The sequence below is a fragment of the Schistocerca gregaria genome, chromosome 1 (assembly GCF_023897955.1).
Source record: "Schistocerca gregaria isolate iqSchGreg1 chromosome 1, iqSchGreg1.2, whole genome shotgun sequence".
Classification (NCBI taxonomy): Eukaryota; Metazoa; Arthropoda; class Insecta; order Orthoptera; family Acrididae; genus Schistocerca; species Schistocerca gregaria.
This window is the reverse complement of record NC_064920.1, coordinates 206,936,904-207,081,082: the sequence shown is the minus strand read 5'-3', so window position 1 is coordinate 207,081,082 and position 144,179 is coordinate 206,936,904. Positions and strand designations below refer to the sequence as shown.

The window sequence follows — 144,179 nt, the reverse complement described above, 5'->3', positions numbered from 1 at the left end:
TCGATCCCCTCCCCAGAATTTAAGTAATTAGGTGTCTTGTGTGTATTCAGATGTGGTGCCAACTCCCTCCAGCGACCTACCAAGCCCTCATTGCTTCCATGCCATGACGCTGGTTATTAGGTAGGTGGTCATAATGTTCTGGCTGATCAGTGTCACGTAAAGCAGATACCTGAAAATCTTGCAGAATCCTCTTCGGGTAGCCGGCCGCGGTGGTCTCGCTGTTCTAGGCGCGTAGTCCGGAACCATGTGACTGCTACGGTCGCAGGTTCGAATCCTGCCTCGGGCATGGATGTGTGTAATGTCCTCAGGTTAGTTAGGTTTAAGTAGTTCTAAGTTCTAGGGGACTGATGACCACAGCTGTTTAGTCCCATAGTGCTCAGAGCCATTTGAACCATTTGAACCTCTACGTGTATCTTGGTAAATAGACAACTCAAAACATTTGCTCGTTGATGATATTTGAGGTTAATGATAAAAACGGTTTTGTAATGAACTATGAAAGCCAGAACCACAAAACTAAAACTAAAAATAATTACTGTATAGATCATGATTTTCTCTCTAGGACTACAAACTGTGTTTTATAGTTTGATGCAAAAAGCTTAAGAGGTGTAAAGCTCGTCCTAACGGGCTTGGTTCATTAATTTTGTGGCTGTCGGACTCGAGTGTGGAAGCTTTAGAGAGATAAGACTTCATCACTAGGGAAACCTGACCAAGTCGTCCATTACGAACAAGTGTCTCTCACACCTGCAAATATTAAAGTTTCTCAGTTGTAATGGAAAAAGTTCATTTCGAAATAATACCAGTATGAACCAATATTATCCGTTCTATTATCGTTTCGGCACGTAACACACTGCCTAACAATGCTTACGCTCATCCATCCTTGTTTTTAAACAGTTAAGCTCATTTCACCATCAAGCTATGCTGAAGTAACCATAACCATTGCAGCACTCCATTTCTCAAATGGAATCACTAAACTAGTTTTACCCCACGAACGACTGTAATATCCTCAATTTGCTATCATACTTTCTAACAAATTCTTCAGATTATTTATGCACGACACAGCTGCACGCGACCGCTTGCTGCAGAACTCCAACTATGACTCTATACCCACAAACATGTACGTGACCAGTATCATTGAGACATTGTTGACTTTAAATTAAAGGAAACCTACTGTATATACGGGTCACTTGTTTATTCGCGACAATGTCGCAGCTTGTTTAAATGGTAAGACAACGTAGCATAATCGTATTTACAGGTACACATCTGCCATCGGTGGCTGTCCCCTCTGTCAAATCTGGCTGAAAAGTGGTTGTCAAAAGTTGGATGTTATCAATGACAGGTGCTACGTCATGTTTGCAGCTCAAACGCTTTGTTTACACTTAGATGCTGAATACCTTACGGTTTATGGCCAGACAGAGTCTCATTTATTAGAATTTATGTACAGCTAAACGTTAGCCACATGCTACCCTCGGTCGATATCCTATAATACGATTGTTCGAGTGCAGTAACTTAACAGTGATGTAATTAAACACAGTTATTAACGCGTGGCATGTAAAACGATAACCCAGACACTGAATAAGTTCTCTTCACTGTACTTGATGTATAACAGTCATATCAATACGAAAACGAGGCGCACAGTATCATTTGGAAATGTCACTGTTCATAGTCGGAATCTATTGTTAGCTATTCTTGAATTTAAAAAAAAAGTTCATAAAATTAGCTGCAAGAGCACAGTCATTCATCAAAAATCAGTCTATGGATCATGTAAATGGTGATGTGATTCTGAAGAGGAAACGCGAAGGAACAGCCACAGCTAAACCACGACCACATAGACTGATGCTGATGGACAGGCACTGTCGAACATTGTCGAGAGTGGTTGTAAAAAATTGCGTGAAATCAGTTGAAGCAATGCCAACGGCCTTGTCGCCGTGGTAACACCGGTTCCCGTCAGATCACCGAAGTTAAGCGCTGTCGGTATAGGCTAGCACTTGGATGGGTGACCATCCGGTCTGCCGAGCGCTGTTGGCAAGCGGAATGCACTCAGCCCTTGTGACGCAGACTGAGGAGCTACTTGATTGAGAAGTAGCGGCTCTGGTCTCGGAAACTGACATACGGCCGGGAGAGTGGTGTGCTGACCACATGTCCCTCCATATCCGCATCCAGTGACGCCTGTGGGGTGAGGATGACATGGCGGCCGGTCAGTACCGTTGAGCCTTCATGACCTGTTCTGGAGTTGAAGGAATCACCCATAAGTTCCAGAGTGCTACCATCAGTCCAGACAGTACAGTGACGGCGCGTAGAGGGTTAAAAAGATTGGAGTAGAGTAGTCGAGCATATCTCCATAAGCCACACGTTCCTCTCGTCAGTGCTAAGGGACGCTTGAAAGCGGTGTAAAGGGCGAATCCAATGAACTGTGGGTGATTGGAAACGAGTGATTTGGAGCGATTAATCACGCTGTATCCTGTGGGAATCCGATGGGATGGTTTGAGCTTGGTAAATGTCTGGGGAAAGTTAACTGCCGTCATGTGTAGCGCAAACGGCGAAGAACAGAGGAGGTCGCGGGGGTGTTTTGGTAGTTAGGGTGTAGCCTCCCAATTGCGCTTAAGAAAACGCTAAATACGAAAGATTATGAACAGATTTTACAGCATTGTGTACTACACACCGTAGAGGGACAGTTCGGACACTGACTGTATCAGCATAACAATGCACCCTTTCATAAAGCAGCGCCTGTGAGGCAATGGTTTGTGGACAATGACGTATCTGAAATGGACTGGCCTACTGCCAAGAGCCGCCGCCTGAACGCAATGGAAGACCTTTGAGATGAGTTTTTCGTTGACTTCAGTCCTGACCCCAGCGTCCAAGATCACTAACTTCTGTGGTTTCGGCTTTTGACGAAGAATGATGGCCGAGCGGTTCTAGCCGCTACAGTCTGGAACCGCACGACCGCTACGATCGCAGGTTCGAATTCTGCCTCGGGCATGGATGTGTGTGATGTCCTTAGGTTAGTTAGGTTTAAGTAGTTCTAAGTTCTAGGGGACTGATGACCTTAGATGTTAAGTCGCATAGTGCTCAGAGCCATTTGAACCATTTGAACGAAGAATGATCTGCCATTCCTCCACAGTCGTGCAAATGCGTCACTTAAAGTGTCCGGAGCGGAGTTCAATCCGCCATAAAGACGATGGCTGGACACACGCCATATCAATGTTCACTAACAGGTGTCCGGATACTTTTGATCGTTAGTAGTGTATGCTCGACAATGGTGTGACGCTAGGGTATGTCAATAATGACTCAAGTACATGCGCCTCCAAAGACGGCATACCGCCGCGAACTAAAATCATCCAGGTAAATGCTACCGCTGATGATCTTGCCCACAGCTTTTTATCTGAGCGTTCAAATGACAGGAACACTAAACATACAGCGACGATACCAGAGTGGATCGTTGGTTTAGTGGAACTAAAAGCAAAAATGGAAATTAAATGCCAGACTACGTATCCAGGGGCCAGAGCTCCATCCCCCTTCGGTCCTACGATCCTTTCTGTTGCTTGTCGGTTTTTTCACTCTGACAGTGATTTGTTAACGTCAAACATGCACGATTGCACTAAGTTGGTTCTAAAGTTCAAAATGGCTCAGATGGCTCTAAGCACTATGGGACTTACTTGCTGTGATCATCAGTCCCCTAGAACTTCATCAGTCGGCCACTCCGGCCGGCTGGTTCTAAAGTCCACTTTAAATTGTATGTTCTCTATAACTGGGCGGATAAATCATATCACTACCCATAGAACCATTTATGGTAAAGCACTTTGGAGTTGAAAGCAACCTTTAGGTTTATGATAGCTGTACTCTTAATGGCCGCGCGGTTCTAGGCGCAAAAGTCTGGAGCCGCTACGGTCGCAGGTTCGAATCCTGCCTCGGGCATGGTTGCGTGTGATGGCCTTAGGTTAGTTAGGTTTAAGTAGTTCTAAGTTCTAGGTGACTGATGACCTCAGAAGTTAAGTCCCATAGCGCTCAAAGCCATTTGAACCAATTGTACTCATAATGATTTAGCGAGAGTACTTTGTGATATTTTGCTAGAGAAGCCATGGTCAATATTTTGTTGCATTACGTAACAACAAATCTTTCCCATCGGTACCTCGTAATTGTGAGTAGGATATCGTTATTTTTCGATGCAATGTTTCAGAAGCGTGAAGTTTCTGAGTATTGTACCTCATATAATCAGCTGGGCGTGGTCAGGTTTTAGTTTAGAATACCACCTTAACAACATCGAACAACCTGTCTTCATTTTGTCACAAGCATATCACAACATAAACAGCAGCATTATCACAGCATTGGCTAGAAAATCAAAACGGTTTAAATTTGCACAAATTTACAAGAAGAACGCCTTTTGCATGTTAAGCGTTAATTCTGTGTGTTGTTTATGCACCTAGAGAAGTTTCGCGTCTTCAAAAAGGCATTTTCAGAGAGTGTCAATAAAGCGTCTAGTGCATTATATGAAAGTCATGCAGCTTTCCTTCATGTGTAAAACCAGTTGAAATCCTCCATTTTTTCGTGTGGTTACTGTGGTTTCATAACATAACATTTCTCCACCATTTATAAACTACACAACCACGATTCACAAGGCGTCCTCACAACTTCACTTCTGCCAGTACCGTTTGGATTTCATTGCAAAAATAACTAACCTACAGCATCGATGCTGGTGGCGCTACCTTAAAAAACAGCACACAATGGTGTTTGACGCGTCCACGGTGAAGTTTACCACCGGGATAGGTTTCTCAAAAGCCCTCATTCTAATTGGAAGAAGTTTTTCTTCGATAATAGATACTTACAAGAAAACGGGTCTCGTTCAAGCAGCAGATAACTGGCCAATACCCTCGATAAAGTGTTTTTCACACAGTAGAATTTGCAGAGATGATGTTGGAACCTGTGGGAAATCTCTACCTTCGGTTCCACTGAGCACAATAGTCATACGCACTACTCCATCTCCATCATAACAAGTGTGTTTTCTTATAAATCTTCATTTGTTGTAGTCCGTTTTAATGTAAAAATCTTAAGTATTGTTCATTTTTAAAAAATCGTCATATATTGTCATGTGATGTTACGTATTTCAAACTGTCTTGTCTATTATTGTGTAGTCTTTGGCTAAAAAGAGGTTTTATCCCCCGCCAGCCTGTCGCTTCGTGGAGAACTGAAATTTTTTTAAAAAGAAAAAGGTTCAAATGGTTCAAATGGCTCTGAGCACTATGGGACTCAACTACTGTGGTCATCAGTCCCCTAGAACTTAGAACTACTTAAACCTAACTAACCTAAGGACATCACACACATCATGCCCGGGGCAGGATTCGAACCTGCGACCGTAGCAGTCACACGGTTCCGGACTGCGCGCCTAGAACCGCGAGACCACCGCGGCCAAAAAGAAAAAGGAAACGCGTGCGGAACATTCATTATAAGCTTCCATCGACGTGCCTGTGAAATTTACGTTACTGAGGAAACAGTGTGGAGAATAATAATAGTGAGTCATCATTTATACTCAACCATAAACAGTTTACCAGCCTCCGTAATGGAGGTCGCCAACGCACCCCTATGCGGTGGCGCTCGATTCGGAGATAAGCCGATTCGAATCCCGGTGGTGCAAAATTTTCACTACCAGTCTTTGACCACGAAGGGGAGGACGGTGGTGATATAAAGTTCCTGATCAGCACTCTTTGCGCTAATGTCCTGGGTTAAATTCCAAACCTCTCCACAGTTTCGTATGTAGTGAGGGAGTGTGATATTGTTGATGGCGATCCGTCCGTCGAATGATAACGTTAAGCTGGGTGACATTCGAGAGGAGGAGCCTATGTGCCGGCATCGGCTTTCAAGCTCTCCCTGCCTCCATGCCTAATGATTCAAATCCAATATCACACTCATACAGACGGTACAGAGACACCCTTGCCACCTCATGACAGGTCAGAGGAAGACAACGGTAAACCACCTCCACTCGGACATTGTCTAGAACGGCGCTGCAGGATTTCTGCAGCTGCTTTTCTACGCCCATTCCCTGAGTATGGGACTAGTTTGACTCTGATAACTAAAGTGTGCAAGCAGTGATGTCAAATGATGGTGAATTCGAAATTCAGATTTTTCAATAGATTATCCAACGTACTACTGCTTTGAAGAAGTTGTTGCCATGGTGTGAAGTTACTAATGGCAATAAAAAAGTAAATAATCGTTTCCGACAATTAGTTCCTCACGCACCACAGATAAGTCAAACGTCAGCCTAATTGTGTGTCTCACAGTCTGGGATATCCAGCAAATGTAGTCTGTGGACAATGATCTCAGGCCTGATCTAGACATTAGTTGTCTCCAGTGGCAGACCCGTCCGGCAACGTGGTAGCCAACCTACATACTCACTCCAGTTTAAGAACTTCCTTAACTAATTGTCTACATGAGGACATCCATTTGTATCGTTACTAGTTCTTCAACCTGTTCTTTTCCCATTTTATAATGATGTATTTCTCTGTGCATTTGCCCTAAATCTGTATTACTTGTCTAAATTAGTCGTCACCTACTTTTCACTTCCGTACAAGGCCACATTCCAGATAAATGCCTTCAGGACGGACGTATTAGCATTTATATTCGTCGGGAAATGTTTCTGTTTTAAGAAATACCTTCTCGCTATTGCCAGTATGCACTTCATATTCTCTCTGTGTCGGCCATCACCAGTTATTTTGCCGCCTAAATGTCGAAACTCTTCTACTGCTTTCATTGTCCCATTTCCTGATCTAATTTTTCCGATGTGATGTAAATGTCACAAAACAAACTGGAGATGCTTTTGCTACCTTTTGCCCGTTCACAATCACAGTTTTATAGAATCGCCAGATTGCGTAGCAACATATTATTTCCGTTAGTAACTCGTCCTCCGTAAGGGAGGTTTCAGCATTACTGATGATGCCTTGTTTAGTTGTGAAAAATGTAACCCTCCACATTTTCTTTGTCTAAGAAAGAGTATCGAACTTAGGCGCAGGCAGCTAATTCTGACACAATCTCAAATTTGCCTGCCGCCGTGATACTGATTATGTGCTAGAATAATATCTCGCAGCCCCGCCTAAGGAGTTAGCCTAGTGCCACGGAGTGGAGTCTGCCTATGTTTCTGTCTCGACTTTCAACAAATGAGATGAACGGCCCTACTTCGGTAATTGCGGCTAAGTTAGTAGTGCAACTTACATGTTTTTGAGTGATGGTTCCTTCTTGTGTATGTGTAGAGTTGACACGTAGCACTTTCTTCATTTTGTCGCGTTGGTCGTCTTGTCCTTTCTCTTCTGTGCTGTCCCGTCGATGTACGAGGGTCGGTCAAAAAGTAATGCCTCCCATTTTTTTTCTACTTAAAAAAATTAAGTTAAGTGAAAAATTTGAATTTGGCGCCATTCCTCAAACCTTCTTCTGCAATCCACTGCAGTAGTAACTTTCTGTGTCAACAGGTGGCAGCACAGCAGAAGTTTGTAAGATGGCCGACATCGATGTTCGTTTGAGACAGCGTTGTGTGATTGAATTCTTGAATGCAGAAGGTGAAACGCCCATACGCATTCATGAAAGACTGAAGAAGGTGTATGGTGTTGTGACAGTGGATGTCAGCACTGTTAGACGATGGGTTCGTCGTTGTAAGGAAGCTGAAGGGCAAACACCGTTGACTGACGAAAAGCGGAGCGGCAGGCCGATGAGTGCAGTGACTCCACACAACATTCAGCAAGTTGATGACATCATTCGTGGTGACCGTCGGGTGACTGCAGATGAAGTGTGTCGCATTATTTCTCTTAGTAAAGGCAGTGTGATCACGATTATTAAACAATTGGGGTACTCAAAAGTTTGTGCACGGTGGGTTCCAAGAATGTTAACCGATCAGAATAAAGAGGCAAGGAAAACAATAGCCTCCCAACACTTGCAGCGCTTCCGTTTGGAGGGAGATGAGTTTCTGAAAAAAATTGTGACCGGAGACGAAACATGGGTGCATTTTTTTGAACCCGAATCAAAGAGGCAGTCAATGGAGTGGCGTCACACAAGCTCGCCGAGGAAGAAAAAATTCAAAACTGTGCGATCGGCAGGGAAAGTTATGGCAACAGTTTTCTGGGATACAGAGGGTGTGATTCTGGTTGATTTTTTGGAGCAGGGATGCACAATAAATTCTGTTCAATACGTCACAACCCTCAAAAAACTTAAAGCATGTCTTCAGAGAGTTCGCCCAACAAAATCATGGCAGATGTTCTTCTTTTGCATGACAATGCAAGACCACACACCAGTCGTCACACCTCTGACGAGATTGTCAAAATTGGATGGGAAGTTTTGCCTCATCCCCCATACAGCCCTGACCTGGCACCATCAGACTTCCATCTGTTCGGGCCACTAAAAGAAGCTCATCGTGGGATTCATTTTGAAGATGAGGAGGCCGTCAAAACATCCGTGCGTCAATGGCTTAGGAAGCAGAGCTGTGATTTTTACCGTACTGGGATACATGCCCTTGTTCAAAGATGGACCAAAACTGTAGAGATGGGCGGAGATTACATTGAAAAATGACAAAATGATCCTCAATGTTGTGGTTTTCAACCTATGTAATTGCATTTAAATTTCCTGACAGTTAAATGTAGAAAAAAAATAGGAGGCATTACTTTTTGACTGACCCTCGTATCTGCGACGGTTACAGGTCTCTTGCTGTAATTACATTGACAGGTGGATCGCTTTGATATGTGTCTGCATTGTGGGACGCGATGATTGCGTCGCCAATCACTTCAGTGATGAGTGCACGAAGTGCTTCAGCATCCATTACGAGACTGTGCGGATGGTGTTGTGAAGTTTGTGGAGCAAGGGGGATGCAATCGCCACCTTCGATGGTGGTGGTCGTAGCGTAGCAAACGTTTTTACGATTTGGCAGAGCTTATGGAAGTAAAACAAATACCGGAACGAATTATCAGGTGTATACATAGCGCGAGCTCCAGGAAGTGTTTATACCGTAGCGCGCTGATGTTGTCTCTTTCGCTTCCCGGAGCGAACTGCTTTAATTTAACTTCATACCTGTGTTTATGCTTCCTATTCCATGGCGCTGAGTGAGAGCAGAGGAGACCAGCATCACACACTTTCTTTGCGACGGAGTTGATGGCGTCCGTCACGGGAAACACGCCAGCCAATGGCAAGCCCACAGAAGAAGATGCCGCTGGAATCGCCTGAATCACTATTTTTTTTAAATTATTGTACATTATTCAAAAAGAAAAATATTGTATTTTAACTACATCCTATGCCATGATATGGAAAAATGAATGGATCCATTTCCATCTCCACCAATTCACAGCATTGAAAATGTCACTGTTGACGTTGGCAGAAAGTCTTGTAATTATTTCTGTGTGATTTACTGAGAAGAATATAATAATAATAATGTCAGTTCTCAACAATTCTTTGTTATATTATATACGACGAGAGAAAGCTGTGTTGAGGTGTAAAAGATCGTAAGAATATACCTGAAAAGCCTATCTTACATAAATCAGAGTGAACAGTGGAGTGATTTTGACAAGATAAAAGTAATTTCAACAAGTGATATTGTAAATAGGCTGTGTGCAGCATGTAGCGTTGGGCAGTTGGAGGTGAGCCGCCAGTAGTGGTGGATGTGGGGAGAGAGATGTCAGAGTTTTGAGATGTTAATAGGAAGAATATGCTGTGATACGCAAATGATTAGCTTTTCAGAGCATTCACACGAGGTTTGCGCCTGTGGCGACACCTACAACGTTCTGACATGAGGAAAGATTCCAACCGATTTCTCACACACAAACAGCAGTTGACCAGCGTTGCCTGATGAAACGTTGTTGTGATGCCTCGTGTAAGGAGGAGAAATGCTTACCATCACGTTTCCGACTTTGATAAAGGTCGGACTGTAGCTTATCTCGATTGCGGTTTATCATATCGCGACATTGCTGCTCGCGTTGGTCGAGATCCAATGACTCTTAGCAGAATATGGAACGGTGGGTTCAAGAGGGTAATACGGAACGCTGTGCTGGATCCCAACAGCCTCGTATCACTAGAAGTCGAGATGACAGGCATCTTATCCGCATGGCTGTAACGGATCGTGCAGCCACGTCTCGATCCCTGAGTCAACGGATGGGGAAGATTGCAAGACAACAACCATCTGCACGAACATTTCGACGACGTTTGCAGCAGCATGGACTATCAGCTCGGAGACCATGGCTGCGGTTACCCTTGACGCTGCATCACAGACAGTAGCGCCTGCGATGGTGTACTCAACGACGAACCTAGGTTCACGAATGGCAAAACGTCATTTTTTCGGATGAATCCATGTTTTGTTTACAGCATGGTGATGGTCGCATCCGTGGTTAGCGACATCGCGTTGAACGCACATTGGAAGCGTGAATTCGTCATCGCCATACTGGCGTATCACCCGGCGTGATGGTATGGGGTGCCATTGTTTACACGTCTAGGTCACCTCTTGTTCGCATTGACGGCACATTGAACAGTGGACGTTACATTTCACATGTGTTACGACTCGTGGCTCTACCTGTCATTCGATCCCTGCGAAACCCTACATTTCATCAGGATAATGGACGACCGCATGTTGCAGGTCCTGTACGGGCCTTTCTGGATACAGAAAATGTTCGACTGCTGCGCTGGTCACCACATACTCCAGATCTCTCACGAATTGAAAACGTCTGGTCAATGGTGGCCGAGGAACTGGCTCGCCACAATACGCCAGTCACTACTCCTGATGAACTACGGTAGCGTGTTGAAGCTGCACGGGCAGCTGTACCTGTACACGCGATCCAAGCTCTGTCTGACTTAATGCCAGGCGTATCAAGGCCGTTATTACTACCAGAGGTGGTTATTCTGGGTACTGATTTCTCAGGATCTATGTACCCAAATTGCGTGAAAATGTAAACACATGTCAGTTCTAGTATAATATATTTGTCCAATGAATACCCGTCTATCATCTGCATTTCTTCTTGCTGCAGCAATTTTAATGGCCAGTAGTATATAACGAATTTTGAACACTATTATGGTAAATACATTGTTTGTTCTCTATCAAAATCTTCCATTTGCTAACTATATGCCTATCAGTAGTTAGTGCCTTCAGTAGTCAGAATCTTTTATTTAGCTGGCAGTATTGGCGCTCACTGTATTGCAGTAGTTCGAGTATCGAAGATTTTTGTGAGGTAAGTGATTCATGAAGGGTGTAGGTTATTGTTATTCAGGGCTATTTTTTTGTAAGGATTATTAAAAGTTAGATTACGATGCGCTAAAATATTGTGTGCCAGTTTAGAAATGATCAGAATAAGTAAAGAGAAAACTGAGTACGTTCTGTTTTACTCAGCTGTTCCGGTATCATATAACGTAGTTTACCAGCACAGTCTTTCTTTACATTCAAAGAGGCAGTTTCATAATATGTAGGGACGCGTTCAACTTATATATTCATATTCTTTCTATTTTACGAACATTAACAGTATCTGTATTGTGTATTAAAACTTGTATACTTCAAAATTACATTAGTAACATGTCGGTTGTAAAACAGATTCCATGGAATATCGCTGGAGCAGCAAAGTCAGAGCGTCTATATACCCGTTCACCATAGCCACAGAATCACATATGACAGAAAGAACTCTCTGCGTCGATGTGGCATTTCCTCCCTTAAGCTCAATTCTGTGAGAGAACAGTTATGAGTGAAGAGAATTAGCTCACAGATACAATGCCGGTAAAAAATGCAACGCTCTCAAGGACAAGATCATTTATTTGAAAAGTGGTGTGACAGTTAATTCATCATTTTAGCAGCATATGATGGGAAATTCAAAGTTAACCACTATCCCATAGTAAAGAATGTCAAACAGATGCATCAATACACAGTGCACCCCCCTCTGGCGGCAACACAGGGCTATGTTCTTACATGGAAATGATCATAATGGTGCCGAATGGCAAGATGCGATACATTGTTCCAATTATCTTGCGCCTTTTGTTGTAATTCGGCAAGTGTTCTTGCAGGCACTGGAGAACGAGTATGTTTAGCAGGCGAGGGATCTGGTGATCTTGCTGGCCAGAGCGTCTGTTTAATACCACGAAGAGCGCGTTGCGTCACCGTAGCCGTATGTGGTCGTGCAATGTCCTGCTGGAAAAGTACATTACCTTCCTGTCGAAGAAATGGAGGTATCACGGGGATAACAGCCTGTGCAATGTAGTGGGCACTGCTTACTCTACTCTGCAAAAACAAAAAATGTGACCGCCGGTTGTAACTGGTAGTCCCACACAGAGTGAGACCTGGTGTCGGAAATGCGTGTCGTAGGCGAATGCACTCTGGACTAGGCATCTCACCAGGTCTGTGCCACACACTTGTAGGTCCATCACGCACATACAAACAGAAGCTACTCGTATTACTGAAGACAACAGCTCTCCATTCCACTCTCCAGTATACTCTTTCACGACGCCAGAGTAGCCATGCTTGGTGATGTGGTATTGTCAGTGGTAGCCTGGTCAGAGACACATGTGATCCCAGTTCTGCTGCAATCAGGCGGTTGCCGACGATCCCTGATGACACAGTAGATGCGACACGCGCCCAAATTTTGCCCCTGGGTCATGTTAGATGGGCCACCGTTGCTTACATAATGCATCTATCTGTACTACGCGGACGTCCAAAACCTAGTCTTTGAGTGAGGGGATATTCCACAGGCCACTACAGAAACCAACGATACACCTCCGATATTGTGCCCATGTGTAGCATTCCGTTGATACGTCCACTCAGCTTCCCACAGGTCCACCCTGTTCAAATGTGTGAAGCTGTCCAACAGAAGTACATACTCGTGACACATGCTTGTACCCTAGACTGAGTATATTATTCATCTCTCAACTCGGCACAGCTACTGCCCGCAGAGTCTAAACAGAGGCTCACAGACAGATGTCCTGATCCCCATCTGATTGTCGATGATCTTGACGAATGAATCACTAACACTACGACCCCTGAGTATGCATATGTGCACAGGTGCTACTGAACACAGTCCTTGAGGGTGTTTTTCTTTCTTTGGCTATTGTGTAACTGTAACAGTCATTTACAGTAAAAAACATCTCTGAACAGTGACCTCCCTGAACCAACATGGTGCATACTCGAAGAGAAATCGCAAACCAATACCACTACATTCCGGCAAGTGACAAGAGCGTAAAACCACCACAAAATATAGCAAGGCCATGTTGATTAATGTTACAAGTCCAGATCAATCATCCAGAACTCCAGACTGTCGTCCGTGCGACACTGAAAAGGCTGTTACCTCTTCAAGAGCCATTTTTAGTCTATCCTCTCCACAGATACTCCGCTCTGTTGCGTTTGCACCTGCATTACGTCTGCTGTGTCGATGAGACACGCATGCCAGCCAGTCTGATTTAGATCTTTCACGTATGACCTAAATCGGGAAGGGTGTGGGGAGATTCAAACCACGTGCTCCAGAATACGAGTCCATCATCTTCGAGCCTTCTCTATCCTAGTCGCTGCAGGGATTGCTAATGTTTGAATTTCAGAATTGTAGCGGAAGTGATATTCCTGAAATATGGGAAAGTGAATGTTTACTTCACTCTGATCCATCAGAGGCTTCAGATAACACGCTTCGAAACATCAGAAGTCGTTCGACAATCTTTCTACAGGTATCCATGTCCTACTTTTCTTAGGCAAGATTCGAGGCCTACCGCTTCACCTAAAAAGTTCGCTTTTGAAACACTGTTTTTATTACGAGGGTCACTCGAAAAGAAATGCACAGTATTTTTTTTTAAATCCATCTTTTATTCTACATGTTTGAAAGTTTTACTCTGTGTAGATACATCCTTTAGGAACAATATTTTCATTTGTCTACATAACTTCCGTCCCTTTCAAATGTCTTACGCCATCTTGGAACCAGCGCCTGTATACCCGCACGGTAAAATTCTGGACCAACCTGTTGGAGCCACTGTTTGGCAGCGTGCACAAGGGAGTCATCATCTTCAAATCTTGTTCAACGAAGAGAGTCTTTCAGTTTCCCAAAGGGATGATAGTTACATGGAGTCGGGTCATGACTGTAAGGCGGGTGTTTCAGTGTTGTCCTTCCGAGTTTTGTGATCGCTTCCATGGTTTTTTGATTGACATGTGGCCGTGCGTTGCCGTGCAACAGCAAAACAACCTGCTTTCGCCGATGTGGTCGAGCACGACTCAGTCGAGCTTGAAGTTTCTTCAGTGTCGCCACGTATGCATCAGAATTTATGGTGGTTCCACTTGGCACGATGTCCACAAGCAAGGGTCCTTCGGAATTGAAAAACACCGTAGCCATAACTTTTCCAGCAGAAAGTGTGGTTTTGAATTTTTTTTCTTGGGTGAATTTGCATGATGCCACTCCATTGATTGCCTCTTTGTCTCTGGTGAAACATGATGGAGTCATGTTTCATCGCCTGTCACAATTCTTTCAAGAAATTCATCTCCACCGTTCTCGTACTGTTCCAAAAGTTCGCTACATACCGTTTTCCTTGTTTGTGAGCCATGTCAACATCCTGGGAACCCACCTGGCATAAACTTTTTTAACGCCAACACTTCCATTATTCTGCAAACACTTCCTTCCTCTATCCCAACGTAGCGTGACAATTCGTTCACTGTGATGCGTCTGTCAGCAGTCACCAATTCGTTAATTCTCTGCACATTGTCTGGAGTGTGTGCAGTAAGAGGCCTGCCGCTGCGAGGACAATCCTCAATATTGCCGTGCCCGCTTTCATCACGTAACCTGCCTGCCAACAGACTAACTGTACTGCAATCGACAGCAACATCTCCAAACATCTCTCTCAACCTCTTGTGGATGTTTCCCTCTGTCTCGTTTTCACAGCACAGGAATTCTATGACAGCACGTTGCTTCTGACGAACGACAAATGTAGCAGCCATCTTGAAGACATGCTGTGACGGCGCCACTCACGGGAACAGGTTGAATTATGTTTGAAAACAAGCGGGAAGGATGTATCTACAAACTGTAAAACTTTCACATATGAATGAAAACTGTATTTTTACAAAAATAGTGTGCATTTCTTTTGGAGTGACCCTCGTATATGAAAGCCTATAAATAGATCTAATTTTCACCAATATGAAGGCACCTATCACAACCCACAACCAGCCTCTCAATTCAATTCTCATGAAAATGTGCAGGCTGATCTGCCAACGGGCGTTTTCGCGCCATCGTACCTGTCGTAGCGCTGACCGTCTAAATGCTTTATCGAGCACAACGGTAAGTGGGAGTTGAATTAAGACTGTACAGACCCTTACCAGGACGCTCCCAGTCGTATGATGCAACGAGATCTTGTGTTCGTTAGGCCGTATGTGGACGGGTATTCCTGTGAAACAAAGAAATCTCTTTGCTGAGCTGTCCATAAATTTTGTTTTGGACTGCTGGATGTAGTTTACTGAATCACTGACAGTACGTCTTAGAATTAACTTACGCTGCGGTAAAAAATAAATCATAAAGGTCTCCCAAAACTCGGTACACATGGGTTTTCTGGCTGAAAGTGTTTACTTCAACTTACTTTCTCTTACGTTAGACGCTTCCATTCCTTGAATTGTTTTTTCGATTCTGATGTAAAATAAGCTATACATGTTTCATATAGACAGACAGTTGGGCTTAAAAATTCAAAATTCACCAACTCTCAAGGAAATTCAGAGCACTGATTACTCGACTATTTCTGTGCATATCATGGAGCTTGTTTTAGTACCCAGCTTGAGCAGTACTTCGTTACCTTAAGTGTTCTGTAAAAAAAACTTTCTTTTAATTTAAAGAAACTCACTACAGAAGGATAAAGCAGAAAGATATCTGTTTTCTAGAACTTTTGCGTCAGGTTTCGACATCAAGTCTTCAGTGGTGATAGATGATCGTCTAATTCATGCTTCATTATACAAATTAGAAGGACCGTCTTAGGCTTTAACTTGTTTTCTTGCCATTCCATCTCTCATATCATTTTCTCCATAAACCTCACTAAATTATCGCACAACTTTGACCTGTTTCACGTCTTTTGCACGCAACAAATATGTCACTAGCGTATGCTTCTCACCTAGTAGAATCTTCAGTCAAACGGTTTGAGTAAACAGATTTAGTTAGTTAGTTACCTATTCTACAGATCAAATGCACGATAAACTTTGTAATGTGGAACGTGTCAACTGAACAAATATAGAACGTTTATATACAGTTTAAAAAATATTTATATCGCTACATGCTGACAATTTACAAATTTCTTTTCTCTAAAAACTATTAATTATCTCTACTCAGGAATTCCTCCATGGTGTATAATTCAAATGGCTCTAAGCACTTAACATCTGTCATCAGTCCACTACTTAAACCTAACCAACCTAAGGACATCACACACATCCATGCCCGAGGCAGGATTCGAACCGGCGACCGTAGCAGCAGCTCGGTTCCAGACTGAAGGGCCTAGAACTGGTCGGCCACAGCTGTCGGATTCTATACTATAGAAGGAATTATTCAGGAGAAGCATTTTCGATCTACATTTGGAAACAATTCTGCTATCTGCATGGGTAGACTGTCAAAGAGTATAATAACAGCATGTTTCATCTCTTATCAGAAACTAATAGCGTTTGTGGGAAGCCAACAAATGTAGCCCACCCAGCACTGCATGAACCACGTGTAAAATTGATATTCACTTAAAAATAGACACCTCGTAGGCACTTCAGCGACCAGTGTAATTATGACTAAGAAAAAATATCCATGGAAAAATTATCTGGTTGCAGTTGTAACAAAGACTGGGTGTCAGGCTCTAAAACTGACAGAATCTAAATTAGAGGTGGGTCTCATACTCTGACTATTCTAACTGCTCCAATTTATGGCAAAGGAAACAGCAAGCACACGTGTTTAACACAGGTTAACAGCACCACTGTTGCCACAGCAAGGGCTAGGAAGCCCTTGAGACGAGACCAAGAAACAAAGGAGAAGAAGCCCTACAACCATTCAGTCACTGAGCCCAGCAACGGAATAACGAAGAGAGTTGCCCACCAGGCCAAATACATACGATCAAGGTGCATTCCCGTGCCTAAATGCGCTCTAGAGAGGTCGTCAGATATTTCTGGTGTAGCCTAGATCACGGAATCAGCTCACTTCGGTCGGCGTTAACCGTTTTATACCAGAAAGGCAATGCAAATGATGACAGGAGATTTTGTTTCGCGTTGTAAATAATGCCTGCAGTTCCTTTACAGGTCGTACAAAAACAGGCATTGCAATAGTACCAATAATAATTAGGAGAAATTCCAAAATTAATGAATGGAGAGTAGGATTTAGCGTTCCATTGAAGGGGAAGCAACATTATTGTTTTAAAAGAGAGAATCGATCGTGTCGTTTTCAAAGAAAGGACAGGTTGACGGGACATCTTAAGCGGCCGGGAAGAAAATTTCATAGTACTAGACGGATCCGTGGAAGAAGTGGGAGACAGAGATGCTAATGTAGGAGTATATGAAGAAGTTGGAGGTAACAATTATTCTAAGGTGAAGAAGAAATGCTGGTGGGCAGCGTCAACCTACTCATAAAATTGATAATAGACGAGATGGACATTATACTGCACAGAAACCCGTTTGATCTTCAAAAATGGTTCATATGGCTCTGAGCACTATGGGACTTAACATCTGTGGTCATCAGTCCCCTAGAACTTAGAACTACTTAAACCTAACTAACCTAAGGACATCACACACATCCATGCCCGAGGCAGGATTCGAACCTGCGACCGTAGTAGTCTCGCGGTTCCGGACTGAGCGCCTAGAACCGCTAGACCACCGCGGCCGGCCGTTTGATCTTCTCTTTACCAAAAGGTGGAAATAGCATATCTCTCTCCCCCAATCTATTTCAACTGTAGGTAAAATTAAGTAAAAACAGATAACATCCACTCGTCCGCAAACAGAAAACAAAGAAGAAGTCATTTTATAATTTAGGACATTATTGTTGTGGTGCTCGTAATTCTGGTAACAGACGTGGCGATTGTACTGGTATTCACTTATGGTAGGTGGTAGCTATTAACAACTCAACCTAAACTATACTGAGGAGTCAAAGAAACTGCTGCACCTGTCTAATAACGTGCACTGCTCCCTCAAGCACGCAGTGTGGCGCAACAAGACGTGGCGTGGACTCGACCAATATCTAAAGTAGTGCTGGAGGGACCTGACACCATGAATCCTGCAGGGCTGTCCATAAAAACAAAAGAGTGCGACGGGGTGGACATATCTTCTGCATCCTAGAGATGCTCAATAATGTTCGCGTCTGGGGAGTTCGGTGGCCAGTGGAAGTGTTTAATCTCAGAAGAGTGTTACTCGAAACACTCTGAAGCAATTTTGGACGCGTGGGATGTCGCATGTCCTGCTGAAATAGCCCAAGTCCTTTAGAATGCACAATGGACATGAATGGATGCAGGTAATCAGACAGGATGCCTACGTTGGTGTCACCTGTCAGAGTCGTATCTAGACGAATCAGGGGTCCCACATCAGTCCAGCTGCACACGCCCTACACTATTACAGAGCCTTCACCAGCTTGAACAGTCCACTGCTGACATGCAGGGTCCATGGATTCATGAGGATGTCTCTGTATCCACACACGTCCATTCGCTCGTTCGACCAGGCAACATGTTGCCAGTCATCAACAGTCCTATGCCGGTGTTGACGTGTCCAGGCGAGGCGTAAAGCTTTGTGTCGTGCAGTCATCAAGGGTATACGAGTGGGCCTTCGGCTCCGAAAGCCCATACCGAAGATGCTTCGTTGAATGATTCGCACGCTGCCGTTTCTTAATGGCCAGGCATTGAAATCTGAAGCAATTTGCGGCAGGGTTGCACTTCTGTCACATTGAACGATTTTCTTCAGTTCTCGTTGGTCCCGTTTTTGTAGGATCTTTTCCCGGCAGCAGCGATGTCGGAGATTTGATATGATACCGAATTCCTGATATTCACGGTACATTCGTGAAATGGTCGTACGGGAAACTCTCCGCTTCATCGCTACCTCGGAGATGCTGTGTCTCATCGCTCGTGCGCCGACTATAACACCACGTTCAATCTTAATTAAATCATAATAACCTCCCATTGTAGCAGCAGTAACCGATCTAACAACCGCACCAGATACTAGTTGTCTTATATAGGCGTGCCGACCGCAGCCCCGTATTCTGCTTTTTTTTTGTTTACATATATCTCCGTATATATGCATTCCGCACGGTCTGAGGCTCATTGTCACGGCGCTGCGGCCTGCAACGCCTGTATAAGACAACAAGTGTCTGGCACAGTCGTTAGATCCATTACTGCTGCTACAATGGGAGATCGACAAGATTTAAGTGAGTTTGAACGTGGTGTTATAGTCGGCGCACGAGCGTTGGAACTCAGCATCTCCGAGATAGCGATGAAGAGGGGAGTTTCCCATACTACCATTTCACGAATGTACCGTGAATATCAGGAATTCGGTACCATATCAAATCTCCGACATCGCTGCGGCCGGAAAAATATCCTACAAAAACGGGACCAACGAGAACTGAAGAAAATCGTTCACCATGACAGAAGTACTAACCTTCCGCAAATTGCTGCAGATTTCAACGCTGGGCCATCAACGTGCGTGCAGCGTGCGAACCATTCAACGAAATATCTTCAATATGGGCTTTCGAAGCCGAAGACCCACTCGTGTACATCTACATCTACATCCATACTCCGCAAGCCACCTGACGGTGTGTGGCGGTGGGTACCCTAAGTACCTCTATCGGTTCTCCCTTCTATTCCAGTCTCGTATTGTTCGTGGAAAGAAGGGTTGTCGGTATGCTTCTGTGTGGGCTCTAATCTCTCTGGTTTTATCCTCATGATCTCTTCGCGAGATATACGTAGGAGGGAGCAATATACTGCTTGACTCTTCGGTGAAGGTATGTTCTCGAAACTGTAACAAAAGCCCGTACCTGAGCGTCTCTCCTGCAGAATCTTCCACTGGAGTTTATCTATCATCTCCGTAACGCTTTCGCGATTACTAAATGATCCTGTAACGAAGCGCGCTGCTCTCCGTTGGATCTTCTGTATCTCTTCTATCAACCCTATCTGGTACGGATCCCACACTGTTGAGCAGTATTCAAGCAGTGGGCGAACAAGCGTACTTCCTTTGTTTTCGGATTGCAATTCCTTAGGATTCTTCCAATGAATCTCAGTCTGGCATCTGCTTTACCGACGATCAACTTTATATGATCATTCCATTTTAAATCACTCCTAATGCTTACTCCCAAATAATTTATGGAATTAACTGTTTCCAGTTGCTGACCTGCTATTTTGTAACTAAATGATAAGGGATCTATCTTTCTATGTATTCGCAGCACATTACACTTGTCTACATTGAGATTCAATTGCCATTCCCTGTATCATGCGTCAATTCGCTGCAGATCCTCCTACATTTCAGTACAATTTTTCATTGTTGCAACCTCTCGATACACCACAGCAACATCTGCAAAAAGCCTCAGTGAACTTCCGATGTCATCCACCAGGTCATTTATGTATATTGTGAATAGCAACGGTCCTATGACACTCCCCTGCGGCACACCTGAAATCACTCTTCCTTCGGAAGACTTCTCTCCATTGAGAATGACATGCTGCGTTTTGTTATCTAGGAACTCCTCAATCCAATCACACAATTGGTCTGATAGTCCGTATGCTCTTACTTTGTTCATTAAACGACTGTGGGGGAACTGTGTCAAACACCTTGCGGAAGTCAAGAAACACGGCATCTACCTGTGAATCCGTGTCTACGGCCCTCTGAGTCTCGTGGACGAATAGCGCGAGCTGGGTTTCACACGACCGTCTTTTTCGAAACCCATGCTGATTCCTACAGAGTAGATTTCTAGTCTCCAGAAAAGTCATTATACTCGAAAATAATACGTGTTCCAAAATTCTACAACTGATCGACGTTAGAGATATAGGTCTATAGTTCTGCACATCTGTTCGACGTCCCTTCTTGAAAACGGGGATGACCTGTGCCCCTTTCCAATCCTTTGGAACGCTACGCTCTTCTAGAGACCTACGGTACAACGCTGCAAGAAGGGGGGCAAGTTCCTTCGCGTACTCTGTGTAAAATCGAACTGGTATCCCATCAGGTCCAGCGGCCTTTCCTCTTTTGAGCGATTTTAATTGTTTCTCTATCTCTCTGTCGTCTATTTCGATATCTACCATTTTGATGACTGCAGGACAAAAAGCTTTACGCCTCGCCTAGGCCCGTCAACACCGACACTCGACTGCTGGTGACTGGAAACACTTCGCCTGGTCAGACGAGTCTCGTTTCAAATTCTATCGAGCGGGGGGACGTGTATGGTTATGGAGACAACCTCATGAATCCAAAGACCATGCATGTCAGCAGCGGACTTTACTGGTAGGTGGAGGCACTGTCATGGTGTGATGCTGTGTACCTACGACTGCGTGAGACCGGGTCATTTAGCAGATTACCTGGACAGAGACGCCGTCGCGCGGTAACGACGCTGCAATTTGAGGAAGCTGCCTTGCAACATGTGGAGCGGGAGCCTTCAATCAGCATTCGTAAAATTGCACGTAACATGGGGACGAATCAGACGAATGTAAGAACAGCCGGAGTGGCCGTGTGGTCCTAAGCGCTACAGTCTGGAACCGAGCGACCGCTACGCTCGCAGGTTCGAATCCTGCCTCGGGCATGGATGTGTGTGATGTCCTTAGGTTACTTAGGTTTAATTAGTTCTAAGTTCTAGGCGACTGATGACCTCAGAAGCTAAGTCGCATAGTGCTCAGAGCAATTTGAACCATCAATCCTTCGAGAGCAATTGTTACGTCCATTTCACTTACAGCATGCCCACAGCCTGGAACCAGTTAATTATCCACCCAGAGCACAGTTTTCGCAGTGGTACCAGGAACAGTGTGAAATGCATCCTACATTTCCATCCTTTGTGTTGTTTACCGATGTAGCAGCGTTCGGGCGAGATGGAGTCTTCAACATTCACAATTCCCATGTTTGGAGTGGGGATAACCCACATGCCACGGTTACTACCGCTCGTCAAGTGCAGTTCTTCGTTAATGTGGGAGACGGTGTTGCTGGGGACTGTTTAATTGGGCCGTATCTGCTACCTATCCCATTAAATGGCAGGCACTGTTACAATTTTCTCGCCAGAGTATTGCCAGTATTGCTGGAAGACGTCCCGCTCCCTACAAGACAACGCATGTGGTTCCAGCATGACGGGGCGCCGGCACATTTCAGCCGTCCTGTGCGTCGATTCCTGGACCGACGGTTCCCAGAAACGTATATTGGCAGAGGCGATCCTGCACCATGGCCTGCTCGATCCCCAGATATATCCCCTCTGGACTTTTTTGTGTGGGGAGAGATGCGCAACCTTGTTTCTGCAACTCCTGTTGCATCAGAAGAGGATCTGGTTGCCCGGATAGTAGCAGCAGCAGGAACAAATCAAAACACTCCTGGGGTTTCTGCCCGTGTGATCCGACGGTGTAACCTTTGTTTACGTGTCAATGGAGGCATTTTTGAAAAGCTACTGTAATTGAAAATGGGTTGTGTTAATCGTCTCTTGGTCATAAGTGTTTGTTGGTTTTATTGATTTGCCGCCAGAGAAATCTTCCTCTACTGGTTTAAATACTTCTCATAGGAAAAAATGACATTATGGAAAAATATTTGTTTTGATGTCCCCTACAACCTCCCAGAGTTTGCCGGTTTAAATACTTTTCACCCTGTAGACCCAGTAATTAGTTAACGTAGTGGGTGTTGTTGTAACATTATATTGTACTTTGTATTGTATTAATTAAATTAATTAAAAAAAGTACTCTCCGCCACACACAGTAGAGTGGTTTGCGAAATATAGGTGTAGATGTACACAGTGGCAGTGGCAAACACCGTAAGGTTCTTTGCGGAGTATAGAAATAGACATAGAGGTAGATTGGTGTTGACGTTGTACCGAAGCAAAGATGATGCTTTTGTGCAGAGATGATACTACAACAGTAGTTGTGATTATTATTTTGCTTACAAGTAATTGGGGAAGCCTAAAACAGAAATGGTATCTTACCTCCAGTAGTGGTAGCGTCTGGTCCCACAGATGGACCCCAGTCCGTCACCGTCATCGTAATGTGCCTCCGTTCCAGATGCCGGTAAAGATGGATCGACGGAGAAATATTAAGAGCTACTGAGGCCTCATGCGGAACACTGCACAAAAAACAGCGGCGTCGCTGCGGTTAGGAAGCGGGGAGCTGTCACACGATATGCCGCGCAGCGAGGCCGCTAGCGAGTTGGTATCGCTCTTCGACCTCATCCGGTATGCCAGGAAGCAGCATCAGTGGTCTGTCGCCACCAGAAGCACTGGAGAAGCACTTAGGGAGCACACGATACTACCACTAAAGCTGGCTGCATTGATAACCGAATCAGAAAGCTTCTGTATTGCTTATAGCAAATCAGTACCTCTGTTTTCTTTCTTTTTCCTTTTTATAATTACCTAAGAACGTTGCTGCTGCCATATCAAATATGGATGACGACGATGGGCACAACACCTGGGCCTTAAATTAATCCTAAGATGTCACAGGTCATCTTCATATCACACCGCAAGTTGACCAGGAGATGTTTTCGTGAAACAGTTCCCCTAAGAATTTAGAAAAATGTTTCCAGCTCAAATAAAATAAAAACTAGCGATTTTAATTGACTGTACTTGGGTCCTTCGTGAAACACTGTGTATTGAATTACCTAAACGTAACGTAACAAGAGCAAGATGTATGAGACAGGCGAAATACCCTCGGCCTCAAGAAGAATATAATAATTTCAATCCCAAAGAAAGCAGGTGTTGACAGATGTGAAAATTACCGAACTATCAGTTTAATAAGTCACGGCTGCAAAATACTAACACGAATTCTTTACAGACGAATGGAAAAACTAGTAGAAGCCGAACTCGGGGAAGATCAGTTTGGATTCCGTAGAAATATCGGAAAACTTGAGGCAATACTGACCCTACGACTTATCTTAGAAGAAAGATTAAGGAAAGGTAAACCTTCGTTTCTAGCATTTGTAGACTTAGAGAAAGCTTTGACAGTGTTGACTGGAATAGTGGCAAGGGTAAAATACAGGGAGCGAAAGGCTATTTACAATTTGTACAGAAACCAGATGGCAATTATAAGGGTCGAGGGACATGAAAGGGAAGCAGTGGTTGGGAAGGTAGTGAGACAGGGTTGTAGCCTCTCCCCAATGTTATTCAATCTGTATATTGAGCAAGCAGTAAACGAAACAAAAGAAAAATTCGGAGTAGGTATTAAAATCGATGGAGAAGAAATAAAAACTTTGAGGTTCGCCGATGACATTGTAATTCTATCAGAGACAGCAAAGGACTTGGAAGAGCAGTTGAACGGAATGGATAGTGTCTTGAAAGGAGGATATAAGATGAACATCAACAAAAGCAAAACGAGGATAATGTAATGTAGTCGAATTAAATCGGGTGATGCTGAGGGAATTGGATTAGGAAATGAGACACTTCAAGTAGTAAAGGAGTTTTGCTATTTGGGGAGCAAAATAACTGATGATGATCGAAGCAGAGAGGATATAAGATGTAGGCTGGCAATGGAAAAGAAAGGGTTTCTGAAGAAAAGAAATTTGTTAACATCAAGTATAGATTTAAGTGTCGGGAAGTCGTTTCTGGAAGTATTTGTATGGCGTGTAGCCATTTATGGAAGTGAAACATGGACGATAAATAGTTTGGATAAGAAGAGAATAGACGCTTTCGAAATGTGGTGCTACAGAAGAATGCTGAAGATTAGATGGGTAGATCACATAACTAATGAGGAGGTATTGAATAGGATTGGGGAGAAGAGAAGTTTGTGGCACAACTTGACTAGAAGAAGGGATCGGTTGGTAGGACATGTTCTCAGGCATCAAGGGATCACCAATTTAGTATTAGAGGGCAGCGTGGAGGGTAAAATTCGTAGAGGGGGGCCAAGAGATGAATAGACTAAGCAGATTCAGAAGGATATAGGTTGCAGTAGGTACTGGGAGATGAAGAAGCTTGTACAGGATAGAGTAGCATGGAGAGCTGCATCAAACCAGTCTCAGGAATGAAAGACCACAACAACAAACGTAACACTTTTTTAGCCTTGTTTCACAAAGTTTAGCCGCGCGGAGTGGCCACGCGGTTTGAGGCGTCATGTGACGGGCTGCGCGGCCCCTCCCGCCGGAGGTTCGACTCCTCCCTTGGGCATGGGTGTGTGTGTGTGTGCTGTTCTTAGCATAAGCTACTTTAAGTTAGTTTAAGTAATGTGTAAGTCTAAGGACCGATAACCTCAGCAGTTTGGTCCCTTAGAAATTCACACACATTTGAACATTTTTAACAAACTTTATTATTACTGTACGATGTAGATTCGGGATTACAAGCCCATTTTCTAATAGATGACTGATTCCAAAGATTTATCGGGACAGCATTCACAAAATGCATTAGTACAGCTTGTACAATAACTATGAGTAAACATACATTGGAGTTGAGCTATGCACAGGAATAGAATTTATTGTTAGGTGAATGAAGACACCAAGGTTTTTCTTCTATGAAGGAGTTGCGATGTTGTTGAAAAGAAGTGGGTAACTCAGCTCAGTTTGTTCATTCAGTAATAAACGTGGGGAAACACACATCTGCTCCTTATTTCTAAAGTTTTTTAATGAGCTTTGCACTCTTTCCTTCTGTGTGTAGGACTTCTATATCTATTCTGTATTTGTGTTTTTCATTTATGCAACTTTCGGCAAAGGATGAATCTGGCTTAATTAATCTCCAACTTCTGTAACGTTCTCTGAGCCTGGTGCAGATTGACCTCCCAGTCTGCCCAGTACATCGACACTGGTTCTATCGACAGACGACTTTACAAACCCCACCTTTTATGATCTCTGGTCGTTTATCTTTTGAAATGACGAGCAATTTGCCTACTGTCTGTGAGACATAGAAAGTTACAGATAAATCCTTCGCTTTTAAGATGTTGCTCATCCTATTTGAAGTTTTGCTTATAAAAAGTGAACTACGCCGTTTCCATTTGAGTCTATCTATTTTGTTCACTTTATACAGTGGGGATCTATCTTCCTTCTTCAGTTTTTTTTACTAAGAATTCAGTCAAAAATGTAGGAATCAAATTCATTAATTGTGGCTATTCAATTTATTTTATTTAATTCCTGGCTGTAGTCTTCTTGTGACATGGGTGTAGAAAGGAGATAGTAGGTCATATGTTGGAACGCTGCGTGTTTTAGGCTGTGGGATGTGGAGAGGAATCTGGGAGAATCTATCAGTAAAGGAGTATTTTCAGTAAATTCTAAAAGAAGCCGGATTCATCTTTGACGAACTTTACATAAATGAAAGCCGACCGGGGTGGCCGAGCGGTTCTAGGGGCTACAGTCTGGAACTGCGCGACCGCTACGGTCTCAGGTTCGAATCCTGTCTCGGCATGGATGTGTATGATGTCCTTAGGCCAGTTCGGTTTAAGTAGTTCTAAGTTCTAGGGGACTGATTACCTCAGAAGTTAAGTCCCATAGTGCTCAGAGCCATTTGAACCATAAATGAAAACCATAAATATATATTAAATGTAGAAGTCGTACACGTGCAAGGAATGGGTGCAAAGCTCACTGAATTAGAAATTTTTATATATTAAGAAACAGATGTTTGTATCCCCATATTTATTACTGAATAAACAAACACTATTCAACTCTTTTTTAAAAATTGTAAATTTGTGGTAAGATCTTATGGGATCGACCTGCTTAGGTTTCGGTCCCTAAGCTTACACACTACTTAATCTAACGTAAATTAACTTATGCTATGGACAACACACACACTCATGCCCGAGGGAAGACTCGAACCTCCGACGGGGGAAGCCGCGCGGACCGTAACTTAACGCCCTTTGACCACGCGGCTACCTCGCGCGGCAACCCTTTTATAAAGTACTGCAATTCCTACATAGAAGAAAAACTTCAGTGCCGTCATTCACGTAACCAAAAAATCCATTCTTGTGCATAGCTCAACTCTAACGTATGTTTACACCCAGTTATAGTAAATTTTGTAATAAATTTTATAAACGCTATTCTAATGAATTTTGTAAAGACATACATAATTTGTCAAAATTTTCAGCAGAGACTTTCATAGTTTAAGTCAAGAATGGGTAAATTAAAAAGTTGACATGTTTATCCTTGCTTCGTTTTCATCTTTGGGATCAGTTAGTACTGGAAAGTAAGCATATAATTCTGAAACATAGGTCGCGCAGTAACAGTGAAGTTTGTGAAATAAGGCTAAAAAAGCGTTTCATTTAGTTAATAAAAACGCGTCCATCCTTTGGTCTCACCAAATCCACAAATAGTGGAAGCTTCTGATGTCTCGAACTAGCTGTAAATCTCTTGTGTAAGATGTGTGTGTAACATCAGTCCCTCTCTCAGGGATTTTCTCACGATATTTTCTTCTTCGTTTTCTCAATCACTGAGGTCCCTGGATCCTCTCCTTACATATCAAAAACCTGTCGTTACACGGTAACTGAAACATCAGATCGGACATGTCCAGCGTGACAATAAATCTTTCTCTGTTTCAGTCATACGACGTCCATTAAGTTAACCGTATTAAATAATGACATTGGCACATTTATGCTACTTTGTGAGTGTTATTTACGAAGATTGTCGGTGAATATTCGCTGTGACAGTTACATATCATACATTATGTGCATGTTTTAGTAGTTTTTAGCCCAATCTGTGTTTTGTTGAACTGCATGTCATATGAGGATTTTCGTATGGAATGAAAGCTATTGTGGCTTAATAAATTCACCTAAAACGACAGCTGCGGTGGTTTTCTTAACAGTCGCCTTAAACAGTCGTGGAACAACAACATGATCCTTGTTATAAACCGAAGTCTGCCACCCGCTGTCAAGCTAAAAACACACTACGCAGACCAAGCTTTAAGACAGTCTAAAAAATTAACACAGTTTCAACGGAACTATCACAATAAAACTAAAATTAAAATGTTATAGTTTTTAGGGTTAAAATAGAGAACCAAGCACAAGTTTGTATGATATGTTACAGAAATAAAACGAGACCCACTGAAGAGGACACATAGGTCGCGAGCACATTTGGGTAAGAAACATAAAAGGAAATGCATTATGTTTTGCAGAAAGAGAACTTTAAAAAAAATTGATTCGCAAACCCGGCAAAATGTCGACAGGCTCTTTTATGTCGGAAAAGCGAAATCAGTATTGCGCTTATCTGGTATGGATCGTTGTACCGCGTTTCAAGACGACCAAATGAGATTCAGTCGGTGTATGGAGTCCCACAGCTTTTCTCAAAACCTTTCAGTATTCGTGGCCCAGTTTTCAACCCCTCCACCCCCTGTTTCCTCATACCATAACAAGATATACAGAATGGTAAGAAAATGTATGAAATGCTTGTAGAGTCGTTGCAGGCAAGTTGTACTGAGGCATAAGCGTTAAGAAAAAAAAATTCGATACTTTGCGCCGTTTCTGAGTTATATAGCATTGAAATTAGCCAGTCGGAGCGTCGCGCTCTCTCTTTCAAGTGGCCTGCAAGACGCGGTGTTACTCAACGAGTTTTCTATTTGGTTAGCTGAAACTTGAATTTTTGCGCGCGACGCCCTGATTGGATAACTTCAAAGTTAAATAACTCTGAAACGGCGCAACGCATCGAATTTTTTTCTTTAGATTCCTGTCTCACTTGTCTGTACAACCTGCCCTGCAACATCCATGCAAACGTTTCAGACATTGTCTGACCACCTTGTATATAACAGCGTATTTTTAGTACTTTGGCGCTAAAGCTGCAAAATTACAACCTTACAAATTGCCAGTATTAAGTAAATTTGTTACTATTTTGTGACACAGGTCCACCATATTGTAAAAGCCGGATTCGGTGGGCTTCTGTCGCTCTTTGTCTTACAGGTAGAGGGCGCGAAAAGTTGATTGATTACCTCGTGAGAGTGTGGGGTGCAGAGGTAAAAGTAGCATAGCTGTTGCAGATGAGAAGACGTGAGAGCGGAGATATTTTCTTGTGTGGTCATCTAGTATCGACAAGATTTTTCACTCTGCAGCGGAGTGTGCGCTGATATGAAACTTCCTGGCAGTTTAAAACTGTGTGCCGGACCGAGTCTCGAACTCGGGACCTTTGCATTCCACAGGCAAGTGCTCTACCATCTGAGCTACTCTAGCACGACTCATGCCCCCTCCTCACAGCTTCACTTCTGCCAGTGCACAACTAGTACTCCTGAAAGAAAGGATATTGCGGAGACATGGCTTAGCCACAGCCTAGGGAATGTTTCCAGAATGAGATTTTCACTCGCAATATCCTTTCTTTCAGGAGTACTAGTTCTGCACTAGCAGAAGTGAAGCTGTGAGGAGGGGGCATGAGTCGTGCTAGAGTAGCTCAGATGGTAGAGCACTTGCCCACGATAGGCAAAGGTTCCGACTTCGAGTCTCGGTCTGGCACACAGTCTTAATGTGCCAGGAAATTTCAAGTTACAGATGTGAGCAAATCATACCGATCAATCGCTCTAGGCACTATGGGACTTAACGTCTGAGGTTATCAGTCCCCTAGAATTTAGAAGTAGTTAAACCTAACTAACCTAAGGACAGCACACACATCCATGCCTGAGGCAGGATTCTAACCAGCGACCGTAGTGGTCGCACGGTTCCAGACTGAAGTGCCTAGAATCGCTTGGTCACTGCGCCCCGTACCGATCAGCTGCAATATAGAACTTACCATCATACGAGGAGGGATTAAGCTTGTAATGCTCCAACGAAATATTGTCGAATGTGATCGTTATGGGGATCAATATGTTACATGGACGTGCTGAACCCTACACTTTTGAACACGGTGCACTCTGCGGTCAGCGTTGTCGTGATACGGTGCTCCTTCCCCAGGTGGGTCTTTTCAGGGGTGCTTTCTACCCTGACTTCATTTTTATGGGTGACTGGGCGACCGCAACGAACTGCGCAGTGGAGAAGCTCTTGGGACGAGAGGATATTCGGCGACTGGACGGACCTGCCAGCCAGTTCCCCGAATTTAAATCCTATCGAGCACGTGTGGGATGAGTTGGGGAGACGTTCTCAGGCACGTCCACACGCACCAACGACATCCAGCAGTTGTCAATAAATTGCCTCGAATAAAAGTGTCATTTCCGTTCAGTTACGTTCTGTACTATACTATAGGAGATCTTTCTGTGTAACGTTCAAGTTTGGCAGTTACACACCGTGCGATAGTTACTTTCGGCCTTAACTTTTGCACACCGATGTAAGAGCATTATCTTAGTGCAAATATGAATTTTAATTTTTTGTTATATCCGAATGGATTTTGCTTTGCTTGCCTTTCAGTAAATCAATTAGTGTTTGAATTGTCATTTCTTTCAGTTCGCTCGCCCTCATAGGAAGTCGCGCCCCTCAGTTTGACAGTCAGTGCTCTCATGGCTGATGAAGTGAATATCAGTCACACGTAAGATCCTAAATGGTTCGCAATGTGCCATGTGCAATGTGCCATTTGACTCCTGTAAAGAGTGGTCTTATAAAAGCTTAGTATTATATACAATGATTCGCTTGAGAGTGACCTGTAGATCGACGTACGCCAATCGCATACATTAATCCAGGGGGGAAAATGTCTTCTGTCTAACGTCATGTTTTGGTTATAAGCATATTTAAGCTAATGTGGTGGAAATTGCTACAGAATCTATGTTGTAATTTACGCGACTATTGCGACGTGTAAGTTATGTTCTATGGCAAATGGAGAAGAGGAGTTTTTGAATGAGTGTTTTATACTGGATCCTAGTAAGAAATCTTTATGCTTGATCCTAGTAAGAAATCTCTTCAGATTTTATTTTGTGAAGTAGAACCTGCATCATAGAACTGAGCTATGCAACACACGCGAGCGACGTCACAAGTTTAGTACTTGAATAGCAGCAGAGCAGGTTTGGATAGATGACTGTTCAGCGCTCTTGTTATGGGCTTCATGCATTTTGCAGATTTGTCTGTCTTGAGCCATCTCTTCATCCCTGCATAAATACTGCAAACAACATCCACGCGACCTTGGTCTCTCTCTCTACGATTTATCTCTTCCCCCCCCCCCCCCCCTCCATCCCGCGTCCCCATACACTTCGCTGCGTAGCGAAACTGACTGTCTGTTGATGCGTCAGTTTGTGTGATATCAAACTGTAATTTCCTTTAGCCAATTTTTTTTCAATAAATCTCCTTTCTCCCCGATTCGATTCACTACCACTTCGTTAGTTATCTGATCTACCCGTCTACTCTTCAGGATTCTTGTGTATGCCAGACAGATTCATAGGAAAAACCGAAGCAGCTGCAGTCCACGAAAGAAGTGGTTTATAAAGCGATTGTTCAGCTTATTCTTGAGTATTGGTCACTAATCTGGGAACCTAACCTGCTAGGAAGAGGCCACCCCCCCGCAAAGGTACGAACCGCCCCCGCAAATAAAGCTCCCAGAACACTTGCTAGCTCAAATTCGACATAAGAACAGAGCAGGAAAAGAGTGAAAGATCACCAGAAATCAGGCCACCACGGAGGCTGCTCAATCGTCTGCAGAGAGAGCTGAAGGTAGCGCTCATTGAGCACAGAAACCAGCAATGGCAAAACCGCCTCACAGCTCTCAAAGCATACGACCACACACTATGGCAAGCAAGCAAGCAATTCAACAAAAGACGCATTAGGATGGCGCCACTGCACGGTGAGCGGGCTCTGGCCTACAGCCATGCTGAAAAGGCCAACGCCGTCGCCGACTCCTTCGACAAGCAGTTTCAAGCGGCAGAACTCCAGGATGAAGAACATGGAGACGTAGATGTGACAAAAGTAATTAGGTCCCTCCCCACAGAAAAGTCGCCAGGACATGATAGTGTCACCAATCAGTTAGCTAAAAACCTCCCACCCTCGGCTATCGAATACCTCGAGAACGTCTTCAACACGCGGAAGTGGTCGCGATACAGAAACCAGGCAGCACTACAGGCCGATTAGCATCTTGCCAACTCTCAGCAAGATCAATGAGCTCCTACTGCTAATACCCATACAGGACCAAATTTCTAGAGACCAACTCCTGCCGGATTTCCAATTCGGATTCCGCCAGAACCACTCTGCCCCACAACAGATCGTGAGAGTGGTTGAAGCAGCCACAGAGGGCTTCAACCACAGAGGCTACTGCGGGATAGTGCTACTAGACGTAGCTGAAGCCTACGAATCAGTATGGCATAGAGGGCTACTCTACAAGTTGTACACTCAAGGGTTCCCTGGGAACATAGCTAAGGAGATCAAAATCTATCTTTCTCTATCTTACTCTGTCAAAATAGAAACTTCCACCTCCACCAAAAGCAGTATTCGTGCTGGCGTGCCACAGGGATCGGTCCTGGGTCCCGTTTTGTACAGTCTGTGCATCACGTACACACCAACAGCCCCCTGGTGCACACCACATAATATTCAAATGACACAGCCTTCTACACTCGAAATGTGAACAAAGACCTGGTCATCCGTAGACTACAAAGGGTTTTAGATGACACAGAAACTTGGGCCCGTTGCTGGTGCATCACCATCAACTCTGAAAAGATGCAGGCTATGCTGATCAACCGTAGGCTTCGAAGGCGCGGACCTCCTCAACGCCCCCCCCCCCCTTCCACCTTCACCTAAATGGAACCCAACTCCCCTGGTGCAGAACCGCCAAGTACCTTGGCGTAACCTTGGACCTTCGTCTTACGTGGAAACCCCACATAGAGGAGGTCCACAGAAGGGTCTGTGCCAGAATGTCCATCCTAACCCAGTCCTCAACACATCTGGCTCCCTTCCCTGCTCTGTAAGAGTGATTGTTCATCAGGCCCTCATACCGCCAGAAATGGGGATATGTGACAAAGCAGCCTTGGTCAAACTCGAGAGGCTCAGAACTGCGCCCTCAGGAGGCACTGCATCTACTCCTCGGATTCCCCACTGATGGTCTGCATGCCACTGCTGAAATCCTACTCCTGAAAGAGCGTTTCCAAGATCTGGCAAGGCCCTTCTATGAAGGCTCTTCCAGATCAGGAAACGTCCTCACCCACTCCCTAGGTCGGTATGGCGTGTCCCGTGATAAGACTCTAAGTCGAAGAGAAAATCCCTATATCCAGTTCCTAATCCTCCTCCCTCCCCCATAATACCAATCATCTCACCAACCTCAGGAAAGTACCAGACACACACAGAACATTAATCACATCATGCAGGCACCCAAAAACTACAGAAATGATCATACACACAAGTACACAGTGGAGTAAAAGCCGTAAGGCTGCAAAGTCCCCCATACACGTCCCCAAAGAGGGGGAAGTATTAGATGAGAGTGAAAAAGCATCCTGACACTTTGTCTGAAGATGATGAATACGCAATCCATTGAAACATTGCGACTAGAAGACGACGCCACTCGACTGATAACCTGTGAAGATTTCATAGCTGAAATACGCCGAGAAAGCCTGCAATCGAAGATTTTTACTATTCATTTTTCATTGCTTTTACACACCGTTAGGTCATTACACATCTCAAAATCAGGAAATCAATAAATCTTATTGCAAGTGATTTCTGGAAAAAGATCTCGCATTTGTTTTATACGCTTGACAGGCACATTTTCTCTGCATTTACCACAAATAATTTTCAACATCGTGTTTACCCCTTTTCAAATACACTCCTGGAAATTGAAATAAGAACACCGTGAATTCATTGTCCCAGGAAGGGGAAACTTTATTGACACATTCCTGGGGTCAGATACATCACATGATCACACTGACAGAACCACAGGCACATAGACACAGGCAACAGAGCATGCACAATGTCGGCACTAGTACAGTGTATATCCACCTTTCGCAGCAATGCAGGCTGCTATTCCCCCATGGAGACGATCGTAGAGATGCTTGATGTAGTCCTGTGGAACGGCTTGCCATGCCATTTCCACCTGGCGCCTCAGTTGGACCAGCGTTCGTGCTGGACGTGCAGACCGCGTGAGACGACGCTTCATCCACTCCCAAACATGCTCAATGGGGGACAGATCCGGAGATCTTGCTGGCCAGGGTAGTTGACTTACACCTTCTAGAGCACGTTGGGTGGTACGGGATACATGCGGACGTGCATTGTCCTGTTGGAACAGCAAGTTCCCTTGCCGGTCCGGGAATGGTAGAACGATGGGTTCGATGACGGTTTGGATGTACCGTGCACTATTCAGTGTCCCCTCGACGATCACCAGAGGTGTAGGGCCAGTGTAGGAGATCGCTCCCCACACCATGATGCCGGGTGTTGGCCCTGTGTACCTCGGTCGTATGCAGTCCTGATTGTGGCGCTCACCTGCACGGCACCAAACACGCATACGACCATCATTGACACCAAGGCAGAAGCGACTCTTATCGCTGAAGACGACACGTCTCTATTCGTCCCTCCATTCACGCCTTTCGCGACAACACTGGAGGCGGGCTGCACGATGTTGGGGCGTGAGCGGAAGACGGCCTAACGGTGAGCGGTACCGTAGCCCAGCTTCATGAAGACGGTTGCGAATGGTCCTCGCCGATACCCCAGGAGCAACAGTGTCCCTAATTTGCTGGGAAGTGGCGGTGCGGTCCCCTACGGCACTGCGTAGGATCCTACGGTCTTGGCGTGCATCCGTGCGTCGCTGAGGTCCGGTCCCAGGTCGACGGGCACGTGCACCTTCCGCCGACCACTGGCGACAACATCGATGTACTGTGGAGACCTCACGCCCCACGTGTTGAGCAATTCGGCGGTATGTCCACCCGGCCTCCCCCATGCCCACTATACGCCCTCGCTCAAAGTCCGTCAACTGCACATACGGTTCACGTCCACGCTGTCGCGGCATGCTACCAGTGTTAAAGACTGCGATGAAGCTCCGTATGCCACGGCAAACTGGCTGAAACTGACGGCGGCGGTGCACAAATGGTGCGCAGCTAGCGCCATTCGACGGCCAACACCGCGGTTCCTGGTGTGTCCGCTGTGCCGTGCGTGTGATCATTGCTTGTACAGCCCTCTCGCAGTGTCCGGAGTAAGTATGGTGGGTCTGACACACCGGTGTCAATGTGTTCTTTTTTCCATTTCCAGGAGTGTACATTTAGAACCACACACATCATAGCATTCTTTTATATTATCAACATTACTCTTTTACACGTTTCTGATTAAAATTTTACTCATTCGTTTTCCTATATCCTTCTCTTTTTTCAATACTTACTTTACTTACAATATGCTTGGGCATTTTATAGTGTATCCACATCACTAATCTACTTCTCTTTTCACACTTGACTACTGTACTTAACATTTTTCCTTGCATCTATTTAATTTACTCTTCTAATAGGGAAGAAGGAAAGATAAGAACAAAATTTCTGAATGATGGAAGAGGGAGATTGACAATACGAAAAGGAAGTAGTATTGTCATTAACTCGAGTACCTGGTGTTTGTCAGACACCTAACATTGCATAGAGCGCAATGCCTTCTGAGGCTCTGATTCTTCATTCATCTCTACGGACGTACAATTTCAGGTCAACAATGTTATGCCAATTTCAGGTCAACAATGTTATGCATTCCTAACACTTTTCTCATCTTTTGGTACACTAGGAAGTAAGCATTTGCATGTGGAGTTCCTTGCACTTCGAATGGTCCATTGTAAATATATTTAAATTTGGAAATTTCATTATTAATTTCACTAGATTTTTCATGTGTTTTCACTAAAACTTACTCACCAATTTTGAATTTAGTTGTTTTAAGGCCTTTATCGTGCCTTTTAGATCTCGTTGCCGCTTTCTCTTTAATTCTTTTCCTAACTAATTCTTTTTCCTCATGCAAGTCAATTCCTACAGCGGGTGGATATTGTAAGACCTCTTCAATAATATTTTTACTTTTATATTTCAGCAGGATTTCTTCAGGTGTAAACCCTGTGGTTTCACGGTAGAGGGTATTCATAGTGTTCTCAAAATCTGCCACAAACTTGCCCCAAGCCTTGCAATTAAAATGGCAGTTATTTATTATCCACTAAAGAGTCACCTAAATCTAGTGGCTTCTTAGGCCTTCTACTCTCTACATCTTTCACTATACTATTCAATTCTTGCCATTGTTTTGTTTCGTCAGATGGCTTTTTCGATTTTTTTATCTCTATTTTTTTACTGATCCTTAGTAATTCCTTTTCCACTATCATTTCATCAGGAGGTTCTTTAGGCTTCGGTAATTCACACTCTTTCATGACATTAATAAAGGCTTGCCCTAGTATAGTATCATCTGGAGGCTCATTTGATTTTGGTTCAGTTTCGCTTTCTGGATCTTGTTTTGAAAAGATGTCCCTTATATTTTCATATCTTCTTTCGGTAAACGTATGTTCACTTTCGTTTACTCCCGAGAATTTATCTTCACTGGTACTACTACTACTCTCTTCTTCATCATCAGATTTAATTAAGTATGCAACTTTTGAGCAACAGGGTAAATTAGTGCATTCGTTCCTATCTGTATCTATGTATTCTTCCTCATCCCAGCTACCACCAAGTTCTTTTTCGTTATCTGACTGGAGCAAGAATGCCACCTTTAGATAGTGGGGCAATTCATCAATAGATGTTTTAGTTATTTCGGTTTTCTGATCATTTTCTACACATTGCGTTAGATTTAATATCTCAGGCATTTTTGCGGTATCGTTTTGTATGACATATGTCTGTTGAAGTTATTTTATTGGTCTTGACGCAGCTGTTGGGCTAAGACATTTTTCATTTATTAGCGTGTATGACTTCTGAAAAAGGCTATATTATTATAGCAGAAACCATGGTCAAGGTTTAAAATAAACATAATTTAGTGCAACTGTGGGCTGTTTTTCGAGACAATTTCGTAACGGTTGCTGTTGTCGCTGCCATGATGAAAATATTGAAAGAGTGATCTTCACTATTCTGGGTTAAATCTGACTTTGGCACAGAAAGGGTGAGTTATGTTGCCACAAAAATCTTTGGTCATTTGCCAATAGCATTAAAAATGGTTCAAATGGCTCTAAGCATTATGGAATTTATTATCTGATGTCATCAGTCCCCTAGACTTAGAACTACTTAAGGCCTAGCGGTTCTAGGCGCTTCAGTCTGGAACTGTGCGACCGCTACGGTCGCAGGTTCGAATCCTGCCTCGGGCATGGATGTGTGTGATGTCCTTAGGTTAGTTAGGTTTAAGTAGTTCTAAGTTGCAGGGGACTGATGACCTCAGAAGTTAAGTCCCATAGTGCTCAGAGCTATTTAATTTAGAACTACTTAAACCTAACTAACCTACACAGACTGAAGCGCCCAGAACCGTTCAGCCACAGAGGCCGGCCCCAATAGTTTTAAAAGTCTGGCGTATAGCCAACCAACACTTCAAAACAAGTTAAAAGAATTTCTGTATAACAACTGCTTCTACTCAATAGGTGAATTTTTAGATGTGAAGTATTAACTGGAAAAAGAAAAATATTACTTAATTTGTGTTAAAAAAAACTTATGTTAAAGTGACACGTTCCACATCATTACAGAATATCATATTAATGATCTATGGAACAAGTATTAATGTATGTACGTGTGTGTGTATGTAGGTGATGTTGAAGGAACGTTTTGTATATCACCCTGTACATGGCTGCCTCTACTCTTGTACAGATGGCCACTGTAAGAATGAACCTACTAATTCCACTGCACATGGGAGTCCAATGGCTGCAATGGCCACACCTCCTGTGGATGAGATGCGTACCCGCAGTGTTGACGTAAGATTTGCAAAGCAGTTGTTTGGCTTGTATTAAGAGTGTGTGCAGTGCACCATACTGTTTTCAAGATTGTCACCATGCATATCAGATGTTGTGGCATACCTTACATGATAGGCATCTCCAACACGCAGATCGGGTATTGTGACATACATCACACAACAGGTATTTCTCTTCTAAGATGGAATGGTTCGATTTGTCACAGTTTATTATTTTCTATCAGCTACTGTGAGCGTTACCACTGAACAAACAAAGAAGGAGAGAAGTTGTGAAGGCCGATGGCAGGAATCCAAAATGATCTGTAAATTAAGCTTTCCAATTAATTGGACACTTTATTCCCAAAAACATAACTTCTTGTTATGAGACAGCCGGAGGTGCTTTTGTGCCTCCTACGTGAAATCACATTACACACTATTCCTCCTTGCGGAATGCAGGATAAGCATCGTCTTCCTATTACCAGTACTGATGCTCTCCAAGTCCGCGACCGGCTTGGGGCTGACCAGCGATGGGTGGCTTGTTGAGTCAGCGTTGATGGGGTGAGCTGAAGTCTGTGTTCCTGGAGGTGTGGGGCTGCTCGCTCTTTCCATTGGCACGGCTCATCGCCTTCTGGATGCCGTTTCGCGGTGCTGGGCTGGTCGGTGTGCAGTCGATGCATTAAGAATGCACATCCTATATGTGGCTGCATAAAAGAACGTTGTGTGAATGTCGTCGTAGCGGAAACATCTCAATATAGCTTTTATTCCACTCAGAAAATCCATATTCGGTAACTCTTCGTAAGGACATCTCATACTGCTATATGTCACTGTCAATGTGCAATTGACACTGTCAGACCAATACTGAATACAAGCTTGAGGACCAAGAGTAAAGTGAGTATTACTGCTATTAGCAATGTGCACCGAGAGTGAGTGGAACAAGTTTGTTTCGAAACAAGACACACATCGCGCACCATCGACATTTGCAGTATTCAGAAGATATTTTCAGTGCAGTACAGACACAAAGTTAATTGGGGCTGTAACTCAAATGGGGCTGTAACCAGAGAGCACGTGATCCACATACCAAAATACTCGGAAAATATCCATGACCAATCTCTGAAACTCAACTGGTGGAGTTCAGACTTACTGTGGTTATTGACATCCTGGTTATAACGTAAATACCACCGAATCCTTTCACACTTCTGATTGGCTCTCCCTTTTTTGTGAGGCCAGTATAAATTATGCATGTCCTTTGGAAGTCAGATCTGAAAGCTGGAGAGACTGAATAAGAGTCCCTAATCGTTCTTTCCACCAGTCTGTCGTCTTTTATGTTGTGTCCCCACTGCAGAAGACAGCTCGTCGGTCGTGGGATCTTCTTCGGCGGAGGCTGCTATGCCACCATAGCCTGTGATTGTGCTTTTTGTGGGATACCACTTTGCCAGGTTAGTCTCCGTGGCTACAGAGGGCAAGATCTGTAGTACTGACAATGCTGGTAAGCGACACTTCTCGTTACTGTATCCTGTTTTGTTATATTTAAATAATCACGCTTTTTACACTGTCTTTTACAACACTCGACAAAGCTTTCTTAATTGTACGATAACTTTCCTGACAACTTCCGGTACAGAGTACGACATGTCAGCCCCGAAACAGAGATACATGTCTGGCTTTGAAGAACGCCCGAAACAGTCTTCTACTTTGAATAACGCCCGAGACAGTCTGGCTAGAGCAGCCGAAGCACTTCATCTCCCAGACGCGCCAAAACGATCCGAAGGTGTACGAACCACTTCGGCTGCAATATCGTTACTCTTATGATTCTCATAACTAGTGAAATTTAATAAACTAAAGCGATAAACTCTTAGGGTAACCATAAGAGATTTTCATACTGGAAACTGGGATAAATACAATGAAAAGTATATAAATAATAAATGAGAGAAGTTAGGCGTTTTGGCACCTAACACCAGAATGTGTCGACCAATCCGAAGCAAGTTCAATACAACTGGCGGAATCTCACACGGGAATGGTACATACTGTACCATCTGTTGCTTGTAACTCACTCTACTTTTGTACCATATGCTGTTTCATGTGTATCAAGCTGTATCAATGCGAGCTTCTAGCAGACTGAAATATTGGTGGCCACAGCCAGGAATATCACACCAGTGGCTTTTAAGAAAACTAGAAGAGAATTCTTAAAGAATGGACCTGTTTGAAACAAAGCTTATACATAATTGGAAGAAAACTGTCGGCAAATGACTGTTACAGTGTTTGCAATTTGGCAAATCTAAAAATAAAAAGAACTAACTATATGACGACCTAAATAATGCGTAAAAGTTTTAGACTATTAATAGTACGGATCTGTAAGTAATCGTTATTACTATTATAACAATGTGTAAAGGCAAGGTAAAAGTCGCCTTGTAGCGTGGGATTAATTTTTAGTGAATGTCTTGTGAAAGTGAATGATTCTGATGTTTTTTTTTTAAATCTGCATACTAATTTTCATATCCATTTTGTGTTTATTAAATACTTTTGCTTTTTCTTACTCTGGGCTACCATTCAGGAACTTTGTAAATTGGTGCTGTTTTTTGTTATTCTCAATAAACAGTTTACACTTACCACCCCATGCATACACAAAACTAGTGTCTAATTTGCTACACTGGTTGCCATTCAGATTTCAGGAAAGGTAGAATATACCGAAACTTCTTGTGCATATTGGGTATGGTAGGAAGAATACATGATTTAATTTGTAGACGATTTTCGGGTATGCAAAGTGTGAAATGTAGCATATCAAGCTACTGTCTCAGGAATCAGTAACGTGCCTAACCTGGATGGGCATCATACTGAACTGACCTCATATGACAAATACGATTATGTCACTTTATATTGCCTCAAATCTATGCCAGAGTGCTTCAACCTCAGTGGTTGGCGAGCAGTGGAGTGCCAGTCTTTCGGCAACCCATTGCCAAATGTTTTCAATGGATGAGTCAACAGGTCTACATCCTTTGTATTGAGAAAATTCATGATATCATGGGCAGCATACGATATTATTTTATCTTGTTGAAAGACAAGATGACTCAGACTTCGAAGATGAGGCATAACACGTCAGGAACATAGTTCCTGCTATCGGAATTACTGGCTATGCGAAGCTGAAGCGATTACACCAGGTGCTAGGCACTTATGATGACAACAAATGTCATTGGGAAATGTTAGTGTTCTTCGGAGTCTCTGCACATGGATATACCCATCGTGATATTATATACCACACTGCGTCTCATCTGAAAAGGTGATGTGGTGGTACCACTTCTGTCCCATTTCCTGACTCTAGGTACATGACATGGCTCTACAATCCTGCAGAGGTGAGAGAGCAATATCGACTTCCTCTCTGGCATTAGCCACGTGGGATTGTTGATATCCGTCCGCAGCTCGTGGTCTTGCGGTAGCGTTCTCGCTTCCCACGCCCGGGTTCCCGGGTTCGATTCCCGGCGGGGTCAGGGATTTTCTCTGCATCGTGATGAGTGGGTGTTGTGTGATGTCCTTAGGTTAGTTAGGTTTAAGTAGTTCCAAGTTCTAGGGGACGGATGACCATAGATGTTAAGTCCCATAGTGCTCAGAGCCATTTGAGCCATTTGTTGATATGCTATGTGGCTTTGAGAATGTCTCTCCTCAATCCATTGATTCCAGATTCGCGTGACAGTCTGGCATTTGAGAGCAACACAAGCAGTGGTATCGTTATACGTCAGTCCTCTCAAGCACTAGACACTTGCGATGTTTACTGTCCAGCATGGGTTTGAGAATGTCCCTCCTGAATCCATAGATTCCACACTCGCATGACACTAGTTGGATCCCTACCAACGCATCAACAGTGTCCCATCTTCTGCCTGTGACACTTCTTTGTCCTTTTTTCTTTCTCGATTTTTCACGCACTTTCTTTCCCGCTCTCTTCAATATTCGTCTTCTATCACGTTTCCCTTACTCTTGTTCTTTACCCCCCCCCCCCCCCTCCCTCTCACATCTGTTGCTGCACTACTTCATTTTAGAACTACTTACCTGTAATTTATCTTTGTTATTCTATTTCTCAAGAACGTTTCTTTTCTTCTGCTATGACTACTATTGCCTCATTTATTGATGTCGTAGTTACTTTTATGTGTTGAATTCCATACGAGTGTAAGATTTCTTAACACACAGGATGATTCCGTCATCATGTTACAAACTTTCAGGGGTGATGGAGAAAGGTAAATGTATCAGTTTGAGGTAAGGGACTCTGGTACGGGAAGGACCGGATCGAAAGTTATGAGCGAAAATCGTTCTGGTACTGCTGACAGAGGACCTATTCTACTACAAGCTGACTGCTTTCCAAATTTTGCGTGGAAATAATATGGACCAGAACAAGAAAAAAATGTCCAGTAAGCATGGCCTATAAAGTGCATACGTAAAGAGCGATGAGGACATGCTAAGTAGAAGAGACGTGATTCATGGTAGAAAAGATGAACAAGTGCTCTTGGCTCTTAAATTATGCATGCACTTTAGAGCCCATGTTTACTCGACATTTCTTTTTGTTATTTTGGTCCATGCTACTACTTCTCAAACTAAAGAAAGCAAACAGTTTGCAACAGAGTTGTCCATTGTCATAGGTATCAGGATATTTTCGCTTATAACTTTCGACTCGGCCGTTCCCGGGCCAGGGTTTCATACCTCAGACTGATACATTTCTCCTTCTCCACCATTCCTGAAAGTTGGTAACATAATGAGGAAATCACTGTGGACGAACAACCCAGTCTACCCCGTCAGTTGGAAAAGTTTCGATACTGAATTTTAAAAACGAGAGAAAAGTCAAGAGAGTGTTCTCCCCTCACTTGTGTACAATGCACAGAACGCCCATACAACCATGAGAAACTGTCATAAAATTCTTTATTTTGGATGTTGTTCGTCTCGCTCGTCACACTGACTTGAATGTCTGTTATTTTGAACAATAGCGCAGTTAACAGTAGCGCTATTTTGAACAGTAGCGCTGCCTTTTCAGACAGTCACGTTTTAAGCTCCATCGACAGACGGCCATTGGCATATACGGCGTGAAACGTCTGAAAGGGGACACCCTGCAACGATTGTCAGAGCGTTATGATCTCGGGTATGTTTTCGTGCGATTTCCTAGGTAAACTCATCATTCTGACAGGCACAGCGGATCAACCGAAGCATGCACCTCTCCTTGGGACGTGTCCACTCTTACTTGTAGTTTGTTTTTCCTCGGCACTTGGGCATCTACCAGCAGGATAATTCAACGTATCGCACATCTCACAGTGTGCGGGTGTGATTCGAAGAGCACCAGGATGAGTTTACCGTACTCTCCTGACCACCACACCTCCGATTAAAACCGAATACATAATTTATGGGACAATCTGGATCGGGCTATTCACGCTCTGGATCAACAATCGAGAAACCTAGCGTAGCTGGCCGCGGTGCTAGTCACAATGGCTCAACACCCATGTCGGTACCTTTCAGAACTTCGTTGATTCTCTTCCTGCATGTATCATAGTGATCCACTCCGCAAAAATGGTTATTCAGGCTTACAGTTGGTCATATGAATGTGATTGGACAATATATATAATCTTAAACGGTCGTGTATCAGCGCAGACGGAAAATGGCTGAGTTAGTAATGCTCTCGTTCACGTAGGTGACTAAGGTGATTTTAGGATATCGAAAATCTAAGGAATGTCATTTGATACAAAAATATGTTTTTTTATTGGGATTGTGCGTAGAATGATACATTTGATTTCAGTATTACGATATATAGGTCTAGTAATAATACAATTTATTGAACATTCCATTCTGTATTGTCCACTGCAAGTCTGGGTGTTTACTGAAGCTATAATATTTTGTTTGAAACTGGTATGACAGATATTAGTGAAGTGTTCTTTTTTTTTTGCTTGAGACTAATTTCGATGTACGCCGACAGTGCTACCTGTTTAGCGCAAATGACTCCACTGAGGGTGTTTCTCCAGACACAGTAACATTTCCGGCTGCATACAGTCGCTATTTGAACGCCGCGCCTGTTTTCCGGTTTCTTGAGACAGGGACAGGACCCGCTCTCCTGACTTTGCCGGCACTGTGGCCTACTTAAGACGCTATTTTAAATATGTACGATGAAACTAAGTTGATTTTGTTTGTATTTCCTTACAATTCGTCTATAGCTCCATTATACAGAGGGGTCCAAAAAATGTATCCATTGTTTAAAAGTCCATAACTTGCAAACTGATTGACAGAGTTGTCACATTTTTGGAGAAATTGTAGCTTAAAGTCCAACTTAAAGATATCACTGTAGATGTTCGAAATGGTCACCATTAAAAGCCACACACAAACGATGCCGCCAAAATGCAGCACGAACAACTGACTGCAACCTGTTCTGTTGGATATTTGCACATGAATGTACGATGGATTCTCGAAGTTAATCCAATGTGCGTGGCTTTTGTCGATAATCGACGTCCTTTAGTGTTCCCCCACAGGTGAAAGTCCAGAGGAGTTAGGTCTGGGGAACGTGGTGGATACTCCACAGCACCTCTACGGCCTATCCATCTTCCTGGTAGATTTTCATCGAGATAGGCCCTAACACGATTTTGGTAGTGGGCTGGGGCACCATCTTGTTGAAAGTATTCTGTCTCCATACAAGTGTCGGATGGCAGGTAAAATGGATGTCTGAGGCTTCTGAAGGTACACCTCACCGGTAACTGTGCCGTGAAAGAAGAATGGCCCAATGAAGCCCCGGTAAGACAACCCACACCACACATTTACTCCTGTACTCCTGGCAAATTCACGGCTTTGTCTACACGGACGTTCGGATTTTAGGCGGCCCAGTAGATGCAATTGTAGCGATTAACTGTACCATTGAGTTTGAACTGTGCCTCATCACACAGTCATCTCTGCAAACTCTTCATCGTTGCGCACCATGTTAGTGAACCACTCGCAGTACTCCATTCTATGATCTGGGTCGTCCTCATTCATTGCGTGTAGCAATCGTGGGATGTAGCACTTCCACTTTGCTGTCTTCAAAATTCGCCGAACACTTGAGCGACTCACTCCAGTTTCACGGGCACACTGTCTCACAGACTTCTGTGGTGAGCGAGTGAATTGGTATAACACACGTCGGGAGTTAGCTGGACTTGTTATTGTTACATGTCGTCCAGATCTGACAAAAAAAACAACGCAATACAACGCTTGTGTGGCGATTGCCGGAACTACAAACTATTACACTACCAAAGATGAGACAAATCCGTCTATTAGTTTGCCATGAACCATGGACCTTGCCGTTGGTGGGGAGGCTTGCGTGCCTCGGTGATACAGATAGCCGTACCGTAGGTGCAACCACAACGGAGGGGTATCTGTTGAGAGGCCAGACAAACGTGTGGTTCCTGAAGAAGGGGAAGCAGCCTTTTCAGTAGTTGCAGGGGCAACAGCCTGGATGATTGACTGATCTGGCCTTGTAACAATAACCAAAACAGCCTTGCTGTGCTGGTAATGCGAACGGCGGAAAGCAAGGGGAAACTACAGCCATAATTTTTGCCGAGGGCATGCAGCTTTACTCTATGATAAAATGATGATGGCGTCCTCTTGGGTAAAATATTCCGGAGGTAAAACAATCCCCCATTCGGATCCCCGGGCGGGGACTACTCAAGAGGATGTCGTTATCAGGAGAAAGAAAACTGGCGTTCTACGGATCGGAGCGTGGAATCTCAGATCCCTTAATCGGGCAGGTAGGATAGAAATTTTAAAAAGGGAAATGGATAGGTTAAAGTTAGATATAGTGGGAATTAGTGAAGTTCGGTGGCAGGAGGACAAGACTTCTGGTCAGGTGACTACAGGGTTATAAACACAAAATCAAATAGGGGTAATGCAGGAGTAGGTTTAATAATGAATAGGAAAATAGGAATGGGGGTAAGCTACTACAAACAACATAGTGAACGCATTATTGTGGCCAAGATAGATACGAAGCCCACACCTACTACAGTAGTACAAGTTTATATGCCAACTAGCTCTGCAGATGACGAAGAAATTGAAGAAATGTATGATCAAATAAAAGAAATTACTCAGATAGTGAAGGGCGACGAAAATTTGATAGTCATGGGTGACTGGAATTCGGTAGTAGGAAAAGGGAGAGAAGGAAACGTAGTAGGTGAATATGGACTGGGGCAAAGAAATCAAAGAGGAAGCCGTCTGGTAGAATTTTGCACAGAGCACAACTTAATCATAGCTAACACTTGGTTCAAGAACCATAAAAGAAGGCTGTATTCATGGAAGAAGCCTGGAGATACTGACAGGTTTCAGATAGATTATATAATGGTACGACAGAGATTTAGGAACCAGGTTTTAAATTGTAAGACATTTCCAGGGGCAGATGTGGACTCTGACCACAATCTGCTGGTTATGTCCCGTAGATTAAAACTGAAGAAACTGCAAAAAGGTGGGAATTTAAGGAGATGGGTCCTGGATAAACTAAAAGAACCAGAGGTTGTACGGAGTTTCAAGGAGAGCATAAGGGAGCAATTGACAGGAATGGGGGAAAGAAATACAATAGAAGAAGAATAGGTAGCTTTGAGGGATGAAGTAGTGAAGGCAACAGAGGATCAAGTAGGTAAAAAGAGGAGGGCTAGTAGAAATCCTTGGGTAACAGAAGAAATATTGAATTTAATTGATGAAAGGAGAAAATATAAAAATGCAGTAAATGAAGCAGGCAAAAAGGAATACAAACGTCTAAAAAATGAGATCGACAGGAAGTGCAAAATGGCTAAGCAGAGATGGCTAGAGGACAAATGTAAGGATGTAGAGGCTTATCTCACTAGGGGTAAGATACATACTGCCTACAGGAAAATTAAAGAGACCTTTGGAGAAAAGAGGACCACTTGTATGAATATTAAGAGCTCAGATGGAAACCCAGTGCTAAGCAAAGAAGGGAAAGCAGAAAGGTGGAAGGAGTATATAGAGGATCTATACAAGTGCGATGTACTTGAGGACAATATTATGGAAATGGAAGAGAATGTAGATGAAGATGAAATGGGAGATACGATACTGCGTGAAGAGTTTGACAGAGCACTGAAGGACCTGAGTCGAAACAAGGCCCCCGGAGTAGACAACATTCCATTGGAACTACTGACGGCCTTGGGAGAGCCAGTCCTGACAAAACTCTACCATCTGATGAGCAAGATTTTTTGAACAGGCGAAATACCCTCAGACTTCAAGAAGAATATAATAATTCCAATCCCAAAGAAAGCAGGTGTTGACAGATGTGAAAATTACCGAACAATCAGTTTAATAAGTCCCAGCTGCAAAATACTAACGCGAATTCTTTACAGACGAATGGAAAAACTAGTATAAACCGACCTCGGGGAAGATCAGTTTGCATTCCGTAGAAATGTTGGAACACGTGAGGCAATACTGACCCTACGACTTATCTTAGAAGGTAGATTAAGGAAGGGCAAACCTACGTTTCTAGCATTTGTAGACTTAGAGAAAGCTTTTGACAATGTTGACTGGAATACTCTCTTTCAAATTCTGAAGGTGGCAGGGGTAAAATACAGGGAGTGAAAGGCTATTTACAACTTGTACAGAAACCAGATGGCAGTTATAAGAGTCGAGGGACATGAAAGGGAAGCAGTGGTTGGGAAGGGAGTGAGACAGGGCTGTAGTCTCCCCCCGATGTTATTCAATCTGTATATTGAGCAAGCAGTAAAGGAAACAAAAGAAAAATTCAGAGTAGGTATTAAAGTCCATGGAGAAGAAATAAAAACTTTGAGGTTCGCGGATGACATTGTAATTCTGTCAGAGACAGCAAAGAACTTGGAAGAGCAGTTGAACGGATTGGACAGTGTCTTGAAAGGAGGATATAAGATGAACATCAACAAAAGCGAAACGAGGATAATGGAATGTAGTTGAATTAAGTCGTGTGATGATGAGGGAATTAGATTAGGAAATGAGACACTTAAAGTAGTACAGGAGTTTTGCTATTTGGGGAGCAAAATAACTGATGATGATCGAAGCAGAGAGGATATAAGATGTAGGCTGGCAATGGAAAAGAAAGCCTTTCTGAAGAAGAGAAGTTTGTTAACATCGAGTATAGGTTTAAGTGTCAGGAAGTCGTTTCTGAAAGTATTTGTATGGAGTGTAGCCATGTATTGAAGTGAATCATGGACGATAAATAGTTTGGACAAGAAGAGAATAGAAGCTTTCGAAATGTGGTGCTACAGAAGAATGCTGAAGATTAGATGGGTAGATCACATAACTAATGAGGAGGTACTGAACAGGATTGGGGAGAAGAGAAGTTTGTGGCACAACTTGACCAGAAGAAGGGATCGGTTGCTAGGACATGTTCTGAGGCATCAAGGGATCACCAATTTCGTATTGGAGGGCAGCGTGGAGGGTAAAAATCGTAGAGGGAGACCAAGAGATGAATACACTAAGCAGATTCAGAAGGATGTAGGTTGCAGTAGGTACTGGGAGATGAAGAAGCTTGCACAGGATAGAGTAGCATGGAGAGCTGCATCAAACCAGTCTCAGGACTGAAGACCACAACAACAACAGTTTGCCAGTTATGCACTTTTAAACAGTGGATACATTTTTTTGGACCCCTCTGTATTAGAACATGTAAAACGGATGTGAAGATGGTCATCGCCGACCGAAACCTTTAGTCTAAGGACGAAAATGTTTTGTGATAATCTACGGAGATAAAAGAAATTTATTCTACACTTCCTGGCTCACTGTTTTAATCCGCGACTATCTCGTAGCTTGTGACACATTACTCTGTGTTTCGTCTATAGGTTTTGGTGAGTGCATATTACAAGAGATTTGACTATCATTAACCTATTTTCGTAAGAACAAAGGTAACTGGGGTAGCATATCAAATAATAATGATGATGAGCTCACGGCGTTGGTGGCCGGGAGATCCCTCGCGGGGCGGTTCGGCCGCCACTCCACAAAGTTTATTTAACGCCACTACGGCGACTTTCCAGTGAATGAGGATGAAATTATGATGAAAGACACACAAAACCCAGTCGTCTCGAGGAAGATAAAACCCCTGACCTCGCCTAGAATCGAACCCGGGACCCGCAGCGCGTGAAGCGAGAACGCTACCGCAGGACCACAAGCAGCGGAGAGCATGTCGAATAAATCTTAATTACGTCATTACTTCGTAACGAACAACAGGAGACCATGGACTCCCTCATGCCAAGGTGAACAACCTCTGAACTTTTGAAGGTAGAGTTAAGAGTTCAATCCGTATAAACTCTGCGGTGTTCTATGATGCGCTGTGGTACACTCGGATTTCCTGTTAGTCATGTTCATTTGAACGATGGCGTGTAGCACGTGGCCTATTGATTGGTCTTCATGCTCGTTCTTTTTCGCCTTTCGCCGTCAGTTTCACGAGGGGCTGCTCGGTAATTATTCACAGTGTTGCCGTTAGTCCACTCACTTTCACCGCAGAGTTTCTCCGACAGTTCACAAACTTCGCAATACCCACTTTGGCCAGAGAAGTATCTCTCAGCGAGTTTTTCACTCCAATGTATCGTTTCCTTCACCGATGTGCACAGGCAAACTAGAAGAGTCCTTAGAAAGGGAGAGGCGTTTGAGGTACCAAAGCGTCTCGACACGTAAGCGCCACACCGAGGCAGTTAAGATTACAGTCGCATCAATGAGAGTGGTCTACAAGGCGGTACTATCTTCATTCTACTATGTGGCGCTGTAGTAAGTAAAGCAGGGGACAATTAATTTTATTTAAAATGGAGACATCTATTTTAACTGTATATGCGTTACATGTGAGAAAATAATTACTTTGTACTTTTTTATTTGAAACGAACACGAATTCACAAACAAAATGTCAGTGCAGTGCTGCTCCGGCTGTACCTTCATTGCTCATGAAGAGGAACTTGTATTTATGTAAATTCTATAGCCGAGGAGAGAGCGTTGTAGAGTATTAATCCCACTGAACTGTGTGCATTCACACTTATAAAACAATTTCATGCTGTTCATAGACTGACATTAGGTTCCTGTGGTAAAACCAAGCGAGCTGACGGCACATTGGTAGGACATTGGACCCTTATTCACAATAACGGCACTTCAAATCGCCTTTCCGCCATCCAGATTTAGATTTCACGAGATTTGCCTAAATCATTTTTGGTGGATGTCAGGATGGTTCCTATGAAAAGGATGTAGCCGACTTCCTACCCGACGCTTCTCAGTCCGACCTTGTGCTTCTTCTCTAATGACAACCGTCGACGGGACGTTAAACCGCAATCTTCCCCATTTTTTACTGTTTGCATGTTCAGCCTATGCTGTAGAATAACATCACATGACAGCCTCGGATTTTGTATGCTAGTTATTTCTGACAGGTATCGATAGTTTAAGTAGTGGGTTAAATCGAGTCTTCTGTAGAAGAGAAGACGGCAAAAATTAGGATTCATGGTAGCTTTTTCTGGACGAACTACAGCCACGTATTTCGCTTTACCAGACTGTGAAGGAGTTAACTGCACTAGTCGAATCTTATACAGTGGGAGAAATTGACATTCACAAAAACGTAATGATGAGTTGCACGTTTGCTGATCGTAATGGTAAACCTCACATAATTTTTGGAGATGTTATTCATGATTCAGGAACTTCTCAGAATTTTATGGTCTCACGAATTTCACGCCACTACCTTTCGATGAAAGACGAACTTAAGGGGATTATTTTCGTAATCGCTTCATATTTTGCCAATGGGCTTGTGACGAAACAGAAATAAACCTAGACGGGTTCTCATTTTTTTTTTTAAATGGCGTACCTTCTGTTTTACTGACAACGGTGCCATATGGTAGGAAGTTTGCGTATCTGAGTGACTGTAGAAGGGTACAAGATGACTTAGAAATATGAATGCTGTTGAGTAGGAAAAGCAGTCCCACAGTGATCGAATATGGATTTAGCCGTATGCTGAAAGACACAGTCATATCGGTGTGTGTGACGCCGCAAAGCAATATGAAATGGAGCGAGCATCTAGGGTGAAAATAAAAACAAACACCGTCCGGACATACCTTGAAGGCTCAACGGTACCGACCGGCCGCCGTGTCATCCTACATCTACATACATACTCAGCAATCCACCATACGGTGCGTGGTGGAGTGTACCTAGTACCACAACTAGCATCTTCTCTCCCTGTTCCACTCCCAAACAGAACGAGGGAAAAATGACTGCCTATATGCCTCTGTACGAGCCCTAATCTCTTTTATCTTATCTTTGTGGTCTTTCCGTTAAATATAAGTTGGCGGCAGTAAAATTGTACTGCAGTCAGCCTCAAATGCTGGTTCTCTAAATTTCCTCAGTAGTGATTCACGAAAAGAACGCCTCCTTTCCTCCAGAGACTCCCACCCTAGTTCCTGAAGCATATCTGTAACACTCGCGTGATGATCAAACCTACCAGTAACAAATCTAGCAGCCCGTCTCTGAATTGTTTCTATGTTCTTCCTCAATCCGACCTGATAGGGATCCCAAACGCTCTAGCAGTACTCAAGAATAGGTCGTATTAGTGTTTTTTAAGCGGTCTCCTTTACAGATGAACCACATCTACCCCAAAATTCTACCAATGAACCGAAGACGACTATCCGCCTTCCCCACAGCTGCCATTACATGCTTGTCCCACTTCATATCGCTCTGCACTGTAAAGCCCAGATATTTAGTCGACGTGGCTATGTCAAGCGCAACACTACTAATGGAGTATTCAAACATTACGGGATTCTTTTTTCTACTCATCTGCATTAATTTACATTTATCTAAATTTAGAGTTAGCTGTCATTCTTTATATCAATCACAAAGTATGTCCAAGTCATCTTGTATCCTCCTACAGTCACTCAACGACGACACCTTCTCGTATACCACAGCATCATCAGCGAACAGCCGCACATTGCTATCCACCCTATCCAAAAGATCATTTTTGTAGATAGAGAACAACAGCGGACCTGCCACACTTACCTGGGGCACTGCAGATGGTACCCTCACCTCCGATGAACACTCAGAGAACTAGGTTCTGTTACTTAAGCCATTAGACCCCACCGGGCGCAGATATGGAGGGGCATGGGGTCAGTACACCGTGGAGGGGCATGGGGTCAGTACACCGTTCTGCCGGCCGCTGTCAGTTTTCGTGACTGGTGCCGCTACTGCTCAACAAGCAACTCCTCCACTGGCCTCACAAGGGCTGAGTGCACCTCGCTTGCCAACAGCACTCAGCTGACCTGCACGGTGCCCCATCCAAGTGCTAGCCACCCCGACAGCACTTAACTTCGGTAATCTAACGGGAACCCGTATTACCATTGCTGCAAGGCCGTTGGCTACAGCGGAAATAGAAAGAGCGAATTGTCGACTTAGGTTTATTGGTAGAATTTTAGGAAAGTGTTGCTCATATATAAAACAGACTGCTTATAGAACATTAGTGCGACCCATTCTTCTGCTCGAGTGTTTGGTATCCACATCAGGTAGGATTAAAGGAAAACATCGAAGCAAATTCAGAGGCGAGCCGCTACATTTGCTACCGGTAGGTACTACCACCACGCTAGTATACGCAGATGCTTCGTAAACTCAAATGGGAATCCCTGGAGAGAAGATAATGTTCTTTCCTCGGAACATTATCGAGAAAATGCAGAGAACTGGCATTTGAAGCTGACTGCAGAACAATTCACTGAGGCTTTTTGCAGATGATGCTGTGGTGTATCGAGAGGTTGCAACAATGGAAAATTGTACTGAAATGCAGGAGGATCTGCAGCGAATTGACGCATGGTGCACGGAATGGCAATTGAATCTCAATGTACACAAGTGTAATGTGATGCGAATACATAGAAAGATAGGTCCCTTATCATTTAGCTACAAAATAGCAGGTCAGCAACTGGAAGTAGTTAATTCCATAAATTATCTGGGAGTACTCATTAGGAGTGATTTAAAATGGAATGATCATATAAAGTTGATCGTCGGTAAAGCAGATGCCAGACTGAGATTCATTGGAAGAATCTTAAGGAAATGCAATCCGACAACAAAGGAAGTAGGTTACAGTACGCTTGTTCGCCCAATGCTTGAATACTGCTCAGCAGTGTGGGATCCGCACCAGGTAGGGTTGATAGAAGAGATAGAGAAGATCCAACGGAGAGCAGCGCGCTTCGTTACAGGATCATTTAGTAATTGCGAAAGCGTTACGGAGATGATAGATAAACTCCAGTGGAAGACTCTGCAGGAGAGACGCTCAGTAGCTCGGTACGGGCTTTTGTTAAAGTTTCGAGAACATACCTTCACCGATGAGTCAAGCAGTATATTGCTCCCTCCTACGTATATCTCGCGAAGAGACCATGAGGATAAAATCAGAGAGATTAGAGCCCACACAGAAGCATACCGATAATCCTTCTTTCCACGTACAATACGAGACTGGAATAGAAGGGAGAACCGATAGAGGTACTCAGGGTACCCTCCGCCACACACCGTCAGGTGGCTTGCGGAGTATGGATGTAGATGTAGATGTAGATTCTGCTGCAATCGTACATTTCTCATAATGACCACGAAGGTAAGGGAAATAACACTACTGGCCCTTAAAATTGCTACACCACGAAGATGACGCGAAATTTAACCGACAGGAAGAAGGTGCTGTGATATTCAAATGATTAGCTTTTCAGAGCATTCACACAAGGTTGGCGCCGGTGGCGACACCTACAACGTGCTGACATGAGGAAAGTTTCCAACCGATTTCTCATACACAAACAGCAGTTGACCGGCGTTGCCTGGTGAAACGTTGTGATTCCTCGTGTAAGGGGGAGAAATGCCTACCATCACGTTTCCGCGTTTGATAAAAGTCGGACAGTAGCCTATCGCGGTTGCGTTTTATCGTATCGCGACATTGCTGCTCGCATTGGTCGAGATCCAATGACTGTTAGCAGAATATGGAATCGGTGGGTTCAGGAGGGTAGTACGGAACGCCGTGCTGGACTCCAACGGCCTCGTATCACTAGCAGTCGAGATGACAGGCATCTTATCCGCATGGCTGTAACGGATCCTGCAGCCACGTCTAGATCCCTGAGCCAACATATGGGGACTTTTGCAAGACAACAACCATCTGCACGAACAGTTCGACGACGTTTGCAGCAGCATGGGCTATCAGTTCGGAGACTGTGGCTGCGGTTACCCTTGACGCTGCATCACAGACAGGAGCGCCTGCGATGGTGTACTCAACGACGAACCTGGGTGCACGAATGGCAAAACGTCGTTTTTTCGGATGAATCCAGTTCTGTTTACAGCATCATGATGGTCGCATCCGTGTTTGGCGACATTGCGGTGAACGCACATTGGAAGCGTGTATTCGTCATCCCCATACTGGCGTATCACCCGACGTGATGGTATGGAGTGCCATTGGTTACACGTCTCGCTCACCTCTTGTTCGCATTGACGGCACTTTGAACAGTGGACGCTACATTTCAGATGTGTTACGACCCGTGGCTCTACCCTTGATTCGATCCCTGCGAAAACCTACATTTCAGCAGGATATTGCACGACCGCATGTTGCAGGTCCTGTACTGGCCTTTCTGGATACAGAAAATGTTCGACTGCTGCCCTGGCCAGCACATTCTCCAGATCTCTCACCAATTGAAAACGTCTTGTCAATGGTGGCCGAGCAACTGGCTCGTCACAATACGCCAGTTACTACTCTTGATGAACTGTGGTAGCGTGTTGAAGCTGCATGGGCAGCTGTACCTGTACACGCCATCCAAGCTCTGTTTGACTCAATGCCCAGGCGTATCAAGGCCGTTATTACGGCCATAGGTGGTTGTTCTGGGTACTGATTTCTCAGGATCTATGTACCCAAATTGCGTGAAAATGTAATCACATGTCAGTTCTAGTATAATATATTTGTCCAATGAATACCCGTTTATCATCTGCATTTCTTCTTGGTGTAGCAATTTTAATGGCCAGTAGTGTAGGATTCGTAAGAAGACAGACGTTTTTCCCTTGCTCAATTTTCGAGTAGCTTGTGAAATATGTTTGTAAATATAAATGTAGTGAACAATGGTACCCTGTAGGTCCCTGTCACTAACGGCAATCCGTCCATCACTGTTCTTTTGTACGGTACTCAATTTTCGAGACACATCCCGTATATACCATCTGCCTAATTCTGCACATTGCCATAGCACTCTACTGGATATCAGATTCATGATGAATGCTAATGAACTTATATGTCTTCATAAGGTCCGTAATTATCATTCAACAACTAATGGTTCAAATGGTTCAAATGGCTCTGAGCACTATGGGACTTAACATCTATGGTCATCAGTCCCCTAGAACTTAGAACTACTTAAACCTAACTAACCTAAGGACATCACACAACAACCAGCCATCACGAGGCAGAGAAAATCCCTGACCCCGCCGGGAATCGAACCCGGTTGTGGGAAGAGAGAACGCTATCGCACGACCACGAGATGCGGGCCAACAGCTAATGTTCAATGTCTTCATTTACCTTCGGTGCTCTAGAACACACCGAGGAAGGTGTTGCACTGGTTAACTCAATAGGCTCGCATTCCGGAGGACAACGGTTCAGATCCGCATCCGATCATTTACATTCACGTTTTCGTGATTTTCCTAAATCTCTCCAAGCGAATGCCAGAATGGTTCCATTGACAGAGCTCGGCCGATTTCCTCCCCCCAACCGTGAACCCATCCAAGGTTGTAGTCCGTCGCTAATTACCTCAACATCGAGGGTACTTTAAACCCTAATCTTCCTTCTTTTTCAAATGGAACACATTTCACTGGTGGTAAACATAACCATCAAAACTTCGCCAAAAGCAACCATAAGGCCATTTTTAATATTTCATGTAAAGAAGTGATTCTTGTGACAGGCTGTGTATTTCCACAGTTAATATTCTAAGAATAGTTGTAGGAAACTTTGAAATAAATCGTTTCCCGTTTCGTGCCCATAAACCATTTTTTTTCTGTGTAAGACGAATGTGTTCTGAAACTATGACAGTACCTTTTTGTTTCAACCTCTGAAAATTCAAGCGAAGACTGCACTTTGCCAATCATCGTGCAGTGGCTTACGGACAACAAATATTAATGTAATAGAGGTACAACTGTGCCCTGTGTGTCTCATACTATTATGAGATCGCAGTTAAAAGCTCCCTTGTGTCACTCATTCCGCACTGAAATCAATAGCATCAAACACCGCAACAAATACTTAATGACAAACACCGATCAATATTGCCCTACCAGTACTGACACGTGGGGCGCCAACGGCAAAGTTTTAGTTCCAGGTTGCGAGCTTGTACCAGATGTATGAAAAATACTGGAACAAATTTTGACAGTGGATTCTTGATACCAAAGCAAACCGCGAAAGCATAGTTCTCCTTCCTACATACAGCCATGACTCAAGCAGTCAGTAGGTACATTGAGCATACAATATGTCCTCATGAAATAAGTCTGATTTCCAAATTTAATTTAAGAAAAAGCTATGAGACATTTAGACTTGCTGGTTGCGGCATCATGTAACGCAACTCAAAAAGTATTACACAAAAAATTAATACAGTTCTGCATGGGCTCCTTTAGTAACATGTAAATGTCTAGTAGATACTCTGTTTCAACCCAAGTGTGATGGAGTCTACTACATCCACAGTTCTTCTCTGGAGATGGCGAATATCATGGACAGGGGAGGCATACACACTTTATTTCGCATAATCAACAGGAAAATACCCAGAGGTATTATATCCGAAGATTGCGGTGATGACTTGCTTGACCTATCATATCCCATCCAGCGTTGTAGAAACATTCGGTCCAGAAAGTATCTAAACTCCAGTGCTTAGGTGCACCATCCTGCTGGAAGATCACATTTGTCTTAAAAGGAAGAAGCTGAGGGACAGCAAATTACTCAATCATGTGCAGGTAAACGTTTTCTGCACTGTTTTCTCAATGAAGAAAATTGGAAATGAAAAGTTGAAATGTGTGTGAATGCCTAAGGGACCAAATTGCTGATGTCATCGGTCCCTACACTTACATACTACTTAAACTGACTTATGCTAAGAACAACACACGCACTCATGACTGAGGGAGGACTCGAACCTCCAGCCGGAGGGCCGCGCAATCCGTGACATGGCGCCCCTAAACCGGGCGGCCACTCCGTGCTGCGAAGAAAATTGTTCAGTAATGCTGTCTTTCAGCAACGATCACCGCACATTCGTCTTGTCGCTGCCTCTGGCACATTCCTGAAAACTGTGGGGTTTGCCGAACCCCTGATGCGAATGTTATGGCAATTAACTTTCCCAGTTTTGTGAAAGGTTGCTTCGTCAGAGAAACCGACGTTCATTTTCTACGTAGCTGCGGTTTTGCCCTATCTGTTCCAACATCTCAATAGCAAATTCGTTGCGAAGCTGCAAACACTGAACAATTTGAATTTTGTAAGAGTGCACGCGAAGTAGTTTCAGCAGCACATTGTGAATTGTTGAGCGAGGGATATTTACATAGCGCTCGTGATTTTGACGTCACACGCAGTTATCGAAGACCACAGAACTGCTATCGATTTTCGGTAGCGTTCGATGTCGGGCGCTTGGGAGACGTTCGTAATACCATATAAAAGCTTGCGTATTAGGAAAGTATGCCGTTTCAAGGTAACAGCTGATCAAAGATTAAAAAAAAAAAGAAAAAGAAAACACGAAATTCTAGGTATGATTTGCCACAATTGAGCGTTACATAATGACATATCGGAGATTAAGACCTCCATGAGATCGAAGTTAAAGGGCAAACAGCCGCTAGTTCATCGTGATGTAGTGGCTATAACGTTTGAGTAAGGAAGTATAATATAGCTATGACGCTAGCCCATGTCCTAGCATCTCCAAAATTTGTTTTTCGCCTTTTTGTTTCTAAACGGTTCTAAGATTTTCGTATTAAGTTAATAGAAGTATTTTCTTTAATATTCGATATTGTTTACATATAAGAATGCTCTCTCTCTCTCTCTCTCTCTCTCTCTCTCTCTCTCTCTCTCCCTCTCCCTCCCTCCCTCCCTCCCTCTATCTATCTCTGTTTCTCTTGTCTAACCTATAACTGTTAACAATTTGCAAATGAAGCATGCAAATAAATATTGAAAATATGTTGCTCACCTGGTAAAACAAACTACCACTCAGAATAAAAATCATAGAAAAACTAACAGATTTGCAAAGAATTAAAAGATAACACAGTCTCGGCCATCTATGAAGTGTAACAGACAACTTATGAGCTAGTTATTTTAGGACACTTCTTTTCCAAACAAACGTCTTGAATTAAAGTATATGTTTAAACACCATATTTCGGTTTTCGTCATTTTACTTCAACGAATTTTACCAATACATACGCGTTTTGGAGGGTTCTCAATTTTTGGTTATTCTGAAACAGTATTTACTTATTTGAAGTAAGATAAATGAGCAGCTGCTATCTACCCATTCTAATTGCAGACCATCATCTGTAACTAGAACTACTTAAACGTAACTAACCTAGGGACATCACACACATCCATGCCCGAGGCAGGATTCGAGCCTGCGACCGTAGCGGTCGTGCGGTTCCAGACTGTAGTGCCTAGAACCGCTCTGCCACTCCGGCCGGCTAGTGCTGACAGGTTTCAGTTTTTTTTTTCTACTTCTAAATCTGGTTAGTCGTCTCACTTACTGGGTTCATGAGGAGGTATTAGAAAAAAAATGGTTAGTACAACCTTTTCGGTAAGTTTCGCAGTTAATTCTTGCCAATACTTTACACACACCCAAGACCACATGAATATCGACCTTCACACATTTATAAACGGCATAACTTCGAGGTTAACGTACCCTGCAATAAAGGAAACCTCCAGTTTTCTCGATCTGATGTGAAGGTTATTGTTTTGAACGTCATGTTCGCCTCTTGTGTTGTGAAACGAACGACCAAGAAAGCCGATATACAGTCCTTTTCGTCTTCGATAAACCGTGTGGCGTCAAAATGACGTTATGCTTGCACGAAGTCTTGTGAACAGCAGGTTACCCTAGTCTCCTGGCCGGCGTTTCGCCTCGCGATCGCGTAAATCGTGAAGGTAAGTTACGTTTCGCGAACAATAAACGTTGCAATCTACAATACAGGTTCTTATCTCACCACTGAAAGCGTGAGCCAACATTCCGCTTACTACGAAATCCATTGTGGTGGACGATGACTATATATGACGCTGTCGTTACCTGTAGGCTGTTTCAGAAAACCGATAAACGTGAACCGAGTTACCCTGCTGGGTTCTTTTTACAGAGTCGGTCTCAGGAACCAAGCAGCATACCGTCCTAGATGCTACTATTTTCTGTTGCCATTCTAAATGGGTGTGCCTACAAAAAACTAGGATCATAACAGTTCTGCTCCTTTATTATGTCCCCGTCTGTCTGAGAAATTGAGTAAGCATCTTTTTACATATAAACGACATATTGGTTTCAAGAAAATCGAAGGAGGTGAGTACATTATACATCACAGATTTTGGACGTACGGTTTTATGAAAGATGTGCTATATACAAATTGACTATATACTGTAGAAAGTAGAATGTTTTAAACCTAGTTATGTATCGTACCACCACACTCCTCTCTTCGAGTACATTTGGACGTCGATATAAATGGTTCATTAAAATAAATACACTATGTTTTCAAAAGTATCCGGACACCCGTCTGAAAATGACTTACAAGTTCTTGGGGGCCTCTATCGGTAATGGTAGGATCCAGTACGGTGTTTCCCCACCCTTAACCTTGATGACAGGTTCCACTCTCGCACGCATACGTTTCAATCAGGTGCTGAAAGGTTTTTGGGGAATGGCAGCCCATTCTTCACGTAGTACTGCACTGAGGAGGGGTACCGATGTCGGTCGGTGAGGCTTGGCACGAAGTCGGCGTCCCAAAACATCCCAAAGGCGTTCTACAGGGTTCAGTTCAGGACTCTGTGCAGGCCAATCCATTACAGGGATGTGTCGTGTAACCACTCCATCACAGGCCGTGCATTATGAACAGGTGCTCGATCGTGTTGAAAGATGCAATCGCCATTCGCGAATTGCTCTTCAACAGTGGGAAGCAAGAAGGTGCTTGAAACATCAATGTAGGCCTGTGCTCTGATAGTGCCACGCAAAACAACAAGGCTCTCTTTTATTTATACTTTGTATTTGGAAACATTCCGCTATCAGCTTGTCATACAGGTAGAAAAACAATCTACATAGAAATATCACTACGGAAATAATTTTGCACAATAAGTTAAGATTATTATACGATATTTGATTCTGCAATAAACTGTAGCTAAAAAACTGACATGGCACCAACCGTAGCTGAGAAGGAATATAAAAGAGAACATATACTAAGAGATTAAACTGTAAATGTAACCACTAATAGTACACTAAATATCATAAACACACATTATGGCTCTTAAAATCCTCATTATGCTTTGCCAGACATAAGTAATTCTCAGTGTCTTTACCTATTTATAATACCGTACAAGAACAAAGGGAAGGGGTGTTAGGTGACACGAAGAGCACCACACATTCGAATATGGCAACAAATCACGGACAATATTTATGTGGGTGGCTGGACAAGGAGTTGAACACAGGTATCCGTGAAAGCGAGTCCAGGATTCCAACCACTGAGCCATCTCAATCTGTTTCTGATACCGTCATCACTTTCTGTGGCATTGGTGTTATTTGTATTACTTATGTATTGTTGAGGTTTTCTGTCCGCAGCATTCCACATTAGTCTCTCATGTGCATATCTCTTCATCCCCACGTAGCTACAGCAATCTACATCCGTTACAGTATTCAAGCATTGATCTCTGTCTATAATTCTTTCCCTTTCACTTATCTCTACAACCAAATGTTCAGCGCCCACATTTCACCTCCATATAAGGCTTCATCCAAGACAAACAGTTCCAGAAAAGACTTTCTAACACTTAAACGTATACTCGATGCTAATATATTTCTCTCTTTTAGGAAAACTTATCTTGCTATTGCCATTTTATGTCCTCTCTTCTTCTGATGTGGTAAGTTATTAAGCTCCCCAAATAGAACAACTAGTCTACTATGTTTAGCGTCTCAGTACCTAATCTAATCCCTGTTGCATCGCCTACCTTCATTCGTCTACATTATCCTTGTTCTGCTTTTATTACTGTTCACCTTATAAACTCTTTTCATTATAGACGAGAGCAGGGTAAAATGATCATGGAGAGCTAAGAGTGTATTAGGGCCCCGGGGTTATGAAGTGCTGGCGTCGCGTCGAAAATGCCTCGACTTATTCTCCATGTACGGCCCAGTCGTCCCGACAAGTATAACTTGCCCACTGTATCGCTCCTCGGAGTTATTATAACAGTTATAAATTTTAGTCATCCTGATATAAGGTAAATCGTCATTTTGTGTGTACTAGCAGACGGCTTTTCCTGATGTAGGCGAGAAACCAAGCAGAAATCACAGTACGTTAAAACCGACAAATTGTTAACGAACTGTTTTTCGAGCTTAAAAACAAAGCAAATTGGAAATATCTTTAGTTACAGACTAGTGGTGATGTTTTATCTCAATAAAGCAAAACGCCTCTGGTAAGTAAATGCACATTTACTTGTAGTTGTAACGACGGAACGAAAGTAACCTCAGGAACTGTAAAGCAACTACGGACAATATGGCCACACAAATGAAGAATTTACCAAGTACTATCTGGCAAGAAATACTGTGGGGCGTAAGAACTAGCAACCTCCTATTTTGATGGGAGTTATAATGTGGAGAGAGGAGGATTATGAGATTGACAGACGGCGAGAGGGGGGGGAGGGGAGGAGAAGATGATACAGATAATGGGGAAGAGCAGATGGAGAGAGACATGGGGAAGATGGTCAGAGAAGAGATGGAGAGAGTGAGGGGGGGGGGGGGGGGGAGAGAGGAGGAGACGGACTAATAGAAGATTTGTATAAATACATACCACGGCAATGCCTAGTAATTACAGGGTGAGCACAACGTCTTGCCCTGATTATAACAATTTATTACAGAATAACCGTTTGACATAATAAGTTACATTTGAGGCCGTTACATAGTAATGTCTAGAGAGGGGAGTATTGTCCGGAACGGTGGACTGGAAGGAACGGTCCAACACCTTGGCCACCCCGCTCTCCAGACATTACGCCCCTTGACTTTTTTTTCTGGGGCTATATCAAGGACAGAGTCTTCGTCACACCAGTTGCTGACGTCGACGAACTGAAGGCTAGCATACAAGCTGCTGTGGTTACTGTGACAGAACACGTGTTACGAAACACCAGGCGGCAACTGGAATACCGCCTAGACATTCTCCGAGCTACCAAAGGAGCACACGTTGAAGTTTACGAACGTAAGTGGTCTTAAAAAAAATAGTAACACTAACCTATTTAATGACTCCAAATGTAACTTATTATGTCAAACGCTTATTGTGTTATAAATTTTTATAATCAGGGCAAGTCTTTGTGCTCACCCTGTGTATCACAACCCCCTACGTGTTGATCTAATTAGGACCTCGAGAACAAGATTAATTACAACGCTCGCGGAGGCATTGTTACACTCACTTGTCCTGCACCCAGTGTACGAATGGAACGCAAAAAAATCTGACAGTGATTCGCTGAGTATAACTGTGCAGCATGGGAAAAATAGCTCGTCTGGAAAATATTTGTAAGACTGACGCGGAACTGGCCCCTGTGTTGTGCAAGAACACTGGCCACCACGGAAAACCGATGCACCAATCGGTTGCTTTCAGATGTCTCCACACGCACATTTCCCGCACGCTCTGCCCCGAGTACTTTGCTATGTCAATAAGTTAATGTGAACGAGAGGAGAAGGCGTGCTTAGACATCTGCAACACACAATGTTGCTCACGACAGAAGAGAACGTGTGCTGTGAAGCACAATTCATAGAATACCTGTGCGAAACCTCTTCCGCAAGAGTTTAACACAGGAAGTGTTTTGCTAAAACATCTAGCAAATTCTCCAGTGCAAAACGTAGTGGCAAAATAACACGAAACTGCCGAAGTAGCGAAAAAAAGCCAGAACTATCCAAAAAGAGATCGGACACCAGCAAACATTGCCCAACTGAAGAAACGCTGGAAAAACGTCCTACGAACTCTCAACGCCGTTTATCTGTGCAAGTGGGAAATACGAAATCGTTGTATCGAAACACTGTAAAAATGATCTGCATCTGTGCGCTTACATATTTACTGATGTGCATGAGCTAAAACCCCCAAACTAACTTCCGCGTATAGAATTCCGCCGGTGGTTTTCGAGTGAAGTCGAATTACGGCTTTTCGATACTCAACTTTTCAGCTTTCAGGAACTCAAAGAACATGCTCCATTATGCTTTGAAGAGCCGTTGCATAATGTCAAGATTGGTGTTTAGTGCTCAATGTCCGCAATGTAAAACAGTTATTTTACCAAATACGCAATGTTCACCGGTTCTCCTCAGAAACAGTTTCATCCACGCGTGGATAAACTCACAGAAGACGAGCGACTGCGTGGATATTTTCAGCAAGAGGAGAAACAGCGCACGCCGCCGTAGAAACCTTGCAACGAGTGCATTAGGTGTTCGGCGAGGAGAGGCAGTGCAGTCTGCTGGCCACCTCGATCGCCGGATCTCTCTGCCTGCGATTTTTACCTGTGGGGCAGACTGAATGGTCAGGAGTACTCAACTAATTCTCACACACTGAAAGAGCTACGCCAGAACCCTCAAAATGCTGTTGTTGCTATCTATCAGACAAAGCTGCTACGAGCGTCTCAAAGCTTGATAAATCCTGCACAGCGCTGCATCGAACTCAACTGTGGCCATTTCCAACATCTGCGATTTTCATTACAAAGATTGGTGCTGCGTCAGTTGTACAGCAAGTATTTTCAAGGCCAGCTTTACTATCCCAAACTTGCAGATGTAGATACCTTCTCAATATGAGGCGAAAACTTTGTTTAGGTCTTGAGAATAGCGACTTCCCTACAACAGCATAGTGAACAGTGTCATAATGTTGCTTACCTTGTCTCCTAAATCGTAACTGAATGCAGACTTTTATTCGATTTTTTATGCAAGTATTGCATCGAAATTACAGCGCCATCGAAATTACAGCCACGCCTATACCCGTAAATGGTACTTGTTTTTTAATACTCAAGTATGTTACACCAGTTTGAGATTGTTCGATTGTACTAGATACTTCGAAGGGTAGCGTACGGTTCTACGATGGTATACGAAATAGCAGGAATTTTTAAAATTGTCGTAAGACTGGTGAGTATGATGCTTCTAATGTTTTCTTGAACGTTTTAAACAGACACGAGGTGCAATTATTAGTTGGCAGTCTCTGAAGTGGCGACTGTGATGTGTGACTGAGAAGAGCGAACTACATCTACGTCCGTACTCTGCAAACCTCTGTAAATAACATGGGAGAGGGTATTTCCCATTCTACTAGTTTTTAGACTCTTTCTATTTAGTTAATAACATGTTCCATATGAACGATGCTTTTATCGAAATGGTGTGGAACGTGTCAGTTTACAGGATATATGTAAGTGGCGAGCTTTAACATTAATCAGTATATATTCTTTAGTCCTACTCATGCAACTACGCTTAAAAACTATATTTTTATGGGCTACCAATTTTTAAATAAAAATTCGTCAATAGTGTAGAAGAAGTTGCCCAGGAGAAATACTTTCAGGTTAGATTTAAAACTTGCGTCATTACTTGCCAGACATTTTATGTTATTGGGAAAGTGATCAAGAATTTTTGTTGCTGATTATTCAACTCCTTTCTAAGCCAGTTACAGTTTTGATAATGGGTAACACCGGCCATTTTTTCGTCTATGGACATTTTTATTCTTCTCAAATTGTGACGGATAATTTATGACTAATTTCATTAGCGGATAAATGAATTGTGTCGATGCAGCTAAAATGCCTAACTCCTTGAAGAGGTACCCACATGACGACCGTGAGTGAACACCACATGTTATTCTTACTGCTCGCTTTTGTCCAATCAATACTAGTTTTGTAAGTGATGACTTACTCCAGAAAATTATTCCATTATGCATCGTTGAATGGAAATATGCTAAATATGTCACGAGGTTGATTCGTTTGTTTTCTTGACCAACAATTATACACAATTCTAATAGATTGCTTTACACGAGTACTCCAAGAAAACAAAAAATATACATTTTTTTACAAAGCTCTTTTGACAAAAAATAAAATCTGATTCTACTCTCCTGGAAATTGAAATAAGAACACCGTGAATTCATTGTCCCAGGAAGGGGAAACTTTATTGACACCTTCCGGGGGTCAGATACATCACATGATCACACTGACAGAACCACAGGCACATAGACACAGGCAACAGAGCATGCACAATGTCGGCACTAGTACAGTGTATATCCACCTTTCACAGCAATGCAGGCTGCTATTCTCCCATGGAGATGATCGTAGAGATGCTGGATGTAGTCCTGTGGAACGGCTTGCCATGCCATTTCCACCTGGCGCCTCAGTTGGACCAGCGTTCGTGCTAGACGTGCAGACCGCGTGAGACGACGCTTCATCCAGTCCCAAACATGATCATTGGGGGACAGATCCGGAGATCTTTTTTCTGGCCAGGGTAGTTGACTTACACCTTCTAGAGCACGTTGGGTGCACGGGATACATGTGGACGTGCATTGTCCTGTTGGAACAGCAAGTTCCCTTGCCGGTCTAGGAATGGTAGAACAATGGGTTAGATGACGGTTTGGATGTACCGTGCACTATTCAGTGTCCCCTCGGCGATCACCAGAGGTGTACGGCCAGTGTAGGAGATCGCTCCCCACGCCATGATGCCGGGTGTTGGTCCTGTGTGCCTCGGTCGTATGCAGTCCTGATTGTGGAGCTCATCTACACGGCGCTAAACACGCATACGACCATTATTGGCACCAAGGCAGAAGCGACTCTCATCGCTGAAGACGACACGTCTCCATTCGTCCCTCCATTCACGCCTGTCGCGACACAACTGGAGGCGGGCTGCACGATGTTGGGGCGTGAGCGGAAGACGGCCTAACGGTGTGCGGAACCGTAGCCCAGCTTCATGGAGACGGTTGCGTATGGTCCTCGCCGATACCCCAGGAGCAACAGTGTCCCTAATTTGCTGGGAAGTGGCGGTGCGGTCCCCTACGGCACTGCGTAGGATCCTACGGTCTTGACGTGCATCCGTGTGTCGCTGCGGTCTGGTTCCAGGTCGACGGGCACGTGCACCTTCCGCCGACCACTGGCGACAACATCGATGTACTGTGGAGACCTCACGCCCCACGTGTTCAGCAATTCGGCGGTACGTCCACACGGCCTCCCGCATGCCCACTATACGCCCTCGCTCAAAGTCCGTCAACTGCACATACGGTTCACGTCCACGCTGTCGCGGCATGCTACCAGTGTTAAAGACTGCGATGGAGCTCCGTATGCCACGGCAAACTGGCTGACACTGACGGCGGCGGTGCACAAATGCTGCGCAGCTAGCGCCATTCGACGGCCAACACCGCGGTTCCTGGTGTGTCCACTGTGCTGTGCGTGTGATCATTGCTTGTACAGCCCTCTCGCAGTGTCCGGAGCAAGTCTGACACACCGGTGTCAATGTGTTCTTTTTTCCATTTCCAGGAGTGTATTATACAACTGCTGTTTGATTGTTTTACAGCAATAATTTTAAATGATTAATTTTCTGTGTCTCAATCTTTATAATCCTAAGTAGTGGTGAGGTGGTGTAATGTACGATAGTGTAGTGTTAATTTCCCACAACTTTTCATGCAACTCAAAGTACTAAGCCGGCTTAGGCTACACATTCACTTCAGTCACTCTCACACCATCTAAGTCTACTACTTATTCATGCAACCCAACTACTATATAAAAAAATACGAATTACTTAGTCGTTAATGTGACACTAACGCTGATGTATGGCGTGAATCTCGATGAGTGCCGACGTCACCAGTCTGTTCTCTGTGTTAATGTGGGCAAAACAATTCTGCTGCGAAATTGTCTTTTTGATGAAACTGACACAAAAATTTCTCCGACTGGTGTACAAATTTTGCACTCTAGTTGCTGAAACAAGCATAAAAATAGCACCTACATTTGACTACAAAGCTACATTTCTTTCGGTCTTCTCTTTCTCACAAGTTGATGGTGTGCCTCGCTCACTCTGCAAAAACATACCAAAGTGACTTGCACATTTCGTGCTCATGCTACATGGTACAAACTATCGCCCAATATCTGCAATTCAGGTGATCACGAACCACTCGCGAAAGCCCACACGAATATCAACGCACAATAGTGCGAAAAACCACGTGAGAAAACCACAAGCGAATAACCACAGTGAACGAGAATCGCATAAGACGCCTTAGCTCATCAGTATAACCACACTCGAATAAAGTATCCCATTCACGAAAAAACATTGCACCAAAGGCGACATCCATAGACGAAAAACACACCACAAATATATCGCGCCATTGGCAAAGACAATAATTAGCCCGCAGCGAAGACACACTGCACTGGGCAATGGTCGCAAACCATGGCGAAAACACACAAAAAAGTCAACATGCCTCTCGCGTGGACAATACACGACCATCCTACAAAATGTTTCCATGGGTTTCGCAAACTAATCTCAACAACGCTCCTCTCACACAATATACTACGAATTGTGTACCGAATCGTACAAGGGCGTTTACTGCAATGCACACACAACAAACAGAAGAAATTTGATTGTTGCTGAACTCCAAGGTTCTGCCACCAATACTCGTGCACTTGTTTCGGACTGGAAGACATAAAATTCTATCGTTGTTGTGACACTTCATTCTGCCGCCCCGTCCAGAACGCAAAACTGCTATGAGAACATATTAATTCACGCGAAATGGGACTCAAATGAACAACGTAGTTTCCGTCGTGAAATCGCTACATTTCAATTTCAACTATTGTAATTAGTTAGCTCTGGGATGACCATCTGGACATCTACATACTTGATACATGTTACGAAGAAATACTTGTACAGTGAAATTCTAACAATGCCTAACTATTACGCCTAGCTGTAATGGAGAAGTTCCTATGGTAATTATCATTGTGAATCACAAAAAATCTAAAGAAATGATTGTTCTCTTTAACACTATTATAACTAAGACAAACTTATGCTACTATGCTTATGTTCGGCTGCCATTGACCGTCAAACTATCTGTGGCTTGTTCAAAATAGGGAACTTCCAGCAACGTTTCTTCCAGATCGTCGTATCTAATAACATTGATGAGGCTGGGACCGAGTTCAGTTGCAGATGCGTTTTGTGACTCTTCTGCGTATTCAACTAGTCATTGACTTTGGTTGACATTTCTTCGCTCCCCCAGTCCTGGGTTTGGTTCCCAAATTTCAATTTTCTCGGCCTGACCTCCGTTTCCGTTTCCGTTTTCTCCGTTGTTCATTCGCGCCCATCTTGTATTGTCATTGAAATCGAACCCATGGTTTCGCCATACGTTGTTTTGTGGTCCGTAGCCTTCATTCCTCCTTCCATTCCAGCCTCTGTTGCATAGTACATAACTACAGCGGTTCCCACTCTAGTCTCTTCGTTGTTCAGCTTCATTACTCCCGAAATTTCCCGACCGTGAATGGTTTCCGTAAGGCGACCCATTCCGTACATTTCCATTCCTATTATTATAATTGTTATGTTGTGGACGCGACATAGAGCATGCGCCGTATCTGTCAGAGTTTCTTCTGCGTTCTCCGATATTTTCTGCTCGGAACGCGTACTCTAATTCGTAAAGAATGTTACGGGAAGTACTGAGCTCCACATTACACCTGGCAGCTAAATACTTGATGTACTGACGGAAGTGACGTATGATTTCACCGATGGAGCATGGTACGTCAAGATACTGGTTCTTGTCATCATTGCATCAAGGAACTTGACTGGGCTTTTGTAGCCAAAACTCTGGAAATCCTTGCCAACAATCGTCTCATACTCTATGCGCTCTTGCGCCTCCTCGGACCAGTAGATATTTAGAAATCTGTGCTTGAACTCCTGGTAACTTATACATGTCGCTGATATTCCGCGCATTTTCTCCGCAACTGATCCTTGCAAGTATCCGCAAATAAAGTCTAACATGTATTATGAAGGCCAAGTTGGAGGTAAAGAGAGGTCAAATTGTGATATCCGTGTGCGTGGGTGAGTAAAATTACCCTCATCTCGGAAAATTTCGAATGTTCGGACTCGTAAGAAATGTTGAAAATCGAATGGCGTTTCGTCGACAACTTTCGTAAAACGGAAAATATCAATCCTTTGGATGTCCTCGTTCGACGTCCCCTCATTTGCACTGCCTTCACAGCTTCGAGAAAATGCAACGTTCATCTCACCATGTCCTCTGCTCGCTGCTAACGGTATGCGGCTATCCGTGCCGTCCCAATTTTTTTCTGGTTCTGTTGCGTTCGCGCTTGGCCGCATTTGGAATTTTTTCCTTAGCGCCTCGTCCAATTTCTTCTCCATGCGCGTGTTGATAGCTTCCTGTTGAGATTTGAAAGAAAGAAGAGTCTAGAACTCTTCAGTCTCGCTCACTGGAGCTGCAGTTGTCACGGCAGAAGCAGCCCCTAATTTGCTCAGCTCAATTTGTCCATGGCTGCTGTCGCATGAAGATCAGTGGCTTCACGCGTTTTCGTGACGACGCGCTGCTGTGCGTCATTTTGTCGCTTTTCACGCTTTTGACCTTCTTGTTCAAATTGATCATTGCCTCTCGTCCTTGCACTTCTTAGTGTTTACTCGATTTCTATGTTTCAGCTGCTACGCGCCTTGCGAAAGTTGCTACTGTCTTGGCGCTCTCTGCCGTCTTGCTCAATCTTTAAACTATTAATTGCTTTGGTGTTTACTTTACGTAGGTTTTCCTGGAGTTTATCTGCCCATGACTCGTGTTCCTCTCGCATCTGATTTACCTGAGCACCGATATTTTTTATGTCCGTCCTCGTCTCATTAATTTTCTCCTCCATTCCTTTTAGTCAATCAATTTTCTTCTCCAGTCCCATCAAAAATGCCACCAGATTGTAGTTATCTTCCTTTTCCTCAGTACTGTGATCGTAAGAACTCATGCTTGATTTCTGTGGTGTTGTTTCCGCATCATTGCGTTCTGATATCTCCCTGTCTTCTCTGTCCGGATTTCTAATAATCACCTCTGCTTCGATATGTTTCGGTACACGCACATCTTCTGTCACACACGATCTGACACTGTCCGTCCCCTCAAGATAAACCATATCACTTTCGTCTCCCTGATTTCCTCACTGCACGACATCGATGTTGCTAACACCTTTCAACAACAACGCCTCCCTACGTTCAAACGGTACCTCCACCGTTTCATTGCGCTTTTCCTCCATGACGTACGCTTTATTTTTCCGCTCCCAGTCTACTTGTCTCCGTGCTCTACTTATCGTTATCATTAAAATTCTCTATCGACAACAAACTTTAATTATCCGTGCAACACATGAACAACCGTAACTCACAAGATATGCGCAGCACAATACAATGACGTCAAAAACATTAGCAAAGCAGTTTGCAGTTCCAGACTACGACAATAGCTCAGCAGTTTACGCTATTAGTGCGCTTGCTTCCTTCAGTGACTTAAATACTTTGAAAGCTGCCTATTTTGGTTATTTTCATGCCCTGATGGCCTATGGAATTATATTCTGGGAAACCAGCCAAAGGCAAACAAAATCCTCATAGCCCAGAAAAGAGTCATTAAGATTCTGTGTGGTGTTAATTACAGACATTCCTGCAGGAAACTCTTCCAAGAGCTGAGAATACTCACAACATTATCTCAGTAAATTTTCTCTCTTTTGTGTTTCTTGTGTAAAAACCATTCCCTTTTTGAAATGAACAGCATGTATCATAACTATGACACTAGGGTAAAAAATGATCTACATCTTGAAGAAAAGAGTCTAAGTATGTTACAAAAAGGAGTACACTACTCTTGCATAAAAATATTTAATTCCCTCCCTCAGGCAATAAAAATGTCAGTTACTGATCCACCTACTATTAAAGATCAACTTAAACAATATCTTCTGAGTAAAACCATTTACTCACTGGACGAATTTATGTATGAGAATATGTGAATTGATTTTGATCTATTGTAAGTCTGCTCAATGTAATTTGTAACTTTTTACAAAAAACAATTCTTGTAAACATTTTTTTTCTGTGTAATATATTATTAATTGTACAACCTTCTATTATAAACAAACGTATCAAATCTATGTAAATGAGACGTTCTACACCCAAGCGATTTATCGTTAATTGGTCTTCAGAACACGAATGAAATAAATAAACTAGATCTAGAATCAAAGACAACCAAATACAAAACAAATCCAACAGTAAACACCACAAAAATAATACGACAGCGCCGTTGGCAACGACGGGAAAACGGTCGACAAGTGACACTCACACAAATACACTGTAAATAAAACAGATAAATACATAACAACACGAGCACAGAAATAAGTATCTACAACATACTACTGAACCATATTTTTCTTTTCCGTTTCAACATATTGTGGACCTGTTTGGCAAGGACGCTTAATGACAGAGGTGCCAAGGAGCAAGAGCCTGGCAGTGGTTAGCCAACTGCAAGATTCCGACTCTTTCAATTGCAACCAAGCCTTTAATAAAATGGAAAAGGTAATGTGAATCAGAACACAGGGAGGAGTTGTGGTCTAAATAACAATAGATTTATTCATTCTTAACATAACATGACAAAAGATGGGTAAGAAATGCCACACAAACATTTTTTATTTGACAAACGCTTTCAGTAATATGCGGTCTATGGTTCACAAGTCATCAGTTGGGTATCAACACACTACACTAACCAGAACTAATAGCTTTATCTGACTTCATAAATATGAATCTGTGGTATAGCCCAAAAACTACGCTACTATCAAGCATCTACACTCTAAAACTCATAAACAAAAATATGGTTCCAAAGAACAGGGTGCTGAGAACCATGTATTGGAGCCCTACGCCATAGCAGCGAATACTTTGCCATTCTGCAGGTGAGGGCGGCACAGCACGACACCTCGCCGACTGCAGTCACACGGACAGCGACAATCTGTTATTAACTGGCCGCGCGGGGTACCCGTGAGGCTCTCCCCGTCGGAGGTTCGAGTCCTCCCTTGGGCATGGGTGTGTGTGTTGTCCTTAGTGTAAGTTAGTTTAAATTAGATTAAGTAGTGCGTAACCCTATGGACCGATGACCTGAGCAGTTTGGTCCCATGGAACCAATTTGTTATCAACGGCGCGCTCTCGGAAATATGCAACTACGCGGTCTCGCGTTCGGCTGATTCGGAACGCCGATACTTCCCTATGAGCCTCTGAAACACCAGTGGGTTCCAGCGTGCAGGTGGACCCGTTTTCTGGTCTGCCAAACCAGTTTGACTCCATGGCACCACTATGCACGACGGATAAGCCAAATGCCTAGCCGGCCGGAGTGGCCTTGCGGTTCTAGGCGCTACAGTCTGGAACCGAGCGACCGCTACGGTCGCAGATTCGAATCCTGCCTCGGGCATGGATGTGTGTGAGGTCATTAGGTTAGTTAGGTTTAATTAGTTCTAAGTTCTAGGCGACTGATGACCTCAGAAGTTATGTCGCATAGTGCTCAGAGCCATTTGAACCAAATGTTTAGACGGCAGAATCAAAACAAATAAGTACACCCACCCATAACTCGTTGTGTGCGTGATGAAAGAAACAGTACCTCTGACGGTTCAGATGGTGACTGGCACAGGCTGTAGGTGGCACACTAGCAAAGGACACAAGTCTCACCATTTAGGTAAAGACCTCCGCAGCTCAGTAGCATAGCATATTTACATGCTTAGACTACAACCACTTTATCAAAAGCCAATCATGAGCTGGAGCTCGGCATTCGTAGCTGGGAGATCAAATGGCTCTAAGGACTATGGGACTTAACATCTGAGGTCATCAGTGCCCTAGACTTAGAACTACTTAAACCTAACTAACCTAAGGACATCACACACATCCCAAGGCAGGATTCGAACCTGCGACTGTAGCAGCAGTGCGGTTCCGGACTGAAGTGCATACAACCGCTCAGCCACAGAGGTCGGCGCTGGGAGATCGCCCCTTGCTCTATATACACAGATTTGGCCAACCACCGACTTTAAAAATAATTGGGAGAAAAGGAAGAAAGATTCAGCTTCGTGTCCACTTTCCCATGCGTTCACGCTGTGTCTTTGCTAAAAGCATGACTTGGATGGAACCACAGTCCTCCATAAAAAGATCGTTATCTCTCATGCTGTGTCCATTTCGAAATTTCCAAAGAATGGCCACAAACTCGCTAAAAGCTTCGTGCCTTCATAAATGTTTCGTAGCAGAGTTTGGATGCCAAGGCGCCACTGCCCTGGCCCACTGCCCTGTCCCCAGAAACGCAGCCGTCTCGTCGGCTTGCTACCTAACAAGGGCCCATCCCCTGCTTTATTGCCGGTCATCAGTCCGTACAAAGCTCCGCTCGTAGCTGCAGCGACTCCTTGGTGCTAGTCAGCCTACCTGGACGCGGCTGCTGACACACCGGCGCCACCTAATGTGTCTACACAATGAGAGTGTCAGATTTTCCAGCCAGCAAATGTTTTCACCCACGTTCCGAAAAAAAAGAAAACCTCCCCTCGGATATGGCATCCAAGTAATGAAGACCACCTTCCCAATGAACATTAAGCAACATGACCATATATCCAAAGTGAGAGTGCCCTCCAGTGACTCAAACTGTTACATATATTATAGTCCTGTTCTGTTTTAATTTCTTTAAGGATTTTCTGTCTGTAATCTGACTCTAAGCTATGAAATGGGCCTCCCAGACTCCAGTAACCACAGGTATTTTTTTCCCTGTGTGCTTGTGGCCCCACATACACTTTCTGTAAGATGTTTAGTTAGTTACGTCCTCTACCCTCTTGTTCAGGTAGTTGCCTGATTTGTGTATCACTATCTCCCAACTGCAGCAAGAGGTACATAAACATATACTTCATATCAGTCAAAAGAAATCCACTGAGTTCTTTGTTTAGACAGCTGATAGCTGTATTAACCCATTTCTGGTTGTGGCGCTGAAAAACCTTCACACAAGTGAGTGACGTTGCTGCTCCCATTTCCTTCAGATCATCTGCAATACTACGCTCTAAGTTTCTAGCCACCTTTCTTCCAGCCCTTCCTACTAAACGTGTTGCCAAATGGTTCAAATGGCTCTGAGCACTATGGGACTTAACTGCTAGGTCATCAGTCCCCTAGAACTTAGAATTACTTAAACGTAACTAACCTAAGGACATCACACACATCCATGCCGCAGCGGTCGTGCAGTTCCAGACTGAAGCGCCTAGAACCGCTCAACCACACCGGCCGGCACTAAAAGTGTCACATTTATTTCATCCAAAGCCCCTATATTGTCTGTCGTTGGCTGTCCACTGGGTATCACGATTCTTGTGATCTGGTAGCATATGTCTACCTTTTCCTGTAGAATTTGGCCAACACCCCTCGTGTCACTGCCACCCAGCTGCGAGACTGTTCCTACCAACATATCTTTAAAGTTGTTCCTACGAGTCAGCTCTCTGCTTCACTCAAAAACTGGTTGAGGCTGTTCTTCAGTTCCAGGTAACAAGTCGAACTGATTGCTAAACTTCATCTGAAATCTGACATCTGAGGTTTTCTCCTTTTGTTTGTTACTCATTTCCTTTTTCCGAATCCCGTTTCTCTTTTCCTTCGGCCTATCTAACCTAAAATACACCATTTTTAATTCTTCGTGAAATACGTAAATCTTTCTTCGCTGTTTCATAATTTCTTGTCTCGACTGCATATCTAAAATTCCACAGAAGAGCATCATCTGTTACTTTACTGGCCTTCCCTCTAAAGTCTCCGCAATGAGACACCAACCCACAGTCCTGACATATTTCTCCCATACTAACTAACCTACAGCAATATTCACATTCGTCGCATGCGACACTACTTCTGCAACAAACACAATACCGTAAAAAATAGTGAAAAATTATCATTTGATGAGCTGAGTAGCTAATTTTAAGGCGGCGGGCAGACATAGACACGAGAATGTAAACACCATCCAGCTATTCTCTGTACATAAGTTGCAGGTCGCAGAAGACAGCCGGCCAATGTGACCGAGCGGTTCTACAGTCTGGAATCGGGCGACCACTACGGTCGCAGGTTCGAATCCTGCCTCAGGCATGGATGTGTGTGATGTCCTTAGGTTAGTTAGGTTTAAGTAATTCTAAGTTCTAGGGGACTGATGACCTCAGATGTTGTCCCATAGTGCTCAGAGCTTTTTCGCAGAAGACAAGAAATTAAAGCAAACTAGAAAGAAAAGACAAACTATTTTTAACAACAGTCTTATCACACAGACACTGTCACACTGTCAGGAAATATACAGGAAATATGCACAGAACTGTATCTACACAACACGTTACGACTGTATGGCGGGCACATGTAAACGGGTGTGGAGCACAGGGGAAATGATTGGTTAGACGCCTTTGTGCGCGTTGTAACTGGTCTAATCTTGTCTTCGTGATTCCTACAGCAATCATAAAAACGTTGTGTAAGTAACCTCCTTTGTAGACCGGTTGCATTTTTCTGGTATCCTACCAATGAACCGAAATCCATCACATCCTTTACCTAGGGCCGAAACCATGTGATAGTTTCACTGAATGTCCCTACATATTGTTACACCCAGGTATTTGTAGAGTTGGCCGATTTCACTTTCGTTGTAGTCATAGGATGCTCCGTTTTTTCGTTTTGTGAAGTGCACAGTTTTACATTTCTGTGCATTCAAAAAGCCGTCCCAAAACTCCTCGGAAGCTCTAATAGTACCGACCGGCTTCCGTGTCATCCTCTGCATACTGGCGTCATGAGATGTAGACGTTGAGGGGCGTGGGATTAGCACACTGCTCTCCTAGCCGTTGTCAGTTTTAGTGATCTGGAGCTGCTACTACACGGCCAAGAACCTCCTCAGTTACTGGAATACGAGACTGAGTGCACAGTAGGTGAACAGCGCATGGCGGGTCGGATGGTCACCCATCCAAGTGCCAACCACATCCGACAGCGCTTAATATCGTTGATGTGACGGACATCGGTGTATTCGTTGCGACTCGGTTGTTGACTGCATACTTAAAGCAAGTAGCCAGCACATTGAATATCTGAGTGAATATTTATGCAACATTTTTCACACTGTACATTATGCGTAACTCCAAATCTGTGATATGTCCGATGTTACTATTAATATTGTTTGTAAGCTTATAAGCTTATTAATATAAAGCATTAGCACCATGAATTCCAACACACTTTCCTCCGGCACGTGTGAAGTTCCTTTTACATATGTTGATAACTCTCCATACTAGATTACATACTGCGTCCTCCCTACCAAAAATTATTTAATTCAGCCACAAATTCCCCTAGCTACCCTATACGATAATAAACGTAAATGCTTTTCGGAAATTAGGAAATACTGCATATACCTGAGTTTCACGCTACTGTTAAACAATTTCATGTATGTTTTCGACAATTACCTAGGTGAATTGAATAACGTACACATGGGCTCTGCTCTGTTATCAAAGCTTTCTGGCTTAATAATTTTAATTTTTGTCCGCGAAATTGACTCATGCTCTGTTTAGTTGAGACAGGTGTTTCAATTTTCAACTCTCAGAGTGGTTTAACAATGCAGTTCTCCAGTCATTCAGAAGGGAACAGCATGTGCTACAGAAAAGCAGTTCGTTGGTTTCCCATTGCCTTCCTTGTGGCTTTAGTCCATCAGGTAAAGTCGTGTCCAGTCATTCAGAAGGGAACAGCGTGTGCTACAGAAAAGCAGTTCGTTGGTTTCCCATTGCCTTCCTTGTGGCTTTAGTCCATCAGGTAAAGTCGTGTCCAGTCATTCAGAAGGGAACAGCGTGTGCTAGAAAAGCAGTTCGTTGGTTTCCCATTGCCTTCCTTGTGGCTTTAGTCCATCAGGTAAAGTCGTGTCCAGTCATTCAGAAGGGAACAGCGTGTGCTACAGAAAAGCAGTTCGTTGGTTTCCCATTGCCTTCCTTGTGGCTTTAGTCCATCAGGTAAAGTCGTGTCCAGTCATTCAGAAGGGAACAGCGTGTGCTACAGAAAAGCAGTTCGTTGGTTTCCCATTGCCTTCCTTGTGGCTTTATTCCATCAGGTAAAGTCGTGTCCAGTCATTCGTAAGGGAACAGCGTGTGCTACAGAAAAGCAGTTCGTTGGTTTCCCATTGCCTTCCTTGTGGCTTTAGTCCATCAGGTAAAGTCGTGTCCAGTCATTCAGAAGGGAACAGCGTGTGCTACAGAAAAGCAGTTCGTTGGTTTCCCATTGCCTTCCTTGTGGCTTTAGTCCATCAGGTAAAGTCGTGTCCAGTCATTCGTAAGGGAACAGCGTGTGCTACAGAAAAGCAGTTCGTTGGTTTCCCATTGCCTTCCTTGTGGCTTTAGTCCATCAGGTAAAGTCGTGTCCAGTCATTCAGAAGGGAACAGCGTGTGCTACAGAAAAGCAGTTCGTTGGTTTCCCATTGCCTTCCTTGTGGCTTTAGTCCATCAGGTAAAGTCGTGTCCAGTCATTCGTAAGGGAACAGCGTGTGCTACAGAAAAGCAGTTCGTTGGTTTCCCCTTGCCTTCCTTGTGGCTTTAGTGCATCAGGTAAAGTCGTGTCCAGTCATTCAGAAGGGAACAGCGTGTGCTACAGAAAAGCAGTTCGTTGGTTTCCCATTGCCTTCCTTGTGGCTTTAGTCCATCAGGTAAAGTCGTGTCCAGTCATTCAGAAGGGAACAGCGTGTGCTACAGAAAAGCAGTTCGTTGGTTTCCCATTGCCTTCCTTGTGGCTTTAGTCCATCAGGTAAAGTCGTGTCCAGTCATTCAGAAGGGAACAGCGTGTGCTACAGAAAAGCAGTTCGTTGGTTTCCCATTGCCTTCCTTGTGGCTTTAGTCCATCAGGTAAAGTCGTGTCCAGTCATTCAGAAGGGAACAGCGTGTGCTACAGAAAAGCAGTTCGTTGGTTTCCCATTGCCTTCCTTGTGGCTTTAGTCCATCAGGTAAAGTCGTGTCCAGTCATTCAGAAGGGAACAGCGTGTGCTAGAAAAGCAGTTCGTTGGTTTCCCATTGCCTTCCTTGTGGCTTTAGTCCATCAGGTAAAGTCGTGTCCAGTCATTCAGAAGGGAACAGCGTGTGCTACAGAAAAGCAGTTCGTTGGTTTCCCATTGCCTTCCTTGTGGCTTTAGTCCATCAGGTAAAGTCGTGTCCAGTCATTCAGAAGGGAACAGCGTGTGCTACAGAAAAGCAGTTCGTTGGTTTCCCATTGCCTTCCTTGTGGCTTTAGTCCATCAGGTAAAGTCGTGTCCAGTCATTCAGAAGGGAACAGCGTGTGCTACAGAAAAGCAGTTCGTTGGTTTCCCATTGCCTTCCTTGTGGCTTTATTCCATCAGGTAAAGTCGTGTCCAGTCATTCAGAAGGGAACAGCGTGTGCTACAGAAAAGCAGTTCGTTGGTTTCCCATTGCCTTCCTTGTGGCTTTAGTGCATCAGGTAAAGTCGTGTCCAGTCATTCAGAAGGGAACAGCGTGTGCTACAGAAAAGCAGTTCGTTGGTTTCCCCTTGCCTTCCTTGTGGCTTTAGTCCATCAGGTAAAGTCGTGTCCAGTCATTCAGAAGGGAACAGCGTGTGCTACAGAAAAGCAGTTCGTTGGTTTCCCCTTGCCTTCCTTGTGGCTTTAGTCCATCAGGTAAAGTCGTGTCCAGTCATTCAGAAGGGAACAGCGTGTGCTACAGAAAAGCAGTTCGTTGGTTTCCCATTGCCTTCCTTGTGGCTTTAGTCCATCAGGTAAAGTCGTGTCCAGTCATTCAGAAGGGAACAGCGTGTGCTACAGAAAAGCAGTTCGTTGGTTTCCCATTGCCTTCCTTGTGGCTTTATTCCATCAGGTAAAGTCGTGTCCAGTCATTCAGAAGGGAACAGCGTGTGCTACAGAAAAGCAGTTCGTTGGTTTCCCATTGCCTTCCTTGTGGCTTTAGTGCATCAGGTAAAGTCGTGTCCAGTCATTCAGAAGGGAACAGCGTGTGCTACAGAAAAGCAGTTCGTTGGTTTCCCCTTGCCTTCCTTGTGGCTTTAGTGCATCAGGTAAAGTCGTGTCCAGTCATTCAGAAGGGAACAGCGTGTGCTACAGAAAAGCAGTTCGTTGGTTTCCCCTTGCCTTCCTTGTGGCTTTAGTCCATCAGGTAAAGTCGTGTCCAGTCATTCAGAAGGGAACAGCGTGTGCTACAGAAAAGCAGTTCGTTGGTTTCCCATTGCCTTCCTTGTGGCTTTAGTGCATCAGGTAAAGTCGTGTCCAGTCATTCAGAAGGGAACAGCGTGTGCTACAGAAAAGCAGTTCGTTGGTTTCCCATTGCCTTCCTTGTGGCTTTAGTGCATCAGGTAAAGTCGTGTCCAGTCATTCAGAAGGGAACAGCGTGTGCTACAGAAAAGCAGTTCGTTGGTTTCCCCTTGCCTTCCTTGTGGCTTTAGTCCATCAGGTAAAGTCGTGTCCAGTCATTCAGAAGGGAACAGCGTGTGCTACAGAAAAGCAGTTCGTTGGTTTCCCCTTGCCTTCCTTGTGGCTTTAGTCCATCAGGTAAAGTCGTGTCCAGTCATTCAGAAGGGAACAGCGTGTGCTACAGAAAAGCAGTTCGTTGGTTTCCCCTTGCCTTCCTTGTGGCTTTAGTGCATCAGGTAAAGTCGTGTCCAGTCATTCAGAAGGGAACAGCGTGTGCTACAGAAAAGCAGTTCGTTGGTTTCCCCTTGCCTTCCTTGTGGCTTTAGTGCATCAGGTAAAGTCGTGTCCAGTCATTCAGAAGGGAACAGCGTGTGCTACAGAAAAGCAGTTCGTTGGTTTCCCCTTGCCTTCCTTGTGGCTTTAGTGCATCAGGTAAAGTCGTGTCCAGTCATTCAGAAGGGAACAGCGTGTGCTACAGAAAAGCAGTTCGTTGGTTTCCCATTGCCTTCCTTGTGGCTTTAGTCCATCAGGTAAAGTCGTGTCCAGTCATTCAGAAGGGAACAGCGTGTGCTACAGAAAAGCAGTTCGTTGGTTTCCCATTGCCTTCCTTGTGGCTTTATTCCATCAGGTAAAGTCGTGTCCAGTCATTCAGAAGGGAACAGCGTGTGCTACAGAAAAGCAGTTCGTTGGTTTCCCATTGCCTTCCTTGTGGCTTTAGTGCATCAGGTAAAGTCGTGTCCAGTCATTCAGAAGGGAACAGCGTGTGCTACAGAAAAGCAGTTCGTTGGTTTCCCCTTGCCTTCCTTGTGGCTTTAGTCCATCAGGTAAAGTCGTGTCCAGTCATTCAGAAGGGAACAGCGTGTGCTACAGAAAAGCAGTTCGTTGGTTTCCCCTTGCCTTCCTTGTGGCTTTAGTCCATCAGGTAAAGTCGTGTCCAGTCATTCAGAAGGGAACAGCGTGTGCTACAGAAAAGCAGTTCGTTGGTTTCCCATTGCCTTCCTTGTGGCTTTAGTCCATCAGGTAAAGTCGTGTCCAGTCATTCAGAAGGGAACAGCGTGTGCTACAGAAAAGCAGTTCGTTGGTTTCCCCTTGCCTTCCTTGTGGCTTTAGTCCATCAGGTAAAGTCGTGTCCAGTCATTCAGAAGGGAACAGCGTGTGCTACAGAAAAGCAGTTCGTTGGTTTCCCCTTGCCTTCCTTGTGGCTTTAGTCCATCAGGTAAAGTCGTGTCCAGTCATTCAGAAGGGAACAGCGTGTGCTACAGAAAAGCAGTTCGTTGGTTTCCCCTTGCCTTCCTTGTGGCTTTAGTCCATCAGGTAAAGTCGTGTCCAGTCATTCAGAAGGGAACAGCGTGTGCTACAGAAAAGCAGTTCGTTGGTTTCCCCTTGCCTTCCTTGTGGCTTTAGTCCATCAGGTAAAGTCGTGTCCAGTCATTCAGAAGGGAACAGCGTGTGCTACAGAAAAGCAGTTCGTTGGTTTCCCATTGCCTTCCTTGTGGCTTTAGTCCATCAGGTAAAGTCGTGTCCAGTCATTCAGAAGGGAACAGCGTGTGCTACAGAAAAGCAGTTCGTTGGTTTCCCCTTGCCTTCCTTGTGGCTTTAGTCCATCAGGTAAAGTCGTGTCCAGTCATTCAGAAGGGAACAGCGTGTGCTACAGAAAAGCAGTTCGTTGGTTTCCCCTTGCCTTCCTTGTGGCTTTAGTCCATCAGGTAAAGTCGTGTCCAGTCATTCAGAAGGGAACAGCGTGTGCTACAGAAAAGCAGTTCGTTGGTTTCCCCTTGCCTTCCTTGTGGCTTTAGTCCATCAGGTAAAGTCGTGTCCAGTCATTCAGAAGGGAACAGCGTGTGCTACAGAAAAGCAGTTCGTTGGTTTCCCCTTGCCTTCCTTGTGGCTTTAGTCCATCAGGTAAAGTCGTGTCCAGTCATTCAGAAGGGAACAGCGTGTGCTACAGAAAAGCAGTTCGTTGGTTTCCCCTTGCCTTCCTTGTGGCTTTAGTCCATCAGGTAAAGTCGTGTCCAGTCATTCAGAAGGGAACAGCGTGTGCTACAGAAAAGCAGTTCGTTGGTTTCCCCTTGCCTTCCTTGTGGCTTTAGTCCATCAGGTAAAGTCGTGTCCAGTCATTCAGAAGGGAACAGCGTGTGCTACAGAAAAGCAGTTCGTTGGTTTCCCCTTGCCTTCCTTGTGGCTTTAGTCCATCAGGTAAAGTCGTGTCCAGTCATTCAGAAGGGAACAGCGTGTGCTACAGAAAAGCAGTTCGTTGGTTTCCCATTGCCTTCCTTGTGGCTTTAGTCCATCAGGTAAAGTCGTGTCCAGTCATTCAGAAGGGAACAGCGTGTGCTACAGAAAAGCAGTTCGTTGGTTTCCCCTTGCCTTCCTTGTGGCTTTAGTCCATCAGGTAAAGTCGTGTCCAGTCATTCAGAAGGGAACAGCGTGTGCTACAGAAAAGCAGTTCGTTGGTTTCCCCTTGCCTTCCTTGTGGCTTTAGTCCATCAGGTAAAGTCGTGTCCAGTCATTCAGAAGGGAACAGCGTGTGCTACAGAAAAGCAGTTCGTTGGTTTCCCCTTGCCTTCCTTGTGGCTTTAGTCCATCAGGTAAAGTCGTGTCCAGTCATTCAGAAGGGAACAGCGTGTGCTACAGAAAAGCAGTTCGTTGGTTTCCCCTTGCCTTCCTTGTGGCTTTAGTCCATCAGGTAAAGTCGTGTCCAGTCATTCAGAAGGGAACAGCGTGTGCTACAGAAAAGCAGTTCGTTGGTTTCCCATTGCCTTCCTTGTGGCTTTAGTCCATCAGGTAAAGTCGTGTCCAGTCATTCAGAAGGGAACAGCGTGTGCTACAGAAAAGCAGTTCGTTGGTTTCCCCTTGCCTTCCTTGTGGCTTTAGTCCATCAGGTAAAGTCGTGTCCAGTCATTCAGAAGGGAACAGCGTGTGCTACAGAAAAGCAGTTCGTTGGTTTCCCATTGCCTTCCTTGTGGCTTTAGTCCATCAGGTAAAGTCGTGTCCAGTCATTCAGAAGGGAACAGCGTGTGCTACAGAAAAGCAGTTCGTTGGTTTCCCCTTGCCTTCCTTGTGGCTTTAGTCCATCAGGTAAAGTCGTGTCCAGTCATTCAGAAGGGAACAGCGTGTGCTACAGAAAAGCAGTTCGTTGGTTTCCCCTTGCCTTCCTTGTGGCTTTAGTGCATCAGGTAAAGTCGTCCCGATAACGCTTACTGGCAGCAGCACGGCTGTCGTATCAGTCTCCTCTTTTTCCGCTAGCTCTGATTACTAGAGAACTGCTGCCTGCCCACAGGATGTAGCCCCTGTGTGAGCCGACCTCTGCTTCCACTCCTGTGAGCTGTATCGTTAACTACCACAAGAGCCGTTGCAGTTTTCTCTTGATCACAAATTTTTTTTTAAATTTCACTATGACTGGTTTCTGCTACAGCTTCTTCAGATCATAAAATATTCTGATGTTGTATCAACGTCAAACTAAACATGTAGGACCTACATGTTTAGTTTGACGTTTATATCACATCAGAATATTTGATGATGTGAAGACGCAGTAGCCGAAACCAGTCGTAGTAAAATTTAAAATTTGATGTGGTCAAGACGGACCTATAAAATAAAGTGCTAAACATATGATCACGGACTTACAGCCAGACATAATGTCTTTGATTGACAAGTGTAGCACCGTCACTTTGCTCCCTAGTTCTGCTCGATACACATCGTCATGAATCTGTAATCTTCGTGACTATGACGTCACGTTTTCTACTGCTGTCAGCTGCAACATTCAAACACTCGCGTTGTAGCTGTTCGGTGAATTGTATGCAGTATAAATTAATAAAGCATTTAGCGCTGAACGACGACGAAGATATGCAGTGCAAGCTCTTTGCTTTCCTTGTTTTGGAAGGCGGTAGTAAGGACCGAAATAAGAAAAAAAAGTACAGTAAAAAGGGCTGTAAAATGCATAGTTTCAGATCTACGTGCACTTGTTCATTTTTGCTGCTTTGAAACGAATCTCTTCTACTGAACGAGTGCTCATAGCTTTTAAGATATGCGTTATGGAGCCCATGTTTACTTGACAATTGTTTCTTGTTTTGGTCCATGCTATCTCCTCCCAAAATATGGAGTGCACAGAGCTTGCAGTAGACGAGATTCGTTTCGCAGTGTCCAAGATGAGAAAGTGCGCATTACTAAAGGGGTAAACGCGTACAGTTGAACGTTCGCGATGCTAGAAGCAGACCCGGCCGCTGTGACCGAGCGGCTCTAGTAACCACGCGGCTGCTAAGGTCGCAGGTTCGAATCCTGCCTCTGGCATGGATGTGTGTGATGTCCTTAGGTTAGTTAGGTTTACGTAGTTCTAAGTCTAGGGGACTGATGACCTCAGATGTTAAGTCCTGTAGTGATTGGAGCCATTTGAACCATTTTTGAACTAGAAGAGGCGCAGTCCAGTAAACAAGGGCTCGAAAATGCACAGCTTAAGAGCTAACTTCATAAGACTTGGATATACTGAGCGCACACACACACACACACACACACACACACACACACACACACAGAACTTCGCCCCACCCGCTGCCCATCGCATCACGTTGGTACTCATTGTCACGCAGTTGTCTAATACCGGGGCAGCGGCAAATTGTAGCTGTGTTGTGATTTAATAAGTGTGTGCTGTTTAAAATCTCCGGTGCCGACTTGTTCCAGTGTGTTGGAAAAAAATTCCCTGGGAGGTGCTGGAACACCGTTCCGGCGGAAAATTAATCCCCGGCTCCATGGACAGTAATCATAAAGTCGATACGGAATACGTGAAGAGACGTGTGGATCCTGGTCTTAGCGGAGGTGAGGCCATTATCGAGGCTGAATGCGGCGTTAACGGCCATCACATAATGTCTTGTGGGAAGGACTATTTGTCTGGCGTGCTTGTATTGTAAACATGAGCTGCTCTGTCACACTATCTTAGGGAGCTCTCAAAGTTACCTCCACATCTATTTCCTCCCATTAAGAACATATTGAGTTCTTATTATGTAAATTGAAATGGGTGATTGGAAAAGGGAAAGAAAAGGGATGGAACTAATGAGATTAGCTGCATCGAGAGTTCGTGCGGAATCAGCGGCGACGAGTGAATATGCGTGCCGAACCTGGGATCTCCTGCTTACTTGGCATCTGTGTTAACCACTGCGCTAGACGGACATAGTGTTCGTCGCAAATGCGTGGACGATCTCTGCACGCTCCCCGGCCGACTCACTTCCCCATCTAGCGCCACCTCTCCACAGTCCCCGCCCATGTCCTCCATATTCGCTACTTTTAGATTCCCGGTGGAGGTTGAACGTAAATGTACATCTGCACTGAAGTTTGAGGGTTCACTGCCCACGTCCGAAAGAAAGAGACCTAGTATTCATATAATTATACAAATGTTGAGTTCTATCTGGTAGAAAGTTATCCGAATTCTGTCACAATATGGTCCGATACTGTGCGAATGTGTCGAATGCCTTCCGGAAGTCAACGCACAGAGCATCAACCTCGACGTCTTCGTTTACGGCGATCTGCCTTTCATGGAGAACACAGCGAGCTGTATTTCGCATGTTCTCTACTGACATCTACATCTACATCCATACTCCTCAAGCCACCTGACGGTGTGTGGAGGAGGGTACCTTGAGTACCTCTGTCGGTTCTCCTATTTCGGTCTCGTATTGTTCGTGGAAAGAAAGATTGTCGGTGTGCCTCAGTGTGGGCTCTAATCTCTCTGATTTTATCCTCACGGTCTCTTCGCGAGATATACGTAGGCGGGACCAATATACTGCTTGACTCCTCCGTGAAGGTATGTTCTCGAAACTTCAACAAAAGCCCGTACCGAGCTAGTAAGCGTCTCTCCTGCAGTCTTCCACTGGAGTTTATCATCTCCGTAACGTTTTCGCGATTAACTTTGCTGTTAAGGTCATCAGTCCCTAAGCTTCAACACTACTTAGCATAAATTATCGTAAGGACAAACACACACACCGACGCCCGAGGAGTATTCAAGCAGTGGGCGAACAAGTGTACTGTAACCTATTTCCTTTGTTTTCGGACTGCATTTCCTTAGGATTCTTTCAATGAATCTCAGTCTGGCATCTGCTTTACTGACGATTAATTTTATATTGTCATTCCATTTTCAATCACTCCAAATGCCTACTCCCAGATAATTTATTGAATTAACTGCTTCCAGTTGCTGACCTGCTATATTGTAGCTATGGTAAGGGATCTTTCTATGTATTCGCAGCACATTACACTTGTCTACAGTGAGATTCAATTGCCATTCGCTGCACCATGAGTCAATTCGTTGCAGATCCTCCAACATTTCAGTACAATTTTGCATTGTTACAACTTCTCGATATACTACAGTATCATCCGCAAAAAGCCTCAGTCAACTTCCAATGTTATCCACCAGGTCATTTATATATATTGTGAATAGCAACGGTCCTACGAGACTCCCCTGCGGCACTCCTGAAATCACTCTTACTTCGGAAGACTTCTCTCCATTGAGAATGACATGCTGCGTTCTGTTATCTAGGAACTCTTCATTCCAACCACACAATTGGTCTGATAGTGCATTTGCTCTTACTTTGTTCATTAAACGACTGTAGGGAACTGTATCAAACGCCTTGCGGAAGTCACGGCATCTACTTGGGAACCCGTGTCTATGGCCCTCTGAGCCTCGTGGACGAATAGCGCGAGCTGGGTTTCACACGATCGTCTTTTTCGAAACCCATGCTGATTCCTACAAAGCAGATTTCTAGGCCCCAGAAAAGTCATTATACTCGAACATAATACGTGTTCCAAAATTCTACAACTGATCGACGTTAGAGGTATAGGTCTATAGTTCTACACATTTGCCCGACGTCCCTTCTTGAAAACGGGGATGACCTTTGCTCTTTTCCAATCTTTTGGAACGCTACGCTCTTCTAGAGACCTACGGTACACAGCTGCAAGAAGAGAGGCAAATTCCTTCGCGTACTCTGTGTAAAATCGAACTGGTGTCCCACCAGGTCCAGCAGCCTTTCCTCTTTTGAGTGATTTTAATTGTTTCTCTATCCCTCTGTCATCTATTTCGATGTCTACCATTTTGTCATCTGTGCGACAATCTAGAGAAGAAACTACAGTGCAGTCTTCCTCTGTGAAACAGCTTTATTGAGTTCATCCTAATTTTTGGCGAAGGAGATTTTCGTTCTCTAAAGGCGTTGTAATGCCTGAGGAGAGAAGACGCTGTTTCGACTACGGATTGACGTCGGCGAACTAGCCAAACATTCTGATTTAATGTCTGCAGTTTCTGTCAGTTTCCTTATCGAGAACAGATAGGAACGCCTCGTCGAAGAGAGAGAGGCTCGATCGATAGGCAGCTGGTGATAACCCAGTTGGACGGCGTGCTGGCTGGCCTGGGGGCCGTTGCCGCCACGCGCTGTCGGCGTCCCCTCCCCTCCGCCGCCCCACTTCCGCCCCCACCACGCCACCCGCGGCCAGACGCCACCGGGCGTACGCAGTGAGGCGTCGCCCCGAAATAGCAGCCTGTCGCGCCGTGTCTCCCGCGCGGTTTTACCGCCGCCTCTCGCCTCCACTTCTTGCGACTGCTGCGACCGTTAGAAAGAAAGGCTTCCTCTCCCCGCGCGTGACACGTGGAAGTAGCTGTACCGCGGTCCTAACGGCTGGGGCGAATCAGCCGCGTGAGATTTTGGCGGAAATTACTTCGATTGAGAAACATATCGAAAGTCATTAACAACCAATACCTACGAGAATCGATTTTTAATTTCTAGGCGAACCATTTCCACCGGTGATCACTGAAATCGCAACACTTGGAAATAGCAAATAACGAAATTTTACTTATTGTGTGATATGCCACTAAATTTCAGGGGTGTACAAGACGCTGAATTTAGTACACACTGCTGCCACCCCGCCAGACAACATCTCTTAACCCGTTTGGGCACCGTGTCGAAATGAGCTTGCTTGACTGATTTTTATTTGGTTCTGTTTGATTACATTATGGACCAGGTTTGTTGTAATGTAGCCAGACGTAGAAAAACATGCGGTTTAACGAAATTAAAAAATCCGATACAACCCAACTATATTTAATTACGAAAATTTAATTTACATCCAAAACGTTACATTTTTAAGCTTACACAAATTAAAGAGAGCCGTTTATGTTTTTTGAAGGCAACTATTTACTGTCACAAGTATTTATTTAATTAATATTGTGTTTTAACTTTTCTTTAGGTATAAGAAACACAGCTAAATAACGAAAAAAAAGTTCTCGGGTTTCCACCTGAGTGAAGTTATTAAAATTGCACGACCTTTGGGCCAAACATTCCTTGGCCATTTTCAAGCAGTATGACTGCCAGTGGACTCCTGGTACGGTCTTACACATGGTGAACATTAATAAAATCGACAAGCTGCAGGGACGGTTTCGTGACTGAAAACGGGGGAAGAAGGGTTAACCTAACCTAACCTGCCCATTGAATGTGGGTCCGGGAATGCATCGTTGACATGGTAGACGGTGCTGACTCATGGAAGTTCCTCTGAACACGTGTCACTTGTGTGTTGCAGGTTGTGTGGTTGATAGAGCTTACTGTAAGCAGGAGAACAGTCCGATATTCATGTCAGGAACAAGCCTAGATGATATTTGTGTACGGCCAAGCAGATGGAAACGGTAGGGTCGCAGAACTGTCCTCCAAATCTGGTGTACACACAGTCCGCCACTTCCCTACACGTTCGTCTGTCTGAAGTGATCCATGATCACACAAACGCCCAAGAAGAGATAAAAATGTTCTGTGACGTGGGTGGTGTCGTGACGTTACTTGTTTTGGTATTAACCATGCTGTTCCTCGACCGTTTTCATCTACTTGGCCGTACACAAACACCATCTTGGCTTGTTCCTGACAAGAATACTCCATCATTCTGCTGCTTACAGAACGTTGCGTCAATCACACAGCCTGCAACACCTAAGGAACACACGACACGTCTTCAGATGAGCTTTCATTCGTCAGTGCCATCTACGTGACAACAATGAATTTCCGGACACATGTTCACGGGACCTTCTTTCCTCTATTTCCAGTCAGGAATCCGTCCCTGCAGTGCGTCGGTTTAATTAGTGTTCACCCTGTGTGCACTAGGTGCCTGTTGTGATTCACTGCTGCTCGTGGCAACGCCATATACTCGGCGTTCGATGTGCCCGCTTTAACCACGCTATCGCTGGATCCGATGCCTGCAGCTCAGGGCGGCGCGGGATCCAGCGATCGCACGGTTGAAGCGGGCGCATCGGACGCCGAGTGAACATATACTCGTATAAGGCCTTGCCGCGAGCATCAGGCACGTCACAACCGGCATGTAGTGTATATAAAGGCATATTAGCAGCCTGTGGCAGTCATACCGCTTGACAATGGCCAAGGAATGCTTGGCCAAAAGTTCTTGTAATTTTAACCACCCGAGAACTTTTTATTCAATGTTGCCACCGCGAGACTCTACATTCTTAGAGCTAAATAACATTTACACTTTCAAAAAAATAAATTTTAATTTGATGTAGAATCGTAATGACAGTATACTGTACTACTTTTTGCAAGCACAAAGAAATTTATAGACCTTCACTAATTTTTTAGGTCCTTTCTCTCCTAAATTATTTTTTAATTTTGACCAGAAAAGTACGTATGTGAAGAAGATTCCCTCAATGAATGCAGTGCTGGCAGGGCAAGAACAGACACACCATAATAAATGAAAAGCACCAATTTGATTTTGTTCTACAATATTTCTTTTATTGTGTTAACCGGTTTTCGGCTTACAAGGCCATCTTCAGACATTTTCTGAGCATTGTCACCAAAGAAGTTGCAATGTTTGCAATCAACATTGGAAGAGAAGTAACACATCCAGACTGAAGCAGAAACATACCGTAAGTAACGCCTTTGACAGTGTTTAAGAAATGCAATGAAGAAATAAAAAACTGAACAGTAAATAAATAAAAATAGAGTAGACAGGAAAAGCTTTAAAACAAAATAGGAACAGCATGCCTACATAACAGTTTCTATTAATAAACAAAACTAATAAAATAAAACAACATTAGTACTTCAAAGTGCTACATCAGGAGGTATAAAACATGGAGAGTGATACACAAACCAATTAAAAGAAGAAACACTTATCAATGTAACTACAGAATGCTTAAGGAACTGAAGCAATATTAATGAGATAAACAGAAATAAATAGATCAGGAAAATGGAGGTGTTTGAGGGAACATACCATAAATGAAATCTTTGAGAGTGTGGTGGTACTGCATTTCAGCATTAACATTATATTCACAACTGTAGCTATGTAACAGTTTGCATCAAATAAATGAACCAAATAAAATATAAACAGTATCTTATGAGACAACTACAAGAGGTATTAAACATGGACAGTAATACAAGTACCAGTTAAAAGAAAGCCTTAACAATTGAAATTACAGTCTATATGGAATACACAGACAACTTCAATAAAACAGAAGAATGAATACAGGAAAATTGGGAATATATAGGAACAGACAGTATGGGAACTAATGAACAACGAAGATGATTATATAAAGTTTAGGAGAGGGGACGTGTTTAGCTGTGTCTGGTCGTTTAGTATTGAATCTGGACTGTGAGCAAGATGTTTGTTAAATTCCAGGGCTTTGAGCAGGTTGAGTTTATGGCCTTTGTTTGCTAATTGAAATACATAGCACTTCTTCATTGGATTGCTACCACACTGACAAAGACGTTACTTACTGTATGTTTCTGCTTCAGTCTAGATGTGTTACTTCTCTTCCAGTGCTGTTTGCAAACATTGTAACTTCTTTGGTGTCAATGCTCAGTAAATGTCTGAAGATGGCCTTGTAAGCCGAAAACCGATTAACACAATAAAATAATATTGTTGTTCTACCAAGAACCGACAGAAGATTCTGTTAACAAAAGATGCACTCATAAAGTAGCTGTAAGAATGAGTTGGTGCTTTGAATAAATCAACTGTAGGAATTTAAATCAAACTATTTAATCGTCATTACGAAAAAACTCCACAAAATCCAAGAAAACCTATTAAAACGCAATTTTACCTACTGGTTTGATATTTTTAAAGAAATATCCATTTTTTTGAATCCTGTCACATCATGTACCTATTTATGATGTAGGACAAGTCAGTGAGACATGTACAGTTATGTCAGTATCAAGTCGCTTCAAATCTGTGCCAGATTTCACCAACCACAGATGCTGGTAAGTGGTGCCATAAGAGTTTCTCAGCCACCCATGACCATCCATTGAGACCTGAAGAATATGCTGGTCAGAACAACTGCGGAGCACCCTCTGTATCTAGCAATGTGCTGTCTTGTGGTAGACTGTTGAGAGTTGGAATCATGGAGAACCTCAAATGCAGAGCACAGCAACCGATCTTAACGTGCCAAAATTCTGGCTGTGCGAATCGTATTGTGTGTGTAACGGTACCATATCATTACACAAGGTGCTGAGTCCATATGACTTACAAATGCAATGCGGCTACTTTTTTTTCTTTGTATGTCCATCTTCACACTGTATGCAGAATGGTAACTCATCTGAAAAGACGACAAGGTATGAATCCTGTGTTCACCATTGTCATTGGGCATCTTCTATAGGCATGCATCTCCATACTGCTGACGTGCTGACAGCCTCTGACTCTATGGTGCTTCAGACATTTTCGCATAGTCCACATGGATACCTGTCTTACTGCAAACAAGCCCATTTCAGTAGATGAGGTATGTGACATGCCCATATGATCCTGCACAGCTGAGCAAACACTGTGTTTGTTCTGTTGAGTGCTAATAGAGTCTGGCCCATGAGATCAGGCAAGGGGTTGAATATGGCCCTACTGAACCCATCAATTTCATATCTGCATGGCAGTTTTGGGATGTCAGTCACCACCAGCAGCAATATACAGAAATGTAAACCACTATCTTGGTAAGCCACAATACTTATGATGTTGAATTCCAACACTTCCTACTAGGCGTTTCGCCTTATTACACAAGGTATAGCACAAGCTTCTCACAGAATGGCAAATTTTAAATACCATTTTATGAATGATAAACATAGTAAGTAATCTTTCCTTGTATAGGTTGCCCACGGAGAATGGTCAGTATTCAGGGATATGACAAGAACGACCACTTGAAGCAAAAAAAACTTCATATGGTTTTATGCCCTGTTCTGGATGACTGTGAATACAGAACGCATTCAATGTACATTGATTTTTAGACCTACATTTTGCATGCCTATTAGATAGAGCAGTCCCAAATGAGTCTAGTGGGGTGTTTGTTTTATTGATAAGCACACTGAAAAAAAAAAGTTGATCACCCTGGTGCACACACACAGATGAATCATTAAGCTTTTACAGATGGTGCAGCCATCGAGTCACGTGTCCAAATTCAAAGAAGCAAACTGTCCAAGTAAAACATCGATTTCTGTTTTTTGTAAACATAGCCTGTAGTCACATTATTGAAATTAATGATTTCACTGTGTGTCAACCCATAATATTACATATATAGATTAGGCAGTGGTTTTTCTTACATCGTTAGAATGTAGTTCCATCAAAGGTTTTTTTTGAAGGCTTGCAGTATGAGCCTCATAAATCTGGAAGAAGAGGGAATCTGCCAATGCCTCCCAATCTGTACCAAGTAGTATCAAACTAAAGCCATAGAAATAACACTAGGAATAAAAGTTAAGCCACTTTTCATGACTTAACATTTCCCTAGTCAGAAACGTATAGTTCTTTTATGTGGTAATTCCTCTAGAGAAAAAAAGGCTTGCTATTAAAATAGCCCTATGTATTTATGGAGTCAAAATTATTAAGAATCATAGTCTATATTTTTAATAAAATAAAAAAATACAACAGTTACACCCCTCTTTATTTTAAGTTCCACAATACACACAAAAATGTCAACAACTACAAACAATGATAATTTGTTCATCAGTACGAAAAAAATCATTTTGGCTTTCCAGCTCCTAGACTTCAGGAAATTAAAGCAGTTAAACCCAAATCGAAAAAAGCTGTATTGTACAATAGGAGAATTCAAAATTTATTCCAAACAAGATTTCAAGTAGTAATGATGCATCATACAAAATAAACATGTATACACACATATCTATATAACAAATACATCAAATGTTGCATGGTACTTGATTGGTAACAGTAATGGACTATTAATACACAATCCTCACATATCCTTTTCAGAACACACACATAACTGTATTTATACAAATATACATTTACATTTACAAAATGACATCAACTGGATTTAAATGTTGTAAGAAGGATAATAAATAACTGTTTTTATACAAATACATGTTTACATTTACAAAATGACAATCCAACCACATCATCAACAAGTTGCACTTACTTAAAATAAGAACAAGTTAATTTACATATGCATTTCATATTCAATGCTTCAGTATCCAGTTGTTCTAGTATTGATGTCATGCACTTATGTTTTATATGATTTTCTATAATTATATACATAAAGCAGTTATGTATAAAATTTGTACATAATTCTTAGATGTAATATAGCTGAATGTTATAACACATTCACCAATAATAGCTTTGGATTTCCAACATTTATTTGAATTTAAAACATTTGGTTAATGGTACTATAAAACAAAGGAATAAACTAATGAATACACAAAATGCCTTTATTTGACTTTCAGAGTAATTTCTACTTGCCATGACAGAATTTTCATAATGTTTTTAAACTTCTAGAAGCTAACATCAGAGTTTCTTTTGGAATGAGCTGAAGTACCGAGAACTCTGTGAATATCTTACAAAACTGATGTGTTTACTCACATTTGCTTTTTGTCTGTTACACTTTTAATCGTTCCCACAGTGAAACTCTATCTCGAAATTCAGCATAAAATTATTATAAATTCTAATTGTGTGTAAAGCACATCAGCAGAAAACACAAATGGTATCTTCACTGTGTGATGGCGATGCTAATGTTACCAATGACAGTGCCATTAAATGGTCATTGCTAAAAATAATTTCCCAAAATTGGCATAGTGGAGCAACTCAGATGACTAAATCAAGACAATTCCTCAGATCTGGACTGTACATCAGCTAGATTCCTTTCAGAGTAAGCATATACATTAACTCTACGCTTTTCTATCATATGCGGCCAATTTCTCGACAAAAAACAGTACTTATAGACTGGAATGTTGCACAGGCCTCAGTAATAAACAAGAAATAAAATGGGAGTAATCTGCTGAATTACAGACCTATATCAATGACATCGATTGATAGTAGGATTTTGGATAATATATTATGATAGAGCATTATGAATTACCTCAGAGAACGATCTGTTGACAAATAGTCAGCATGGAATCAGAAAATATCATTTCTAAGCGACACAACTAGCTCTTTCTTCTCCGGTAATGTGGCGATCTCATATGGACTGCATATTTATAGTTTTACAGAAAGCTTTTGATACTATTTCTCACGAACAGTTTCTAATTAAACTGCGTGCCTATGGAGTATCATCTTAGTTGTATGACTAGATTTGTGATTTTCTGTCAAAAAGGTCATAGTCTGCAGTAGATCTAACTGATGAAACATCATTCAGTATAAAAGAAGTGATATCTGACATTCGCTTTGGAGGTGTTATATGATATCTGACATTCGCTTTGGAGGTGTTATATGACCTCTGGCATTCCTAATTTATACAGGGTGAACATTAATAAAACCGACAAGCTGCATGGACGGATTCGAGACCTGCAATGGAGGAACCAAGTCCCTACAAACATGTATGCAGAAACACATCATTGCCATGGTAGATACTGGACGATTCTGCTGCTTACAGTGTGATGCATCAATCATACATCCTACAACAGACAAGGCAGATGCAGGGTGTGGTCAGAGAAACTGTCATTCCTCAGTGCGTCTACCATGGCAACAATACATTTCCAGATATGTGTTCATAGGATCTTTTTCCTCCACTTCCAGTCAGGAATCCGTCCCTGCAGTGCGTCTGTTTTATTAATGTTCACCCTGTATAGGTGGTTTAGGAAACAATTTGAGCAGTTGTCTTAGACTCTGGGCAGATCATGCTGTCATTTACAATCTAATAAAGACATCAGAAGATCGAAAACAATTGCAAAGTGATATAGACAAAATATATATAGACAAAGTATGGTGCAAAAAGTGACAACTAACATTAAATAATGCAATGTGTGAGGACACCAGAATGAGTACTACAATTAATCTGTTAAATTGTGGTTACACAAAACTAAAGGCTATCAGTTGAGCTAAGTACCTAGAATTAACAACCACAAACAACTATAATTGGAACGATCACATCGATAATATTGTTGGGAAGGTGAATCACAGACTGTTTTATTGGTAGAGACCCTGGAAGATACAACAAATGTACTAATGGTAGTGGCTACACTATGCTTGTCTTTCATCTGCTACAATATTGCTGTGTGGTATGGGGTCCTTACCCGACAGGACTAATGGAAAATATCGAAAAGGTTCAAAGATCAATGGTTCCTTGATATTATCGCTAAATAGGTTGGACAGTCTCATGTATATGATTCACAATTTGGATTGGAAGTCATTAAAACAAAGCTGTTTTTTGTTGCAGTTTGGTCTTCCTATGAAATTCTAGTCTCCAGCTTTCTCCTCCAAATGCAAAAATATTTTGTTGATGTGCACCTACATAGTGAGAAATGATCATCACAAGAAAATAAGAGAAGTCAGAGATTGCTTGAAAAGACTTAAAACTGTCTGTTTCTCCAGCATATTATTTGAGAGTGGAGCAGTGGAGAAGTAGTGTGAAAATGTTTTAGAAACCCTCCCACCTGACAATTAAGTGTGATCTGCGGGTAGTCATGTAGATGTAGGTCATATATTTATTAGAGAATTCAGGTACATTTAAATTATATACATTTTTTACACTAATGTCTAATGTTCAACTCAACTTGTAGATTTAAATGGAACATAGAGGAATAAGGTATTGAAAATGAAAGGACAACATGAATTCTATTTTGTGCTTAAGCTCCAATACACCATTGTTAAAAACTATATATATCCATATAACTGAAATAATCATTACTTTGTGCTTCAAAGGGCAGTGTGAGTACTGCTTCTGTATCCATTACAAGGTATCATTAATAGCAACTATTATCGCTTAAACCATTATTATTACCCATTTATTACAGAGTGCTACTATATTTTCCTAAATGTACAATGTCATGGATGAAATAGGTAAATTGCGGTCATTTGCAAGGACTAAATGTACCAACATGTCCACAAATTCACCCTGTTTTTATTGTATCAGTAGCTGTTTGAGTCATTCCTGTTTTGCTGACTGAGTCAATTAAATAATATAAAGTCGCTGTAAAGTAACATGAACACTATTTTAGAACCCTCCACCCACCGAAAATTTCCTTTCGTAATTTGACTCCTATTTTTGTATGATATATAACATAAATAATATTTGGAAAAAGCAGTGAATCATTAATGTTTCTCTTACATATATTTTCAAATATGCAATTCCATATATATTACATTCAAAACATATCACATTAACGTGATTTAACATTATGGTAAACTGATGTATAACTCATTATATTTATATTATATATCATTATATCTATATCATAGTATATTCAAGTATATAATGCAATGTGTGTTACATTGAGAAACATTGCACATTAACATGATTTAACATTGTGATGAATATCTATATCATATATATTCAAGTCTATAATGCAATGTGTATAACATTGAGAAATATTGCATATTAACATGATTTAACTTTATGGTAAATTAGCCTTCATTTAATGAACAAACTATATAACTAACTGTTGACTACAAGTAAGCTGTAACAATAAAGTGTAATATGACTTCCTTTGACTTCCTAGTGTTGCGAAAACATTCTACAGATTATTTCAGACTGTGCACTTCAGTAATTCCAACAAATCATATTAACTTACATATATACCAAGACCCACAGAAAGTATGTTGTGTTAAAATGTGGTTGTGATCAACTCTACATTCTCATTCTATGGAATGTAACAAGGTGTCACTTCAGTACATTAAAATTCAACCCAGGGACGATCCTACCATGAAAGATAAGACACAAAAACAGATTAAAGTGGTCTACAGCATTCATAATAAAAAGACTCAATCATAAGTAGTATTGAGAAATTCACCAACATTTATAAAGCTGTATGGGAAATAATAAATAATGTTACCACTGATTTAATATACACTAAAATCAGTACTTTTCGCAAAAATTCAATGATTCTCTTACTGAATCACCAGGGAATGAAACTAGTGCTGCAAACAATCCTGACAGCAGTACTTCATAACTGGTAGCATAATCAATTAATCTGCATATTTTTACTGTCTCTAATGTTTCTTTATAAAAATATGTGAACATAGTTCAAATGATCTGATACTGCAATATATATGAAGTGCCATGAAATGTACTTAAAAAAGAAATTGGTTGCTTTGTTCCCCTTTTCACTTGTTCTGTACAGGTGTATATATAAGGAAATCAGCCTGAACTACTAAAATTATTTACATTGCTCCAAAATAGGTAAGACTACATAGATAATCAATTAATCTGCATATTTTTACTGTCTCTAATGTTTCTTTATAAAAATATGTGAACATAGTTCAAATGATCTGATACTGCAATATATATGAAATGCCATGAAATGTACTTAAAAAAGAAATTGGTTGCTTTGTTCCCCTTTTCACTTGTTCTGTACAGGTGTATATATAAGGAAATCAGCCTGAACTACTAAAATTATTTACATTGCTCCAAAATAGGTAAGACTACATAGATATCATCCTTCATTTATTTTCTTTATTAAGACTTATCGCAGATTTAGAAAATTCTTTCCTTTGCAGTCAACAGCATAACACTGCTACATTATATCTAGAAATCTATAATCAAGATACATATCTTCTTGAAAAAAGATCTACTACCATATAAATTAAGGTAGATATTCCTAATGATCTGTATGTGGACCCATTGTGTTATTGGTAATGATTGATGAACTGCCATATTTTATCCAATACTTCAATGGTATACATTAACACAACTTCCTTCACCATAAGAAAGGATTTTATTACTTTAGAATAAATGGAATGAAGACAGAAGCATGATGTGGTTCATACATACTTGCATTTGTTAGGCCTAACTGTGCTATATTTTTAAGAGTATATGTGGATGATAACTTATTGTAGAGATAGTGCACAGAATATATTCATAGTGTATTATCTATAATAATTTATATGTTAAGGCATCTTATGAATTGCAGTTTATGTTACAATATTCTCTTGTATATTTCACAAAGTATTATCTTATATAACATTACTTTGTGGGACAAGAAAATACAGGGTGAGTCGAAGAGGATTTTACAACGTTGGAATAATACATAAATTCATCAAGATAACTTACACAATCGATAGATGTGTCATTTTGTAGCAAATAACTTCAAGTTAAATTTGCATAGTGTAACAGTACTCAGTTCAGCCACCAGGAGCGCCAGTATAGTACACAGTTAAAATGACTTTCACTAATGGTTGTTTTGTGTTTTTTGTTTCATGAACTTTTTTATTCCACAGATTGATGAAGATGACCAAGGTTGGATGGTTTACTACCAGCAAGATGGTATACCACCTCATTTCCTCATGGAAGTTCGAGGTTTCCTCGATAATCTCTTCCCAGGTTGGTGGATTGGTGGTGTAGGGCCAATTGCATGGCCACCTCGCTCCCAAGACTTGACACCACTGGATTTCTTTCTCTCGGATCTCATTAAGGACTATGTGTATGTTCCTTCTCTATCAAACAATTTAGCTGATCTGAAAAATCGAATCTACACTGCTGTCCCAAAAGTTACACCCGATTTGGTGCAATGAGATTGGAAAGAAACTGATTACTCATTGGATATTTGCCACATCAGAAATTGTAGTAACTTCAAACCAAAATAACATTTTACACTTTTATGTGAAACTTGAGGTTGTTTGTTTCAGAATGATGCATCTACCGATTCTTTAAGTTAACTCAATAAATTTCAGAATCATTCCAAAGCTGGAAAGTCGTTTTGACTCAGCTTCTATCGTGGAGAAAAATGGCTTAGCTGGTATGAGAGCTGTTTTCAGAGTGCTTTTCTTCACTCTTTATGAGATGACTTTCTGTTTTGGAACTATGGAAGAAAAAACTATGCCCATCAGTCATCAATATGTATAAACTGACAGAGCGAATGCTTTTCTGAAATGGAAAAGGTTTAATAAAGCACATCTTCTCGATCCAGCTTCATGTCACCTGCCACTTTGATAGAGGCACTTTGTTATGTAAATGCCTTGGACACTGACAAATGTAATATAATTACATCACACTCTGACAAGTGCAACGACCTTATCTGGAATACAAGTGCCTGTGCCTTTGTTTATTGCCTAAAGTATTCGAAATGGCTTGCTTGATGCCATTACATAAAAAAGAACAGGAAATGCTTATTTAAGTGATAAATCTGTGATATGTTCCTGTGGTATCAGCCATTACAACATAGATTTTGCCTGGTAATATCTTGTATCTGAGGCTACACTTTAAATCAGTTGACTTATTACTGTAAAAGGATTTAGTCGACACTTTTCTCCATATACTGCACCATTTTCCTTCTCAAATATAAACTTTACACTGAGCACCATGCACATCAGCTACACTGTCTGGAACCCACTGGTCTGCTGCTTGCCTGCTTGCTGTACACCATTGCTATAGAAAAGGCGCCAAAGTGAAAAGGGTTGTGCTTCCTTTATTTCTGTGGTTGTAGAACACACCCCTAACTTTACAACAAGATTCTTCCTCAGAAGGGGGAGAGATATATATAAATTGTGTTAATGAAAGTAATTATATATAAAACCAAATGTAACACACTAAGAACATAATATATACACAGTGCCATATTATTGGTTTAGTGTAAAAATCCATTAATATAATCAGTGTTGACTCATCATTGCAAACAACATAAAACAATAATAATAAAGTGTTTTATGTTATTCAAAAATGGTTCAAATTGCTCTGAGCACTATGGGACTTAACATCTATGGTCATCAGTCCCCTATAACTTGGAACTACTTAAACCTAACTAACCTAAGGACAGCACACAACACCCAGTCATCACGAGGCAGAGAAAATCCCTGACCCCGCTGGGAATCGAACCCGGGAACCAGGGTGCGGGAAGCGAGAACGCTACCACACGACCACTAGCTGCGGACTTATGTTATTCTGTATGAAAAGAAATTGATGATAAAGTGCAGCAACAGAAGGCGATTTTTTTATTTGAAAAACGAATATTGATGATACTCATTGTCAGACATATCAACCAAATCAACATAGTGCCTATCAGAATTATCAGAATGTGTGATGGAGTATATTCATGACCGCACTAGTGATCAATATCAAACCGAAGTTCTGCGAAGAATAATTCCATCAAATGACTATTGCCCATGCTTTTGTGGTTATTACTATCATATGTAAGTGAATATTATAATTCCAGCACTGGAAAGCCATAAATTGTCACTGATAAAACACTTTTCTTCAAGTGTTCACTCACAAATGAGGAATGTGATCGAACTTGTGATATACTCCTCATATCCAAAACTGTATTGCATCAAAGGGACCTGAAAAAGTCTTAAATAATTAATTCTAAATAATGGTAATTAATTGTAAATAATTTTTATTATGATTTCCAAGTCTGTCATGCTTTACCAGCCTTTGCAACAGGAGAAATTAGTACTTCAATATATCAAAGAAGGTACATATAACTTAATTTCCCTTGAATCACTACATTAAAAAATAAAAATTAATGCAACTTAAGACCTTCACTAATAATTACTAAGGCAGAACAATATACTGTTTTTATTTACAGAAAAGAAACTGAGATCCATAAATAGTATGTTTCAGCTTGAACATTAGTCATGTTGGGACACAGAATTCCTTCAAATCTTAACATTACGGATTCATTTTTTCATGTTAAAGCACATAATAGCTTCTAAATGGCCATCAGAATCCATAGCTCAAATAGAATTGTCAAGATACCCTTAATACTTACTGCTCGAGGCTAATTTCAAAAGTTCTCGAAATGGAATAGCATGAAACGACCTGCCTGTGGGAAACATTTTTGTTTTTCAGTGTTGTCTCCCTGTAGGCTGATTCACTTGGTCTGCTATGTTCCAATACAGTAGATTCTTCCAGACTTCAAAAAAGAAAAAAGAAAGAAAGAATGAATGAAAACCATCAGCTTCGGCTGTCTTTAAGAGACTTACCATCCACTGAGGAAAAGTTTGAGTTTGAGGTTGAAATAGAGATGCGAGTCTGATGGAGGCAAAACAGGTGAATAAGATGAGTGTGGCAACAAGTTGTATCTTAGTTTATGTATTTTTTGCTACGTCACCGACACTTGTGTGTGCGCCCACATTTTCTTGATGAAAGATGACCTTCTTCCTTGCCAAACCTGGTATTTTTCGCACATCTTTGGCAGTAGTTGGGCCAGGGAGTTATCGTAATATCGTGCTGTAATTGGGTGACCAGCGGGAAGATAATCCATCCGCAAAATATCTTTTGCATCCCAGAAAACAGATACCACTACCTCTCTGACTAACCACAGTGATTTCACTTTCTTTGGTGGTGGTAAATCAAGCGTTTTGGCTGTTATTTCAGCTCTGACATACAGCAGTAGATCCAGGTTTCATTTGTGGTCTCAGACCAGCACAAAAAAAAAAATTTGTCGCTTTCCCTCGAGGTGGTGGTGGGGGTGGTATGTATAAGGCACTCAACAGTGAAGTTATGAGCGCCCATACTCAACTGAAAAGGTACAAGTTTGGTTATCAGATGTGAGAAGGACGCAACAAAGCGTAAATTAAAAAAATCACAGCCATCCTGAGGCTCTCTCCCTGTCAGACAAAACACCAAAAGATGTGTGCCTCAGGGCAATGTCTGTGTGAAATATAGAGACTATAACCACACAAGATGTAAAATAGTGGAACAAGGAACTGTGCCTACATGATCTATTGAAAAATAAACGATGAAGCAACCACCCTAAAAGCACATTAAAACCTTATACCTATAACACTATTGAGAAGGCCAGACATCACACAGAATCTTAAAACACAAAACACATTCTATTCATCATCAACTAAAACAGAGGACAGATCAACTGCTAAGTTGATTGTGGCGCTTATCGCTTGGTATAAAACGTACTCAGTTAAAATGTGGCGTACACCACAAGCACTGTGGGTCCTCCTGCCGAAGTATGAATCCATGTGTCAGAGAACAGTGTCCTGTCTGCAGATGCGTTAGATGTACTTGCTCCTATCGCAGTGGCCTGAAGGAGGAACACCATGGTCGTATCGTTAGTTGCACGGGCTCCCTGTTTTTTGTTCTCCCACCCTGACTACACCTCCTTCAACAAACGTAGGATGTTGTGTGTTACTAACGAGGTAACTGTATGGACAGGGGCAATACATTCAGAAATTGGCATTACCAAATAGTTATCCTCAGTTGCTACATCTAATGCTTGATTACCCGGAATGCCCACATGTCCTGGTATCTAGCACAATGACACATCATTTCCCTGCTTCTGTAAATGGAAAAGGGTGTCATGGAATCAGCTGAATATATGAGATCGATAGAATGTGATTTTGATAGAATCCTATACATCATCTGTTTTTAATAATGAATGATATGGACACTGGCCAAAGAATTTCATGTCTATACCTCAATTTCTCAGAAATATGAGAACATTTAAATTTGCAAAATCTAGTCAACTATCAATCAAAGTGTAAACAAATTACCAGTACCTCTTGCAAACTGAAAGTTTCTGGTGAAAAAGTATTAGCTTCATTCTGTATAGGGATAGGAAGTAGAATATGCATGCTATGTGCTGTTAATTGTGTTCATGTTTTTAGGTTATCGAGACATAGGGATACAACCCACTTCCCAGTTTTAATCCCTATCTTGCTTCATTAATAGTGCACTGGAGTACCGGATTTCACCGAAATTTCAACGGAATAAAATAAAGGTGATTTTGAATCTGGGGAAAATAAATCACAACACAAGTAGAAATTTATTTTCCCCAGATTCATCATCACCTTTATTTTTCTTCAGAGAAACATTATCAAAGACGAGTTTTGAGTAATATGCACGGCTCCTTGTTGCAACATTAATTTTTTTCCTTTGGCAAAATATAGCTGAGTTTATAAATATTCGTCTCCCTAACAATCTAATGCAATTGATATTGCGAAATAAATCATAAATCAACTGATGGAAAGAGATGTCAATAGTTTATGAAAACGCTCATTCTCAGTATAAAAATAAACTATATTTCTTCACATATATTGTTCCAAATACGAACCCACAGTAATTCTCGAGTCACCGTCTGTCAATGGTGTAGTGCATTGAAAAAATCTGCGGTCGCTTGAATATCGCAGTAGAATGGAAGTTTTAGATATTAATCATATGGCGAAATACTCTTTTATTTGCGTACTGTCATTTGCAAAAAATCTTTTTTTCGATATTTCAAACTGTTTACGAGGTACGAGGAATTATACTAATACTTAATTCTGGCATATTCGCTGGCGACCGGGCTCTAGACAAAGCACTTTAGATATGATCCATTCTCTCAAGATTGGTGATAGATAGCAATATCCTGCAAAGTTTAAAGAAAAATTGAATATGTTAGATACAGTTCATATGCAGCAACATATGACCTAATATGCACCAAACGCAAATTTATAGCAACCTCTATTTTTTACTGCAAACTTTCCAGAATTCTTGCAGTAGTTTAGAACATCCCAAAAATCACTATAAATATGACCTTTAACGAAACTATCGGCCGTTCTTAGCGAAGCTGACGAAGGAAGCTATAATATGTGTGAGAATCAATGTTTTGTTACTAAATAGTTTCTTTACAAACGTTTGAGAAAGATTACAAGCAGGCCTCGGGTGCGTAACCTTCTGTTTGGTCTCGAGAGTTAACTGGCTTTGTCTCAGAGTTCCCTCACAGTAGTCTGTGACGTCAGTTGCCAAACTGGCAAGGGCCTCGAGAAAGATGGGCCGTGGCGCGTATGTCACAACATGTGACACTACAGGTCTGACAAGTGCCAGAGTCTGTCCCTGGCTGGGAATGAGTAACTATTTCTGAGGATTTTAGTAACTTTTGAATGCTCATTTAAATGCATGTAAGCTCTCGAAAGCTCACGAGAAATTTAACACCTTTAATAGGTACCTTTTTATTTCATATTGATTCCCCATGGGCTATGCCAGGAGCTGAGCATTCGCGAGGTGTGGCGGACAAGCTGACTAGTCTGATGTATCAAAACTACACTGGTCTTGCAGTATGTTTTGAAAGACAACGGGCAACTATGATTTTACACCTTGACAGCAATCACTGCAACTAATAAGCCTTCCACTTAACTACCTGGCTTGTGTGTCAGCTGAATTGATTTTGTCCTTTGACTGCGGTTGTTATTGTTAACCTGCATTAGAGGCTATCACATTTATCAGAATCCAAATGAACTTGAGTGTTGAATGCCGAAAAAATTTGTTGAAATCGTGGGCCTACCATTACTGTAGCCAATTGTTGATGAGTGATTAATATATCAACATGGAATTGGTCTTTTATAAAAGTTATGGTACAAGATTATTGATCATAAAATAGAACAAACAGTACATGTTAAATATGATGACAAATAACTCACAAAGTGTTGGCAACACAAATAGATGCAAGAAACAGTTAACACTCCACTGGGTGGAGATTGGTTGGCAAAGACTAAGGTTTGTCTGATTAAACTATTTACTCTGACTCAAACCCTGAATAACGCAATCTGAAACAATCTAACGCTGAATGGATATTGATGGATGTATTCTACACAGAAGCTGTTCTACATTGGTGCAGCTGACAAGTCATGAGACTGTGATTCTGTTTGCCCCAACAAGCTGTAGCAGCAACACTCTATGCTTTTCTTGATGTGTAGTGCTGTCTCAGGAGACAGTCGTGGTTCAAGTGTCAGCAGAGCAGCGATGTGCAACGCCTGTAATTCATTATCATGGGTACGAAATATGCTAAATCTTGCCTGGCGAACTGTTAGATGGATCGCAATTACTCTCTAACGGAGCCCTGAAATGTTGGTAAATTCGAGCGTGTGACACATTCGTTTGCCGGTCATATCAGGCACCAATTTGATTTACTTGCATGGCAGTGCACACAAGGAGACCAAAAGTCATGATGGCAGACCTGACACAAGTAAGTTTGTCCTCGGTATAGCATGTTGTCCAAGATGACTGAGGTCTAAACTGTTGGTACTTCGAAGTCCACACATAGGCTTCTCAGTCAAGACCAGTATTAAGGTGAAGTCATGCTCATGTCAAACGATCCAAGTGCAACCCACTCATTAGAAGAGTCAAGACAAGAATCCTTTCCAGACCAGAGTCTGAATCGGAAGACCAAGTTCCTCCTCTCTTCACTTTTCATCACACCTCAGTAAACTCCACAAAAGCATTCCTGCAACCGCCCCCACGAGGTCCATGTCTCCCCTCTAACTCGTCTGTTCTACCTATCAGCCAATCTTACTCAAAGGTAACAATACTCTTCTCTTTTCTGGAGAAGTAGCCAGTCTCTGACTCGCAAATTTCGGGGCAGAGAGGAGAAGACATTGCTTCCGACTTGTTTTCTTCCCACAGCGTGTTTTAGAGTTTGCATTTAGCCCTAATGTGAACAATAAATTTATCATGGAGATCACTATCTCGATGGTCCCAACATTACAGTGTATCCAACCAGGTGCCTTGGCTATGTTGTGTCCCAACATAAACCATTTCAGAGCCGCCAGAAATGTTGTGTCCCATTCTGAAATTATTTCTAGGGCCTGCGGCTTCCCAAAAACTCAGCAGACATAGGGATAACACCACCTGACAGCTTGCTTGGCACCATCCAGTCCACAGTTAACATGGAAACTAGCGAATATTTATGGCAGCCATCCCTGTTCACAAAGGGCGTTTACGACACTGTCGAAACGCCTTGGCTTGGCGATGTAAATTTCTCTTATGCCTCAGTCCCCGCCATGGCTAGAGGTGCATAACAGGTAGATCTAGGTAAGCAGTTTTTCCGCCACTTTGACCAAAAGAATTTTCTGCACACCAGTGTGAAAAATTCTTGAGAACGGCATTCTGTCCCCCATAAGTGCTTCAAGATGTTCCTTTCTGTAATAGCTGCATGTGGTTTCCAAGACCAGATCTACTGTTAAATGACTAAACTGCCTGCTTGTTCTCAAATCCAGAAAATTCTATTTGAAGGAGAGCCATCGTAAAGATCCCGCATGTATTAACAATATACATGTTCCCATTAGTGCCTGCTCATGTTAATAACTTCCGTCTCACAAAAATTATGTCTTGGGTGTAAAATCAAATTAAAGTGTAGCCATGAATATGAAAAATAGTGAGTGAGTGTCTCATCCTCTTTCAGTACCCAAAGTTCGTTGCAGGTCCGATAATCTCGTTGGCCCCGTCAAACAGTACCCCTGATTGGTCAGTGGAGGTAGCATGCAGAGAACCTGACCAGACCTCACAAGAAAAATAGCATCAGACCGATCATGAGAAACGTACACAACTCCCTGAAAGGCAGCTGACAAGCAGATGAAAGAGCTCCTTTAAGGGAACGATCGCATGAGCGTGTAAGTAAGCTCGTAGCGAGTCTTACTCTATGTGCGACAGGCCTAACTACTGGGCAAGATGCAGTTCTTCCCTGAGGGGCACTAAAATCGCCTTGCTCCATGTGTCAGGGAAGTCTCCAGTCAACCAAATGGCATTAAAAAGGGGTAAGAGTGTTTCCTTTCCACCCTTGTAAAGATTCTGTTACATTCTGTATAATGTTCGATCGTTACCTGGGGCAGTCTCCTTGACCCAAGAAAAGGCACAATCAAGCTCACATATGGAGCAGTTGTAGTCTTTCATGTTGGTAGAGTTAAAATTTCAATCACTCCTCTCCACCAGTGCCAATGACATCAAGAGCTGAATCTTGGTTTGCAGTGACAGTAATCCACCATGGTATTCGCTACGTCCCTTGCTGTAGATCGTACGCACCCTTGCAGCAGTACAGCAGTTACAGGTGATCTGGCACATTTCCAATCCTCCATGTGGCTTCCTGTATCTAAGAAGAACTAGTGGTACGATTGATCGAGTCCAGAAACACTTATAAAGATACCTTCTTCTTCTCCTTGATTGTCTGTCGTGACTTTGCCCTCTCGATTGGGAAGGCTGCAAGGTTCATAGCAGAAGGTTGACATTTAAACTGTCACAGGACCATGTGTTTCTCCCTGACGCCAGAGCGATATTAGTAATGTGATCCACCAAGCCCTGTACACTATCTCGCCTTCAAAAACAGCTAATTGGCTGTACAGAGTCCAGTTCTCTCTGCTAAGTCTCCACTGCCACGTTTTCCTTTCAGGGACAGCTCTATCTGTGACCTGTATCCAGAGAGGAAAGTGGTTGCTGGACTGTAAATCATAGATCATTTCCCATTGGGCTGCATTGACAAGGCAGGAGAACAGTAAGCAAGGTCTATGATCCAATGGCAGTGCTGAAGTGTGTACTGCGACCAGCTTTAGGAAGGCATAACTCCACTGAAACAATAAGGCATCCGATAACCTGACCCATGGGGCACATTGTTGAAGATCCCCACAGAAAATTGTGTGCATTAGAATCTCCTGCAAGTAGGAATGGTGGCGGGAGTTGTGAAATCAGGTCAGAAAGACGCATCCTATCGAAACTTTCGTTGGGAGGCAGATACACATACAGATGCTAACAGCAAATGATATGTACATTGTGACAGCAACTGCCGGAATAGCCGTTCTCAGGAAGACAGAAGTGGAGTGATATGTGAAATTCACAAAGATAGGCGCTCAGACTTTAGCTCTGTTACCACTGATGTCACCTTTCCGATGAGGGTTGTATCCCCTGAGCAAAGGGGTGTCACTACAATTAAATGCGTTTCCCATAGACACAGACAGATGAGTCTATCCTGCACCAACAGTTTCCGCTCCTCCACATGTGTTCTGTTTCATATGATATTCCACTGAAGCACAGGAGCCATTTATTTGGGAGGTTTATGTTTTCCTCTTTCCTCTCTGTGCGCATGTGAGCCCATTTCAGAAGGAGCAGACCTGAGTGTACTCTTAATTGAACAGTCGTCACACTCTGAGCGTTCCTGGTTCTGATGAGCCACCTGCTTCGAATCTGTCTTCTTGACAGTATGCTTAACCTTAGACTTCTACTTCAGATTCGACGACGCCAAGGTGGGATGTCACTTAATGTGACCACTCCTTGACTATAGTTAGGGGTACAGTGCTGTTCAACGCCGTCAACCAAGCACTGACAGTTACGAATAGCATCAACGACAACAACGTGGCCGCCACACTTATCGACATAGCCGGGGCTTTTGGTAATTTGTGGTGGCAAACCCTCTTCGCCAGGTGTTCAACGCCGTCAACCAAGCACTGACAGTTACCAATAGCATCAACGACAACTACGTGGTCGCCATACTTATCGACATAGCCGGGGCTATTGATAATTTGTGGTGGCCATCCCTCTTCGCCAGGTTAAGGGAAATGAGGCTATCTGCTTCCCTCTACAATAGCCTCCTCGACTACTCCAGAGGCAGGTAGGCGTAGTGGAGGGCTGCTACAAGGAAGGTTGTCAAGAGAATAAGAAAGGGATGTCCACAGGGATCGATCAGCGGACCAATATTCTGGGATATCGCAATCGAGCCCTTGCTGAACACGCTGGACAGTGACGATAGTGTAAGAGGTGTGATCGCTTACACAGATGACCTGCTCATAGCGGTGTCAGCAACTCTAGAGGAGCACTAGAGACAAAAGGCATGCAACAGCTTCAGAAAATTAACAGTTGGTGCAAAGAAAATAAAATAGTTCCCAACAAAACTGTATATTTACTGCTCAGAGGGTCGCTACAGAGGAATCCAATTCTAAAATTAGACAATACAAGCATACAGAGGAAGCAAGTCACACGTTATCTCGGACTGCATCTTGTGAAAAAACAGACTTTCAACCATCATATAAAACTGACAACTGACAAAGCCTCCACAATTATGCACAAACTAGCAAGACCAAACACAGATCAGTACAAATTACCTATTTAAACGATAAGGACCTACCACATTGCGATATTTGAATCGATCACATGCTTCGCCGCAAGTGCTTTGGCTCACAGACTGAACATACAGACCAACAAGACAATTGCAAGAAGAGATCAACGTAGTGTATGCCTGAGAATGAGCGGAGCCTTCATCACCACATCACTAGAGGCACTTTGCGTTGTGATGGGGACCTGCCCTACAGACATAACAATACGCTGTAAAGCTGCACTTCACTAGCTTAAGAGGCACAGACTCGATAAAGTCACCGAAATTACAGGAAGCAACATTATAAACAAAACGCAAACGAAACAAGGGCGGATTCAAACATGCCACAGAGGGTGGGATGCATGTGACAAGGGTGGCCGAGTACACGTTTTCTTTCGTGATGTACGCGAAAGACTACAACTGAAACATGTCGACCCAAGCTGGGGCATGGTCCATTTCCTGACAGGCCACGGGCTGTATCCGGTACATTTAAACCATAGGGCGCTAACTAACGGTGAAGTATGCGTATGCAGAGAAACTGGCACACCAGAACATGTCACACTGCTGTGCAACACTCTAGCACAAGTGAGGCCCACACAGAAAGACAATGATATCGCTAGAATAATACGTAATCCCGATGACTGGAACACAATAAACAGCATAGCCGATACTGTATCAAACACTCTGCATGAAGAATACATGGGCAACAATGCATGACACTGCATGCCACAACACAGTTACAAACAACACAACAATCATAAAATATATAAACACCAGCACCACATACTTTGACTGTAGTAATAAGGTAATGTCGCTTCAGAGGAGAAGGCTGGAAGAACTTTTATTCCAAGGCTCCTCCTCCCCAGTGACAAACTGCACGGTGTTTAAAATATACTGCACATAAGCAGTAATGTATTGCTCGTCTTATTCCGTGCAGGCAGAACTGCATTCTCTTCTCTATTCAAAGCTACAATCAATGAATTTTATATATCAGTAATGTTTTAAGTTATTTAAGGAATAATGCATTCAAGTAGCAATGAACTATACTCTGTTTCTACTAACAATTACAGACATAAGTTATTTCTCATGCAAAGCTAAAATTCGTGTATTCCATGTATGAAGTGCCCAATCAGTGTTTAATCTGTATAACATGTGTAAGCATTCATAAGCACAAATCATTTCAGATGAGAATAGCTCAAGGTTGTACCGAGACCTTCTCATCTGAAATAAGTGGAAATAGGCCATTATCAACCAACATGCTACTCAGACTTACACATCCAAATACAGCATATCACTTCCCTGCACATACTGCAAACTATTTTCACCACACTCATTGTATTACATTTTCTTTTTTTTTCTTTTTCCTTGACATTTGCATTATATAAATTATATTCACATCAACTAGGTAGTAACAAATTATATGGGACCATTTTAACAATTGTTAAGCATTCAATTCGCTGTAACCTCAGAAAAATCTTTATATATTGTGTTCTTTATATTATTTTAAAAAAGCATTAGCAACTGTATACCAATAAGACTATAACAATGAGAAGTCTTTGCTGTTAGATTCAGAAGCATCTGACCAACCTTACGTTTCAAAGTGGTGGGTTACTCTGTACTGTTAATGAAATAAATAAATAAATAAATAAATGTTCAACCGCACTAGGATCTCATTCAAAAATTTGCACTGCAAAATATTGTTAATATGCTGTGATGTAGATCTTTCGACCAACAATGTGTCTATACAGAGCTGTTTAACAGATCTGTGGGTACCAGAGAACAATTGAGGCCTTTCTGGATGTAGATAGGCAATACGTTCTCAAACATACCATCTTCTCTCCTGATCACAAGAAACACATTCTGACACGCTGGGCGCGCCCCTGTTGTGACACATTGCCTGAACTTTACATTAATATTTCTCAGGAGGGCTGTCCTCCCATGCTCGCTATGAAGAATGTGTGTGAGCACTTCTCAACGAATCACCCAAACCATCTGGAGGAAGTGCATTAGAAGTCGTAGATGCCATAGTGATCTCACGAGCAGCTAGAGAAACAAACAGTCCACCCAGACAGAGCACCACATGCCTGAATAGGTCTGATATAACTGAGGCTTGGAAGGTACCCCAAAGTTGGCCCACTAATGACTGTTCCTCCATAACAGCCATGTATCTCATTCACCATAACAGCCATGCATCTCATTGGCACTCAGAACACCTTAGGAATGAGGGTCTTTTACAGACATATTTACCATCCTTGAGGGCAAGGTGCACAAGTCAAGATCCCCGTTCCTCTTCACACACAATATTCCACTGCAACGCCACGTGACGGTGCTGGAGTATGCCTAGAGCTTATGGTGACAGAGTACTGGCGGCGCTTGACAGTCCCCAGCACAGGACCCATGGGGTCGCCAAGACAGTCCTCAAGAAACAATACTGAGCCGCTGAGGCCTTGGTTGCTCTGAAAACGGACCAAACGTTATCCGGACATTTACATTCTGATGCATTTCTGATCCTGCATTAAGAGTCAGGGCACCCATCTAGTACAAATTTTCCCATATCCGACTCCACTGTCGGAATGTGACCTCCTCAGTCAGATGAAATCCCTACACTTTTATCCATTTCCCGAGCTTTCAGTTGGTGATTTTCCACGACAGTTTCCCGCACTTTCGCAATAACTTCTGGAGTAGTTGCAGATCGTGGCTGTCCACTACATGGATCGTTGTCTAAACTGTCTCGACCAAATTTAAATTCGTCTGCCTACTTGACAACTGTTGAATACGAAGGAAAAGAGTCCTTTGATGTGTTCTTAAAATCGGCATGAATTTTCTTTGACTTTATTCATTTCTTTACAAAGAATCACTGCACAGGAAAACAAAGGAGACGTTCATACCACAGATCTCTACCCAGAGCACTGACACACCGCATGTTTACTCATAAAGAATGACCTATTATTACATGGAAACCTCGTTGTTCGCAAATGTTCCCTGATGACTTGGATATTTTTTCCATTCAGTGTTATTACACAAGTGAGGTCAGATATCTTAAAGCAAAAAATTATTTAGGTTCTACTGTAACAGAACAGAGCTGACTCTAACAATGTGTATGAATAAGAATGTAAGTTAACAAAATAATTTCCATTAAATAACGATAAGTAAAAAGTTAAGCTTAAATGAAGAAGAAAAATACAATTGCTTGTGACATTATTAGTTATGTAAGGGAATAAGACGTAATGGGTAAGGTAAACAGGTTCCTTTTGTTCCTTTATAGGTACTGTTTGATATGTCTGTATGTATATAAATCCCCTAGCACATAAATAACTATGTTCTGAAATGTTGTTTCACTTCTAAGCACAAACAAAACGGATCAAGAACATATGTTATGAAGTTCACTTTGACCGTTAAAAAACGTTGTCATATTAGTTCCTCAATTCCAATACTATACTCTGCCTTTTTGTATCATGGATGGTGATTCATAATCTCACTTTCGCTGTTTAGTACAGGGCTGAGCAAATTGACGTGATGTGACCTGGTGTGACAGACTCTGTAAATACACGTTAACGTGACTGTGCCATTACGTGACGCCCATTCATTTAAAGCTAACAGCCCGCTTTATTCCAAGTATCAACCGCAAATTGTTATGGTGTCTACAAAGCACCTATACCAAATCCACTGCAGTTACGAAGGGAACCTGTCTCTACTAGCATACAATGACATTCAGATTTATAGGACACATTATGGACAAAACTACACCGTCCCAAGATCACGTGATCGCTGTGGCACTCTATGTTGACAACACAAAATCAGTTATGCGCATCTCAATGCTCACTTCAGAGCTTCATTTTGTTTTCAGCCATTGAGAACTCGTTCCAATTCGTGTCGAAATGCACTGGAGAAAACAAAGAAATATTTCGTTGCACCTGCTTATAAACTTGTTATGCCATTTGATGACAAGGTATGTCCTGACAGAATCTGAGAAGAAACTGTGGTTATGGGAAGAAATACCTGTACTTCAATAGATCGTTGAAAAAAGAAATTACAAAAAGTTAGGAAAAAACGAATAAAGCAATGTAAGTCACTATGGAATTGGTAGGAAGTGCACGATACTAAAATGAATTGGCTGCAATAAAAAGGTGAAGTACACTCAGGACCACTAAGAGGAGGAAATATTTGTTAGTGTGATAGGAGATGAAATGAGTAATTATCTTGGCGAGACAGGGGATGTGATACAACATCTGCATTTACATCTCTACTCCGCAAACCACCGTACTGTGTGTGTGAAGTACGACTGTCGATAAACTTCTGCGTGGGCTCCAATTTCTGTGATTTTCTTCGTCGTATGTCGGAGAAAATAATATGTTGCCTTACTCTTTTCGAACGTACGCTCTCGGAATGTCAACAGTAACTTTATTTATGGTACACAACGCCTCTCTAGTAGCGACTGCAAATAGAGTTTGTTGAATATTTCTCTAAAGTTAACAGCCTTACTAAACGATCCAGTGACAAAGCGTACCAACGAAGTTGGATCTTCTCTACCTCTTCTAATAACCCTGCATGTTAAGCGTCGCTGACTAGTGAATAATACTCAAAAATCAGTCGAATAAATGTATTGTAAATCTTACTTTTCATGGGTGAACAACATATCATTGGATTCTTTCAGTGAATCTCAACCTGACATCTGCTTTTCTTACAGTTTATATTATGAGCTCACTCCACTTTATTTCGCTCTCGGCGATTACTGGTCAGTAATGTACAAGTATTACTGTTTCCAGGGATTTTTAAACAATAGTGTAATCAAATGCAGTAATGGATCTCTTCACCTATTTATGGATGTTACATTAATTTACCTTCTGAGTCAACTGCCAGTCTCTGCAACAATCGTCGGTCCTCAGTACGTCATTCTCCATTTCGCTACAGTGTTTCAAAGAGCCTCATAGGGCTAGAGGCGGATTTTGACTGAACTTCGGAGACTTCCCTTTTTTTTATTTATTCATCCAAAGATCATCTCACAATAATGTAGCAACTGTCATGGTAATGAAACGGACATCAAAAGCTCAAAATATGTACATGTTCAAAGAATATATAAGGATGCTTTTTCGAGATAAGACAGGTCTTTAGACATCAGTCAAACGAGAGAGAATGAATAGATGTTAATCCGCTGGAGAAATGATAACCAAACGATTGTTCAAGTTACTGTGCAGACTCAATAATATGGAGACGTACCATTGTATAATCGAAACTTATCATCTACACGCTTGCAAAGAAAGCGAAGTCAGAGATATAGTAGAATAATTGACAGCTCATGAATTTAAGTCACTGAGCATGCTGTTGTTGTGGTCTTCAGTCCTGAGACTGGTTCGATGCAGTTCTCCATGTTACTCTATCCTGTGCAACTTTCTTCATCTCCCAGTACCTACTGCAACCTACAGCCTTCTGAATCTGCTTAGTGTATTCGTCTCTTGGTCTCCTTCTACGATTTGGACCCTCCACACTGCCTCCAATACTAAGCTGGTTATCCCTTCGTACCTCAGAATATGTCCTACCAACAGATCCCTTCCTCTAGTCAAGTTGTGCCACAAATTTCCCTTCTCCCCAATTCTGACAATACCTCCTCATTAGTTATGTCATCTACCCATCTAATCTTCAGCATTCTTCTACAGCACCATATTTCGAAAGCTTATATTCTCTTCTTGTCTAAACTATTTATCGTCCACGTTTCAATTACATACATAGCTACACTCCATACAAATACTTTCAGAAAACACTTCCTGACACTTAAATCTATACTCGATGTTAGCAAGTTCCCTTCTTCAGAAACGCTTTCCTTGCCATTGCCAGTCTACATTTTATATCCTCTCTACGTCGACCATAGTCTGTTATTTTGCTCCTCAAATAGCAAAGCTTATTTACTACTTTAAGTGTCTCATTTCCTAATCTAATTCCCTCAGCATCACCCAATTTAATTCGACTACATTCCATTATCCTCGTTTTGCTTTTGTTGATGTTCATCTTATAACCTCCTTTCAAGATAATGTCCATTACATTCAACAGCTCTTCCAGGTCCTTTGCTGTCTCTGACAGAATTACAATGTCATCGGTAAACCTCAAAGTTTTTATTTCTTCTCCGAATATTTCTTTCGTTTTTTTACTGCTTGCTCAATATACAGATTGAATAACATCGGTGACTGGCTACAACACTGTCTCTATCTCTTCCCAACTACTGCTTCCCTTTCATGCCCCTCGACTCTTATAACTGCCATCTGGTCTCTGTACAAATTGTAAATTGCCTCTCACTCTCTGTATTTTACCCTTCCCACCTTCAGAATTTGAAAGAGACTATTCCAGTCAACATTGTTAAAACTTTCTCTAAGTTTACACATGCTAGAAACGTAGGATGGCCCTTCCTTAATCTGTCTTCTAAGATAAGTCGTAGGGTCAGTATTGCCTCACATTCTCCAACATTTCTACGGAACTTGTAAGTAATAGATTTCGGCTATCAGTCGTCCTTTTTAAATTTTTGAGTAATATTCAATGAACTGTGGATGAAGCCCGACCAACAGGCATTACATGCACTGATAAAAAATGATAGCATATTGAGAATGGCTAGTATCTAGATGAAATCTAGATCTGCCAATAAAATTTAAAAATTACGTCTCATAGCTGATATCTGTTATTTACAAGTCAATATACCAGTCGCTGCATGCAACAACCTTCTGAATGGAAGGCAACCTGATTTCTACGGAATCCAAACTGATCTTCCCCGATGTCGGCTTCTACCAGTTTTTCCATTTGTCTGTAAAGAATTCGTGTTAGTATTTTGCAGCCGTGATTTATTAAACTGACAGGTCTGTAATTTTCACATCTGTCAACAACTGCTTTCTTTGGGATTGCAATTGTGATATTCTTCTTGAAGTCTGAGGGTATTTCGCCTGTCTCATACATCTTGCTCACCAGATGGTAGAGTTTTGTCAGGGCTGCCTCTCCCAAGGCTATCGGTGGTTCTAATGGAATGTTGTCTACTCCCGGGGCCTTGTTTCAACTCAGGTCTTTCAGTGCTCTGTCAAACTCTTCACGCAGTATCATATCTCCCATTTCGTGTTCATATACATCCTCTTCCATTTCCATAATATTGTCCTCAAGTACCCCGCCTTGTATAGTCCCTCTATATACTCCTTCCACCTTTCTGCTTTCCCTTCTTTGCTTAGAACTGGGTCTCCATCTGAGCTCTTGATATTCATACAAGTGGTTCTATTTTCTCCAAATGTGTCTTTGATCTTACTGTAAGCAGTACATATCTTACCCCTAGTGAAATAAGCCTCTACGTCCTTACATTTGTTCTCTAGCCATCCTTGCTTAGCCATTTTGCACTTACTGTCGATCTCATTTTTGAGACGTTTGTATTTCTTTTTACCTGCTTCATTTACTGCATTTTTATATTTTCTTCTTTCATCAATTAAATTGAATGTATCTTCTATTACCCAAGGATTTATACTAGCCCTCGTCTTTTTACCTACTTGCTCCTCTGCTGCCTTGACTATTTCATTCCTCGAAGCTACCCATTCTTCTTCTACTGTATTTCTTTACCCCATTCTTGTCAATCGTTCTCTAATGCTCTCCCTGAAACTCTCTACAACCTCTGGTTCTGTCAGTTCATGAAGGTCCATCTCCTTAAATTCCCACCTTTTTGCAGTAGTCCAACATCTGCCCCTGGAAATGTCTTACAATTTAAAACCTGGTTCCTAAATCTCTATCTTACCATTCTATAATCCATCTGAAACTTTCCAGCATCTCCAGGCCTCATCGATGCATACAACTTTCTTTCATGATTGTTGACCCAAGTGTTAGCTATGATTAAGCAATACTCTGTGCAGAATTCTACCAGGTAGCTCCCTCTTTAATTCCTTAACCCCATTCCACATTCACCTACTACGTGTCCTTCTCTTCCTTTTACTATTATCGAATTCTAGTCCCCCATGACTATTAAATTTTCGTCTCCCTTCAGTATATGAATAATTTATTTATCTCATCATACATTTCATGGATCTCTTCGTCATCTGCGGAGCTAGTTTGCTTAGTGTCTACCTTGGTCACAATGATGCGTTCATTATGCTGTTTGTAGTAGCTTACCTGTGCTGCTATTGTTTTATTGATTATTAAACTAACTCCTGCATTACCTCTATTTGATTTTGCTTTTATAACCGCGTACTCACATGACCAGAAGTCTTGTTCCTCCTGCCACCGAACTTCACTTATTTCCACTATATCTAACTTTAACCTTTCCATTTCCCTTTTCAAATTTTCTAACCTACCTGCCTGATTAAGGGATCTGACAACCCACACTCTGATCCGTAGAACGCCAGTTTTCTTTCTCCTGATAACGACATCCTCATTAGTAGTCCCACTCTGGAGATCCGAATGGGGGACTATTATACCTCCGGAATATTTTACCCAAGAGGACGCCATCACCATTTAACCATACAGTAAGGCTGCATGCCCTCGGGAAAAATTACAGCTGTAGTTTCCTCTTGCTTTCAGCCGTTTGCAGTACCAGCACAGCAAGGCCGTTTTGGTTATTGTTACAAGGCTAGATCAGTCAATCATCCAGACTGTTGCCCCTGCAACTACTGAAAAGGCTGCTGCCCCTCTTCAGGTACAACAGGTTTCTCTGGCCTCTCAACAGATCCCCCTCTGTTGTGGTTGCACGTACCGTATGGCTATCTCTATCTCTGAGGCACGCAATCCTCTCCAACAGTGGCAAGTCCATGGTTCATTGGGCGGTGGAGGGGGGGGGGACGTCACTGAGCATAATAATACACAAAAAAATCTAAAAGATAATTATTCGCACGTTTGATGACAATTATATTGGCTCTAGGAGAGGTAAAGATTGCAGAGAGCCAGTTCTGGCATATTGATAAGAGTTGTGACTATAACAAAGCGAAATTATTGCTGTAAAACATTTTTTTTTCTTTAAAAAACGTACATATTTAGTTATTGTAACTCTAAAGATACTCCGTTCATTTATCCCTACAATGCTCTATGCAAATTTTTCACTGATGAAAGTAGTGCTGGAAATCTTCCTCTGTGAGCTCCTTGATGCCGTAAGCCACTTTTTCTTTCATGGCTACAGCAGACTCAAATCTTGTGCCTTTTAAAGCGGATTTGACCTTGTGAAATATATAAAAGTCCTATGGTGCTAGGTCAGGCGAATAAGGCGTATGGTCTAAAACTATTAGACTGTATTACGGTAGAAACCTATTATCAGACAATGCAGTATAAGCAGGTGTGTTCTCTTGATGAACAACCCACGATTTGTTCTTCCTCAATTCCGGTCTTTTGTCCTTATTTTTCTAGCAGAGTTGAGCAAGAATCTCAACATAGTAATGTCCATTAATAGTTTGACCTTCAGGAACCCAGTGAAGACACACAATTCCAAGAACATAAAAAAATCAGTTGCTTCGCTGATTCGAGCTTTTTTCACTCTCCGAGAAGTTGGGCCTTTCCAGAGCATGGACTGGCACTTACGAGTTTCAAAATCATAAGCAAAAAACCACGATTTGTCACATGTTATCATGCTTTCCAATAAATTAGAGTCATTTTCGATGGTATTCAAGGTGTCAGTACCAAAATTTTCATGTTTTTTTTGTTTGGTTGTGAAAATTTTTGGATCCAGTTTCGCACACACTTTTCTCTTGTATAAAATTTGGATTACGCATTCTTTGTCAATTCTTGCAGTTTCAGCAAGCGATAGAAACTCAAACGACGACCAGAATGAATCAGATCACCACCTTTTCCATATTTTCATCCGGTTTTTATGTTGAAGGGTGTCTGGGGCGTGCGTCATCTACAAATGTCGTCTCGGACATCTTTGAAATGCTTGAACCACTCAAAAATTCACATACGTGATAAATAGCCTTGGTCGTACACTTCTTTCAGTAACAGATAGAATTCAGTATCAGTTTTTCCAAGTGTCATATGAAACTTCATGATAATGCGTTGTTGTATTATTAACCTCTTTATTTCTGTGGAAAAACAAAATAATGCTCGCACACAAACAAAGGCCACAGCTACACTGATTTGTCTACAGACGTCAGTGAGATGCACACTACTGAGTAGGATTTACCTTTCACAGCTCTTGCTCAATCATTTATGATGTATGTATACTTACTCTGTGACAGTCACAGTTCGTAAAAGAGGAAGATTTAGGAAAAATCTAAACACTTCCATAGGATTGACTCAGATAGAAAAAGTGTTTGACAACATGAAGTACCAGCTGTGCAAGAAAAGCTATATACACTCCTGGAAATGGAAAAAAGAACACATTGACACCGGTGTGTCAGACCCACCATACTTGCTCCGGACACTGCGAGAGGGCTGTACAAGCAATGATCACACGCACGGCACAGCGAACACACCAGGAACCGCTGTGTTGGCCGTCGAATGGCGCTAGCTGCGCAGCGTTTGTGCACCGCCGCCGTCAGTGTCAGCCAGTTTGCCGTGGCATACGGAGCTCCATCGCAGTCTTTAACACTGGTAGCATGCCGCGACAGCGTGGCCGTGAACCGTATGTGCAGTTGACGGACTTTGAGCGAGGGCGTATAGTGGGCATGCGGGAGGCCGGGTGGACGTAGCGCCGAATTGCTCAACACGTGGGGCGTGAGGTCTCCACAGTACATCGATGTTGTCACCAGTGGTCGGCGGAAGGTGCACGTGCCCGTCGACCCGGGACCGGACCGCAGCGACGCACGGATGCACGCCAAGACCTTAGGATCCTACGCAGTGCCGTAGGGGACCGCACCACCACTTCCCAGCAAATTAGGGACACTGTTGCTCCTGGGGTATCGGCGAGGACCATTCGCAACCGTCTCCATGAAGCCGGGCTACGGTCCCGCACACCGTTAGGCCGTCTTCCGCTCACGCCCCAACATCATGCAGCCCGCCTCCAGTGGTGTCGCGACAGGCGTGACTGGAGGGACGAATGGAGACGTGTCATCTTCAACAATGAGAGTCGCTTCTGCCTTGGTGCCAATGATGGTCGTATGCGTGTTTGGCGCCGTGCAGGTGAGCGCCACGATCAGGACTGCATACGACTGAGGCACACAGGGCCAACCCCCTGCATCATGGTGTGGGGAGCGATCCCCTACACTGGCCGTACACCTCTGGTGATAGTCGAGGGGACATTGAATAGTGCAGGGTACATCCAAACCGTCATCGAACCCATCGTTCTACCATTCCTAGACCGGCAAGGGAACTTGCTGTTCCAACAGGACAATGCACGTCCGCATGTATCCCGTGCCACCCAACGTGCTCTAGAAGGTGTAAGTCAACTACCCTGGCCAGCAAGATCTCCGGATCTGTCCCCCATTGAGCATGTTTGCGACTGGATGAAGCGTCGTCTCACGCGGTCTGCACGTCCAGCACGAACGCTGGTCCAACTGAGGCGCCAGGTGGAAATGGCATGGCAAGCCGTTCCACAGGACTACATCCAGCATCTCTACGATCGTCTCCATGGGAGAATAGCAGCCTGCATTGCTGCGAAAGGTGGATATACACTGTACTAGTGCCGACATTGTGCATGCTCTGTTGCCTGTGTCTATGTGCGTGTGGTTCTGTCAGTGTGATCATGTGATGTATCTGACCCCAGGAATATGTCAATAAAGTTTCCCCTTCCTGGGACAATGAATTCACGGTGTTCTTATTTCAATTTCCAGGAGTGTATTATAGAGTGAGACGGATAATAAACAATACACCCAAGTAAATTAGAGAGAACAATAAGTGTGGCTGGCCAAGACACAAATTCTCAGATAATGGTGCAGGTCACTCATGTAGTCTTTCTACTCTACTGGAGAAACATTGAAGGGAATAAAGGCAAAGTTCGGAAGTCGAATAAGATTCAGGGTGACAAATATCAGTGACAGGATTCGTGAATGATGCTGTAAAATTCTGTGTAAGTGAGGACGAATTTAAGAAGCTGTTGAAATGAATTAATAGGCTATTGAGCAAAGAAAACAGAGTGAAAGACGAAAGTGTGGGAAGGGCATAAAAAGCACACTAGCTCAAACAAAGAGAGGATTTCTTATTAGAATCAGTTAACTAATGTAAAATATATGCCTCAATATTTGAAAGAATTTCAGATGGATACAGCACTGTGGAAAAGTGATTCATGGACTATGCAAAAGGTGGAAAGCAAGAGAACCAATGCCTTTAAAATGTGCAGTTAGAGAAGAATACTGAAAAGTAAGTCAACTGATTAAATAATGAATAAGGAAATTCATCTCAGAAGCATTGAGGACAGGTATGTATGAAAATCACTAACTAGAAGAAAAGTCAATGTGGTAGAACATGTTTTCACCAGGATATAGTTCATAGTATTTGAGAAAGCTGTAGAGAGCAGAACTTGTAGAAAAAACGAAGTTAAGAAAATGTATATAAAATAATTTACTGCATTTGGTGTATCACTATTTTGAGATGAAGAGGTTTGCAGGACAGGATATCATTAAAAGTCGAATTGAACCATTCAGAAGATTAATGATGTAAAAAGTGAATGTATTGCAATTCTTTCAAAATCATATGAGGTATGGCAAACAAATAACAAGACTGCTGTCAGAAATCTGATTTATTGCTAACAAAGTTACAATTAACTCCTCTCTCTTCAACATACCCCATCCCATATGACTGTACAACCTGTGGATGTGTTCCATTGTTCAAAACAATGCTGTTGGTCATCCATTGCTACCTTTTTCAACAACTCTATCGTTTTTACTTTTATCTCTTCAACAAACTGAAAATACTTTCCTTTCTATGCACTTTCAATTTTTGGGAAGAAACAAAAGTCACAAAGAATACAGAGAATGTGGGCTAAAAATTGTTTCACAGATGTGGCATTGTTGGAGACCAATATGGCTAGAAACAGTTTTGCAAAATCTTCTGTCACATTTAATTCATCATGCACTTTTGGTTAATGTTCACCATGTCTGTGATCATTCAAATGCTGACACATCAATGGTTATGCACAATTTCATTTTCTGAGTGTTTGCTTCAGTTCTTCAACTCACAGATCAACAGTGACATTCATCTTCTTCAACCCCCTCCCAACCTTTTCAAATCAGTTTGTGCCACTCAAAATCTCACACGTGTGAAAACATTCCATCTGTGGCTTTTTTAATTTCACGGGGAATTTGAGGTTAATGTGCTGCTCGATTTTTAAGTTTACTATGTTTGCAGCACTACTGCAGAATAACGTCCTCTGCAACCAAGGTTCAAAAGAAAACTAAAGCAGACAGAAAGACGAAACTAACAGTGACTGCTCTTGAAGATACAAGGTCAACTGCATTTCAGCAGCAAGCTTCCCCATGCGACTGTGCAATAGGAAATTTACAGTCTCTTTAGTTAATTGCCACGTCTTGTTATTTGGAATCAAATTTTTCTGTTGCTGTTTTTGTTTATTCTCAGGGTAGCAGCAGGCATCAATTCTATCATTTTTTTCTCCACAACAGTTTTCACTGTACAGTTCCTGATTGAATTCCTAACCTGAGCATTGTTAATCAGAACAGTTTAATGCACACTGTTTGCATCGTTTTCGACTTACAATCGTGCATGTCACTTAACAACACTGTATGTTAATTTCTGACATTATATCACTACATATCAGTGCAGATTAGTATCGGTTTCTTTCACCGGAAATAAGTTTTTATGTCATATTTCAACAGTTTGGGTGCATTCAAACTGTGTCTTCTGAGGTAAAAATCTTGCTCATTTGTCTTTATGTCTCAAATTATATTTTTAGAAATAGTGTTCTCTATTCACAATTCACAGTAACAATACCTTTATTTTATTTTGTAATTAACGTTTTTTTGCATACAGAATTTTTGTACTTTCTTTTTTTATTACTAGTTGGGCCTAAGCTTCACTTACAAATATTATTACTTCTTTAATACACTTGGTCCAATTTTGAATTCTTTCTTCTGCTCACAATCAAACTCCTATTTTGCATTTCTGTATCTATTACATGAATTAAATTGTCTTTTGACTAGTTTCTTTTCCATTCGTCATACATGACACAAACACCTTTACTACATTTCCAAAGGCTTGGAACATGTTGGACTATGCTTGGCTCCACTTTGCAATTGCAGATGGGTGTTCTGTAATGGCAGATGGCCTACCTTACAGTAATACATTAAAGCATTTTTTGGAAATTTCTTGAACCTACTCTGTCTACAGAAATCATCTACGTGTTCAACAACCTGTTAATTACTGATGTCCTACCTCCTTTATTTCTGGAATTTTTATTTCTTTTATATCTAATATTAGTGAAAATACAATAGTGATTTCTTATTCTTATTCTTCCTCTTCTCATCATTCCTAAATGTGAAAAACCAAAAGGGTTTGTGTAATTCCAGGTATTTTCTTGTTGTCTATACATGACTACTGCACCACTTAATGTCAGCCCTGGTGAAGTGTTTGCTCATTACATCAGACTTTCTATAAAAAGACAGATTGATCTTGGTTTAAGTAACGTTCTGCAGCAACTAAAGAGGCAAACATGTGATTTAAGAATGATTGTTTCGTTATAAATGACAAAACAAGCAGTATTGATAAGATTTAGAGGTGTAATGACGAATATCAGAAATAAATTGTGTAGAAATTATAAGGTTGTAGTACTGACTGTATTTCACACACAAAAAGATGGCCACTTTTGAATCAGTTCCTTTCCATCAGAATGTTCTAAATGGGGTACTAGCGGTAACAGGCAGCCCATGTGGCTGACTAGTGGGATGAGGATACCATGTAGAACAAACAGTAATTATGTCGAAATGTTAGAAGTAGTCACAATCAAGCCACAGTAGCCCACCACAAACAGTATTGTAAGGTGCTTAAAACGTTGTCAAGAAGGCAAAGAGTATGCAAGTATATTTTATATTATAGCAGGCTCTCAGTATATTCAATATATCACATTTACTCACCAGATTACCTGAGCAGTTCTATCTCCAGCACTAGCAATGGTGTGTATAAATGGACAAAGTTCAAGAGCGATGTACAATACGTTTAGACAGTTATGTGCCAAGCGAAGTTGTGAAGAGCAGAAAAGACCCGTTAAAGTTCATCAGCCAGAGAATTGTTACGAAAGCAAAGAGCCTTCACCCCAAATTTAAATGTAGCCAAAGCCTCATAGACAGACAAAAACTAAATGAAGCAAACTTAGCATAAGGAGAGCCATGCAAAAAGCGTTCAATGAATTCTAAAGTAAAATTCTATCTACCGCTTTACAAAGTATCCTAAGAAATTTGGTCTTATTTAACAGTAAACAGATAGAAGCCATTTGTCCAGACGCTATGTGACCATAAGGACTTCAGAAAGGAGGGCGACACAGAATCTATCTATATATATATATATATATATATATATATATATATATATATGTGTGTGTGTGTGTGTGTGTGTGTGTGTGTGTGTGTGTGTGTCTAATATTGTTTTTTAGGACTCTAAAACTTCATGGTGGCATCAAGATAAAAACATTCATATTATGCTAAGAGGTCATTTTTAAAACATTAAGGACATGTAACGAGAATTATTAAAACAAAATTTAGGAAGTCTGAAATAGCTATATTCTATTGAGCAGTCTCCTTTTCAGTCTCAAAATTTGATTACATAGCAGTTTATACATCATTTTACATAATGCTTTGCATGCAGATACTCAGATTTATCTCTGAATATCTTATTTTTTAGTAGTCATATGCTTTAGAAAGCAGTTGACGATTGTGAAATACATTCGTTATGGTAGCCAAAAATCGGAGAATGGCATTTGCACCTTATTGTTATTCATCCACAAACAGTTGACGCACAAAGTGATATAAGGCCTTAAGCACATCATCATTGATTATAGTATTTATATATCCTTCTGACATCTGTTGATCTCATAGCGAGTCAGCAGTTACCTATTCAGGTTTATCTCTGAATATCTTATTTATTACTAGTCATATGTTCTAGCAAGCAGTTGACCATTGTGAAATACATTCATTAAAGTGGCCAAAAGTCAGGAAATTACATACCTATCTTATTGCTGTTGATACACCATCAGTTGAGGCATTGGGAACCTTAAAGACCCAAAGCACATCATCACCAATTGTAGTACTTATGCATGCTTTTCACATCTGTTGATCTGTGCTGTAAGACCACATTGTATATATGAACATTCATGCAAAGCTACCTCACCAATTTCTCTGATATTCACTTCAGTATGGGCTAAATGATAGTGTGCCTTAGACCCATATTGTGCTTAGTACCTCAGTTAACTGCATCTGTTTGTGCCAGCCAGACTGGCCGAGCAGTTCTAGGCCCTACAGTCTGGGACTGCGCGACGGCTGCGGTCGCAGGTTCGAATCCTGCCTGGAGCATGGATGTGTGTGATGTCCTTAGGTTAGTTAGGTGTAAATAGTTCTAAGTTCTAGGGGACTCGTGACCTCAGATGTTAACTTCCATAGTGCTCAGAGGTATTTGAACCATTTTTCATCTGTTTGTAAAGTTTAATTTCTTTTTAAGAGATGATGCTCTTAACATAATACAGTGTAGTGATACAACATGATGACATGTAGAAAATTGCTACTGAATGTATTGACCACTACTCCATGTAACATAAAATGCATTTTTATTTTTTTTATTTTATTTGTGGTAAGGTCTTATGGGATCAAGCTGCTGAGATCATCAGTCCCTAGGCCTACACACTACTTAATCTAACTTAAACTAACTTACGCTATGGACAACACACACACCCATGCCCAAGGGAAAACTTGAACCTTGCATGGGGGGAGCCACAGGGGCAGTGACAAGACGCCTCAGACTGACCTGTATTTTACAAAGATAAAATGTTTATTAATTGTTTGCATGTTCTTTAATTTGGGAATTGTAATTTCCTTTAAGTATGCTCATTTATTCAGTACCTGGATTGTTTTCATCTGTGTTCTTATGCTATTGTTTGTTCTTGTATGTGTGGTAATCAGTAACAGGCTGAAAAACTTGTAAGGGTGTTGCAGAGTAGAATGTGGTAAGAAATAATTGTTAAGAAAAAATTCGATGTGTTGTGCAGTTTCTGATTTATTTCGCATTGAAGTTAGCCAATGAGATTATTGGATGCATAAATTCAAGCAGGCAACCAGAGATGATGTTGCCAAATGTGCTCTTCATTTAGTTTTCCCAAACTGCGATGGGATTAGCAGTTTTGTGCATTACTGTCTACTGTATGAGAACAACTGATACTAACTGTATCAGCTAGTGTAATGGTTATGGAGAACAGATGTAGTGAATAGAAAAATGAATGCATTTTACTGTTAATTTGCATTAGTCCATGCTTGAACAGCAGCTGTTGACATTTCGTTCCAGGGTATGTGAAACTGGAATTTGTGTTTTTATATGATTACTTCTAATATAAATTTTCAGGAACCAATGCAGTCTCTGAGACCTTCCTATTAAAACGATGTACTGTATTATTTATAAAAATTGGTAATTGTAAACCATACTCGAGCACAGTAAAATGTGTAATGCACAGACATACGTTGGTCCATGAGTTATAACATGTTTAAATACTTATTACGAGTTAAAATGTGCCTTTATCAGAAGTTATAAATTTAAGACAGGTAGGTGAAAGCTACATGTGGGAACTGTGCTAATTTAAGATACAGTAGAACCCCTCTAATCCGACCTTGGGTGGTCCGTCACTCCGGTTAGTCCGACCATGCTCAGGCTCGCGAGCCTGTGCCGACTTGTCACTGACTGGACGCCTGTTGGGCCATTGTTGCGGTGACTATCGCTGCGCATATTGTTATACTGTACGTTATTGTGCAGTTTCATCCTTTGTTGGTATTAGAAAACGTCGTTGTTTGCTTTATTCCGTGTTCTCTACCGTACTTATTACTGTAGATTCACGCGGATTTCACACAACGATGCAAAAAACGCTTTTTACATCGTCCTTCAGTAAATCGAGCAGAATCCAACTTCAGCTCCAGTGGACGTTGTGTGGAAAAAAAGGGACACTGCAGCTAAATCTAGAATAACATCTGCTAAACAAAAATGTATCACTAACTTTTTTCCAAGTAATTTATTTTCGTTTTTACTGTTAAAACAATGCATACAGTATAATTATTTCTTAGTTTATACATACAGTAGTTTATGTCTTTGTAAAATATTTCTTTTTTATATACAGTGCTATAATTTTTTTTAGTTTACAGTATATATAATTTATAAGTTATTGAGTACTTGTTTGTTGCTTTTCCTTATATAACCAATACATATTACAGTGTGTGTAGACGTTTTTTTAGTTAATATATTGTTTAACACTGTGTAAAAAACATCTTTTATATTACAGTAGACGTGTTTTAGTTCTTAAATCGTTGAATTTTTTGTACTAAATGTCTTTTTATATTTTTTGCAATAAATATTAGATTTTTCGGGTAATCCGACCTTTTTTTCGTTCCGACCGTAGTCCCAGTCCCGAAGGTGATGGGTTAGAGGGGTTCTACTGTAGGCATTTTGAGAATGTTCACAAATTTAGTCTACATACCAGATAAACATACCTAATTTTCCAAACATTGAAGACAAGTTGTTTGATTTTTCCTCAGTGTGTCAGAAGAATAACAATTCCTGATTTTTCATTTATTTCAGTTTTATAAATAGCTTTTACGATGTTACACAAAAAACAAGGAGTCTATATTTAAAAATGATGTCTACGAGAAAAGGAAATCATACTTAAGATTTCTAAGTGGCAAATGAGGTAGTTACGATTCACCAAAGCTTTGACAATTTTTTAAGGCCTTTCCAATTTCTTATCTTTTGCGTATTTTCGTTTTTTGAAGGATGGCTGATTTAGAGAAAAGTTGACCACAGTAGGTACACTTATTGACACAGCTACACTATCTACAAAGTTAAATAATTGTTTATAATTTCACCTAACAAAATTCCAATAATGTGTACCTCTCTAGACACAATTATGGAAAAATAATAGACTTCATACTCAGTCAATAGCCATAAATGTGACTAATAGAGGGAGAAGTGTGTGTCAAGCCTACCTCATCGCTGTTGCCACATTAATACCCTGAGAAAAAATCCAATTTATTGCTTCATAATAATCTAACAACAAAATAGTCAATAACAAAAAGAAACAGTAATATCCACAATAGTTTTTCGAAGTCTCCTGCTCCATCTTGATTGTATGCATTGTTACATTTCATCATGGAGTCCTCAAGTTTTCTGGAATCAAAAGATTCTCTGATTTCATCAAAGGCTAAAATTATCCTCATGAGAAGCTCTTTGATTATGTCCACTGGAGCCATGTAGACATCCATGTAATACATTTAAATGTTTGTGTACTGTAACAATGAAGTGTGATGGGGCACTGCCATGTTGGAACCACATTATCTGATGAATCGTCTGAGGAATGTCTTCTACATACACTGGAAGGACATTTATGTGGAGTGCTAAATGCGCCTATCAATTTAAACAAGGACACAGCAGGATGAGATCCAAGAAACAGTTGCCTATGATATCTGCCCAGATGTTAATCGTAAACTTACACTAATATGAATTGCCTCCAGGGGCTTGACCTTTGTTTGCCAGGTACGGGCTTGACGACCTCAGGGTTCCTTAGCTGGGGGCTGGTAAGTGCCACCAGTCCCCTGTCACCGTAAGCTCTGGGCATGCTTCAGTGACCACTGTGAAGTGCAGTGGAACTTTGTGTGTCTCAGGATATGGGGATCTTGGCTCGATAGCCCAGATGGAATAAACCTCTTTAAAAAACTCCTCAGTCTCAAGGTGTGATCGCACTGATGAGATGCATGGCTGTTGAAGTGAAACAGTCGTTAGCGGGCAACCTCTGGGGAACCAGCCGGACCTCGATTGTATAAGGCTTACCTAGGCACTTGAAGCTCTATCTAGGTGGGCTTCTAGTTCGCTAGCTGCTTGTAGGACTGAGATGGATTCTTCGAAATCTTCTTTGCCTCCTCCCAGCAGGTAGGTACCAACATCCAGTCCAACAAGAGGGCACGTGCATTAAGTCCTCCTGACTCAGGAGCGAAATCTCAAGGAATCATGACTAGTAACAGAACATGTGCTGGTGGTCAGAATGTGTTGTTAATCGTTAAAAGGAAAGAGGGCAGCTTCGAGAAAGTTTCACCTTTCTATATTCAAAATGGGCTAGAGGGATTGCTGACAGTTTGATATCTGTTAAGCAGTTGCATAATGAGATGCTGTTGGTCGAAACCGCTAGTTCCCAACAAGCTAAGAACCTACATAACGTTCAATCCCTTGGGAAATATGCCATAGAAACTGAGCTGCACATCACCTTGAATTACAGCAAAGGTGTTGTGACATGCACGGATCTGGTGGACATTCCCAAAGGGGAACTGAAAGATGAGTGGAATCCAGAAGGAATAGCTGACGTGCAAAATATAATGAAGAGGGTGAATGGGGTTCTTGTTAAGTTCGACTCCTTTATCTTGGTGGTTAATAGCACAAAACTCCCTGAGGTTACCTTCACTTAAGTGTGCGGCCTTATGTACCCAACCCAATGCAGTGTTTCAAATGCCGCGCTTTGGGCATACTGCTCTTGGGTGTTGTGGAGAAGCTACTTGTGGTTAGTGTGGTCAGGCCCCCCATGAAGGTGTTTATCGCTTGTCTCCATTGAAGTGTGTGAATTGCTCTGGACCTCACCTCATTTGGTGTCTGGACTGCAACGTGTACCTGGAAGAATGGGAAACTATGAAGCGCACCCCCTATACTGAGGCAAGAAAGCTCTATAAAGCTATGCTGCTACTGTGTTTTGCTACCTCCTTCACTTCAGTTGTTGAACAGCCCACATGGAAAGCTGACGCTGCTGCACAAATGGAGGCTGCTAGTGTCAGCACTAATACCTGTATGTGTCTATGTACTTGTGCTGCTGCAGTCGTTTCTAAACCTGTCCCTCTCCAAAGAACTTCAGAAAAAGCTGTGGTTGCTGACATTGTAGAGCTTCCTGCCCCTCCAAAGGTTCCGTCAGGTACTCTGTCCAATGATGCCACACCTGCAACCGCAGTTGTGGCTGCAATATCTACCCAGGGGAAAAAATCCAAGGTAAAACATCAAACACCGGTGGAATCGGGCAGAAAACAGCCTGACGATGTCGACATCGACCTCTCTGTCAATTCTCCTTTAGAGGCTATGGAGCTTGATGTCAGACTGGGGCAACCATCTCGCTCCAAAACTGAGTCTCCATCCATTGTGGACTTACCTCTCCATCAGAAAGTCAGGATGAAAGTACTAGCCCCTGATAGATGGCTCCTATTATACAGTGGAACACGAATGGATTCAGGACGCACATGGAGGAACTGAAACTCTAATGCAGCAACGCCCTCTGTGTTTGTGTTTGCAGGAAACATATTTCAAAGAATCTGATGCCCCTGCACTATGGGACTATACCCTATACTGCAAGGATGACCTGACAGGAGAAAGGGTCACAGGAGAGGTTGTTGTTTTTCTCAATAATGGGCACTACTACTCTGCTCTTCCCCTGGATACCGACTTGCAAGCAGCTGCAATTGAAATTTCTGCACCTCAGAGGCTTACAGTTTGTTCTTTTTATTTACCTCCAGTGGAGGCAGTAGACTCTGAGGCTCTCACAGATATTATCACACAACTCCCCTGACCATTTCTCCTTCTGGGAGACTTCAATGCCCACCATATCCTGTGGGACTCATCATTTACTTCCATCAGGGTCGAGTTTTAGAAAGCCTCCTGACGTCTCGAGAGCTGTGCCTCCTAAACGCTGGTACTTCGACTCATTTCTGTGCTCCTACTGGATCAGTCTCAGCCATCGACCTGTCTCTCTGCTCTACAGCCCTCACAGACTCTGTTCACTGGGAGGTCACTGACGACCTTCATTCCAGCAACCACTTCCCGATCCGCCTTCAGCTACTCAGTGGTGTGTTGCTGGAACAGAAGCCACCAACATCGATGATTGGCAGGACTAACTGGACGCAGGTAAATGCGATGTCTCATTATCCCAGCAGCACATTTATATCCTTCTGTCCAGCTACCTTGTGCGTCACCTAGCAGCGCTATCGAGAAGCAGGAAAACAACGAATGGTTCAAATGGCTCTGAGCACATAGGGTTCCATTTAAAAACCAAAGATTGCCTCATATTTCTGTAATAAAAAATAGCACAAACATGAAATTTGATGTATTCAAGTAGCCCCTGTCCTTGAAATTCACTGTCTGAACGGCATCTTTGTATGTATTATGATTGGGGAGATACAAGGGGTGTTATGACTTAGTTGCCTCACCCTATATATATTTCAGTCAATTATACTGCAGCAAATTTCATTAGTCTAGAAAATACATCTTTAAACAACTGAAAAAATAGCCCAAAAATAAGAGGGAAGTTGTCTTAAAAAAAAAACCTCATCTGAGTGGCGTGAAATGGCCACACCTATAGTCAAGTATGTGTACGATGTCATATCACTACCACTGTCGATTCTTAAAATCCAATCCTTTGAACAACTTGTTTTCCAAATTTATCGAAATATAACAAGATAAAACCATTATTGAATAAGGGATTGACAGAAGGTATGGGGAATTATTGCCTTGTCACTTTTCTGTTTGTCTTCCCTAGACTACCCGAAAACATTACCGGTAAAGCAAAACAAATTATTTTTTTTTACTATAAATGATGTGTTCAAACAAGGTAGAAATCAGTTTGGATTGTAAGATGGAAAAACACACTAAATGCTATCAGTGACTTTTCTTGCAGATATGCACCAGTTTATATTTGAGTAAAATAATCACTGCAATATTCTGTGATCAGACGAGAGCATTTGGCCAGTGACTAACTCATATATATTGATTTTGTTTCGTGTTCCATAGGTCTAACTGTGTGGGTTCACAAGGATGTGCAATGAGTCAGTTTTTTATGGCATATGCAGACGTTTGAGTACGTAATTATATAAAAATTTATACAGTAAATTCTTTGAGCAGCAATTCAGAATAAAGACTACACATATTTTCTCAGGATCACTAAAGCGGAAAAAACAGATGCCTAGCACAAACACATATAGAGCTCAAGTTAAATAACATTCTTAGTGAATTTTACAATTTATTTACTTAAAAATTCATCTAGACTGTAAAAAACTTTTTCTAACAGAAGTATTTTTAGTGCTTTCTTAAACTTACTCTTGTCATGAATCTCTGTCTTTGTTTCAGGAGAAAGAGCACTGAAGAGTTTTGGTCCAGTGCAGTGGTCACCTTTCGCGCCAAGCTCAAATTTCCATGCTCGCAGTGTATGTCATTCTTCATCCCTGTGTTATGCTCATGACAATTACTATTTGGTTGAACTATCTCTATAGTTTTACAGACAAACCACATGAGAGAAAAAATGTATTGGCATGTAGTTGCGCATATTTTAAGTCTTCGAAAGCTGCTCCTACATGAGTCTCTTGGGCGCAATCCATATATAACTCCTAAAGCTCGCTTCTTAGCAATGAACACTTTCCTTGATAATGGCTGGTTGTACCAAATAATAATGCTGTATTCAATGAGTGAGTGAAAATAGCCATAGTATGCCACTTTGTGCCCAGCTGGCTAGCCGCACGGTCTAAAGCACTGCTTCGCGAGTGGGAAGGCATCTCAGTCCCCGGTATACATCCGCTCAGCAGATTAGTATCGAAGTCGGTTGTGCTGGCCAGCCTGTAGATGGTTTCTGGCGGTTTTTTATCTGCCTGTAGGCCTGAGTGGCCAAGCGGTTCTAGGCGCTGTATTCTGGAACCGCGCGACCGCTATGGTCGCAGGTTCGAATCCTGCCTCGGGCATGGATGTGTGTGATGTCCTTAGATTAGTTAGGTTTAAGTAGTTCTAAGTTCTAGGGGACTGATGACCACAGATGTTAACTCCACTGCTCAGAGCCATTTTATCTGCCTGAGCAAAATGTGGGCTGGTTCCCCTTATTCCGCCTCAGTTACACTATGATGGCAACTGTTATCCAAACACTGTCTCCTCGTATGTGTACACCATAATTACTCTACTACGCAAACATTTGGGGTTACACACTTCTAGTATGAGATGTTCCCGGGGGGCCCTTGATGTCTACTGGGGGGCCAAAACGCACAATAACCCTGGGTTCGATGTGGGGCGGTGGTGGGGTGAGTGGACTGGACTGCTATAGCCTGTTGTGGGGTTCTGAACCACTGAGAGCTATGGTGGGGATGCAGCCCCTCTGTCATTTCTAGGTCCCTGGTTCAATACACAATACAACGCTACTTTTGCAGTGTTAGCTTCAATACATGTAGTGACAACCTGAAAAGCGAACATAGCAGAGCTAAGCCTCTTACAGAGATCTATAATATGCGAAGACCACTTCATTTTTCTGGCCGAAATGGCCATGGGGTTCTAGGCGCTGCAGTCTGGAACCGCGAGACCGCTACGGTCGCAGGTTCAAATCCTGCGTCAGGCATGGATGTTTGTGACATCCTTAGGTTAGTTAGGTTTAACTAGTACTAAGTTCTCGGGGACTAATGACCTCAGAAGTTGAGTCCCATAGTGCTCAGAGCCATTTGAACCTTTTTTTTTTTTTTGAGCCAGTTCATTTTCTTGTCAATGTGCACTCCAAGAAATTTTGTTGTTTCCATTCTTTCTATTGGCTGATTGCCATGTGTCACACATACCTCTCTCTCTTTTTCTGTTTTTGTACAGAACTGAATAAAGCTGGTCTTACTGGAATTTAATGAGAGACCATTCACCTTGAACCAATTAACCACATCTGAGAGTATGTGAGTAATAGATTCCTCAATATTACTGTCTGTTTTACTGCTCATAAAAATTGTGGTATTATCAGCAAATAATGTAAATTTACAAAGCAGGCTTGTACGTGATGTTAGATCATTTATAAAAATCAGGAATAATAGTGGCCCAAGAATTGAGGCACTCCACATGTAATGGAACTCAATTCAGAATGTGAGGAAGCATCACATACTTCACCTGATCTGTTGTCGTTTTCTGTCTTGGAGATATGACTGTAGCCAATTGCCTGCAGCACCACTTATTCTCACTAATATTTCTTTTTGCAAGAGAAGCTGGTGATCAATACAGTAAATTCTTTTGACGAATCACAGAAGACACCTAGTGCTAGCATTTTCTCATTAAGGGTTTCAAGGACTTCATCTGCAAGTGCATAGATTGCGTCTTCTGTTGAACAGCTCTTGCTGAGAACTCCGTTCTTCATGAGATGATAGGTAATTCTTACATGTATTAGCTTTTCTAGAATTTTAGAGAAAGCTGTCAGCAGAGAGATAGGTCGATAGTTAGCTAATTCAGTTTTACCACCCTTTTTGTACAGGGCTTCACAATGGCATACTTAAGTCTACTGGGAACAACACCTTTCTGAAGGGAAGCATTGAAAATATGACAGAGAATGTTCCTTATCCACACACAAGAATCTTTCAATAAATTACGAGAAATATTATTAACCCCTGCAGAGTTCTTACTTTTTAGAGACATGATGATTTTTTTGAATTTCATCTATAGCAACAGAATTAAGGTCCATTTCTGAAACTGCATTTGAATATACAGTTTGATGCAGAGTTATGGCTTCATCAACATTGGGATTGCAACCAATCTGTTGAGTTATTGATAGGAAGTGTTTATTAAAAATCTCAGCCATACTTTTGAGTTTATCTACTAGAGTACCTTCGTATCTGATTTTGTTTATATCTTCTTTGCCTGTTGTATCTCTTCCTGTTTCTTTTTTAACAATGCCCCAAATTGTTATTATTTTATTATTAGAATTATCTATTTTCTTCTCATAATAAAGGGCTTTTGATTCTGTTTTAGTTTCTTTAAAATTTTATAGTATTATTTATAGTGTTCCAATTTTCTATGTCTTTAGATAATCTTATTGCAGCATAAGTTTCTCTTTTGGCTTTACTTGACTGTTTTATACCTTTTGTAATCCAAGGCTTACTTACAGAATCGGAAGCTCTGTTTCTGACACATTTCTTAGGAAATATTTCTTCAAAAAGAGCACAGAATTCATTTATAAAACAGTTAAATCTGGTATCAATATTATCAAGGCTGCATACTGAAGACAAACCCATTTGCTGCAACCTATGGTTCAAAGTTTCTTTTGCCCCTTCATCAGTACTATTATGAACTTTCATTGAGAAAATAGTGTTTTGAACATATTAACATCATAAAGAGTGAGAATCTGTCCATCATGATCTGAGAGCCCATTTATAACCTGCCTGACAGTATCATTCTGATGTCTACTTACAATGTTATCTATCATAGTTTGGGACTCGGATGTAATTCTTGTTGGAAAGTTTATTACCATATCAGGTTATATAAGGTCATCACAATCTCGAAGGCAATTTTATTCTTATTTTCTTTCATAAAGTTTATACTGAAATCACCTAAAACTACAATATCCTATGCTTTTGCATGTAACACTGACAGCAGGAGTTCCTTTGTATGTAGAAAAGTTTTTATGTCAACTGAAGGTGCCCAGTAGACAGCCAGCACTATTACTGTGTACAAATTAGTTATTATTTTAGTTGTACATGCCTCAAATTGTTGTTCCACACAATATTTCTTAATATCTATAGCTTTAAATGCTACACTATTCTTCACATAAATTCCTACTACACCTTTGTCTTTACTTTCTCTACAGTAGTATGTTACTAAACTATAACTTACTATGGATGGCAAGGCACATTTATCAGTAACATGGTGCACAGTTAAGCACAAAATCTGAGCATTATTTATACAAACCTTTTCATTAATGTTAGTAAGAAGTTGATCTGTTTTCTTTAAGGGGCCTCTTATATTGTGATTGAAGAAAGAGATGCGTCCCTCTTACTTTTTTATTCTATTAGTGCTGTTGTTATCTGATTGAGAATCGACTGGAATATGCCTTGAGACATGAGGGAGGAGACACTTGACACTGGCTACTGCTATCCCTTCTTTTTCTTCAGGCCCACACATAAAAATCGTTGAGATGTGAAGGAGGCTCAGCTTTTCTTCTGTTCAACAACTTTTTATTTGGATTGCTTGATAAACATTTCTTCCCATTTGCTGAATGTGGTATTTCCATTTTTCCTGTAGATGTCACATCTTCTTATTCTGCAGGTGATGACAGCTTCTTCTGCTGGTGATGACACTGCTTCTTTTTCTGCTGGTGATGACATTGCTTTTCCCTCCTTTTTAGGGGAGCGTGATGTTTCCTCTTCTGTTCTTTCACCTTGTTGTTATTTTGAGTCTGTTACTGGATTCAGTACTGTATCTTCTATCTCTTCTCTCACTGACAGTGGTGTAGGTCTACGTACCTGTTCTTGTGTACTGCTAATTTTTTCTATTATTCCTTTGCACAGAATTTGTTTGCCATAGTTGTTTCTGGGCAGGCCAAGCTTTGTGAAATGTCCTGGCACCGAGCCTGTTGCTTCAATAAATATAACACTAGAGAAAAACTACATATCTTCCTGAATTTTCCGTTTATGTTGACGGTTTCCCTGTTTGCACATGCCTGGGTGGAATCCTTACAAGATATACATTGAATACATACGTTTTCCTAAAGATTCTCTTAGATTCCTGGTTGCATTTATACTTTCGTTCTTATATACATCGTTTCCTCCACCATTAATAACACATTTGGAAACTTTTTGTCGCTGTTGTTTCACAGTCTTTTATAACTTCATTTAGAGGTGCGCCAGGATGGGTAAAATCGGTTACTTTTAGTTTAGTTTGCATAGTGGCCAAAACACATACCAAGCCATTTCCGTGGCTAATTGAAAATATGTAAACATCAGCATTCTTATTTTTCTCACTTGGCGCAAGATTTCGCGAATGTTTAGTATTTTCTCGCTTCTTCCTGGAACTTCTGGAGACGTGAAATCGTTTTATTATTTACCTGGGAGACTGTATCCTCATTTTTATCTTGCGGATCGTATTTGTTCGCTGTTTTCTGTAGGGAAACGTTTTTCGTTTTGTTTCACACGCCAGCTTTTTTAGTCCAAAAAAGGCTCATTTCCCACTTTTTGTTCTTGTTTGAATTCATTTATCACTGTTTCCAGATTACTTATGTATTGTTTTGCACACAATAAGTCCTGTTCTAATGTAGAAACTACGTTTCCTTCATGCATACCACCATGTTTTTGTAAATACGCCATTCGCTAACAGCTGTCTTTGTGTATTTTGCGTTTTCTTCGCTAAAATGCGAGACATACTTCGAATGGATCCATTTTTGGCAGACTGAACATAATAATACCTTTTAAAAATCTTTCACTACATACAATGCACTTTATATTCGTAATATAGACGTTTTTCAGATAGCAACTTACTAAAAAATCTGTTACGGACCGCCATCTTTGAATGTATGTGCGTGTATGTATGTATGTGTGTTGTATTTCTACATTTAAGAAGAATTCATTAAAGCTCGTGGGAATCTGAACAGGGTTTACTGTAATATCATTTTCAAATGTAATTTTCAGAATCTCTTGACTTCTGTCTTCAGCTACGTATTCTGCTGAACAGCTGATCACTCTGCTTTTGTCGTACTTCTATGTTGAGGATGAATCTATTATTTGCCATTTTTTAGCAATGAGGTCAACTTCCCTGAATATGGCTTTGTAGCATTCAACATACGTAACGAAATCTACGATTTCTGTTTGATTTTAGCTCACTGTGGAGCTGTTTCTTTGTAGCACTAGATATTTTGATACCTGGTGTAATCCAATTGACTTTAGTACTTCCATTTGCCAAGTTTTCTTATATCTCAGATATAAGGCAATTGTCTTGAAACTAATTTGTCATAGCTGAATAGATTTTATTTTCTACGTTTTGTTCACATTTGGATGTGAAACAAACAGATACCCGGAAATTCCGGTTAAAGTGTCGCCTTATAAACAGCAATTAGGAATGAGATTCCCAATTTTCTTTTTATTTCAGGTCAAAGTGGTATTCACTATGATAGAACAATTAAGTTATTGCTAAGTTTGGTACCAATTTACAATCAGTTTAATTATGGGACGAAATATTTTATTGGTTTTCTGGTTGGTTACCCACGGCCTCCTTTGTTTGCAATAGGTACATCTTTGGTGTTTAGCGTCCCTCTGTTGGCTAACCTGTGTTACTTGCTATTTTTGGCGTACAAACATGTGTATGGTGGTTTGAAGTGTGGGAGGTATTGCTTCGAATATTTTTGTGTACAAAAGTTGTTGGATATACGTGTCTTTGTGTTTGTGTTACATCTGAAAGGAAACAATGCCACAGGGTAAATTAAAGGTCAAAGCTAAAGTGCCAGAGGGCGCAAAAACGAAGAAGAAGGCTGGTAAAGGGCGTGGAGTTACAAAGCGCACAAGTAAGTATGGTTCACAATACGAAGCCATTAACTGTAAACCGTTAAATAACTTTTGCATTTATTGTGTATAAGATACCGATAGGTAAGACATTTATTTGCCGTCGTGGCATATCAATTCAAAAATATGGTTATTAATTTGAATTTTATGAATGTTACGCAAGTAGCTAACAACAATATTTCATATTTTGCAGTTGATTAAAATTGTTACTCAGTGGAGACGGATTCGTAAAACGCGTCCCCCTTTTTCCATTGTGCCTCGTGTAATAATGCGCCTCATTTGAAAGTTGCAAAATTTTAAAATGCTTCTTAAATATTAAAAAAAATCCATTCGTAATGCATAGTATTCGAAGCTAGATTGCTGGTGCCACGTATATTTACGTTATGAAAATTAGCTGCATTATTCGTACAGAATGAAAACTTTTCAGCAGATGTGCTCCGCGGACGTGACAAGGAACCGTTTATTCTAGTGCGAACTCAGACACGGATAATTATTGGGCTTGCGAGAAAGAGAACTTTCATTCAGCGACATCCTATTGCAATATGGAATATAGTGGTATTGTACTGAAATGGGCGTGGACGTGATGGTTACATGAAAATTGAACTAGTCTAAATTCAGACAGCAGACGTAATTAATTGTTTAATTAAAGCTTCATGTTTATACGATCGTAAAGCCTAGCAGTTTTACGTAAATCTCAGTAGCTACAAATTACATCGGTTTCATGAATAGTTCTATAGATTCCGTTCCTATTTCGTATTATTATAGCGTTCCCATAAGCGGTTACGATCCGGGTATAATTTTCCAACAAAGTAGTCAATCAAGTAACGTGGCGGATTGGCTGTTTCTGAATTGTTACTGCGAAGAAGCCGCACTCAGAACTCCTTCCATTCATCCTGGGTTACATTTCCCATGGTTGCTTGAAATAAAGTTAGGCGTGTGTTGACGCGATACCTTCAAAAAGTTATTGTACGATTTTCCTTCCTAGTCTCAGCACTAATGATCTCAAAGTGAATCGGAAATAAAACTTCAACACCTTTGAAAACGGCGTCCTTTACAGCTATTCCCATTATCGTCACAACCACACGATGTAGTTGATCATGAAGTGCGTAGTTAGTTTGTGGAAAGTAGTGTGAGACCACCTACAGATTACAATTCAATAGTACTTTATGTTTTGTGTTATAATAGCAAAGATGAATTATTCTCTTTTTGACCATATGACTTGAGGCTAATTACACTACAAACTTTAGTTGCGTGTTGGGACTTTTCATACCATTGTTAATATGATGTTTTGACTAGCCATAGCCAGATAAATCAAAATCATGTAGTATAATTAATGCTACTTGCATATAGAAATTCTTTGGAGGAGAGGGATAGTGCATATATTAGAAGGAAATTGAGTAAGGCACTGAGTTCTTTGCTAAATATCTAAAGTGTATGTAAGTAGTTCTGGAAGGAAAAACTTGATATTAATTTCCTTGTTCGTGAACCATGCCTAGTTAAAATTTGAAAACTAATTAATAATCACATGTTAAGCTGTCCTTGTCACAATCCATCTTATGTTGAGATGCAAGTGCCATAACTTGTTTAGCTAGCTTGTTTGGCTCATTGTGACAGTTCCGTTAAATAGCATTATAATACGCTGATATCTTTGATCTTCAGAAGAAGGTTAAATACATGAGTTATTTCTTTGGGCAATGGAGTTGTATTAAATGAGACTTCCATCCCATCAAGATTAAGATTTTTCATACTGCCCATAAAATGCATCATATTTTTGCCAGAAGGGTTCTTACAGTCAGGTCAAACATAGGTTCAGCAAAATTGTATTGCATAGCAGATAGATCTGTAACAAATATCAGTGCTGGTTGTGTACATATTGCTCATCAACTGCCGTAACTACTAAAGTGCAAAAATCACAGTTTTGACTTAAATACATGGGTTTCAGTTTTTGTATTCTTTGTTATAACACAACCTCGAAAGAGCTGCCTCGGTACTGTAAGAAGAAATGCAAGCTCTACGAAAGTGCATAATGATTATACTTTGTAACTCCAAAATAGCAAATAAGCCCCATTTAGGTTTTTGAAACTGGGTTAAGAGTCGTTACTGCTTTGCGCAAACATGAATGTGCTACTTACATTAATTTGGCATCCTTACAAATTTTAATGTGTATGGTTACAATCACATATGTTGTCATTATTTACATTACTTTGCACATAACCATGTGATTTATAATACTTTAGCTTATTATTTATGAGCTCAGTTTAGTGTGGAACTTTCTGATGAAAGATTCTACCTGAGAAAATTCACAGAGTGTAATTTACCATTTCAGTCAGTCAAATCAGTGCAGCTCTGCTATGAGACAACTAGTAAAAGTGATTATATTGAAATCACTAATATTGATCAATACATTGTGGCACTGCTAAGGCTTAGATAAGTGAAGATATCAGATGGATGTGTCTGTATGTATCACTCTCTGCAAGAACCATGTAAACATACAGCCAGTTTGTCACAATTTTTTTGCAACTTGGAACACAGAAATGGTGTGAGCTTATTCATTCTAATAGGGAAGAAGGATGAGAACACATCATTATAATTTGCAAGAGGAATCCTTGTCTTCCTGTTGTTTGTGCACTATACTGCATAGCAGGGACTGGTGACCACAGATGTTAAGTCCCATTTGAACCATTTGTATAACAATTTTCTTGCCTTCAAAATTACCAGAAAAAATCCTCAAAATCCAGTGAACAATGTGGAAAAAAAAAAATCTTTCAGTGTTTTATCAGACAGAATTTTGAAGGGCTTTTGGTGATGCAACCTTAGAAAGATCTGTGTGAAATATGACTATTCCCAAGGAATATGTGATAAAAACTTCTGATAACAGAAGCAAAACTTGAGGACCTCTTGTTAATGTGTGAGAAACAGATGATAACATAGGAACATTACCAAGGTTGTTGAGTAGTGAAACTGTACGTATCACATTGCTTGGACCTGATATTGAAGAGAATCCTCATACAGATTAAAGGCTTATATAAATTGGTTTACTGCTGGTTTACTGCCTTATTGTTGATTAATCTTTGATTTGTAGTTTCAATTTTTTTCAACGATAAAAGTGTAATTGGCATTTGGTATGTCTGATTTTCTCTTAGTTTGTATGCAAAAAGTCAGTAGGCCTGTCTCTTCGTAATTTCAGAAGAACAAACGTGTAACGGCTGCCCCTCTTCCCTGCATTGGAATGGAAGTATGACTATGAATTTCATATCCTAACATCTTTAAATGTGGTAATAATAAATAAGGTGCAAACTGTTTTTGTTTATTATTATTATTATTATTATTATTTACTAAAATTGATTTTTAAGTTTGAAACTTCAGCCAGCATCACTCAAAACCAATATAATGCATGTTTTTGGTTTTGGTCTATAGGAGACAAAATAAGCGTACATCAGACATTTTAAAAAGTGCGAGAAGTACCTGCTACCTAAATATTACCCCCAAAAATGATGTTAGTCAATAAGGAAATTAGAATGAGGTATTGGCGTGACACACAGTTGAGATTTTGTAGTTCTGTAATAAAGGTGTTCACTACGAGAATGGTACATCAGGGTATCGTATATTGTTGCTCAGGTGATGGCACCATAATATTTATTCCCATTGCTCTTATGCCTCTTTTCCATATTTTTCGTTGTTACAGTGCTAAATCTGCACCTTCATATTTTTCTTGTGTTGAATTATTAATGCACCCATCTATACCAAAGCATTGTGCGCAATTTGTTTTGCCACTGGATAAATTGACTATGTCCTACTAGTAAATCAGATTTCTCATACTTGTTAAATTTATGGGGCTGCTTTACTGCAGCTCATCTTCACAGACTCCCTTTCTCACTATCCATCAGTTTTGTGTGTGTGTGTGTGTGTGTGTGTGTGTGTGTGTGTGTGTGTGTTTTCGGGATGGATGTCATTGCCCAACACTTTCTCATTCAAAAGTAAATGTACATTATGACTTTAGTGGTCATAACATTTACCATGTTATATCATTCAGTTTCTTTCATGCATAAGTGCTGTCTGCGTACATGGAGAAAATGTTAAGCCAGACCTCGTTGTAGAAGTATGGTTTGGTTGCAGGTTGGTAAGGAAAACATACACTTATTGTTATTTGTTTTATACATCCATCCGCACTCTTGTGTGTGTGTGCGCCCCCCCCCCCCCCCCCACACACACACACACTATTTCCCCTGTGGTTCTGGCATTATAAGGTGTGTGTGTGTGTGAGAGAGAGAGAGAGAGAGCATATTATTTTACTTCTTAATGTTTTTATTCACCTGTCATAAGTCTATGTTTCCTGTTCCTTCGTCAGGCATTTAATTGTTTATTAATTTGTAGGTATGTTAGGAAGAAATGAAAGTACTGTGAAGAATTTGGAAACAAAACAGCCAAAATTAATAAACAGGAAGATAGACAAAACAAACTGCGAAAACCACTATCAACAAACAAATTATGAAAGGGGTAGTATCAGATAAAGAAAGGTCTTGAGATCAAAGAGAATTATACTGGACCAACAGGAGATGGAAAAAACCTTTTGTATATAATTGAAAGTGGTTGAAAGTGAATCATTGAAGTGTATAAAAATGAACAAACAAACAGAAGTGTAGTTGGCAATTGCCTGCAGTCTGTCAGTGTGTGTATTTACACTGGAAATTGTGTTTTTGTGCTGTGTTATTTGTTTTGACATAACTCATAAAAACTTGTTCCATTTCTTATTTAAGATTTTTGGTAAAAGTGCTCTTAACGGTGTAGCTAATCCTTTCGTTACATGCCACAGCTGGTAACAATTTGCACAGCAAATTGTAGGAAGTGCTGCGGCAATTGTGATTTGGTTGTCAGTACCAAACAGAATATGGTTTACAAATAAAGTTAGCTGGTATTTTGTTCTGTTAGATTATAACTGAAACACATCATCAGAATTTTCAGCATAATCGGAAATAAAACATACAAATAAGTTATTGCAGTGATGAGTGTATTACAGTAATTGTATTTGTGTGTTGACATTTGTTTTCTTTGCCAACTCCCAACAAAATTCACCCATTACAGCCTGACCTAGGCCTTGGCCTTCACTACAGGTCTGTCGGTGAAGCACATATTGTTTTCCCCCTGCTCTCCTTATTTAAAACAATGTAAGTCAGTTCACATCTTGTGCAGAAAAAATAGTTAGATTCAGCAATTCTGAAAAGCTACTATTCGTAATCATCCGATTGACTACAACCAACAAAAATGTATTGCCAACATCGCACAGCAAAACAGCCTGGTTTTTACATTCGGTACACTTTAGGCAAATTGTGTTTGGCCTGACTAACGAATTGGAATGGCCATATTGCTCAAAATTTATTGCTGCTATTTGTTTATTCAATTTTACACTCTACTGAAGATTGCATGAAATAATTGTAATAACTTTTAAGTTTTGTTAATAAGGCTTGAAGAGTAATTGATAAATTTTATACAGGCTTCAGTATATTTTTTTCAGGTAGGAAATAGAATCTGTTAGAAAGAAGATTAATATATTTCCCATGGATTGCACCCTAGTAAGTGATTTGTGCATTGCTTTGCTAAGAGTTGGCATAGCGATTCTTGATTCATATGATAGCCATGCATTATCAATATATATGTATTAATTTGGTTTTGGCATTCAGACTTTGTTTTATAATTCACGTGTTCCACATCCTGGACAGCTGTCTTTATAATGTGATTTACAGAACATGATGTTGGAATGAATGATGGGGAAAATGAAGTTAAATTATTCTTATAGATCTCTCAATATGAAGAATTGTTGTCTTCAATAAGAAGTGGTTGTTTGCGTTGGAAATTGTGGTGTTGATGTGTTACCCATAACATTGCCGAAGATTTTATGTATCATTTCCAGTAGTCAGCTGTTGTACTGTTGATAGCACAGTACAGCTGATGCATATGGATAAGTTGTCACAGTGTTTTGCCATGTTTACATGTACAGTTTACATATAATGTACCTTTTTTAATATTTCAGCTAAGTCAGTGACACCAAAAAAGCAAAAGCAACAGGAAGCTCAGAAACTGAAGAAAGCAATCACAAAGACAGTAAATCAGGCCATGGAAGAAGAGCTGAGGGCTCAAGCTCTTGATGGGAAGAAATCTCTTCTTTCAAAGAAAAAGGCTGCTGCTACCCCAGCAAAATCACCAGCCAAGCCGAAAAGAGGGAAGAAGAAATAGAAGATACACCAACAAATTAAAGGATTTTCAGATTTAGAGCCATTTTTTTTAAAAAAAGGAAATATGTTCTTTAAAATTGGCATAATGTAATTCTTAAGTATTTAGTTTGAGCTGAGTTATTTTAATAATAGGACAAGTGTCAGGCAGTGTGATCTTCAGATTTAAGTCCAAATATGTCAGAGGTTGTTTGGTGAGACTTCTTACACAAACTGTTACATCGATTGCAATTTTATACCCAAGTAAAGCACGGACTTTTCCAATATTGTGTGCAATATAAAGGTTCTCTGATAAATTCGGCAGTTGTGTGGTATGTTTGCTGAAA

General features: G+C 41.8%; 1 protein-coding gene across 1 annotated transcript in view; it reads left to right on the top strand.

The window, feature by feature from the left end:
- The first annotated feature begins 136,673 nt into the window (after window positions 1-136,673).
- LOC126336972 (uncharacterized) overlaps window positions 136,674-144,179 on the top strand; it is a 10,154-nt gene continuing 2,648 nt past the window's right edge. Inside the window, exons 1-2 of the mRNA XM_050001192.1 lie at window positions 136,674-137,628; window positions 143,655-144,179. The exon at window positions 143,655-144,179 is cut by the window's right edge and continues 2,648 nt beyond it. Coding sequence (XP_049857149.1) covers window positions 137,532-137,628; window positions 143,655-143,857 — 300 coding nt within the window. The 5' untranslated portion in view covers window positions 136,674-137,531 and the 3' untranslated portion in view covers window positions 143,858-144,179. The remainder of the gene's footprint in view (window positions 137,629-143,654) is intronic.